This window comes from Nuphar pumila, chromosome 6 (assembly GCF_984573655.1).
Source record: "Nuphar pumila chromosome 6, dmNupPumi1.hap1.1, whole genome shotgun sequence".
Classification (NCBI taxonomy): Eukaryota; Viridiplantae; Streptophyta; class Magnoliopsida; order Nymphaeales; family Nymphaeaceae; genus Nuphar; species Nuphar pumila.
The window spans coordinates 108,979,798-109,123,976 of NC_143254.1; the positions used below are offsets into that span (position 1 = coordinate 108,979,798).

Below are 144,179 nucleotides of genomic sequence, written 5' to 3' on the forward strand. Positions count from 1 at the left end.
TTTCAGTACTTTGCCATTGTACTCTTGGAGTTCCAATTCTGGTCTTTTACATATTACTTTTAAATCCATATGGGCCTTCAGATTATCCTTCATTTTCCCTTTGACATTCATTACTGTATTGAACACATTATCAAACACAAATTTTTTTGCATGCATCACATCCAAATTATGTCGTATCAATAAGGTCGACCAATATGGTAGTTCCCAAAATATAGATTTCTTAGTCTAATTGTGATCCTTCTCAAATTCAAGGAAGGACATCGCACTACGGGCATCTGTCAGTCCATATGGAAAGTATCGCAATCGTCTTAAGATCTCTATGCCAGACAATCATATAGGTAGACTTTTTATTTTAGTTGTGCCTACTCGGAACACATTCCTTTGTCATCAAAATGGATGGTCACTGGGTAGAAATCGACGGTGACAATCAAACCAACACAGCTTCCTTCCATGCGTCAATCTAAAAGATTTTGTATCCTTCATATAATACGGATATGCCAACCTCCCATGTGTGCTCCAACCAGATAGCATGCCATATGTAGGGAAGTCACTAATTATCCATAGAACAACAATCTTCATATTGAAGTTTTATTTTTGTGGGCATCGTACATGAGAATACGTCATCCCATAATATTTTCAGTTCATCAATCAATGACCTTAAATATACATCAAGATTTTGGCCCGGAGACGTCGGACCAGGGATCAATAGAGTCAAGAAAAGATTTTGATGCTTCATACACAAGCTTGAAGGAAGGTTGTATGGGGTGACAAATACCAGCCAACATGAGTATGGGGTTGATCTACCCTCAAATGGATTAAATCCATCTGTACATAAACTGAGCCTAACATTTTTCACTTCCATTGTAAATGTCTGATAAGTACAATCAAAGTGCTTCCAAGCTTCCTCGTCAACATGATGCGTGATCTTGTCTTTATTATGTCGAACTTTATTTGTATGTCATCTCATGTGTTTAGCTATTCTCGAACAATCGTTGCAATCTAAGGGTGAGAGGAAAGTAGCAGAGTGACTTGTATGACACTTCTTTTAACCTCGTGCTAGCATTGCCCCTTGTCTTTGGCTTGAACCGAGGATACCCACATGACGGACATGAACTGCTATTTTCTTGATCTTTAAAATATAGCATGCAGTGATTTGGACAAGCATCTATCTTTTGATACCTCATACCTAGAGCGTTGACCATAACCTTCGCACAATAGAAATTTTATGACAATTTCTCATCTTTGGGCAACATACTCTTCACAATAGAGCACATACAGTCAAAACATGATTGACTCAAATTATACTCTGACTTTAAATTCAGTAGTTGAAGAACTGCAGACAAGATAGTGTGTTTCTTGCAACCATTCCATAGTGACTCATCAACATCTCTAAGTAAGTCATAAAATCTACTAGTTGCATCATTTGTTGCTTCTTCCTCTACCCCAATTGTTACATCACTAGAACCCAGTTCTGGTCCTGCGACATCAAATATCAAATCCACATATGAATTATCGTGCACCATATCCATTCGTGCATCAAAATTATTTTAAAATTCTTTACCATGAAGCATAAAACTCTGATAAACACTCACAAAACCCTTCCTATATAGGTGATGTCTAACACCATGAGGTTCTATAAATCGATTATTCTTACATATCGTGCAGGGGCACCTGATCTAACTGGTGGGATCCACTGTAATGATACTTGTCATTGCAAATTCAATAAAACTGTCAAAACCATCCATATATTCAAGCGACACCTCATTATCAACTATCCTACGATATATCCATTCACGGTTTATAGCTATTTTGTCCTATAATATTATGAATATTATCTTCACCAGTTACGGATATTATCAACACCATCCATTCACAACTTTTTTGTTTCAGTTAATGCATAAATTTTCTTTTTCTCTCTACTACAAATATGCTTAACATAAAATGCAATTTCATGAACTATTATGATGTATTGATAATTTAATATTTTTGTGTGTAACACCATCACATCATATTTACACACATCACAAGGATATTTAGAAAGATGAAATCATATTCACAAACATGATACATTCAATTTAAGCATGCTTTCAATTTACAATTTTACATGGAATGCATAATCAAATTGAAAATTACTTCATGCAAGCATGGATAGTCAAGTCAAACATTGAATACATTCAATCATTCATATCACAACAATGTCAAACATGTATCTGCAGCAAACACACTCCAATATCCTGCTAACTACTACCATGACTAGCATGAAATCTGAACTACAAAAATAAGAGCACTTTTATTCTCATACATTCAAATCATGCTGAGCATGATCTCCAAACTCCAACAAAACAGTCCTAGATATCCATAACTAAGTGAGTGTATTAGCAGAAAAGTGTTGCATCCAAGAAAGTAAATAACATGTGATGTGCTTGCATCACTTACTCATCACGGGTATTTACCCGATTTGCATACTTTTGCATTTACATTTTTCTTGTTTCCTTTTTTGCATGGCATTTTAAGCTACATGCGATGCTTAGCATTAAGCATCGCACATTTTGCTCTGCTACGCACTTGCAATGCACATTTATATAGGCAATACAATGCAATGAAGAGGAAGAAAGTGAGGGGGTGGGATTGCCTAAGCTCGACCAAGAGCAAGCAACAGGGCCCGGAGCTGGGGTGGGCTCGACAACCTGGCCGAGCCTGACTCTGCCAAACGGGGGGGGGGGGAGAAAAGGAAGGCGGTGCCAAAAGAGAGGGAAAATAGGGAGGGTGCCGAGCCCCTCCCCTGTCAAACGAGAAGTGGAAAAAAGTGATGGGGTGGGCTTGCCTGAGCCCGACCCAGAGCAAGCGAGGGGGGGCAGAGCTGGGGTGGGCTCAACAACATGGCTGAGCCTAACATTGCCAAACGAGGGGGAGAAAAGGGAGGTCGGAGGGCCAATGCCCTTTGGTCGGTGCCAAAGGAGAGGGAAAACAGGGAGGGGTTGAGCATGTCCCCTGTCAAACGGGAAGAGGGAGAAAGTGAGGGGGTGGACTTGCCTGAGCATGACCCAAAGCAAGCGATGGGGCCCAGAGCTGGGGTGGGCTCGACAACCTGGCTGAGCTCGACCCTGCCTGGGGGGGGAGAGAAAAGGGAGGCTGGAGGGCCAATGCCTTCTTTCTTTAAGAATGACAGTGGATTGGGAGAAAATAGGGTCTCGCCCCATCTTATTCCATTTGGATTGAGGATGGAGGACATTGAATGAGAATAGAGACAATGATGGAGGTTAAAATCAAAACCCGTACCAAGATGAAGGCAGGGATGAAGGGCAGAATTTTGAGACGAAAAGAAGGTGGAGACCTGTCTCTTGCATCCATCCCGGTCCACTACCATCTCTATTTGCCACAAGACCGAAACAATGGCTCTTTGTGGATGAGAAAGTTGGCCACAAGACAGAAAAGAAAGAGTAGGAGAAGTAGAAGTAGAAGAAGAAGACACAGGAGAAAGAGAGAGGGGATGAGAGGTTACCTAAAAAGGGGTCAACGAGAGGGAGAGCACCAACGTCAGGTACAGGCGACAGAAGAAGGAGAGGGAGGAGATCTCCGGCGTGGTCATGGTGGCACTGCGGTTTTGGCCAATCGACAAACAGGGAAGGAAGGAGGACGCTTCAGCCGATAAGCAAAAGTGAAGAGGGAGAAGGTGGCATCGCAGATAGGGCTCTCAGCGGTGGCACACGACGGTGGCAAGAGAGATGAAGTGAGGGAAGAAGGAGGAGGTGAATGAGAGAACTCGGGTGGCAGGCGGTGGGCGGCGGCTGTGTGCGAGGGTTGAAACAGAAAGGGAAAGAAAGAAGCTCGCATTAGGGTTTTATGGGGGAAATTAGCGATGGAAATATTTTGTCTCAAACTCCATCGCAAATGAGCGATGATATAGCAACGGGAAAATTTTGTCGCTCATAAATCGCAAAATTGCGATGGAGTTTGAGACGAAATGTTTTCGTGAGTAATCTGTCGCTAATTAGCGATGGATTTTGAGACACAATTTTTTTGTTGCTAATTCTGCAACTAATTTTATTTTTAGAGATGACTAGTTTTCTCTAGCTAATTCGTCGCAAATTGGCAACGGATTATTTTTGTCGCAAATTGTTGTCGCTAATTAACATTTTTTTTGTAGTGTCATTTCAATAAGTTTAAGTGTGCACATGATCTTCTAATTGTCTCATAGTTGTGTTTTTCTTTGTCTAACTTATTATAATTAATTGCATAGATGCCACTAACCTTTCATGGCAATCCAAGATAAATTTACCAAATTTGGTGAAAATTCAATGCCCAAAACATGAAGAGGTAAAGATGAGATGGTGTAAGCTAAGCTGCTCTCTCTGAGAATGGAGTATACTTAAACAAGTTGTAGCTTAAATGCTAATTCTTTTATTGTGAAATAATTTACTTGTATTTTTTTATTAATTAACAATAAAAAATTAGTAGTTTTTTTATTTAAGAGTTATAAATGTTGGACATCCATACTATTGCACATAGACAAAAATGAATAAGATTTATCTGGGTCTCCAAAACAAAAACAATGTTGGTTTTCTTAACATGCATGGCTTACAAAATTTGCACTTTGGAATACCTCTTTCGTGTTTATTTACAACTAATGATATTAGGATATATCATTGTTAGTTGCATACCGGACTTCGAACCCTCTCCAAGTGCGTGGAAGCATTTCTGCTTGGCCACTCGACCAAAGGAATGCCGGTGAACAAAATAGCATTTAAAACATCTGTAATGTATTTTGCATGCTACTGGTAAAAAATCGTTAGGAGCGACACCCACAAGTTTGATCCATGGTGAATTCATTGTCATATGCCATGCCTTTAATAGTAGGATTCAGAAAGCAAGGGTGTCAAGAAGAGTCTTGAGAGGGGTGTTCAATGCTAGAGTTGGCAATTATAACTTCTATGAAGTAGTAGCTGGATTCATGACATTGGGAGGGGTTGATGCTGCTAGATCATATCTTATTTCTTAGGATTTATCATTACCATATCTAAACTTCTAAATGGTGGTGATTATTGAGGCTTTTTGTGAATCCTCTTCAATACCCACCAACTACAGGATCCCAAACAGATCCTTAATGAAGTTAGGATACATGCACAATACTTGCAAGATATTGAAACTTCAACCATATCATGCATTTGGAAGCATTTTTGCTTTGCATTAAAAGCTAGATGAATGATTGTTCATTATGTGGAGATTATCTAATTTACTCTCATTTCATGTTTATGTCTCACAAAAATAATGTCACATGTCCCTTAGCCATGTAGATCTGACCAAATTATTTTTTTCTATTGCATGTTAAACAAAAAACCCTTAAGTTAAAATTAAATTATACATTTACTTTGACCAATTACCAATTAGTACATAATCAATCCGCATAGCTTTGGTTTGAGTATTATCCCTGTAGATGTGTTGTTTAAAAATATTTGCTTAGTCAAAGATGTTGATTGATTGTAAATATGGTTTTTTATAGTGATAAAGAATTATATGCTCAAAATCTTAAAATTTTGTATATTTAATTAAAGTGATTTTTGATATAAAATAAATTATAGTCATTAAACAATATGATCAGCTTCAGATTAATAGCAAGTATAACATTAGAAAAGTTTAGGGTGTGTGTGTATGTGTGGAGAGAGAAAATAATGTTATGGCAGAGAATAATGTTATGGCCACTAGTTTTCAATACAATAAATGCTAAAAATGTGTGTTAAGCAAAACATGATGTTAACATTTTTATAGAGTAAAAAAGTTAATAAAAGTTGTAAATGTGTAAGTTGATAAAAAGGCAAATAATACATGATCAATTTGATTTTGTTTGCAAAATGGGTGGAAATGTATGTATATCTATGAAAAAAACTCAAAAAAGAAGAAGTTAAAAGTGCAAATTTTCAACTAGATAGCATGTAGTCAACTGTATAGATTTATGACCTCTATGTGTATATATTTTGTATAGTCAATTGTACATACTATTGAGTTAGAGAATCATAGGTTGACTCATCTTACCACATAGATGTGCTCAACATATTTGTTTTTTGGAATCACATCTTAAATAACATTTTTTATATGAAAACAGAATTTTTTAAATCATAAATTTTTGAAACATTATAAACTATTGGTGCAATATATATATATATATATATATATATATATATATATATATATATAGGCATCAACCTTGAGCTTCAAAAATTTAACCAAAAAACTCCAACTTTCTATATCCTATGGTACATCATGTACCATGTACTCATCCAACATATGTTTATGTACCCATAGCTCCAAAAGTTATAGTACATTAGTTCTAAAATTAAGCTCATGGGATCGAAAGCTTCAACTCCAACCCCATATTTTATTAAAGGCTACTAATGGTTTCAAAGGTATAAGCAAGCCTAAGCTGAACTATCAATTTTTATATTTGGTTCCACTAAGAAATAGTGAGTCCGAGCTCAAGTTTAAGTTTGTCTTCGACTTAACCAGGCAATTTTGGGCTTGGTTTGATTTTCTTTCATGGACTTTATCTTGAGTTTAACCTTTAGTAATAAGTCAAAAATTTTAATAACTTGTACAACATCCAATTTGAGATTGCAAATAAATACACGAATGAATGAGCCTTTTAAACAGAGTGCGTATGATTGATAGGATTTTGTTGCTAAGTGCACCTCAAGTATCAAATTCTCCATGTCCTTTAGCTTTAAAACCTTAAGTCAAACCACCTACCCAAGTGTGTGGAGCTCTTGCAAGCAAAGGATTGAATAAAGAGACATCAAAATAAAGTTATGATTTTGTAGTATGCATTATGTGTCATATTCATGATATGCTTCAATATTTTCTGGTACCATCAAGCCAATTAAATGTTGAAATGGTGTTAGTCAGAAAAATGAGGTCTTAATTAAATTGAACCTCAAAAAAATTGACAACAAACTTGCAAAAAGGCACTTAAATTATCAGTTATTTACAAGAAATGGTCTAACATTTCAGTTATTACATTTAGCTGCCCTTTTCATGATGAGGAAACCCTCACTGAGGATCGGGTCACTTAATGGGCACACCCTCTAAGAACTAAAACAATTAGTTTGACCTTTGTTTAGTTAAATAAAGTGATTAAAATGCCCTTATTATTTATTTGATTAACAATAGACAAAAATATTATTTTTGTATTTTATTCAATTATTTGAAATGAATTAAGATAAATTTGGTAGTTGAATGTAATAACCAAAATATTAAGTGGATTTTTATAAATAGCTGATAAATTAGAAAGTTTTCCTTTAAATCACTCAAAATTGGCTCATCCATTTATATGAAAGGCAGATATAAATAGTTGTCACTCACATGCTCCATTTTGTTCTATCATATGATCTCCTCATATTCAAATTATATTGAAAACTTCATAAAAGTGATCATGTATCTCGATTGTATCCATGTGATATAGAAAGATAAGCATGCTAATGTAGTTTTGGGTCATGACAAAATCAGATATTGATAAGGGAATCAGGCCATTTAAGATAATGCCAACTATCAATTTTCAGCATCATAACCAAAAGCGATTATTGTGTGAACCTCCATAACAAACTCCTCTCTCTCTCTCTCCACATACATGTGTGTGTGCCCAAGCACCACAAGGAATCATACCTTTACAAAAGATAAAATAGCATAGTAAAGGTTTTTACTAGCGTTAATTTGGCACCAATATTTTTGTTGGTAATATATTTACTTATATTAATGCATAGCGCCAATAAATGACTTTTACTGGCACTAAATTATAGCCAGTGAAAATGTTTCACTTGCACAATGTGTGCGCTAGCTAGCATTTTTTTGACGCTAATGTAGTGCCGAGGAAAAATGCCTTTTCTAACGCTAAAATAGCACCAGAAAAAATTTCTTTTCTGGCGCTAAATTAATGTCATAAACAATAAAGTTTTGATGTTTTTTAGCACAAAAATTGCCTTTTTTGATGCTTTTTTAGCCCAGTGATATTTTTTTGTTAATTTAGTTTTTTCTCTCATATATAACTTATTCATACATTCATGCTTATACATTCATTCATTTATTCTAAAATGAACCAACTTATGCATACATACATTCATTAATTCATTTAAAAATGAATTTGTGTATTCATTTATTCAAAAATGAATATGATCATACATACAATTATTTTTTACATTCAATATGAATAAACTCTTATCATCATTCATTCATTACCAATTAAATATGCTTATACATGCATTTAGGGATGTCAATGAGTTGGATTTGATTCGGATCAAGGTGAAACTAAACTAGATTTTCGGGTATGATATCGGGTCCAGACCTGGGTCTAATAAGATCCACTATAAGAAAAACCATACCCGGACCTGATAAAACTACATGAACCAAACTTGGACCATACCCAATAAAACCATATTTTTCATTATTTTTTTGTTTTTATGTTGAAAATTTGCACGTCTTAATCAGAACTTGGGTCGGGTCTGGGTTTGGGTCTAGTATAAAATTTCATAAACTATTCTTGGGTCTATGCATTAATCAGACCTTCGGATCTAGACTCGGGTCTTAATTGGGTCTTCTTATTTATCACTATACTCGGACCCTATAAGGTTTGGTTCGGGTAAACCAGATTAGTTGACACCCCTACATATATTCATTCAATAATGAACTTACTCATACATATATTCATTTATTTATTTAAAAATAAACTTGCTCATATGTATATTTATTTATTCTTTTATTTAAAAATAAACAAATTCATACATTCATTCAAAATAAAAGTAATCATTCATTTCTTTTATTTTAAAATAAACATTTTATTTTAAGATGAGCATGTTCATACATTCATTTTTTATATTAATCAACTCTTGCCATCATTTATTCGTTCATTGTAACTAACATGTTCATACATATATTCTTTAATTCATTCAAAAAATAAATATGTTCGTACCTACGTTCATTTAACTTGAAGTAGCTCTTATACTCATTTCAAATCATATTCATGAGCCTTTGCCCATTCATTAAAAGTTTTTTTTTATAGTAAAGTTAGGTGTTGCTTAAGCCAATTAAGCTGCAACAATGGTAGCTCCAGCTCCCACCAATTGTTGAACGGCACCTTTTGCAGGGGTAAGTAATTTTAATGGGAAAAATAATAACTCTGACACACATTTAACTTTTTTGGAAAAGGAGGTATTTATCTAAAATATAAAAAAAGAGGTGGGTAAATATAACCTTGGCCTAAAAATATTGTAACGTAGAAAATGAAGTTGCAAGTGGAATTGAAAATGCTACATTAATTTAGCAAAGGTGTCATTATCATATCTCCATCATCATGGCCGACCACCATTCACACTACCACCACCATACTTCATCATTGTCATCATGGTGTCCCACCAGAACCCATTACAGCCATCATCATTATCATGTACAAATAACCTGTCACATGGTGTCCCACCAGCACCCATTACAGCCATCATCATTATCATGTACAATCACAGCTGCCATCATCGACATAATCATCATATCCAAAAATGACACGTATCATTGATGTAGTCATTGATGTCCCATGCATGTTCCAGCCCAACCCCGATGTTTAACCCGCTGCACCGGGCACCAAGACCTGGTCGTCTTGGCTCAGCCCACCATACATACAGTCATCGTGGCCACAGCATAGAATTCTGAAGCTATGCTCTCACAGCCTATGAATTCTGGTTGACTAGCCCAACCTCAATTGTTGACAGCCAAGGCCCCACTAAGCCAACCCCTCATGAATCGTGACTATGTATGAACGTATTACCAAACAGGACTGTCAATGGACAATGGGTCGGGTTTGTGTGAGATACCTGAGCTAATCCAAACTTGAATACCCAATATGGGCGTGAAAAATTCCACCTCAAACAGGGTTCAGATCAACTCGAATCCCGACTTGAGTAACACGCGGGTTGGGTTTGAGATATGATTTTGCTTTGATATCCTACTTGACTTAGGAGTGTTCAAAATCCTCATATTTGAAATCCAAGGATCTAAAATTATGTGGAGCATGATGATGTGATGTGAGGCTATTCATACAAGGGATTTTAGATCATGATGAGATCTTATGTATAAAGGGGAGATGTCCTTTCTCAAATCCTAGGCCATGTTGGGCTATTGTCTCCAAATTATGTGTGGAACCTAGCTTTTGTCTAACCATTGCTTATTCTCTCAAGTTCAATTTGATTTGGTTTGGCTTGACCCGGACCCACTTACCTCAACTAGGCTTGGCTTAGTTTAACTTGAAGTAATGATACTTTTTTTGCTAGCTTATACAATTCTGGCCTTTAGCAATTTGGAATGACCTCGACTCTATTAACTAGGTTTTAATGCTTTAATCATTGACTGACCTAGTCTATGGTCCATTTTAAGACCTTAACCTAGTCAACTTTGACAACTGGACGTAGTCCAATGTTCTATGAGATTCCATGTTAGTCTTACCATCTAAGAATCGTCCTAGCCATTTTGACCCAAGATTGACTTTTAGCTTAGCACTCTTTTTAGAACATTTTTAAGCTCATTCGGGATATTTTTGTCACACTGAATATCTTTTTTATTGTAACCTCCTTTGATTAGCCATTTATTGTTTGCAGTTGTAAATTTATTACTAAGAATTGAGCTTGGGCCTATATAAAACTCAAGTCTTTTCCTTATTTCCACCATCAATCAATCAAGTTCTCTCTTCTTTTTTCTTCCTCTCTCTTTTAAGATTTCTAGTTTTGACTTAGTTAAAGCTCTTGTTGTCAAGTGGAAAGGCTATTCAAGGTGGTTGTCTTAAGTAGCTACCTAATTAATTTTTTAGTAGCTCACTTGTTTATTATTACTATTTACTTAATTTGTTGCATTGACTATATGAAAAATAGAAAGATAATTAGAAGGGTGCATTTATCTTTAATTTAATTCATTGGTTTTGATATTATAAGAATTAATTTATAAACTTCATTTGAAAATAACCTACAAATGGGCTTGGGTTGGACTGGACCAATCGACTGAATATTGACTCATTAGGCCAATGGGTTGGGTCATGGGCTGCTCTTCAAACCCGAGCCCGTTAAGAACTGGGTCCCACTTAAAACCCTATGGGCCAACCTCTAAACAGGCCTGGGCCAACCCGCCCGATGCCCACCCCTACCTCCAAGTCTACCTTCATTCAAAAGCAAGCTCTGATATTATCATTCACTATATTTCCGAATAGGTCATTTACATCTCCATCACTTGAGGTATGTTTGCAACACCATGTGATTCTTGGATTTTCAAAATATCCTATGATTTTAAATCACAATTGTGAAAGTTGATCACAACGATCACAACTTTTACTTTATGAATTGTGATTCTTTATCCCCACCTGTGACCAAAGCGAACAAGGCTGTGTTTGAAAGCTTTGGATCTTATATCCTAGATCCGAGGTGGTGTGGGGGCATGCTGATGTAGTTTGGACCCCAAGTCAAAACTGAGGTATTCCAATGAGGGATTTCAGATCAAGGATATGAGATCCTCAACATAGAGGGGACAATAGGCAAATATACGGATTTGAAAATAGATTGGGGAAGTTAGTTTTCAAACCCAAGGATTTCCCTTGGTTTTGAGATCCAATGTCTATACAGCCTTAGCTTTTGAGTTGAAAATGGGAATAGAAAAGTAGAAACTTTCAGCTTGATTAGTGATTACAGCATAACCTAGGCAATTGAAAGGAAAAAGGTTGGTTTTTCCATAGTAATACAAAATGGAAAGGTGAATGATACGACTTTGTTTGTCATCATCCATGTGCCATGCCAAAATTATTCCAATAGCTTAAACATCTGACTTTGTTTTATTTTTCATTTTTCATTATGTTGCATTTAGCAAAAGTATGTTTTTTTTTAAGGCAAGCTGGGTTAGGCAGACCTCTTCCAATATAAAATCATGAAATAAATCATTGTTTTCCTAGATTTTGGCAGATACTCCTAATTGAAATTCCAAAATTCCTAGGCACTCTTAGGAGGTGTGGAGATCCAACAAAAAAACTGAAATAAGATAGGTGGGAAAACTCGTATCTTCCAACTTGATTTCCTTCAAACATGTTTGAACGCATGGCGTAATGCCGCGCTTCTTTTTTTCGAAAAAGGACATTTAGCGATAGTTTTGAACCACCACTAAATGTCAATTTTCCGTCCAAAACTTTAGCGACGGTCAAGACCACCACTAAATCTTTGAAGCACGCACAAAAAAAGGACAAAACATCATTGTTTGATCATGCACCATCAACGACAATCGTTCTTCCAATGTATCTTCAAACATACGGGTTACTCAAAATTGGTGTGTCTGACCATGGGGTCTTGAGGTCCTTGGGATTTGAGATTTTCACATATCTCTGGTTGACCCCTCTCCCCTTCAAATAGACCTGAAATTTCGTAAGGCATTGCATGTATCCCAGACCGAGCTTTTGGAATGGGGCATGCACAGTGTGAAGCTCTATCGAGTGAAAATGCATCGAGTGCGGGAACGTGTGACATACATTGGCTTGATCAATGATGTGCGGTGATAGCACGACACACGATAAGCAACGATATCGTCGTTAGTGTATTGCTGTGTGACGTCACAAATGTGGATTGTTGTTTGATTAAACAGTGCCAGCAGATTAGAGGATGTTGTCTTTGGAGATTTGGTTAAGGACCTCTTGACTTGCAAGAGTTTTCAACGCGTAGCAGTTGGACACATGGGTGTGTGTGTGGGTTAGGGTTAATTCACTCAAGGTTCACATTAGGTAATTCCAACCGAGTATGGTGACTCGGGGCTAGGAGAGTCAATGTCTAAGCGTTGGCAAATGAGTCTGGGTGGTGCTCTTTAATATAGTGTTCAATTATTAACTGGTCTTCGGCTGAGGTGCCGCCAGGTCTTGTTCTTTCAGTGGTGAGGTTTTGTTGTAGCGTGCACATGGAGTCACAATACGCTTCATGGCACGCAAGACTAAGGCAAGTTTATGTCCTTTTTGGAAGTGATAGCTGGTATGCTACAACTATGCACTAAGTGATATAGACTAGATAGAATATGCATTTGAAGATGCGCTTGATCAGCTTTCGCTAGGCAATTGCATACGAGGTGGTTGTCGATGAAATGATTCAGCATATGAAAAAGTGTTGGTGCAAGGCCTTTGGCCGTTGGGTTAGCCAGACTGGGCAGTCTAGAGCATCATGGGTTTGTGAAAAGTTATATGCCCATGACAAATTGACATCAGAGCAGAAAGATTCATGAAGAACTTGTTGTTCTTTGTGTGCGACACTAAAGAGGACAATGATGGTTTATCTTGGTTACGTAATTTTGCGTAGCTGAAGTGTGGTTGACCAAGTACAGAAGCAAGATGTTGATAGGTTGATATGGGTCATCTTGTCGATGATAAGCAGAAGTGTAAGGTTATTATTCAGTTGACTAAGGGAACATGGATAAGCCAAATATTCCTACCAGTTGTGTGTTAGGCTCGCAGGTGGAGCATAACATTTGCCTACATGCAGAGAATGCACGTTGGATTCGGCTGGATGGATTTGCACATTTAGGTATGGAGACTTAACTAAACTTCTAGATTCTCTCCCAAGATTGTGGGTTAGCGGAGTGCCCATGTTGAGAAGAATGCTCATTGTTTTAGTTCCTTGAATTGATAGTTCCTCTTTAGATTGTGTGTGTGAAAAAAGTTATTGTTCATAGCTCATTGGTTTAGTTCCTGTGAAAACGTTTTGCTGGCTCTAGATAAGTGTTGCAGTGTGTTGGCTCCGGATGAGAGTTGCAATGTTAGGCCATGTTGCCCCTTGTGTGGACGAGTGCCTAAGAACACACTTTGAATGACCGCTTTGGGGTGATACGCAAGTAAGCTCCCCTCACTTGAGGACTAGTTTGGACCGTTGAAAAATCGCAAGTTGGTGCCTTAAGATAATTGATATCCTTGCAGAACACGTTGGTGGTCGTTCTTCTCTGCGAGAACCACGAAGGGCTTGGAATTACCTCTTGTTGGGGTTAAAAGGCACCCTAGCCATGAGCATGAAGACAAGCATGTCATGTGAGCGAGGATGACCCGCTTGTGTATGAGACTATACTAGGGTCCCACAGGCAAATGATACTTGATGTTGATGAAGCGGAATACCATTGTTGAAGTGATCAAAGGCGTGTTAAGGAATAAAACTTGGCGTGTTAAAGGTTACGGCGATGGTGGATGGAAACCAGAACAAGTTAAGTAGGGTGAAGAAAAAAAATAAACCAAAGATAATTACAAAGAGAAACTGGTATATCAGTCAAGACTATGTTCTTACCTACACTGGTATTGTCGAGGACGACAATGGTTTGGATGGGAAAGAATGTCCTGGACTGAGCTTTCGGAATGAGACATGCATAATGCGGAGTTCTACCGAGTGAAAAATGCATCGAGTGTAGGAACATGCGGCATGCGTTGGCTTGATCGGTGACATGCAATGATAGCATGATACACGATAAGCAACAATGTCGTCGCTAGTGCATTGTTGTGTGGCGGCACAAACATGCAACATTGCTTGATTAAACAGTGTTAGCGGATTAGAGGATGATGACTTTAGAGATTTGGTTAAGGACCTCTCGGTTTGCAAGAGTTTCCCAGGCGTAGCGGTTGAATGCATGGAGGTGTGTGTGGGTTAGGGTTAATTCTCCTAAGGATCACATTAGGTGATTCCAACCGAATATGGTGACTCAGGATTAGGTGAGTGAATGCGTAGGCACCAACGAATGAGCCTGGGTGGTGTTCTTCACTATGATGTTCAATCATCAACTGATCTTTGGACTGGGGGCCGCCAGATCTTGTTCCTTCAATGACGAGGTTTTGTTGTAGCATGTATATGGAGTCGCAATACACTTCATGGCACGCAAGGCTAAGGCAAGTTTATGTCTTTTTCAGAAGTGATAGCTGGTATGAGACGACTATACACTAAGCGATATAGACTATATATAATACACATTTAAAGATGCTCGTGATCAACTTTCGTTATGTAGTTGCGCACGAGGTGGTGCACAAGGCCAATAAAATGATTCAACACTTGAAAAAGTGTTGTGCGTAGCTTTTTGTCATTGAGTAGGTCTGACGCGTCGCGGGTTTACAACAAATTTTAGGCACGTGACAACATGAGCCCCATGTTATAATTGTGAGGATATAAAGTCCTCATATCTAAGATCCTCTATATTTTGGGGAGGTCTGTCTGTCATGAGCCCCATGTTAGATCCTACCTTCATTATCATGTTCATGGGTTTCTATGTGAGATCCATGGCAAGGCTATCAATGTGTCGGGTTAGGGTTGAAACAGGTTCAGGTTTGACTTTTGTCGAGTCACAAAAATAGAATCCCAAACATTGACCGACATACTTTTCGAAATTTATTTTATTAGAAATATATATATATAATACGTAATACTCGGTTAGGTCAGCTTGGGTACCCAACAAAAATCATGACCCAAACCTGGATCGAATATTGCTAGGGTCAGCCTGAATATTATTCGGGTCGACACTTTTCATACCATACCCAGAAATTCAGGTTTGTGTTGGGTTGGTTGCCCAATACAAACGGGACCCATTGACAACTCTAATCCATGATATTCAAAAGCACACTAGACACTGTTTGAAAACTAGGCTTTGGAGGTAGGGAGTGGAAAGTGAGGAATACCCAATGCCAAAGTCATTTGGGATGGATGCAGTTGTAGGAAATGATGAAACTGGGGTGGTATTTGACACCTCCAGTTCCACATTTCACTTCCCATCTAAATGAGTTGGTAGTTGCCAAATACTACACCAGTTCCCACATCTTTGCCTACTCGACAACCTTCCCAATGCTCTTCCAGGGTTAATTTCAGCTGCACAAGTGGAAGTGGTAAATCTGCAGTTGAACTGTTTCACTTATCCCAAACAATCATGTGGATTTGCTAAAACCACAAATTTTGAGGATTCCTTACCTTCATCCTTAGCTACCACCGACTGACAATTTCCAAACAGGGCCTTAGGCATTTTGCATTATGAAGTGTGATAAAAATATCTGCTCATCCCATTCCACTATATCTAGAAAAAGTAAATAATTCAATACATCACATTTGTACTCTACAATGGAGTGGTCCGGCTTATCCAACTTTTCTCTATCCTTGGATGTAATCAAGCACCCCCATTTGGCTCTGTTTGAAGGCCTTGAATTGGAGGTACGTTGCGGTTTCTCTGCTGCTTAGTCACTGTCAACCCACTGCATTGGGAATAGAGTTGGCACTCCCAATACCATATTCCGGCAACTCCATCCTCAACACCAAATGGTTTGACGCTTGGCAGTTGTGTGGCCTTCAAGCTGGCGCTGCAAAGGGATGCACCCAATGGGGGATCCACTTGTCTGGTAGGAGCAGCTAGTGTACATCACCTTGTGTTGGGGCGTTGCAAAATGGTGTTTCCATCTCAATGCAAGTTTCCCAAACAAAGCCTTGATGTTATAAGAAAACTTAAAAGATTTTTATATATTTTATGATCCTACTGGCAAATGGCAATAATGGGGATTAAAAAATGTATAGCATTTGAGGGGACCTAGCCTTTCCATACAACGAACAAATAGGGGTAATGTGTTTGGACTTCAAAAAATCCAAAACCATAGGATCTGTGCAAACATCTAAACAAAGTAAAAGCTTGTTTGGAATAAGTATACCATCTAAGGGTGCGTGATTTCCGGACAATAGTCAATAATTTCTTTGATTTCTGAATTTCCTGCCATCAATAACTTCCATGATGTTACCAACCGGGGGGCACGCTTGTTTGGTAGGAGCTGGTAGTGCACGTCACCATGTGTTGCGACTAGGGATGGCAGTGGGGCGGGGCAGGGGACAAGGTCTCCACCCCCGCCCTGCCTCAAGATTTTATCCTTCATCCCCAGCGGGGAATGGATTTTATCCTCCATCCCCGCCTTCATCCCCGTTTCATGTCCTCCATCCCTGGTTCAAACGGGGATGAGGCGGGGCGGGGATATTGTGGGAAAAAGTGGTCAGGGTGGGGGTGGGGCTGAGGCGGGGAAGGGGCGGGGAAAAGTGCACGTCCATCCCTGCCTCCACCCCCGGACGGGGATGGATTTTAACCTTCGTCCCCGCCTCCATCCCCATTTCATACCCTTCATCCCCGGTCCAAACGGGGCGAGGCGGGGTGGGGCCCCGCTTTCCCCCGGTCCACTGCCATCCCTAGTTGCGACTTTGCAAGTTCAAAGCCCAATGATATGCGGGGTTAGTCTGATCCCCACCAGTTGTACAAAATACCATTGGGTTTTGAACTTGCAAAGTCCCAACACATGGTGACTTGCACTGACAGCTCCTACCAAACAATGGAAGCCCCCCCTCCTCTCGTAAAATCTAATTTCAGATGGTAAATGTTTCAGTATAGTCTTTCAACTTGCACTTCTTTTCTTTGATAGGCAAGCTGGGGTTAGGCAGACCCCTACCAGATATCTCTTAAGCCTTATGTGGCAGAGGGATTCGAAACTGGGCCTTCAGCTTGGCACAGGACCCTGCTTAACACATAGGATACCACCTGGGTAGTAAAGGCATACTTGCACTTCTTTTTGCCTACAAGGTTCCTCCTCATTTAGTAAATGCAGCTCTTGAATGTCACCACGTAAGGCAGCTTTTGAATGTCACCAAGTTGATGGGATGTCACAAGTTCGAAAACTACGGATGTGCATCCTGGCCGCGAAGCCAAAACTAGGTGGGCAAGGAGAACCTGAGGTTTTATGCCAATGATCTTAGCCAGCAAACTGATTTTTCCTCGCTTATCCAAACAAAAAAAAAATCATTTATTTTTTCAACCAAACCCTGGTGCAGCCTAAGAGTATCAGCCAAGCCAATTTCTTAGTCTTGTCCCTCTCAAAGATGGATGGTGCACAGTAGTCAATGCGGCCTTTTAACCAACACCTATGGCTATATGATAAACTATATTGAATGGTGTCATCCATCCTTTAGATGTGCGGTCAGGAATAGCTTCCTGATGGTTACCCCCATTCATAAGATCGCACAATTATTTGACAAAATGTTAACATCAATGATCTCCATATACATATGCTTATTAAAGTTGGACATATCCATAAGTTGAAATAATAATAATAAGGGAATTAGGTATCTTTCAAGAACTTGGACCACACAACACCATGGGTGCTATCATTATCATCACCATCACCAAAGTCATTATCAAGTGTCATTATTAGCATCATGTGCTATCATCATCATGGTGTGAAAGGATCATGTGGTGTGCTGGTGGATCGTGTGATCAACGGTCTCAAATTACCATCCCAAGGTTTGCATCTGTGATTTTCCTAAAGTTTTGTTTTCTTGCCAAGGACAAATAAGTCCTTGGGACCGCTGTCACAAATATTGCATTTCAAATATATTTTTTTGTTTTTGGAATATTTAGAAAGCAAATAAATTAGAACAAGAAAATCATGATGTTTTGATTTCAAAAATATCAATTTACATATTTTTATGTTTATGTTTTTATATAGTTTCTTAGAATTTTTAAATTCTTATGTTTGTCTATATTTTTTCTGTATCCTTTAGAAAACAAAACTTTTTAATAATTATCGTCAAATTTCCACTTAAGAACACCCCCTAACCAACTTTAGAGTGTTGAAAATGCTGAAACTGGCGTGTAGTGCACGTCACCTTGTGTTGGGACGTTTCAAGTTCAAAACCCAATGGTGTAGTTGTATAATTAACTGGTACCGGGTGTGCCTAACCCAGCTAGCCTTTCAAAAAGAAAAACATATTTTTTGGTAGCTACAGTTAAATCAAAGTTGTGCTTTGTGTACCCACTACAAGGATGCTGGTCAATAGTGGAGATATATCTAGCCACTATTGCCCTATTTCTCGCCGTTATAGGCCTATAACAACGAGAATTCTTGCAGACAAGTCGGTAAAACTTTCTTTTTTGCCTTTGTTGAGTAATAATGACAACATTTATAGCTTACCTTTAAAGGGTGAACAACACCAATGACAAAATCTCGTCAGAACTAAGAACACCAATAACGGCATGACAATCTTTAATGGCAAAATGGTTTTAACGGTGAGATATGGATTAACGACGAGATTTTGTCAGAGATCTCACGACGGTTAGACAAGCTATCATAGATATGGATTTTTAGAGAAGGTTAGACAAGCTATCATAGAAACCATTTTAGGCTTTAATGGCAAAATGGTTTTAACGGTGAGATCTCTTCGTTATAGGTTATAATGTGAAGAATTGACTTGCCATTATAGGCTATAACGGCGAGACAGGGATCTCACTTATAACGGCGAGACAGAGATCTCACTATTATAGGCTATAAACCTATAAAAAAATAAAAAATTAACGGATGTTGCCTTATTTGTTCTAGGATCCACTACAACAAAAACATAGTTGAAGAAACAAATGTAAAAATATAATACATAAAAAAAATACAAAAACATATCGTAAAAATAATTGACTGTGAGTGTCCATCTTGATTTACAATAACAAGACTAGAAGAACTACCTTCACAGGAACAACTCATGGTTTAGTTCTAACAAATTTGAAAAAAAAAAAACCCTAAAAGATAGTTACTGATCTAGCAAGTAGATCAACATTGTCAAAGCTAAAAGGTCAATTAAAACTAGAAGTCTCAAAATGCATACTCCTTCCTGCTGCTAATCTGCCTCGGAAATAGCCAAAAAAAAGTTAGTATTTTGGAGACTGACAAGATCGCTTCTCAAATCACATTATCACTTGCAATTTTTCACCACCTTCTAACCTACATGTTATGAGGGTTCCACTCCCTGAACTCTTATGTCCCAAACATCTAAAATCTATGGAATCAGGAGAATTTCTATGATAGCTTGTCTAACCTTCTCTAAAAATCACAACAAACCTCTAGCAAATGAATGTGCCAAACGGATTATAAATGATTGCTTGGAATAGAAATCATAACAGAAAGAACGTGACAACTTAAAATTTTCATCGGTAAACATTATTCAAATGAAAAGAAAGATGGAAAATTTTGGCCATATAAAAGTCGGCCATCTTTCACAAATTCTACAAGGTATCTGATCATATTAATATGCCATGATGGCCTAGAATGTAGAATCCGTTGCAAAGCAATGTGTCATCTCTTTTCTACTAAATGTAGGTGGTAAAAGAAAGGGTCAAGGAATGGGATTCCAAGCGAGTGAACAACAAACGAAAACACATCTCTCGAGTGAAGAAGAATGTTATTCTCAGGAACAAATTAGTTCAAATCTGACAAACATGGACCCATCATATGAACCTGCTGCATCTCCCAGACCTACTGTAACCATTTGATGGAAGACGATGGGCAAAATTCATTCGTCCCTGAAAGTTAACAAGCAAGATATCATTACATGGTTGTCATATTAGCAAAAATGTTTATTCTGAGAGTATAGCAAAAATGTTACTAGAAGCTGCAATTTATAGTAAGAAAGCAAACCACAACAAAGGAAAAGACCCATCACAGCCAAACATCTAGCTACAGATATAGGTTAAGTAATGGATGGAGCCAGCATCACCAGTAATGAAATGTTTCTTGAAATCAATCATTAAACTTGAATTACTTGGCAATACACACATAAACATCTATAAAATATAATATATGGTGTTTTTTATATATATGGTCATTGTTGATCATGCCAATATTTGTCCAAAACATGGCTTGCAGAAACAACAGAAAATTAAGGTATACCCGATCCCATCAGGAATATTGTTTGCACCACAATTAGTCCATCAAGAACCCCAGTCAAGATCCATGCTTGGATACCGCTGGAAACAATATTCATGACTACTGCAGGTTTAATACGAAATGAGAGCAAAGCAAATCAGAACAAAAATAAGTATGTATACTTCGTCAATATACATGATTTTATTTTCTTCTTCTTTGAGAAACACTCAGAAAACAAGAAATTGCATTTAAGAAAAAATGTGTTTCACGGAGCTATAAGATGAACCCAAACTCAGATTGTTCTTTTATATCTAACTGCCAACCACATAGTTACTGAAAAATTTGTGAAATAGAGGAGAGTATGGGAACTTTCAAACTTACAGCTTGGATTTTTTTATTGCATAAACAAGCAAGGCTCTTATGCATCATCAACGTTATAAGAAAATCAACCACGTAACCAAAGCAGTGAAGCTGCAACCCTCACATATATGCAGGCAAACATAGATCGTAGGTATGATCGATTGCAGCAAATATAAATCCCATATGAAAAGATAAAAATGCATTATCACAACCATTAAACATATCACAAACAAAACATAAATGAGCCTAAAGAACATAATACCAAGATTAACACTCAAATTAGCCAGACATGAGTTTAATCAAGCTTATCACATACCACTCAATGATTCACCTAAAGATGAAATGTTGTATGATGGGCACCTTCTCCAGAATCGCCGCCTTGTACATCTTGAGCATCCCACTGTTCACCTTGCTCAATGTTGGCAGCTTGTCGGCAAAAGAGGGGAAGATCTTTCCCTCTAAGCGACTCCATGATCCTCCCCAAGGATCTTCGATCGATAGCGACAATGAAGATCTTTCCCTCTTTTGCAGACAGAGTGTCAACATTGAGCAAAATGTGCTCAGGAGCAAACAAATATAGAAAGTGAATTCTTGACATCGTCGTGTTACTATGAGTCCGTAGCAGTTGTCTACTCATCACTTGAATCTCATAAAAAGGGTTAGACTCATGAAAGCATGATAGGTATATATTACTCACAAACAATAATATCAAACTCACACAACCGAACGATTTGTAAATTTGTAAGCAGAGCATCATTTTCATTTCAATTAGCAGTATGAATATTAGGATTTTATTTCGACATTACTCTACTTGTGGGTACTCACAAGACAAATTCGTAGAGACAGAGTGAGATCATTCGGGGTTTATTATTTTATATAAGTTTCTACCCTGAATGATTAGCTGAATCCATTATAAAGGGATTGATATAACTACCGAGCGAGAATTCTCTAGAGGCCGAGACAAACAAGGATGCATCATAACTTCTGCATAAATTGTGAGATCTTCCACCTAAGACAATAATTGGTAGTCATGTCCTTTAACTTCGATGACTGGAGGTGCTAAGTCATTGCTACTTGTGGAGCATAATTGTTAACAACTTATTCATTGGAGCTTATACCTCCTATCCTATCCAGATAGGCATTATGTGTGAATGAGCTATTGAGTTATCTATTATTAAGAGGATTTACCACTTGTATATGTCTTACTTTGGGTAGCCATTATCTACCTTTTTTGGGTAGGTTCCCATATTCGTTATTATTGTAACTCATTCACTATGCTCTAATTTTTGGAAACGATTAGACATCTTTCCTGTGAAGGCGAACCTAAATTTTTGCATGCATGTGATTTTTCATAGTACGGTGCATTGATGCACCTCGAGGTTTGATATAAACCTCAACTCATTCATAGTATGGTGTGTTGTTGTACTGCAAGGTTTTCCATAAACTTCAACTCATTCAGTACTGTACGGGCATGTATTGCATGTCTTATAGTACAATAGTGATGATAATCAACGCAGTTTTCAAAAAGATTGCACTTTCATATTTGAAAAACCAACAGGGATATTTTTAAGAAATAAGTAAATGGTTATTCTCAGATGCATATCGAAAAACCTAATATACATGCGATCAAAGTCCACGTAATCGAAGTCCTGCCTTTGCCCATTCAAAAATAGATTCAGTTGTGTATTTCTGAAACGTATTGAACTTATTCTTTTTAAACAACTTTTTAAGTTTGAACCACACAGGGTTAATGTTTTGTAAAGTTCGACATTTGAGTAAAGTTCGACATTTGAAATGTCTGAATCATGCGAGCATAAAATCTTGCACATGTACTTTTGAAAAATAAATCAAGGCATGTGTATGCATATTAAAGTGTACATACATAAGTAAATCATGCACAATTTAATAAAGCAAGCATACACAAATTTGCGTACATAAGTAGATGCATGCATAATTTAAATAAATTGGTGTCCGCATAAATGTTATCATAAATAAATGAGCATGTAATTTAAATAAAGCAAACATATGCAAAACTATGTACGTAAATAGATGCACGCATGATTTAAATAAAGCATTGTGCGCATAAATGCTATTATAAATAAATATGCGTGTAATTTAAATAAAGCAAGCACACACAAAATTGTGTACATAAATAAATAGTATATATATATATGTATATATATACATATTTATATATACATAATATATATATCAGGATCATACAAATACGATCATCGCATGTATTTTTTCTACTTAAAAAAAGATGTGATCCTTAGATGAATTCAAGCATAGGGAACATCTTGCTCATGTCTCGGTATTCATGATGAAGGTAGGAGAATGCATGGATGCCCATGTTTGAAGTGCTCCAGCAAGTTTGCGAAACTATGGCAAGAGCGGCGGTTAAAAATATATTTTTGGCAAAGGTGTCAAATACGGCGGCACCGGGGTCGAACCCGATTTGAGTTTGAGTCGACAAGACTAAGCAGCTGTTGTCGTTGGTTTGCTGAAAAGCATAGCAAGAAGAAGGCGGAGGAAAGCCTCATTTTCGACGAAAGGAGGAGGAAAACAACGAGTTGAGGGGATTGGCTAGAGGGCACAATAGTAGTAGCAGCTGTTGCTATCATGGTTCTCTAAAAAATAGAAGAAAGAAATAAAGAAGACGGCAGCGCTGGCTGTGCCGCCGTGAGCTAGAGAGGAGGAGGAGCTTCAACCATAGCAGGTGGTGCTGGGCGTTGAAAGAGTAAGGGGAGAAGAAGGAGAGAAGAAGCAGGGGAGGAAGTGGCCTCACCTGATACTCAGTTGGGGTTGGGTGCTCAACAGAGAGAGAAGTGCAGGGAGATAGTGGAGGAGGTGGCAGGGAGCACCATCGGCAACGGTGGCTCGTTGGAAAAAATAAGCCGAGTGAGAGAATGAGAAGGTGGTGAGGGTCGCGAGTGAAAGAGAAACAGTGGGTGGGGGGGCAGGTTTATAGCCAACGGGTGGCGGTAGGGTGAATACGTTTAGGATTTGGGTTTGATCAATTTGGATCTAGCCCCAATCCAAAGTGTTTAAATACTTTTAAACAAAAACGTGTGATTGAGGTTTTGGTTGGATTTGGTTGGGTCCATTTGGATCCAACTCATACCATTATATATATATATATATATATATTTGTGCAGTTGGATTTGGATTTTAAAATCTAAATCCAACCCAACCCTTATTCTAATGTCTAATTTCACATCATACTTATGGATTTGGTTGGGATTGGGTTGGGTCCATTTCGGATCCAACTCCAATTCATGATGTTTTAAACATTTAAAATAGTATGGTTTTATTAGTTGGGTTGGGTCTAAATGGACCGAACCCCTATGCTATTTTTAAATGAGACCCACCTTGGGTCTTATTTAGATCTTAAATCCAAATAGCTATACATACCTATATATATGTGTGTGTGTTCATATGTGTATATATTTATTTATCCACTTTTAAAATTACATATTACATAATTATAATTTAGCATGTTTAGAATACGTTCTTCTATGTGGATCCAATTCTAGACTTGTTGTATAACAATTTGGATCTCTTCTGGATCCAACTTGTTTTGCAATTGAATTCACCTAATGGGTCCAAATATCAGTCTTAAGGTTTGTGTAATTCGAATCTCTTTCGAGATCCAACTTGAATCTATTCTTAACTTGGACCAGGTCCATCGAATGGATCCGAGTTCTTATTATATTGGTTTACAATTTCGAAACTCACTCGATTCAAACTCTTTTAAACTTAGATCCAGTGGATCTTAAGTGTTTTAAAAGCACATTTTGAATTGGGTTTCATGGGGTTGATCCTCGTGGATCCCCCATCGAGATCCAAATCCAAAGATGTTTAAAAAGCTTGCAAGTCTTAAATAACTTGATAAAATCCAAAAATCTCATCGATAATTATCTGTTAACCATTTATTAAGAAAACTATTAGGATAATCCCTTATTATTTCCGAAAAATCCAGAAAATTCAATGACTTTATAGCGGTGGTAGTGGCGGAGGATAGAGGAGGAAGAAACTGAGGATGGGAGGAATTTAGGGTTAGGGTTTCTTCTTGTCGATCTTCCACAATTTCTTCTTCTTTTTGGTTCTTCTGCAAAGTCATTTTATTTAGGTTTATTGGCTTCTTAGAAATAGATGAAATTTACGAGGCTGCGACTTCTTTTTATAGACATTACTCTATAACGACGATATAACTATCACCATTATAGAGTAAAACCCTATAACGTCAAGAGCTAGATCTTACCGTTATTGATCTATAACGGTGAGCTTCTTTGATCATTAGATATTGTCATTAAAAATCAATAATGACGAGTTAGAGTCCTCATCTCAAGGTGAGGCATGCTTTTTACAATACTGACATCACTCTATAACGACAACATAACTGCCAACGTTATAGAGTAAAACCTATAACGACGAGAGCTAGATCTCGCCGTTATACATATAACCATTAAAGTGTTTTAATGGTGATAGCTAACAACTAGAGAATCTCACCGTTATACATATATCTTTCGCGAGATGTGTGCAGGGGCAAAGCATTCCAGGAATATCTAGTTCGTCATTATTGATGAAGCTAATATCGACGAAATTGATGATTGTAGTAGAGTAATAACAGTGAGATTCATAGCTTGTTGTTATTGATGAAGCTAATAACATAGACAAAAATCTTGTCATGCCAAGATTTTTTCTTCCTAAAAAAGAGTTACCGCTATTGACCCTCATCCTTGTAGTGACCTTTGATGAACATATTTTTCTGTATTAATGAGGGCTTCACTTGTCTGATATATAGGAGCAGTTGGTGCACCTCACCCTGTGTTGGGGCGTTGCAAGTTTGAATCCCCATGGTATGGTTGAATAACCGGTAGGGGTCTCCCTTTCTCTGCCAAAAAAGAAAAAAGAAAAAAAAGGTTGTGCTCATCGACCTTAGATGAGCTTCTGATGCGTGCATTGGATCAACAAAATATAATGGTTTTGATTTATTGTTGTTGCATAGACAAGTTGGGGAATCATTCCATGAGATTGGATCCTTGGTTATGATAGTACAACCTAACAATCCAGTTATCTCTAGGTCCAAGAGTCTTGTAATAAAACACACCATTTTTTATAATTCAAATTCATGCCTCAAAATACTCATAATTTTAGATCATACTTTGTTTTATATTCTTTTATGTAAGTTCATGCTTTAGGCAGTTATTCTTCTCTAACCATATTTAATAATTGATAAATTCAAAATTACACCAGTTTTACTATCATTAAATATGCTTCTTTCTCTCCACACGAGCGCGCACACACACCTAAAGGTAAAAATGCCTTTATTTTCAAGAATAAAATCATAATTTTGAGTAAAAATAAGGATTGCCAGTTTGTGAGAGTCGAATCAAATAGAATTTGCCGATTTGAATTGGTATTTCATTGATTTTCTTCATAATTTTCCTATGGTTTTCTTTATATTTTTTTGTTTTTATGATAAATATAATATTTAGTTGCTACTTGTTTATTAGGCACTAAATGCATATTTTACAATTTGATTGGACCCTAAAAGTCATCATTTCTTCATTTTCTCATTTTCATAAATTTTCTTGAATATTTAGTTTTTATTATTTTAGTTTTTTTAAGAAGCAAAAATTTAGAAAGGCCGATTTAGAACAAATTATTTCAATTCTGAATCGGCTGAATCATTTTGAAAAAAAAAAATTGGTTAAAAAATCAATTCAATTAATATTGTTACAACCAACCAGGTAGCTTTCCATTTTAAAACTTCTCTAAAACATTGTTTCTGATGGACGACATCGGAATGGTTTAAAATGAACGGCTCACAATGAGCCTTATTTCACTGTTTTGTTTCATGTGTGTCCATTTCAAGTCGCTTCTTCATCACTATATATATATAAAAAAAAAGTCACCGAAATAAAAGTATTTTTTTAAGATTTTAGACATGCAGGGGGGCCCATGTTCTGCACCTCACTCTCATTGACCTTGGAAAGGGAATATTCCTCTCTCAGCTAAGTCAGGAAAGCTTCAACACATGATATTCAAAAGATGTAAGGGTATTTAAGTAATTTTATTATTCTCTCACCTGAACGCAAAAGTACAGCAGGCTACCAAAATTGTCATTTTAAGTCACCAGGGGCTACATCGTCTTTTTATCTTCCACCAGCAGTCCCTAACAAATTAAATTCGGATATTATCAAGGGCTCTATGATAATTTTGTTAGCCGGAGTGAAAACAATTCAATGGGCAGTGCTAATATAAAAATTTTATGCCACCAATTTTTTATTACTAACCAATGCATCCAATAAAGTCTTCTCATGTTTGAAATACTGCTTAAACTTTAACCAGGGGTTAAGCTAATAACCACATGAGTTAACTTTCAGTTTATAAAAAGTTAAAATGATCGATTACCTATAAAAAGACATTTTATTTATTTCTATAAAAAAACCCTCACCTAAACGAGAAAAACTTAGGGTGGAGCCCCACGATCATCCTGCTTTACATGACCTACCTTTGAAAGCTAGATTCGGTGCCTATAAAAGAAATTAAGAATGCATTTCATAGTTGGCTTGGTAGATTGACAATCTAAAATTTTAATAATTTTTAATTTTAGAAAATGCATTTATCTTGTAAATAAGCTTTCATCTAACTCGGACTTGTCAAGAACTTGAGCACAACTTGGCTTGCCACAAGAATGAGCTGAGCTCGAGCATCCTTTGGTGGGTTTGTTTGGCTCATCTGCCAAACCTAGTCCAAAGGGAAGGCCTTGTTTTATGTTGGTAATATTTGAAGCTTGACCAGCATAAACATTTGTTATGTTTTAAATATAAAAAGATGATTATATATATATAATATAAAAAAATTGAGTACGTATTAATAAGAGTAAAATATAATATAGCTTGTAAACGACATTATCAACATTAATCGAAGATCGAGACAAGCGTTAAGGAGAAATAGGAGTATTTGCAAGGTGGCAAAAGTTTGAGGGCTTAGTTGAAAAGTGCGAAAACTGTAACGCGGATTTTTTAATTAAAATAAAATATTTAGTTGGTATTTGAAAAATAGACCTGTTATGTTAGTTAAAAAAAAACCCGCTCCGAATTTCGCGAAAACGCCTCGTCCGGCAGTCGTCGGAAAACTAAAAACCTCTCTCTCTCTCTTCTCTGCAACCCCAAACCCTAAACCCTAGTTCTTCCCTCCCTTTCTTCTATCTTCCGCCATTAAAAACCTTAAATTGAGGAGCTTTCGTCATCTCCATACCTGAAGGAGAGGCGAGAAGAGGAAGAAAAATTCCCTAATTTTTTCGAAGTTCTCCGGCTTCAATCCCTAGCTTCTCCGCTCGCTCTCCGTTCTCTCTCGCGAGAGGCTTCTCCGGGAACCCTAAAAATCTCTAGCTTTTCTGTTTCATCCCTTCCTCTATAGGCCGCAGCTCGAGCGGAGAAGAAGAGAGATCGATGTTCGAAATGCGTGAAATCTCTCTCTTGCTTGCCTTCGTAGATTCTTCAGACACATAAAGCCGATAATTCCCGTCGTTTCTGTTCGTTTTGTGGTTAAAAATGCTATCCACGGGGCAGAATCTGCGGAGAACAAAGAAGACGAGGAATTGATGATCGGAACGGGCGCTTGTATGTACGTGATCTCCTTCTCCCCGGCTGCGGTCCCTCAAAATACTTGGAAAAGCAGCCGGAAGCTCAAAAATCCCATTTTTTCTTCGCAGAGACCCTGAATGTTGATAGGTTAAGCACGAAACGGCGAAAAGGGCGATTTTTTATTGAAATCGGGATGTGGATTCGTGAGAAATCTCCCTTGCTGCTACAAATCCCTGGAAACGCTAGGGGCTTCTGTTTTTCTGCCGTAGAAACCCTAACCGTGGACAATAGTTTCCCAAGAAGGCCGCAGAAGGATGATTGATGATCGAAATTGCGATGCAGATGTCTGCAATGTCAACGTCGCCTTTGCAGATCCCACACAGCTCCGTGCCGAGATCGTCCTCTTCTCCTCTTCAAGCCCAACTCCAGTCTGGTCTTTCTGCGTCGTCTCTATCTCTGGGCCTCCTTCCGCTCTCTCCTGCCACGTCTTCTCATTGCCGCGCTGACCACATGATCAACGTAGAGCCGCTTGCTGCAGCGCACCCGCTGCCTGAGCCCTCTGTACCCACGGCAACTCCCATATCGCCGCTGCCGAAGATAAAGCTCTCGGAGATCACTTCATACGATGGCGCTCCTACGCCCACGTATAACAGGGCGGTAGAGGCCCTCTCGGCATCGCTGACAAGGCATAACGCGGCTGTGATCGTTGTGGGGAGTGAGGAATCTGCTCTGCTAAGGTGCGCATTGGAGTCTGGAAAGTTGTATTTCCGGACACGAGCGCAAATTGGCGGCAATTGGTCCAAGCCTGCTCGCTCTGGTATTTACATGTACAGAGCCGGAAGGTAGGTTTCCTCCCTCTTCCTTACTACCTTTTCCGTTATTTTGCGAATTTGATGGTGTGTTTGCTCCACTGTATTTAATCGTCAATTGTCAAAATTATAGATTTCTTTGTGAAATGTAATACAAGTTCATTGTAAGATCAAAAGAAGTGAGCCACTCAAAATAGACCATCCAAAACCACAATAGAACCAAGCAGAGAAAAGGGGATTCAGGTGAAATATTAAACTAAGAGCTGAACTGGATGATAATGCACCCTTCATTCGTCCTACAAAAAGGGTGGTTCTTACCGTTGTATTTTAGCATTCATTGTGTTGTATTTCAGCCTCGGTAGATTATACAAGAGAAAAAACATATGAAGAAGTTATTAGTGCACTTTCAGATGATTTGGCTGAGTTTTCTTCTTCTTGGCACTCAAAGAAGGAAAATCTTACTTTGTGATCTTAATTTTGGTTTAGGATTTTTACATGGGTTGTTTTCAACTTTACCCTATTCATATGAAATGAATCGATTATAAGGGTTTAGAAATGTGTTATTTTTTATTACATTTCAAGGGTGGGTGGATATTGATGTCTGAGGAGATTCAGTTAGGTTTTACTAAACGCTTTTAAATTACAGGGCACTTGAAGAGGGGGATTCTTCACCGCCATGTCTCGGGGAGGCTTTCAGATGCATGGGGAAGGCATCTCGGGCAGCACTCTGTGCAATTGCAAGGCATCTGCGTCTTCGGAGCGAGTAATAATAAATTCAGTTGTTGGGGCTCATGTTGCTTTGATTTTCCTTTATTTAACTATTGGCTGTCTTTGTTCCATTTTAATCTTTTCAAATGCTGTTTTCAGTGTTTTCAATCATTTGTTGGATGACACACCATTACCTGCCAATGAGGCTTCTTCGTCTGTACTGGTTGCAACTTACTCACATGCTTCATCACAGAATGGGAAAGGTGTCATTGGAGGAGGAAAGCCTGTGACTAACTGTGAAGTTGAGAAAGGATTACTCACGTTGATTGCTTCAGACAATCCAGGGCTTCAGGTGATCTATTTTTTATCTTTCACAAGCTTCAGCCACAATCTGACATGGGTTATGTGCTGCACGTCCAATTTCAATACTTTAGGTTACAAGTATACTATTTCTGAAGAAATAAATCAGTGTATAACTTCATGCTCTTCAAATGCATGCCAGTCACTAATATTATATCAAACTGGTTTTGGTGTGATCCTCAAATCATTTTTTTCAGTCGTTTCTTGCATAGGTGTGTGACCCAAATGGTCGTTGGTACCTAGCAGATGGTGGTTTGGGACCCGGGGATCTCTTGCTCCTTACAGGAAGAGCACTTAGTCATGCCACTGCTGGATTGAGACATGCTGCTTCATACAGGGCAGTTCCTGATCATGCTGCAGGAGCTATAACTGGGGGCAGGTTTACTTGCGGCTCATCTCTCTCTCTCTCTCTCTCTATATATATATATACACACACACACACACACACATGGTGGATTGAGACATGCTGCTTCATACAGGGCAGTTCCTGATCATGCTGCAGGAGCTATAACTGGGGGCAGGTTTACTTGCGGCTCATCTCTCTCTCTCTCTATATATATATATATATATACACACACACACACACACACACACACATGCACACAACCATATATCCAAATTAGTAATGATAGGGTGCTCTGGTGCACCTACACCCATCTAGGAGAGACCATAATTTTTTTATAAATTTTGAGTTCTTTTGTTGATTGAACCCTATAGATATATCTACATATATTTTTACTAGAAACTAAGTTTTGGATCATGCGATTGAACCATATATGCAGTTTTTTAAAGAGATTAAAAAATCGACGGCTCACAATGTGACAAAATTTCATGACTTGAAAAGTCAAAATTTTAAGTCCAGAAAACACAATCCTAGCTGTGGTCCCTAGCAAACAAAGTATGCTGAATGTCTCTATGTCATCATATTTGATAGATGCAGCTTACACCTATGATTTCCATGTAGGTGGGTATAGGTGTACCTGGTGAATCGTATCATTACTAATATACACACCACTGTCACCAATATCGGTGATATTTTGAAAATATCGCGAGAAATACCAATATTTTAATGTAGCCGATAATATCAGGAAAATCTCATGATATTTTCAAAATATCGCTAAAATGAAAATATCATGATAATATCGCAATATTATCATGATATTTTTGCAAATTAAAAAAACTTATTTTTTTATATTTTTAGTTCAGTTTTTCCCATTTTTTGTTTCTTTTGTAATTTAAAAACTTTTAGAACTTGTTTCTTTATATTTTTGTAGGAAAACAATAGAAAACCTATTCTTTCTTACTAATATTTATATATTTTCAATTTTTTAAGCTTCCGAGATTTCCCGAGATTTTTCACCTTTTGAAAATATCTCCGAGTTACCTTGAACAATATAGGTGACTATGATACACACACACACGCACCATCCCGACCCGTTACGAAAAGCATAGTTGCTGGTATTTGCTTAATTTGAACTCAAAGATGTATTCTCGCTGTATATTATTCAAACCCAGCTGGTGATTCAAGCGCAACACATGCCTTCACTAGTGAACCACTCTAATAACTTACTTGGAAGAAACCTGTGTTAGATTAGGTGCTTTTCATGTTCAAATGTGTTTCTAGAGAGATAAGAAGTCAATGAAAATGAACAGCTCATATTGCACCAGAATTTTGTGATAAAATGTTAAAAAAACAAGCATTGATAAACACATCTACAGGTTCATGTTAATTTAAAACACTTGCATCTATGACTTTTTGAAGTGGTTATCATGGTTAGGAGGATAAGCCAATGCCCTTTCCTTGGGGACCCTTTCCAAGTACTTTGTTGACCAATATAGTTGAATGTTGATCCTATAACTGAAGGAGAAAATGCCTCAGGGTTAGTGGTATCTTCCTTTGGTGTGTTTACCTCCAAACTGGATTTCCAACACTCCCTCCATTTTTTTACTTCCATTAGGAGATCATTGGACAAGCTAGGAGCACAAGAGGAGACCATCTTTGCATCGCTGATCGTCGTGGGTGATGGAATCATGACTGGTAAGGCAGGCCCACATTGTATGCCCTGGTAGTAGTACCAGAATTTGCATGAAATGCGTCGATCCCAACTCGTCAACCAAGCAAAGCTAGTGACAAAGGCCGGGGCAATTACCTTTCAGAACTATCTTTTCGAGAACGAACAAAATAAATGACTTACACACCTAAAGCCTGTCTATTGAATACACACACACATTTGGTACTACCAATAGTACCATATTATCTTGTAGCCCCATTGATTTTCTATTATTTGCACATTACTTTTGTGTATCTGGCCGTGCATAAGCAACCTCTGTAGTTTTTTAAGTGGAAAACATGCACTACATTAAGATATTTTGACATTTATGCATCGTTAGTGGCCTAGAATGCACCAGAATTTCAAAATTAAATTAAGTTTGCATTGAAACAATTGAGATCCAAAGTGTTCTTATTAGTAAAAAAACCATGATAAATGCATCTATGGGGTCTGATTGAGTAAATAGTACCTGCTACTATTACTTTCTAGTAGGGACTACAGTGCTAGCAATTAGCCCATTTTGGTATTATACATGTACGTATGTTTGGAAAGAGCGAAGTCTGAGTTCCATTCAGTTTCATGGAGTTAATTATATCTTTCTTTCATCATTGCAGGATGTCATTATTGTTTAGGCTTATGCCACAAAGCAATGCTATACTGGACTGTTCTCCTATAGCAGCAGCTGGTCATATAATTCCCCAAAGCTTTGTGCCAATAAGTGTGAGCCAGTTTATGGATGATTTATCCACTGAAGAAATGACAATGTGCAATCGCATTGACAATAATTATGTGAGTTCCATCCAAAGCTTTAGGAGAGTTAGTCTATTATTTCAATTATTTGACATGCTTTAAACCATGCCTTTGCCTTATAGACAATACGTAGATGTGCATAGTCAAAACATACGGTGTGTTTTAATTGGTCCCATCTTCAAATCAGTAGTTCGTCACTGATCTTGGTTCATTTATAAGTATTTGTGTATCTTTGTTCATGATATGTGAAACCTTGGTATGAGTGTGTGATTTTGATTTAGCTTATGAGGCAGGAAAAACATATTCTCTGACACGAAAGTTTTATAGAATTAAAACAAAGAGTCACCGGTGGTGGTTAATTACTGAAGAGACCGAAAATAGCATGACAAAGTTTTAAATTGAGATTCAGAAAAGTTAAAACTATGAAAAAGTTTGCAGTTTGAAAAAAAATCATGGTTTCATGATATTCAGTTTGAAAACAACCCTTCCAAATGCAACTCAAGAGTTAAGATGTATCCTAGGCATGAAACCAATGATTTCAGTGTTGTATATGTTAGTGACTACCTGTTCATAGTTACACTAATTAGTTCGCTGAAAACTACCGGGGCACTAACAAGCTCATCTATTAAGCTACATCGCCCTTGCCCACACAAACTATAGTGGTTTTATGTTACTAGATATCTTTAAAGTTTCAATATTAACTATATGATATTGTGATGTACTCGATTGTTCATTTATGCAATTATTGGTATTCATTTCTTTATTACTTAAAAAAATGCTTTTTAGGAGCGGCTGCATAGCTCATGTCTACAGCTGGGGATCCTGACCTTGGCCTTTCCTATTGCTTTCCACTACTATGGGTCTTATTGTATCAGGACTAGGATCATCTTAAATCTGGCTTTTCAATGAAGAACAACAAACATGTATTATAGGACTCAGCTAAAATCAGCTGACTGCTACTTGTCATATCTCAGGGATCTAATAAATGTTATCAGTTCACAGGTCTATTGACTTTCATTATTTGACAAAATTTCTGTACATAAAAGAAAAACTATAAGCATTGGGTTGCAATGATAATGTATTGGAAAACAAAAACAGTATGATGGATTCTGTAATGCCACCAAAGATTAACATGTATTGTTCTTCTCTGAACAAATTATAAAAGATCAAATGTGGTTCCAAGATTGAGAAAGTTTATCATCTCATTGTCCATGTGAAGGAGGCAGATGGGGAGGGATGCTGGGCAGTCCTCTCAAAACAAGATAGAACGATCACAAAGATCCTACAAAGGAAGCCCAAAATGGAGACTAATGGTGGAGAGCTACATGTTGATCTGCTTCAGGGCAAAAAAATCCTATGCTGCAGCAACCCAAAGGATGAAACTCCAAAAACTTTATTTGGTACTATAAGTACTAGGTGCCGAACAAGTGGCATATGAACCTGAAGGTGCACATTGAGTTATACCTCTAGCGAAGACATTGGACTCTGTTTAGCAAGAGGCTGGCTTGATCTTGGTCTTTTGGCAAATAAGCCAAGCTCGAGCCTAGTTAGGTCTCATTTAGCCAAGTGAACCAAGCTTGTGCCTTGAACCTAGGCTGAAACTCAATAAGCTCGATTAAGCTTGTTTTAGACATATGGTTATAACAACTCTAACATATATATATATATATATATATATATATATATATATATATATATATATATATATATATATATAGAGAGAGAGAGAGAGAGAGAGAGAGAGAGAGAGAGAGAGAGAGAGAGAGAGAGAGAGAGAGCATACCAAATGGGTTTTTCAAGTTTCCGGATGCATTTTTCACAATTCTGACCCCATAGATGCGTTCAGAATGGTTGATTTACAGGGAATGGACACCTAGATCATGTGTTGATGAAAAAAATGATATTTAGACCCTAAAAAATTTATGAAGATTTTGGGCCATTGATTTTTCAAACCTTATAGAAACCTACCCATGCATTGGAATCAAACTCTCCAAGAGCTGATCCCTATAAAATCAAGTGTGTAGATTACATCTGTACATTCAAAATTTTAAAATATAACAAAAAAGCTTGAAAACCCCCATTTAGCATGTTTGTATATATATATATATATATATATATATATATATATATATATCAGTGTTATAAGTATCATACCGTATCATACGATATGATACAATATGTATCGTTACTATGAAGGAAACTGATATGATGTGCACATGTATCACGATATGAGTGTGTATCCTATATATCGTACGATACAACCTATATCGTACGATACGGGATTGACGCACTTAAAAAGGGTCCAAATCATAATTTTGCAGTTTTGGGTTTTAAAGACCTCTTGAGGGTCGACTCCTTCATTTGTGTAGAGGGCATTAGAGGGGAACCCATGATTCGTGCGCAAGAGAGAGGCGTTTTGCGACTTTCTTAAGTAAGAGTGCATTTTCACTCTTTTTTCACTCAAGAAAATGGGTTAAGGCAAAAAATCCCTATTTTTTGCTTTTTATTGAGTTTTTTTTAGAAAAGGTGTGGTTGGTGCTAGTAGTAGTATCGTCGCAGGCACAAAAACAAGAGGAGGAGGAGGGAGTTCTTCGAGAGGAGGTAGAACTAGAGGCTCTATTAAGAGCTTTTTTTCTCTTAGGTTTGCCCCTGGGGCGCAATTTGACATTTGTACTCATATGACTCCTCAACATTTAGTCGAGTAGGCGAATGTTGCAGTTGTCGACATTTGTACTGCTAGGACTCCTCAACATTTAGTCGAGCAGGCGAACGCCGCGGTTCGTATTGATAGGACTTAAGTTTGTTATGTGTGTGTAAACTTATTGTCGAATGTTTCTATGTATGCCTATATTTTTATTTGGTGAATAATTGGTTATGTTTTATTTTAGATCTTTTGATGTCGTCTTCACATAGAGATGATCCTGCAGGGCGATACTACAGAAGCATGGATGATGTACCACGACTAGGGTCATCATTGAGATGTGTGTTTTGTAATGTTATTATTAGAGGTGGGCTGCATAGATTTAAGCAACATATTTCAGGTCTTTGTCAGAGAGTATGTCCATGTAATTCTCCATTTATTCATGTCATTTTTCGTGCTGCTGTTATTGTTGAACTAGAAGAAATTGAAAGAAGAAGGTTGCAAAAATGCAAAGAAGACTTTCAACCATTGTTTTAGATTTTGAAGATAATGATGATGACCCACTTGTGCGAATAGGAAGGGGTAGTGGTGCAGCAGTTGGATACAACAATGGGGATTTTCTGTCATAATTCTTGGCCTATAAAAAAATAGGATTTTTATAGCTTAAACTTTAGATATGAAGATTAGCAGCTAAAACATTGGTTACATGTGATGTTTTTAGTTATCATGAACTCTCAATAGCTTAATTATGAATTATGACATTTTAGTATGACTTGAATGTGAATTTAATATTGTTAAGGTTTTAATTATGTTTAAGCCTTTTATTTACATTGTCACTTATCAGTTTCATGGTCTGATTCACGTGTTATGATTTTTTAAAAATTTTGCTTTTTTTTCTGTGTTTTTTTTTTAAATTTTTTATTAAAAAATTATGATATTTTACGATACGATACACTATTACTTTGGGCCCGACTGATACGAGTAACGATATGAAACTTACAATCTTGATATATATAGGTGGTAGCTACCTACCACCTGCCTACTGGCTTTTGAAGGGTTTTTTCATGTTTTCCTTAATCTGACTATACAAATATGTTCTAGATTATCGATTTTATAGAAATAGACTCTTGGATAATTTGATTTCGACATGCAGATAGGTTTTTATAATGATTATAAATCGATAATATGAGATTTTTATAAATATTCAATGCTTAAAAAATGTTTTTTATCGAAAAAACATTCTCCAAGTGTCATTTCCTAGCAAATTGACCATGTAACGCCCAGAGTTGCTAGTCGGGGAAGCGGGAGCGGGAAGTGAGGCACTTTTAAAAATTTTAGGAAGCAGGAAGCGCGTGACGACTTGGAAAAATAAAGAAAACAAAAAAAAAATAAAAAAATAAGGGGAAGCGAGGGGGAAGTCGTCACGCGCTTCCAGTAGCCCTGGTAACAGCCCAAAATCCTGAACTTGTAAATTTTAGGAAGAATTTGAAGTTTTAACGGTCAATCCTTTTCCAGAGTTGAAAACAATAATTCAGCGAAAGAAAATGTTTGAAAAGAAAAAGTCGTTAAACCTTTGGCGGATTACAGGCGAAATTTCCATCCAATAAATTGGGTTCCCAAATGTCTTGGATTTAGGTTCGCATTTCTATATATCCATTCAAAACCATGAAGATTCAAAACAAGGTTTTAGATAGAAATAGTTTATACAAAAGTCATTATATAAAATTACAAAATGTGCTCAGGAGCGAACAACAGAGAGAGTGGATTCTTGATATCGTCGCGTCATCGCGCTATCGCCTGCAACATCCGTCTATAAATCACCAATATTCCATAAAACGGGTCATACTTATTAAAGCCTGGTAGGTGCATTGATATCAGACGTCAGAACAAAACTAACATATGCATTAACATGTTTCACAACATTCGGTTTCAAGAAAAGCCAAGTGAATATGATAATTTTGTTTCGATAATTAATGACAGGACAAAACGTAAGAACAACTGAGACCATTTTGGTCCCCACCTTGACCTCGATAAACCCTACCCCTCCTGATTCTTACTTGTTATTGAATTTTGAGTAGACTAGTTTGTTGTTAAATGTTAAATTAATTTATTGTTGTTGAAATTTGATTCTTTGAAATTTGTATTTATGTGAAATATCTTGTAATATATATATATATATATATATATATATATATATATATATATATATATATATATATATATATTTGAAAGGCAAGCTGAGGTTAGGCAGAGCCCCACTAGTTATTATTCAACGTACCATGGGGTTTTGTACCTGCAACGCCCCACCACAGGGAGTCATGCACTGACAGCTCCTACCAACCACACGGAGCCTCCATTGGTATATATATATATATATATATATATATATATATATATATATATAGCTGTGTCCCCATACCCATATTTTTTGGAATTGCTGTGTCATACCCGCCGTACCCGCACCTGTATACCCATAGCCATGTGGCGTAGGTTATGACTCTGCCACTGATAGTAGTCAGCTAATATCTTAATCATTCTACTTGTAGTCTCTTGTGTGCTTAATGGATGAAATATCTTCTTGATAGGGTATAAGAGGCAGATTATGGTGATATTAAGTATGGTCCAGCTAATGTTCTTTCTATTATCAAACTGCAGGTAGTACAAAATGCCATTATCCCAGAGCCATCATTAAGGAGTGTTCTATCGGACTCAATATCGTAAGTGATGGTTCAAAACCCCTATTTTGGTTTAATGAGGCTGTTTATGATAGTTTATATTCTTGTTGTGATTGTCAGTTGTTATTGGCCTATTTATGTAGGAATGTCTTATAAAACTTTTTGTTAATGGAAATGCCTCACTAGCTTATCCTTGTCTAAGGTGTTGAATGCCCATCCTTTGTTTCCCTGATCATTTTATCTGTGTGCTCTCATATGCTTTCCTGCTTTATACTGTGCCTTCTAGATGTATAAAGTTACATCAATGTAAACTTTGTACACAAAATATTGGAATTTAATTGTAGAAAACTTGGTTTGTAGCAACATTTATAAGTTGGTATGAATGCATACACATTGCTGCACAATTCTTCTTCCAAGGAAAAGAGTGGCACGTGCCAGTCAAGCTGTACCTGATAGATTTATTTTACCAGCTAAATGCGACAGATGTTCAAGCGAAAAAACATGGCATTCGTAGCTTCAGAAATTAGAATTAGATTGTCAAAATTTTTAGGCTTTATTTTCTCTTCTTAGCTTCCCATTATTTGTGCTATTTTTGGCTAACTAGAAGTAAATTATTGAACACCTGTCTTTTTTTCCTTTTCTCAGTTGGTTATTTTGTTTACAATGTGTGTATGAGGAAGAATTAGAAAGTGATCCAATCGGGAGCGTGATCCAATCGGGAGCTTACTCTCTGATACCATATATGCATGTGTGTCTGTCTATGTGATATGATGGAGCTCACTTACTCCCTGTTATAGGCCATTAGATCTTATTCAAGCCAAACGACTATGCTAATGTTGAAAAAAAAACATGTGTTGCATCTATTAACATGAAGCTTTTAAACCTTTCACCTCATACTTGATAAACATATTTAATGCAAAAGCATGGCAGCCTTCGGAAATGCAGTGTTTGTTTCTTATTCTAAATTATCACACCTGTTTGATAGGGAGTAGGTGCACCTGGGCACTGTATCATTAATATATACATACATACATGCATGCATACATACATACTTGCATGCATACATACATACATATAGATATATAGCAAGAGAGAGAAAGAGAGAGTTGGGCCATATCTCTACAAATGAACTGGTGTTCAGGAGGCCAACACAATACATGGTTTGTCTACTATTGGTTGTGATAAAAAGTAGAAAATCTGGTAAACATCATTCTTTACGGATTAGTTTCTAAAGTCTATGATTAAGAATTTTTTGTTTGAAGATTAGGCTTTTGCAATTCATGATTCTAGTTTATGCTTTAAAGTTGTTATATATAAAGACTGGAATTAAGCACTTGAATCGAGCTGAAAACAATAGAAACCAGTAACAATTTGTGAACAGAAAAAATGCAAAACAATACAAGGAGAAAGGAAAAAGAGAAGTATCATGGTTCAGAGTTATTTGTAGCATCCAAGAAATCTTTATATATTTTAATCATAATAGAAAACAGATGATTGGTTTAAATTGCTTTCTGGAAATTAAAAAATGGTCTTTGGTGAATAATTTTCTTTTGCAAAAGTGTGGTCAAGAATTAGCATTTATCTCATTGTTTGTTGGCTTCATTTGTGCGTCCTTGGCAGTTTTGAGTTTTGAATTGCTTTTTAATATCTTTGGTTTGGTTTGTTTTCTTGCTGTTCTATTTGTCGGCATTTCTTCTTCTGGAGGTGTGAATGCCAAAATATGTTACTTATGATATATTACTGATTGACGGGGCATTTTGTTTCCAGTGGTGCATTCCTTGAAGATGCAATGGTCATCTCCTGTGGTCACTCATTCGGTGGGCTGATGCTGAGAAAAGTCATTGATATGGTGAGTTGAGATGACCCATTGTTGAAAGATTTGAACTTCTATTCCATTTTTTTATGTCAAAGTATTTTTGTTGATTTTCACCATTGAAAGTCTTCTGAAGACACTTCTACTTCGCTTCCAGCAAATGCTTTAATGCAATCCTAGTACTGAATAGCCACCGTTCTACTTGAATATTGTTCGTACAGTGCCTTTGAGAGACATTCGTTTACTTGGAATGAATGTTTCACCAACTTCTTGGAGATGTAATTTTTTTTATCAGTATATGTGGCATTGCATATGATAATGACACGCTTCTGTTTCTTCTGCATTGGGGTTGCAAGGTTCAGTCACAAGTCAACAGTGATGTAAAACTTTGCAGTGCCTTGGTCCACTCAATAGTTGAATATGCCAATTATTTGATGGATTCTCCTGAGAAAGGGTGTAAGAACTCTGTACTCCGTCTTCTAAGGATTAATCCTTGTGGGAAACTAATTTTAGTGAGTAAATGGGTTTATCATTGGCATCAGTATTAAGCCCTGTGAAAATTAGTGAAATTTATTTCTCAAAGACAAAATCAGAAATATATGAAGGGAATAAAATAGGAACAACTTCGTCCTCTGAAAAATTTGAAGCCGAAAAAGGATGGTAAATGAGCAGTGTGGTTGGCTCGAAAGGGTGATTCGAGTCCGGGAAAATGGGCTCTTTGATCAGAGGTTGGATCTGTTCCGAGAGCTCAATTATACAAACAGGCTGAACTTGAGCAACCCTCTATATGATCGATGATACATGATGCCTAAACATTTTAAATATATGGTGACTCTTAGAACAAATATGTTGTGTAGTGTAATTGGTTCAGATAAAATGTTTTTTGGGAAGTTTGTATGATTCAGATACTTGAATGTTATCCTGGAGATTATGGATCTGATACTTCTTGCTTTCCCTTTGTGCTATAAATCAAATGTAAAAGAGAAAAAAAAATCTTTAATAAATTTATGAACTTGTGTAAAAGTTGCCCTGGAAATTTTGTCTGCCTATCTAGTTTGTATATATGTAGTGCATTTCAATGTTGTTGATTTTATGTATTTTGTTTAGTTTCCTGGAAAATATTATATTTTTAGTCAGATTCTAATGAGAAGTTTTTATTATGACAGTTCTTTCGGAGAAATTTATTTTTCCTATACGAAGTCAACAGTGTTTTGTTTTTCCTTTCTTGGCTCAAAAGGGTCTGCCAGCTGTTTTGAGCATCTTAGTTCCTCAACCTATAATATAATCCTATCACAACATTGAGAGATTTCAAGCACCATGATTGCTTGGTGGGAGTTTAGAGCATACTTTCATTTTTCAAGTTTCAAAAAGACTTTTTCTTGGAGCAGTTGACAAGTTGCAAACGGAATATGGCCAAAGCACGAGGTTGTGTTGTTCTTTAGTTCTGTTTGGGGGCTGGTAGTTGATGTAGGAATTGAGAATCTGGCTTGGAGTTTCGTCAAACTACAATGGGCATGGTTGTTTGGAGAAAGGAATTAAGAAGGCATTTGAGAAACTGAGAAGGCAGTTGAGGCATTTACTCTTTCCTATTTGCACCTAATGGCAATGGTGTTTGGAGAATGGAACTAAGAAGGCCTTTGTGTGGAGAAGGGAGTTGAAGCCTATGTCACAAAGACACTGTTGGGTACAGATACATGATTCGGGTACGAGACACGGATTTGAGCAAAATGTAAAAAAAAAGACACGAGGACACGTGTGTGTGTGTGTGTGTGTGTGTGTGTGTGTGTGTGTGTGTCTATATATATATTGTGAAATTTGTGAAAACAACTAAGTAAATTTGGTAGAGATTTACTTATTTCTTAAAATTTGAAAATAAAAAAGTGCATGTGTGTTGAGAGGGAGCCAGAGAGAATGGGAGGATATAAAACTTTGAAAGAGGTTGTTTTAAAAAAACATGAACTGTTGGGAGAAGGAGAGGGAGAAAATCTTTGGGACAAAAGGGTAAATTGTGAAAATTTGAAGAATGAGAGAAAGAGAGCATGTGGTCCAAGACAACAGAAAGGAGAGAGAGAGAGAGAGAGAGAGAGAGAGCACTTGACACATGGTTTAATACATTGGAAAAGAAAAAGAGATGGAGAAGAGGGGCCACGTGGAAAAGATGTCTTGAAAGCTTTTAGGAAAAGAGGATGAAAAAGTAGGTATAAAGGTATTTGAATAATTTTTTTTCATTTTAACCATAAAACAGGACATTTTTAAGCTTGACACACATTGACCGAGTTGGGCATGACGTTGACCATGTCTTATGTGTGTCATGCATATATCGTGTCGCACTTCATGTCCTCTCATGCCATGGGTGACACTGGCCCAAATGGGTGTGTCCTGTGACATATGTTGAAGCATTTACTCCATTCTGTTTTCATCCAAGAATGGTATTGGCAAACGTTATCTCTAGAAGCATTTGTCAATTCTAGGAGCTTAGGGTGTTAAATTGTGTGTGTATATATATATATATATATTATTTTTTATTGTTTTGGACTTAGTCAACCTAAGTTGACTAAGCCCCCAACGGCTAGATTTCTAGCCATTGGGCTCTCCCAACAGTTAAAAATCTAGTTGTTGGGTGTGGTCTCTCTCTCTTTCTTTAGGCTCTCCTTACCTTCTCTCCTCTCCTCTCCTCTCCTCTCTTGTGTATATATAGGGGTCTTTCCCTCTTTGTAAGGTATGCATTTTGCATACTTGTGATGTTTAATAAAAATCGTATTCTTTATATTGTGAGCTTTCTTGTGTGTGCCCTTTTATAGGTTTTGTAAGTGTTTCTTAGAGAACACTTATGTATTCACTCGATATTGGTGGACACTTTAGTTCATGATTGAAGGCTACTTGGTTCTTTGCATGGTATCAGAGCTTGGTGTTACAGTTTGTTGGTGATTCAAATCCAAGTATTCATGATCGTGCATTTGAAAGTCTTCCCTCAAGTGTTTGTGTGATCCTTCTTTGGTGCTTCTCCAAATTTATGGTGGAGTGCTTGTGTTCCTTTTCTTGTCTACTCTCTATCTATCTCTCTTCTTTTTATCCTTCTTATCCCTTGTAAAAATGGATGACAAAAATAATGTCACCATAATGCCCATTAAGCTTAATGATACTAACCAATGTTGTGAGAGGCGTACGCCTCAGTACCTGAAGCGTATGCCTCAGAGGCGAGGCGCACGCTCAAGGTACTGAGGCGTGCTGTGATGCGCAAATAGACCCTCATCAACCTCCAAAACCCCCTCCTTCATCCCCAAGTCTTCCTCCTCCACCCGATTCGTCTGCTGTGCTAACCCCAAGTGCCGGTGGATCCACCGTCACATGCCGGCCAACTGCTCCTCCGCCGCTCCCTGCCTCCCCTCCCACCGCTTCACTTCCATACCAGTTGTGAGAGGCGTGGCGTACGCCTCAGAGGCGAAGCGCAGGCTCAACGCCTCGCTTCGCCTCATCGCATTTAACAACCTTGATACTAACTATGTTACGTGAGCTTCTATTATGAAGTATCACTTATGGGGAAAAAGGGTTGTGGGGATTAGTGAATAGATCCGATCCGAAGCCAAAATTAACCCTCATTAAGGTGAAAAATGAGAAAGAAGTACCTCTTTCTGATGAAGAGAGGACTAAAGCTATAGCTAATTATGAGAAAAAGTGAAAATAGTGAAAAATGAGATATACCAAGATTATGTCGGCTTATCAATAGTGTGGACATTAAAAACTGTTCTAGCCTTGCTAAGTTTGAACATGCTAACAAGGCTTGGCAATACCTTAAAAATATGTATTCCTTTAGAGATATTGCACATGTGTGCAATCTTCAAGATAAAGTTCGAACCATGACACAAACAGACAAAAGCATTAGAGAACATTACATTGATTTGTCCTCCTTATGGGAAGAGTTGGCTTTTCTAGAGCCTAATTGACATTGTATCAAAGATATTGAGCTTCGCTAACAACAAATTGATGCAGAGCATTTTTATAAATTCATCAATAGCTTAAGATCCGAATTTGAATCAACGAAATTGGCTCTCCTTCATAGTAGAAAAGTACCCTCTATTATAGATACCATTGAGGAAATAAGTATGGAAAAAAATTTGTCTTAAGAAACGTATCTCCAAGAACGAAGACGATTCCGTTTTGGCCGTCTCAACACCAGGAGCCTATTCTCGTACATATAGACCACCTCACTTTGGGAGACAAGGAAATGAATATAACAAAAGAAAAGTCATTTGTCATTGATGTCATGAATCGAGGCACATTCAACGTTTGTGCCTTAAGCTAAGAAGAAGGGAAGACAAAAGCTACATGGAAAATATGGTGGCTACTCTTGAAACACTTCAAGAGAACAAAGAGGTGACTATGGTTAGCAACTCTCAAGACTCATCCATGGAAATAGCCAAATCCTTGTCTCAATTAGTTGAAGCTCTTCAACCTCTTCTTAGAGGATCTTCTTCCTCAACTGGAGTCGTAGTATCATCTTACTTCAACCTTAGTAAAATTCTTTGGCTTCTTGATTTCGGTGTATCTTTTCACATGACCCCAAACTATGATATTTTATTCAAATGTTATAACTCAAGTGTGTCAAAAGTTTTTACGGCCGATGGTACATCTATTGAAATCAAAGGAATAGGAAGTTTTAAAAAAGAGTTTTCAAACTCCAAAAGATTTCTTATTCAAAAAATCAGATACATTTCTAAATTAAATTTAAACCTTCTATCCGTCTCTCAAATATTCGATTATGATTGTAATATCTCCTTCTCTTCAAATGAATGTTTGGTGCATGATCGCCAGTCAGGGAAGCTGATTGGGCAAGCCATAAAGAGGGAGGTATCTACTATATGGATTTTTTTGAGAGACCGAAATGTGATTTTTTGTTGTAATGTCCAAAAAATGGATTTAAATTTATAGCATAGAAGATTAAGTCATCCAATGTTTTTCAAGTTTGAAATTTTTTTGTAATATTAATGATTTTACTTATGAAGACTATCAAACAACAACAACAACAACAACTACGCCTTCATCCCAAAACAATTGGGGTCGGCGATATGAACCAACAAAGAAAATCATTTTGGGTCTTCCATATGAATCTGTCTCCTCCAATCATTTCTATCCAATGCCATGTCCTCGGTGAGGTTCAAAGCATTCATATCCTTTCCTATCATTTCCCTCCAAGTCTTCCTAGGCCTACCCCGACCTCTTTTAACTAATATATTTTCCCATTTCTCCATCCTTCTAACTGGAGCATCATTAGGCCTTCGCCGAATATGTCCAAACCACCGTAAACGATTCTCTCTCATCTTATTTTCAATGGGTGCAACGCCTACCTTCTTACGTATCTCCTCATTCCGAATCTTATCTTTTATTGTATTTCCACACATCCATCTAAGCATACGCATCTCAGCTACACTCATTTTTTGAATATGATGTCTCTTGGCAGCCCAACATTCTGTACCATATAGTAAAGCGGGCCTAATAGTCGTCCTATAAAACTTTCCCTTCAACCGCAATGGCATTCTACGATTGCACAACACTACAGTTGCACTTTTCCATTTCATCCACCCAACCTTTATCCTATGATTTACATCTCCATCAATTTCTTCATACTTTTGAATGATAGATCCCAAATATCTGAAACAATCATCCACCGATATTTCTTGCTCACCAAGCTTCACTACACTCCCATCACTACTTCGTTGCTTACTAAACCGACATTCCATATATTCTTTCTTACTCTTACTCAACTTAAAACCTCTTGCTTCCAATGTCTGTCTCCATAATTCTAACTTTGCATTAACCCCAGCTCTAGACTCATCAATCAAAACAATATCATCAGCAAACAACATACACCACGGCACATTTTCTTGAATTGATCTCGTAAGCTCATCCATCACTATAGCAAATAGGAAAGGGCTTAAAGCAGATCCTTGATGTAACCCAACCGTTATAGGAAAATTGGTTGTCACCCCTCCACAAGTGCGGACATTGGTTATTACTCCTTCATATATCCTTAATTATACTAATGTACTTGAGATAAACACCTTTCTTCATCATTGTCCACCAGAGAACGTCCCTAGGTACTCTATCGTATGCCTTCTCCAAATCAATAAAAACCATATGCAAATCTTTGTTTCTCTCAATAAGTTGTCTAAGAAGATGTATAGCTTCCATAGTTGATCTTTCATGCATAAAACCAAATTGATTCTCCGATATCATGACAACCTTCCTCAACCTAGACTCAATCACCCTCTCCCAAAGTTTCATAGTATGACTCATGAGTTTTATACCACGATAGTTTGTGCAATCTTGTATATCACCCTTATTCTTATATAAAGGCACCAAAGTACTCTTCCTCCACTCATTAGGCATTTTATTTGTCCGCCAAATCTTGTTAAAAAGATTTGTCAACCATTCTAAACCTTTCTCTCCCAAGCATTTTCAAGCCTCGATAGGTATACCATCTGGGCCAACTGCTCTTCTTGATTTCATTTTCTTCAAAGTCTCTGCAATTTCTTTCTTTTGAATCTTGCGCATGAAGTCACAATTCATCTCATAAAAAGGAATGGACAAGTCTCCAAGATCCTGAGCATGACTTCCATTAAAAAGCTTATCAAAATAATCTTTCCATCTCTCCTTAATCTCCTCATCTTTGACTAAAACCCTTTGTGTTTCATCTTTGATACATCTAACCATACCCAGATCCCTCGATTTCCTATCTCTCATCTTTGCAAGCCTATAAATATTCTTCTCGCCCTCTTTGGTATCCAACTTGTCATAAACCTCTTTATATACCTTATCTCTCGCGTTTCGAACTACTTTTTTAGCTTCCTTCTTTGCTATCATATACTTCTCTAAATTCTCATTATCACGACTCTTACTTAGATTTCTATAACACTTTCTTTTAACCTTAATAGCTAATTTGACATCCTCGTTCCACCATGATGTATCCTTACCTAGCGGTGCACCGCCTTTAGACTCACCCAATACCTCATTAGCCACCTTTCTCATGCCACCCGCTATCTTATTCCACATTGATTCTGAATCCTTCTCAAGACACCAATTAGCTTCCTTAACTACCTGCTCTACAAACATTCCCTGTTTAGCTCCTTTAAGTGCCCACCACTTAATTTTAGGATCTATCCTATGTCTATCCCTTTTGCGACATTGTCTAATTCTAAGATCTAAAATTAAGACTCTATGTTGTGTAGCTACACTTTCTTCCGGTATAACCTTACAATCAATGCAACAACCCCTATCTCTCTTTCTAAGTAGAAAAAATCTATCTGACTCGTATTAACCCCACTTTTAAATGTTACTAGGTGAGACTCTCTCTTCCTAAACCAAGTGTTTGCTAAGATCATATCATAAGACAAACCAAAATCTAAAATCCTTTCTCCACTTTCGTTTCTTTCTCCTATACCATAGCCTCCATGGATACTCTCAAATCCATCCCTACTAATGCCTACATGTCCATTAAGGTCATCATCGATGAAAAACTTTTCTCCATAAGATATCCCTTGTACTACTCCATCTAAATCTTCTCAAAATTGACGCTTAATGGAATCATCTAAACCTACTTGAGGTGCATAAACACTAATAATATTAATAATATCCGAACCTAATACTAATTTAATAAGTAAAATCCTATCACCCTTCCTACGGACCTCAACTACATTATCTATAAACTCACGACTCATAACCATCCCTACTCCATTCCTATTTCTATTTATTCCTGTATACCAAATCTTATATCCTCAAGGTTCTATCACTTTTGCCTTCTCACCTACCCATTTGGTCTCTTGTAGACATAAAATATCAATCTTTCTCCTACACATAACATCTACTAACTCTACCAACTTACTAGTTAAAGACCCTATGTTCCAAGTGGCTAACCTAATTTTATGGTCTTGGACTAACTTCTTTACCCCCACCCGTCCAACAAAGTAAAGGAACCCTTGCCTATTTGACACCACACCCAGGCGCCGGTGTGACGCATCGCTTCCAGGCGACGACCTAGCAACCCTTGCCCATTTATCACTGCCTCCGAGCCTATAGAGTACAACGCGTCGCTCAGTAGGGAACTTCCCAACGAAATTCTCATATTGGTTCATATTCATAGGGTATGACTAAGTACCTATGAAGACTATGTTCTTGGAAAAATGAAAAGATTACCATTCAATGATGAAACTTTTGTTTCATCTAGACCTCTGGAGTTGGTTCATTCGAATGTTTGGGGTCCAACACCAATTGTATCTAAAGGTTGATATGCATATTGTGTTATTTTTTGGATGACTTTACTAGATATACTTGGTTTTACTTCCTTAAGCATAAATCTGAAGTGTTTTACTACTTTCAAAATTTTTATAAGTTGGTTAAAAATAAGTTTGAAAATGATATTTCTATATTTCATACAGATTCAACGAAAGAATTTTTGTCAAATGAATTTAAAAATTATTTCAACTCACATGGCATCACACATTAACGACCTTGCCACACACACCACAACAAAACAACTTAGCTGAGAGAAAACATACACACATTATTGGAACTTTAAGAACTTTGCTTATCGCTAGCTTTGTGCCTAATATTTTTTGGGCAGAAGTTGTCTTGATTGTTTTTTATCTTATAAACAAAATGCCATCTTCTTCTTTACATAATATTACACCTGTTGAAAAACTCTTTAAACTCACTCTTATTAATTTTGGATTACGAATTTTTTGTTGCAAATGTTTTATTTTAACCAATAAGAATGACAAATTATCTCCTAGGAATATTCCTTGTGCTTTCTTTGGTTATGCCGATAACCAAAAGGGATATAGGTGCTATGATTCTAAGGATGAAAAATTATATATCTCAAGAAATGCAACCTTTTTGGAAAAAGAAAATTTATTTGATAAGGATCAACCGAAGGAAGTAACCAAGTATTCATTTTTGTTTGATTGTGTTTCAAAACAAGATATTAATGATTGTAATTGTGAATATGATTTTGAAAATGTTATTGAATCTCTTGATGAATTGCCTCATGATGATCAAACTTGTATTCAATATTCTAGACGGAGAAATCAAAATCCTCCATGTGCACTTGAAAAATTGTCTAACTTTAGTGAAGACAAACTGCAAATTAGGAAATCATCTAGAGTATCAAAACCCCCCATCAAAATTTGTATCCTATGACTCATTTTCCTCAAAATACCAAGCATGCATAGCCCTAATTCATTAATATGTAAAACCCTCATCTTTTGCTCAGGCCAAAGAACACTTTGAATGGGTTAAAGCTATGAGGGTAAAACTAGAAGCTTTGAAAAATACTTAAACTTGGTCTATTCAAAATCTTTCATAGGGAAAGAAACCCATAGATTGTAGGTGGGTATACAAAATAAAAACCAAGAGTGATAGGACCCTTGAGCGATATAAAATTAAGTTAGTTGCAAAAGGATATTTGCAATAATATGGCATAGATTATGAAGAAACCTTTGCACCTGTTGCCCGCATGACCATGGTTAGAACTCTTATTGCAGTTGTTTCAATTAAAAACTGGTCTATATATCAAATAGATGTTAAAAAATGCTTTTTAAAATAGATAACTTATGAAAGAAGTTTACATGTGAGCACCTTCTGGTATGGACATTTATCAAGTAAAGACTCTCTGCCTTCAAAAGTTATTATATGGGTTAAAACAAGCAACTAAAGCTTGGTATGATAGATTTAACAAAGTTATGTTTGATATTGGCTTTAGATCTTGCTTGACTAACATTGCTTTGTTTGTTAAGGATTCTAATTTAGTTACTGTCATTTTGCTCCTCTATGTTGATATGATAATCATTGGAGGCGACAAACATGAAGTTCAAAATATTAAAAAGATTCTTAAAACTAATTTTGAAATGACTGTTTACGATACTTTCTAAGTATAGAGGTCGTTCATTCCTCAATCTAAATTTGCTTCTGATATTATTCTCAGGTCTAGAATCACAGATGACAAAAAAGGTTGACACTTAAGAAGTAACAAATGTCAAGATGAAAATCGATGATGGGGAGCCTCTAGATGATCAAACCCCTTATCGACAACTTATTGGGAGTATTTCTTACTTATCAACATTGTTATCAAAAACGCGCCTTGAGGCACAAAAGGCGTGCCTCGCTTTGAGACACGACCCTTTGTGCCTCAAGGCGCAAGCTTGAGGCGCAATTTTTTTTATTTCTGAGACATGATCAACAAGATTTTTGTAGGTTAATCTCATATATTTTTCAGTTATTTTAGTTATGTAATAAGTTTCTTAGTATATTACTATATTTTAACTTTGTTGGTTAATTTCGTATATTTTTCAGTTATTTTAGTTATGTAATTAGTTTCTTAATATATTTTAACTTTTGTTGGTTAATTTCATATATTTTTCAGTTATGTAATCAGTTTTTTAGTTACTTTTATATGTTAATCTATTTTTTTTTAGAATAATCTCATATATTTTAACTTTTGTAGGTTAATCTCATATATTTTCCAGTTATTTCAGTTATGTAATCAGTTTTTTAGTATATTTAAACTTTTGTTGGTTAATCTCATATATTTTCCAGTTATGTAATCAGTTTTTAGTTACTTTTATATGTTAATCTCATATTTTTTAGAATAATCTCATATATTTTAACTTTTGTAGGTTAATCTCATATATTTTCCAGTTATTTCAGTTATGTAATCAGTTTCTTAGTATATTTTAACTTTTGTTGGTTAATCTCATATATTTTCCAGTTATGTAATCAGTTTTTTAGTTACTTTATATGTTAATCTCATATTTTTTTTTGAATAATCTCATATATTTTAACTTTTGTTGGTTAATCTCATATATTTTTCAGTTATGTAATCGGTTTCTTAGTATATTTTATCTTTTGTTGGTTAATCTCATATATTTTCCAGTTATGTAATCATTTTTTTAGTTACTTTTATATTTTAATCTCATATTTTTTAGAATAATCTCATGTATTTTAACTTTGTAGGATAATCTCATATATTTTCCAGTTATTTCAGTTATGTAATCAGTTTCTTAGTATATTTTAACTTTTTTTGGTTAATCTCATATATTTTCCAGTTATGTAATCAATTTTTAGTTACTTTTATATGTTAATCTCATATGTTTTAGTACTTATTTGAGATTTTATATTTCTTATTGGTTGTTATTTCATCAATAAAGCATTTCTTTATTTATTTATATTTTTAGATAATTTTTTATAATTTTTGTAAAGTTTTCAAAAAAAATATTTGAGGCTTACGCTTTACGCCTCGAGGCTTATGTCTCGCCTTGGTTTTTGGTGGAGCGCCTCGCTACGCCTCAATGCTTTTCACAACACTGTTCCTACATCTGTTCACATGGGAGTTGTTTTGCGTATTATTAAATATATTAAAAATTCTATTTCTAGAGGCCTTTTTATGTCTTCTGCGTTTGGATTGAATTTACTTGTATATATTGATACCAATTGGGAAGGTGATCCCAACAATAGGCACTCAACCACGGGTTTCTGTGTTTTCTTAGGTGAATCATTAATCTCGTGGAGGTGCAAAAAGCAACAGAAGATCTCTCTTTCCTCAACTGGGGTTGAATACTAAGCTATGGGCACAACCACAATGGAGGTGGTTTGGCAGAGAAGACTAATGGTTAATATAAGAATCCAAATGTTAGGAGTGTTAAAGATATGATGCGACAATAAGAGTGCTATCTACATTGTCAGTAACTACACTTTTCACGAAAGAACAAAACACATTGAGATGGACTGCCACTATATGCAAGAGGAATATCTTCAAGGTATTATTGATCTGCCTTATGTGACATCAGAGTACCAGTTGGCAGACTTCTTCACTAAACCTCTTTTTGCTCTTAGGTTTCACTTTCTTTTAGGCAAACGTTCGGTAATTATATCGTAAGTTTGAGGGAGAGTGTTAAATTGTACATATATAAATATGTATATTTATGTAGGGAGAGTGTTAAATTGTACATATATAAATATGTATATTTATGTATATACTATAATACATATATACATATGTTTACGTATATGTGTACATACGTATATATATTATATTATATTATTTATTTTATTTTTTGACTGTTTTAGACTTAGTCAACCTAAGTTGACTAAACCTCGGCTAGATTTCTAGCTGTTGGGCTCCCAATGGCTAGAAATCTAGCCGTTGGGAGTGGTCTCTCTCTCTCTCTCTTTTGGCTCTCCTTACCCTCTCTCCTCTCCTCTCCTCTCCTCTCTTGTGTATATACAAGGGTCTTCTCTTCTTTGTAAGGTATGCATTTTGCCTGCTTGTGATGTTTAATAAAAATCTTATTCTTTATATTGTGTGTCCCCTTTTGTGGGTTTTGCGAGGGTGTTCCTTAGAGAACACTTGTATGTTGTTCACTTGATATTCGTTGGTTCGTGATTGAAGGCTACTTGGTTCTTTACAGAGGACTCTTCACTTCTCCAGTTCCTTGAACACAGTTTGTTGCCTAGTTCCCACGGAACCTTAGATGGATAGAAAGTTCCAGTTTATAATAAGAAGTCTTGGACTGTGAAATGGTGGATTGGATGAACACCCTATGGGAAATTGCATTTGTTTTGTATGAGTTTGTGGTGAACAACTCTTCTATTTTGTAAGGATTGGAATCAGAGATGGTATGTTGTAGTTGGATTATTGGAGGTCGTAGATAGTGGTTAGACATTCTTTATATTTTGAGAGTGGAGAGGGTTCTCTGTGGATCACCGATCACCTTCTCTTGCCCCATTAGTTTTCTCCGAGTTGTCACACTTCTTCCTTGCTTTGCAATAATAGACTTAGCTACATCCTTCTGGAATTTGGAGAAGTTGGATTAGTTTTACTCATATCACGGTGAGAGTTCATCGCAGTTGTTGATAATTCCCTGTTCTGGTTAACTAGATATGGATGTAGAATCTTTTCAACTTTGCTTGGCTTTTGGTGCTCGTGGAGCCTTAATGAGTTATCAAAAAGAAAAAGATGATTTTCAGGTCAGAAATCCTGTTTGTGAGTTTTCTCCACGTCCTTGGTGGAGGATGGATGCTAGTAGTTTCCTTGTTGTTGTCTTTAATGTTTACATAGTCCTATCACTAACTTTAGCTTAGAATTGCCCAACTTAGGGGTGACAATGGAATGCTATGCTTATAGTTTTGCACAACCCACTATTTATTTTTGTCACAGGGACACACCCATTTGGGCCAATATCACCTATGACACGATATATGTCGCGACACACATAAGACAGTCAACGTCGTGTTTGACTAAGTCAATGCATGTCAAGCTTAAAAATGTCCTGTTTTGTGGTTAAAAAAATATTAATTTAAATACTTTTATACGTACTCTTTCCTTTCCTAACAATTTTCGAGGCATCTTTCCACGTGGCCCCTCTTCTCTCTATTTTTTTCTTTTCTAATGTATTAAACCATGTGTCAAGTGCTTCCTCCTTTCCACGTGGTCTCTCTCTCCCTCTCCTTTCCAATGTCTTGGGCCACATGCTCTCTCTCTCTCATGTTTCAAATTTTTACAATTTAACCTTTCTCCCAAAAATCTTCTCCCAACTGTTCATGATTTATTAAAACAACCTCTTTCAAAGTTTTATATTCTCTCTTGCCCCCTCTCAACACACATGCACTTTTTTTTATTTGTAAACTTTAAGCATTAAGTAGATCTCTACTAATTTTACTTAGTTGGTTTTACAAATTTTACAATATATATATATATATATATATATATATATATATATATATATATATACACGGATCCTCGTGTCTTTTTTTAAAATTTTGCTCGTCTCCGTGTCTCGTATCCGAATTGCGTATCCGTACCCGGCAGTGTCTTTGTGACAGTTTTTGTTTTTAGAGGAAGGGAATCCTGGGTCTAGTGATAGCAATTCTTCCTGTTTGATGGAGGGTCTTGCTTGAAAAGGAGCAGAAAGTGTACCTATTTCCACATAAATCTCCCCATTGCATAGGCACAAATACCATGGATATTTTGAAAATATCATAATTTTTTCTGATATTTTTAAAGTATGATATTATATTAAAAAAATGTGATATTTTCAGAATATTTCTTATTTTTAAAATGCAATGTTTTTAACCTGAATACGCGATATTACAGGATAAAAGCATTTTTGGCCTTGTCCTTTATATTATTTATTTTTCATTTTATTTATATATTATATATTTAATTATTCATATATATATATGTAGATATTTTCCTGAGAAAACCTCATTTTTTCAAAATATCATGAGATTTTCTCTCGCCAATATTTTCCTGAGAACAAGATTCGTAACTATGCTCCAGAAGTCCATCATAATAAGTTTTATGGGAATGTTGCCAGTCCTAGAGGATGGACATTTAATTATTTTGTTTCTTTAATTGAAAGACCATTAACAATCCTCAGCATTCACCATTGCATCTTCTCTAGTCCTGTCATTGTGTACGCAAGGGCCAAAAGGCCAACATCTGTCACTCTTCTCCAGCTGGCCAAAAAGCAAGATCATACATCTTTTTTCATTATGGTGACTACCTATATTTTCTATTGTGTCCTTTCCAAGGTGGTGGATGATTTCTGCCCTCCATTCATAACCTGCCAATCAGAACCTTTAGCTGTGGAAGCGAAAGATATTATATAACATTCTTAGATGTGTAGGCAGCATCTGGATGGAGTTGGGCCCGACAACATGATCTGGCAGCGAAGCGACCTATTGCTTTTGAAGAATAAAGTCCAAAGGCAAAGGAAAGAAGTGCATTAGATGGCTCCGTTTGTCTGGATAGTTGGAAACTATGTTGGAAGTGTCATAATGTATCATATGAGGTGCTATGATACATATCATAACTATCAGGTAACTAGATACAATATACATTCGTATCTTGATACAGGTGTGTGTTGTCTATTGATTGTATCATACGATACACCCCTGTATCATGTGAAATATGCATGTCATTCATAGCATGTTATCTTGATTATTGGATGTTCGATGTGTTACATAGTTCATAATTGTTTGATATGTGATATTATGGTTTTATTTTGTAGCTGATATCATTGTCTCTTGCATTATGAACTTTTAGAATTTTTTATGATACGATGTAATATGTATCCCTTGACTGATTTGGGCACCTGTAAGCTTTTTACAACCTTGGTTGGGAGCATAAATATCCCAATGCTATATGGCTATTTTAAAATGATTCAACCTTGAGAAACTGCAACTTTGATGGAAGGATCAAGTCCGTGTCTCTTAAATAGTTCAACAAGTGAGATGACATCTGCATCCATTTACCACTACAATAGCAGGATACTGTATCTGTTTTTTTCGAGTTGGTTTTCTTATTTAGCATATACTGATATCTGCTGCTTCATGTCTGCAGTTCATATGATCTGATGAATATGCAATCTTCAGTTCATAGATTTATTGTATTCCATGTCCGTCCTACTGTAGTTGCTTCTATTTCTAGTGATGATTTTTTTATTTCCTGTTTATTATATAGTCCAGGTGTAGCATCTGTGGTGCAGAGATTGATTGTGGAACATTGATCCCAAATCATGGTATGTGTTTCTTCAATGAGAATTCTTGTTTTCCTATCATTAAAGTCTGGCTGAATTGATGAGATATTGTGCAGCTTTGAGGGCTGCTGCTGCTGCTGTAAAGCATGAGGATGACAGAAGGCTATTCCATAACGCGACACTCCGGAAACGAAGGAAAGAAGTGGTTGAACAGGTGGATGCAATAAAGAGACTAAACAAGGTACTTTTTTGGGGAAGCTTACAACTAGAATTTTATTGTGTTTTATGAAATAAAAACTTTCCTGATTTATTTTCTAGAATAACTTTTGTACTTTTCTGTGACAATTTAGATTTGAATGGTTGTATTCTCTAATTCATAATCTCTAAATTGTTGTTGACCTCTGTAAGCTTTTCTCCTGGCTGGTTTAACAGATTTTTGAGTTACTCTGTTTTGTTATTTCAACTGCAGGAAGATGGAGACATGAATGCAGATGGTGAGAACCCTGGTTTGAGGGGGGGTCAATATCCATTTTCTGTGAATGAGAAAGTGATAATTAAGGTCAATATTGCTTTCTTGCATTTCTTAAGAAGCTATAAGTCACCTTGAAGTTGGTAAATGAATATTTGATTCATAAGGGGAGCTTTTTTTGTAGGGGAATAGGAGGACGCCTGATAAGTTTGTAGGAAGGGAAGCTGTAATCACCTCACAATGTCTCAATGGCTGGTAAGTCGATCAATTTGTTAATATTTCTTGGCTCAGTTGCTTATGCAAGTACGGAATTTTGAATTTTCATTGACCTATGTTTTAAGTAGCTAAAATAAAAAACTGAACTGGTATGTTAGATTAGATGTTTGTTTCAGAAACTTAAGTTGTTACGGTTGAGCTAAAAAGCTAAAGATATGTGACTATTGGTTCCTATGGAGGTCTGAGAGAGCTCACTGCTTAGTAGGGGTGAGCGTCCTGACTTGTATGCCTTGTTCTAAGTTGGACTCATTTGGACAATTTGGCTTTGGGTTGAAAGAGGACCAACCATGTTATTGAATGGCACCTAGGCCCGTGCCCTGTCATGCTTGGATTCCAGCTTGGTTGTGTGAGGCCCAATTTACCTCTCCCTCCCTCTCTCTCTCTCACACACAAAGTTATTGCCACTAAACCATTAGATGGGCTTTCGGCCTTGGGGCTCATATGTGTGAGATTCAGAGGCATGATGGTGAAGCCTTTTAGGTTGTTTTGGAAAATAATTGCAATTTCAGCATCGGCTTCAGCAAGTTGGTTCTACCATCCTTTGTTGGTGGGTCCTATGGCAAATTGGCAATCTATATAAGTTTTGTGTTTTCACTTGATCCAGTGAATCTATACTTGATAGATCCTATTGCAACCTGTAAGAGTTATTTTAGCTCGACCCAAAGAATATACACTTTGTTAATCTGTGGGTGTAGTTCCTTTGCATTTTCTTTTTTCTGATTTTCTTTTGCTACCAACATAGTTACTTTTAGTCTGAAACACCTCAAGCGTCTTCATTGATTGATTTCCTGGGGGTACTGTGGGATTCAAGGGAGTATTTACTATTGTTCTGGTGGTTGTAAAGAATGTGATATCAGTATTGTGTTCACTACTGCCAGCTGTGTTGGCTCTATTCTTTTTCAGGTACCTTCTCAAGACTTTAGACAATGGAGAAAGTGTTCGGCTGCAGTATAGATCGCTGTGTAAGATCTCAAAACCTCAATCAGAGCAACAATCTCAGCTTGTAGTTCAAAATGGCAACTGAAAAAGAGACCACCAGCTCCTGGAAGGCCTTATCTCAAGACATGTAAAATTTTGATGGCATATATTTCCATCTCTTATGCCACCGGCTTGAAGCCGGTGCCAGTCCTTACTGCTCAGTCTCTGTATCCATCCACGCAGATCCTGTTCCTGTGAGTTATGGTGACCCGAATGTAGAATGGTGTCCAAACATTGTACAAAAGCCATAGTTTTTCTCTAGTGTAATGCCCAATAGCCTAGTTTTTCTCTAATGTAGTGCTCAATTGCCTGGAATTTGACATTCTGCTTCTTTTTCTGTTAGAAAGGAAGAAGAGTGAAAAAGGGGAAAAGGAGTGCAGAATAACGAATCAATGATATGCATGATCCCTCATATCCGTCCATCTCAAGGATTAAGGACCATAGCATTACGAGAGAGAGAGAGAGAGAGAGTCATCATTTGTTTTATATTTTACTTAGAGAAACCGCCCCAGGTGCAGAGACCTAGTCGTACTGTCTCAGCCTGCTGTACTTGGTCACTGTCCTGTCAGCATAAAACTGCGAGGGCTTTCCCTTCAACCCCAGCGAGTCTCCAAGCTTCGGCTTACTTACGGGCTGATGCTCATGAGATTTGAACCTCGACTGCCCGTCAAGCAGCCTAGGTCCCATCTCACTATGACAAAACCCTTGTGTCTTTCATGCTTCATTTTTGGTTGAATTGCATAACCATATTTTTAAAATTTGCCATCAACTTGCTTGGGATCAATGCCCACAAAGGGTTCGCACCGTGAGTTCAGTACGAAGGATGTGCATACCTTTCCATAAGTCTGAAAGCTGCTGGTAAATGAGCTGAACGATCTGAATATGAGATGTTCAAGCTCGGCTCATTTTTTTTGTGGCAAGTTGAAACATGCTAAGTGGGTTTTTTTGACGTTTTTGGTGCTTTTTCGTGATTCTGACCTTATAGATGTGTTTGGCATGGTCTACTTTCTAGGAATTGATACTTGGATCATGTGTTTTTTATGAAAAAATGATATTTGGAGCCTCAAAAATACAAAGATTTTGGATCGTTAATTTTTTAAACCTTATAAAAACTCTCTAGTGTCGCTCAAGAGCTGATCCCTATAAAATCATGTTCTGTACAGCCAGCATTTAAAAATAAAATGAAAAAGCGTGAAAACCCTATTTTAGCATATTTCATTTGATAAAAAAAGAAAAAGTAAACTCCGGAACTTTTCCTCCCTTGTATGAGACCACGTTTGAGGTGGGAAGTGGAGTGAAGTCTTTAGCTTCAATAGTTTCTTGACAGTCGAAGTGTTTGAGTTGAAAAGAAGTAGAGGTATCTTTTGCGGTAAGCAAAAATTTCTTATACCCCTGCATCTAATGTACCATCCTTTCATCAGAAATAAGGGTTTGACCACAATGAATTCCAAATGAGAAAGAAGACAGTAAGGAACTACATTCCGTCCATAGCCCATTTGAACCCTAGACTTATTAAACCAAGATTAAGCTGGCTTGTTTACAATTGTGATTTACATGTTTTGCTTAGTGGGAATATGTTCTTTAATCATTCGGTTGCAACATGTAAGTAGGGTTTCATAAGGCTTGAAAAATCAATGGTCTACGTACAATATTTTTCTGATTCATAAAATCTTGCTTTTTTTAACTAAAAAAACCAATCCCTAACATTTGGACTATGTTGAACCCATCGATAAGGTCTGATTGAGCCAAACAGAGGGAACTTGACTTCTTGGTGCCATGACCAAATATGAACCAGATAATTAATGTACAGAATTCTTGATTACTACCAACTACCAAATATATATACTCTCAATTTTATATTCCTAAATTTTACAAAATTAGCCTGTATAAGAGTGTACATGTTCGTACCTTTCTGAGTTATAAGGGCAAACATGTATGCATAAACTTTTTACATGTGCAAGCTGTAATAAAACAAGCTTTACTCATTTCCCTTATTCCTTCTCTATGAAGAATTTTGCCTGAGATCTAATGACAAAGGATCCAATCTGGATATTAAGGCCTATTAAGTGATAGACCTAGATACAGACCCAGTCGGATCCCACATTTACAACATTAAGTTAAAAATAACACGGGCGTCCTTGAGGTGCAATGTAGGTCTGGTAAACGAGTTGAGCTTGGGGCTGTTTGAGCTCGGCTTGTTAAGAGTACACCCTTGCTTGGGCTTGGCTCGTTAGCTTGTCACAAGCTGAGCCGAGCTCGAGCTTGTTTTGAGCCAAGCTTTGTGAGCCGATCACGAGCTGGCTTGTTTTGTAAAAAAAAAAATTTATTAAAGTGTTTTTTAAAGCTTCATAATAAATGTGTAATACATATATTACATATATAATACATGTATAAAATCTATAAATATAAATATATATTATATATTATGTAAAATGAGTCTATACAAGCCAAGCCGTGCTTGCCATGTTCGTGCTCAGCTCATCTACCTAAATGAGCTGGCTCGTAGCTCAGCTTACTGAGCTCAAATTCCAAGTCGAACCAAGTTGAATGGCAAGCTGCTCGTCTTGTTTCCCAGCCCTGGTCCCCTTCGTGGGCAAGGAGTTGATGAGGGGTTTAATTGCTTGGCCGTGGACCATACTACAGGGCAGCGATTTATGGCCTCACCACCTGAACTGAAGTTTCTCCTCAATAAATATCCAAAAAAAGGTCTGTGTGCCAATCAAAAACTAGATTTTCAGGGATACTCAGACCTCTAACCAAATTATTAGAATGCATGGATGGATCCCTGAGTCCCTCAATCCCTGACTAAGTTCATGGACTCCAATCCTTAAGGGGATGTCTATGTGTGCACTTGTCTGGAAGACTGGGATAAAGTGGGATACTCCATTATGTAGCACAACAAATATCCCAACTTTTCCTGGTTTATTGGACATGGTGCATCCAAATATCCCCCCAGCTAGAAAAACCTTGCCAAGAGAATGAAATCTTGGGGAGTTACACGAACTTGGTCCCATTTCATTGATCATAAATATGTAGTATCCTAAAGGCGTAGTTGGATGCACCCACTTTAAAAGAACACGGATAATTTGGGAAGTTGTGCTATGTATCAAGAAGCAATATCCCAAATTATCCCGTTATCTAGATAAGTGGGGTTGCATCCAGACTCTGTGGAAGCCATGGCCAGCTATGACAAGTAGGTTATTGTCACCCGAGCAAGTTGCATGTTTGAGGGTGGTTGTATCAAAGCGACATGATCATTCAACCAATAGAAAAAAGGAATAGTATGGCAACCAAGATAAGGGTTCAATGTGACCTTGTAAATGCTATTGAAAGGAGTAGATGCACCTACACCTCTTGATTAGGGCTGGTAAACGTGATGAACCGTTCGTCTCTCGGCTTGTGTTTGGCCTGTAAAGAGCTCATTCAAACACATAAAATAAACTTTGGTAAGCCGAGCACGAGCAATGTCCTCTTTTGCTAGTGAGCCATTTTGAGCTTGTTCAGTTTAGAGTCTAATTTCTATTATTTTTAATTTTTGAAAAAAGTGCATTCTTGTTAACTTGCCACAAGATTGAGCCAAGCATAAATACTCTCTGTTGGGTTTGTTCGGCTCATTTATCAGCCCTGACTTTGACACGGGCGGAGTTCCATATGGGCCAGGGTGGGCAAGGGAGCACCTTGACCAAGAAATCCCCAATAGTGGGTGCCCCAAATGCAGTGCTCTCTCTCTGCCCGCCGATCCACTGCCACACACATGTGCCCATCCTAATTTGGATTTTTGGCTCCACCACTGCTTTGACATTACCTCTAAGTCTGAATCAGCAGTTTAAATCGGATGAACCAGCCAACTCATAGAAGAGGGTTCAGTTGGCTCATCTTAGCTTGACCAAGTGGAAAGGCTGCGTTAACAACAAATTCTTTACCAACCGGTGCGTGGTTGTGGTTGGTAGGAGCTGCATTAACAACACACACACACACACACACATATATATATATATATATATATATATATATATATATATATATATTATAGTAATGATACTCCCACCTAATTAAAGCTTTAGATTGTCAAATTTCTTGAACTTTTTAGCTGATCAAACCCTAAGAAATGATTTATAAGCATTATTTAGTAGAAAACAAGTTTTGGATCATGTATATATATATATATATATGTGTGTGTGTGTATTTTAAGACCTTTAAAAATCAATGGCTCACAATGTATCAAAATTCATGACTTAAAAAATCCAACTTTTATGTTCACAAAAGATGATCCAAAGTATGATTCCTATCAAATAAACTATTTTGAGTACATCTAATTGAGAAGATACAACCTACAATCATGATTTCTAATATGTGGGAGTCGATACTCCCGAAGCCCCATAGCATCTATATATATATATATATATATATATATATATATATATATATATATATATATATATATATATATATATATATATATATATATATATATCATGGCTCATTTGTTTCATGAGGCTAACACAGCAGCAACATGAATACACTCACGTGGATTATTAAAACATGACCGCGATGTGCCAAAGAGATTGTTGCAGTTAATAATGGAATTGTCAACAAGGCAGCCTTTTCACTTGGTCAAGCTAAGATGAGCCAACTTAACCCTCTTCTATGAGTTGGTTGGTTCATCCAATTTCAACAGGTTAAGACTTCGAGGTCATGTCAAAGCAAGGAACGGCTGGCAGAAAGAGAGAGGGAGGACACTGCATTTGGGCACCCTTATTAAGGATTTCTTGGTCAAGGTGAGCACTTACCCACCCTGGCCCATATGTAACTCTGCCCGTGTCAAAGGTAGGGCTGATAAATGAACAGAACAAACCGAACAGAGAGTATTTATGCTTGGCTCAATCTTGTGGCAACTTGAGTGAAGCTTATGCTCATGACAAGCTTGAGCTGACTCATTAACAAGAATGCGTTTTCTTCAAAAATTAAAAACAATAGAAATTATACTCTAATCAAAATGGCTCACTTGCAAAAGAGGACATTGTTCATGCTCGGCTTACCAAGCTTATTTTATGTGTTTGAATGAGCTCTCTACAGGCCAAACACAAGCCGAGAGCGACGAACAGTTCATCACGTTTCCCAGCCCCAACCAAGAGGTGTAGGTGCATCTTCTCCTTTCAATAGCATTTACAGGGTCACATTAAACCACCATAAGTACATGAATATGATGTATACCAAAAGAATTATGTGGTTGGCAATGGAATAGGTGACGGACCTTATCTTGGTTGCCATACTATTCCTTTTTCTGTTGGTTGAATGATCATGGCTGCTTTGATCGCCTTGTTGCAGCCACCCTCAAAAGACTTGCAACTTGCTTGGGTGACAACCTACTTGTCATAGCTGCACATGGCATCCACAGAGTCTGGATGCAACCCCACTTATCTAGATAACAGGATATTTTGGGATATTTCATCTTGATACATAGCACAACTTCCCAAATTATCTGAGTGTTCTTTTCAAGTGGGAGCATCCAACTACCACTCTTATTTATGATCAATGAAATGAGGTAAAGTTTGGAATTGGACGATCCAAGAGTTTATTCCTATACAATCTGTAATCAGCTTAAAAAAAATAAATTTTTTTTCTTCAAAAGCTTGAAATTTTGATGGTTGGCTAAAAAATGGTATTTAGCTATCATCTATTCTCTTATACAGGTGATCTGTCAGAAAGTGATTTGACATTTTCACCTCATTGCTTCATCCTATATTGTGAGGATGCTAAAAGTGATTTGGCAGATCTGCAATGAGTCCACAAGGCTCCAATTTTTTTAGTTATCTAATTAGGCATGACAAACCACAACGCGACATACAGCATTAAATAGGGCCAACAGTAAAATAAAAAAATCTCCATATGTGCTTTCATGATCATTATATTTTTCTTGATCTGACAGCAGTGGTGTAAAACATTTAAGTTGGCATTTGGTAACAGTAAATTGGTAATAGTGGAAAGAGAAAATAATAGATTCTATTCAACACTATCTATATACGTACAGAGAAACACATCACGTCGAACGCGCATCCAGCGTTAATCTCGACAACTAGTAGCAGTGACCGCCATTGTTATGTTTCAGTTAAAAAATATATCAATATCAGCCACTGATCCGTGAGCGCGCGATCAGGGTCGGATATTTTGCTAATATATATATATTTGTGTTACTGTGTGGTTGTTACAATCTATTGCCCCTACAATTAACTTACAAATTTCTTTTTTTGTTTTTTTGATATATCTAACTTTATACATGTGATCTACGTACTCTTTTTTGGCAGAAATAGGCTTTTCAATCACTAGAATCGGATGCTTGTATTTTCTAGTGCTGCAAAAATCAATGACTGTAAATATGTTAAATTTTCTTAACTAAAAAACTTAAAAAAAAACATGATCAGAGGGTCGATTCCAACCAAATTGACCGTGCTGCACACGTATATAAGGTTGAATTGAGTCAAAACAACTTGATGCTTGCATCCTTAACTGGATTGTGGTTATAATAGATTGTAGCAAATACAAATCCTCTATTTACATGGTAAAATTTAGGGTAAAATTTTGGTATTTATGAAAGTATGTTACTGTGGAGCCGAAAATACTAAGCACAAATTGCATTGACACAATCTGATGTTTTGCTTAGTTTATTGTTCAGAATTTGACAGTTTTAAATGGTACGCTTGGCAGGTGTAACATCACTTAGACTGTGGCAGCAAATGACTGGCTAACAAAGAAGGTCAAAGTATGACATTAATTTTCTTAAAGCTTAGGGATCACAGAATGTAAATTCTCTGAATGAAACAGTCGCACTAGTAATTTCCCTTCTGTTTAACAGAAGAGACGAGAGAGAGCAAGTTGAGCAACGAAGGAACAAAGAGGAGAGAGAGAGAGAGAGAGAAAAGAACTCAATGAAGGAACAAAAAGGGGAGAGGAAGTGAGATAAAGAAGGAACAAAGAGGAGGCAGAGAGAGAGAGCAAAAAAAGGTGGGAGCAATCATGAGGAAGGAAGCGTTGGGATGGATGGAATGGCTGAGGGGATGGATCAACATCCTCTACGAGATATTCTTCCAAAGGATTCTCGCTTGCCACCTCAAGAACCCCCTCCCTCTCCCTCCCCTCAACGACCTCACCTGCATTGTCACCGGCTCCACTAGCGGCATCGGCCTGGGGATAGCCAAGTAAGTGGCCACCACCACCTTCATCAATTCCCTAGCCTTCCTCCCCTCATCATGGGCATCCCCATCACCAATCATCATGGTCATGGCCATTCCATTGCGTGGAGACACATTCAGACACTCACCACCTTCGCCATTCAACACCAACGTTCAGTTCTGTTGATTCAGACTCACATTTAGCCCCGAATCAGATGCATACATGGTTCCACAATGTAGGAAGTTGCACCATCATCACCATCACCCATCATTATGATGATATATTGTTTCCAGATTTGGTCCTCTGTCATCTCTTCCTTCTCCATGAGTTTTCTCTTAGATTTCTCTGCCATCTGGCTGTAAAGGAACCAGATAAGAAAAGCTGTGGCAGAGTGATCTTGTCTTGCTATATTTCTAGAAGATAAAATGGTGATTTTCCTTTTGAAGTTAATATTGTAGATTCTATTGATTTTAGGCCAGGGTTTTATTGTTGTGCATTTGTGTTGTTATGCTGCTTGTTTTTTCAATGTTCTTTATTGGACTTGATTGCTTCTGAGCTAACACAGTTTAGACCCATTTTGACCTGGTCGTCCTTCGTTGAGATGGTTAACAGTTTTATCATGTGATAAAGTTCAGTCAATCACGAACAGGAAGGGAGACATGTGAACTGTTGTGTTTGTGTTGATGCAGGATGTTTGTTCGATGAAATGCTTGACAGAAAATGTCACATTGTTGAATGACTTCTTTCGGTTTCAATAGTTTTTTGTATTGATGGCGGTCAGTGACTCGAACCAAGTATGGTTTTAGATAAGTTTTTATTTGATTTCTGATTTGACAAAATGGGTTTGAAGAGCGGTCTTGTACATGGCCATTACCATTGATTGGAGTGATAGCTAACTGATCACCATGACCATTGTTATCATTATGGCCATCATGATGGTTTTGTAAGTAGTCAGGAAAACATGTGAATCAGTGGTACATTTGGTAGTGGCATGTAGAAGGACGCATCATCTCCATTACCCATCATCATAATCGCCATATATTGTGATTTGAGCTGCTATTAGCTGAACCAGGGGTGTATATGGCCTTTGGCACCAAGGAAAATGCATCATGACTGTTACCCATCACTGTCATCATCATCATGACATGCATTATGTTCATCATCACCATTGTCTTGTAGTTCAAACATAAGTTAACAGAACCAGAGACTTGATCATGGCCTGTAGCTTTGACACAATATAGCCGTTAGCACCACCATCATATTCATAATCCTCACGTTTGTCTTTTGATTTGATCAGGCAACTAGCAGAGGCTGGGGCACATGTGGTCATGGCATGTAGGAAAATACAAGTTGGTCAGGAATTGATCCAGAAATGGCAGAGGGAATGGGCCGGAATGGGGGCTCCCCTAAATATTGAGGTATTCTTGTTTTCATCTTTGTTGAAACAGTTAACTTCAAAAGTTGGTGACTAAACTTTTCTTATCAGTATCTAGTATTTGCATGATCAAGTGAATAGTTTTACGTTTATGATACTAATTGCTACTAGGACTACTATTTTGTTCTTATGTTTATTTTTGTGTATTGGTTTGAATGAAACCAGTGATGGTTTTAACTGAGGAGATTTTATGGAACAACATACTAAAACACATGCAGTTGATTTGGAGAACGATCCTGTGGTCTATGGATCTCTCAAACCATGGTGTCATGCGAAGGTCTGTGGGTGTTGGAGGTGGGATGTCTATAATCATACAGATTTTAGGAAATCAAGGAGAACTAGCTGCTTGTATGTCTCTCAATCCATTGTGCATGTGGCTCAGTCAAAATTTATGTGTTACATGCACATCTCTTGTGGCATACAATTCAAATGTAAAAATTAGCTCAAGTTGTCGATCCCACTAAAAATAAATTTGTAAGCATCTAGCATGGTCAGCTCCTCCTTCCTTCTCAGGATATTTAAGTACTGCATTTCTGGTAGAATCCGCTCTTTAATCCAGAGGATACCTAGGTTATAGCTTCTCTAGGTAGCATGATCTTTCTGTTGAACAGCATAACCAAGCAATGCAACTCCTGTGCATTCCTTGGGTTCATTTTATTTTTGTGTGTGGTCTTTTGCTTATGCTGAAATTCAACCTCCGAGTTCTCAATTTCTCATTTAAACAGATTTTTTTGCTACTGTTGGTTGTTAGTTGTTACGTGTGAATCTTCTTGTGCTTCATTTAAGGAGTTACTAAGAGTATGCTACAATTTTTTGTCTGCAATGTTACCTAGTGGAATTGGGAATTTTAATGGTTGGGATTTTGAATAGGTACCTGGAAAATGCAAGGTGGCAGTAACAATGCTTAGGCTAATAGGATCATGAATGCTGATGTTCAATTTGTGCAGTCATTGGAATTGGATTTATCCCTTTGATTACTCTTAAGATTTTCATGCTTTAATGGTGTGTCATCAGTTTAAAATTCTCTTGTTGCACAGTAACTTTCTTTTCATGCCTGAGGAATTTCGCCTGGTGGTGTAATCATGTCCAATCCCCTTGAAAAGCAAGACGCTTTTCTTCTTGGTTATGAAAAACATGCTCCATACATGTCTCAACCTATTTGCATCACCATGTGCGTATAACACAGAATTATTTTTATGACTACTTTTGCCGTTTTTGCCCTGTTTTACATGTTCCTGTTCAGGTTTTTGTGCTTTTGCTAGCTTTATTTTCCTGAACTTTTCAAAAAAATTCTTGTTCTCTTGGTCACAAGATAGTTACTGATCTTGCTGGTATTTTGAAAATATCATGATATTAGTGGTATTTCAAGGTCAGCCAATATTTTCCCAAGATGTTCCTGATACTTTCAAAACATTGCCAGAACATAAAATATCTTGATGTTATTACAATATTTTCCTTAGATTTTCTTGAGATTTTAAAAATATCTTTTTATACATTTTAAGCATTTGTTTTCTATTTTTTGGTTTCTTTTATATTTAAAAACTTTTCTAATCATTTCTTTACATTTTTCAAGAAAAACTGATTCATTTCTTATCTTTTTTATTATTCTTTATAATTTTTTTCAAATTTTAAAACTTCCAGTATTTTCCCGAGAAAAACCTTGCTGAGAAGTTACTGGGAACGATATTGGTGGCTGTGGTCACAGCCGTACTTTTATGTGTATACTAGCTTCGGGAATATGCCAAATTATTCTTTGAATAATCAATCAATACATCAACTGTATTGCTTGCTTCGAAGTTTAATTGGTTTATCGCATTGAATCCATAAAGGGGCTATTTATCCACATTGTTTATTTCTTTTAAGTTGCAACATTGTCTTTGCTAAAAGCAAGGTCAGCATCATTCTTTTTGTGCATAAGATAGCAAATAAAATGCAAAGCGAGCAGAAAATCATTGTTCACTTTGACAAATAGCAAATGGAAAAAGGTAAATGATGTTTTATCAAAGGACACAGTAGGTAAATATTATCTGGCAAAGAGATATGTTTTACAAGTGTTTTCTCCATATTAGAGACATCTGGCTACAGCTTCATATTCTACCTTCTAATTGAATTGAACACAAATAATCCTATTCTGTTCACTAGAATAAGCAAAATAGAACACGATTTTCATGGTCTATGTTGTATGTGAACAATGAAATTTTCCATTTTTCTGCAAGTTGTTCTTCAAATTGCAGGGTGACTGATACAAGATTGATTCTTGTAAAGGTGATGGAGCTTGATCTTCTCTCTCTTGATTCTGTTAGAAGATTTGCTGCTGCCTGGAATGCAAGATTAGGACCTCTGCATGTTTTGATCAACAATGCTGGCATCTTTTCAATAGGAGGTCTGTAAAACTTCTTTTCTTTCAATCATCTTGTATAAAATCCATCATGGTTTTCATTGCATAACTAATGTAGTCGATGTTGATTAGATTCTTTAGAATAAAAATTAAAGAACAATAATTTTTCTGGATGCTTGATTAGGTGCAATATAATAGCTTCCATTTATTTGTTATACACAATTTTTACTTTCATTGCTGGTCTAAGTGGTCTTTATAATGCCCCTTTTTTAAAATAAATAATGTCCATACTCCATATCAACATGATGCTTGCAATAAAAGATCTTTTTGTTCTTGGTCACTGGATCATTTTAATTCTCCAACTATGCTGAGGTGCTTATTGAGACCACTAAGCAAACACGTGTAGCTAGAAAAAATGGACAGATATGTACCTCTTTGTGGCCAGGAATTTCTAAACTGCTTGTGGTTTGTTTATTTGAGATCTTGAAGTAATAAGGAAGAGGAGCAAAAATATGTCCAGGCTGTTCGTTTTTTATGCATTTCAAAAACCTACACACATGTTGCAATCACATGGTTCAAACCACATTTTCTACTAATCAAACCGTGTAGATCACATTGGTAGGGTCTAATTTACAAAAAAATTAAAAAATATGAAAAGGTGATTTCTACTCAATAATTCTGTACCTTTATTAGTACCAAATATTTACCCTATATATATTAATATATAGAGAGAGGAAGGATATATATGTATATGTATATGTATGTATGTATGTATAATGAGAAAATCTTATTTTTTAAAGAGAAAATACAAATCTTCTAACATGAAGATTGCACTTCCAAATCACGTTAGATTTTATTTCAAGAAAAGTAAACCTTCTATCCACCGGAAGGGAGATTCTCATAAATTTTCAGAAGTGTGAAACAATTGTGTGGTTTCATGCTTCCGAAGTAAGCTTCCTGGAATTGAGCTTCCAAGATTTTGAAAGGCTTCCAATAACTATGGGCTATTGCCTAATTGGACATATAGATACCTGTTCGAGAAGTTTTTATGCATGTAAACTTGCAGTATGAGTTATGAAATTTGTTATCACACTAGCATAATTGCATACTGGGATATGATGAAGTTAAAATTGTTGCCTCAATAAGTGTATGTATGAAAGATGTGCTAAATTGGTGATTATTTTGCTACCATTGTCCCGTTTCTAGTGTTTAGCTGCACTTGTTAACTAGATTAACCTTCATGTTAAGACTCAAAACTGAAGAAAAAGGCATGTGTCAAAAATTGATCTTGGCTAGTGCAATTTTTCAGCTCCTCAAGCATTTTCAATGGATGGATATGAAGAACACATGCAAGTGAATCACCTGGCCCCATCACTTCTTACAATATTACTTTTGCCATCTTTAATCAGAGGCTCTCCCAGTCGAATTGTTAATGTGAACTCTATTGTAAGTTTTTCTTTATGTTATTTTTTATTGTAGACTCTGTGTTGAAGTGTTCAAAGTATTACTGGAAGATGATAATTTATGCTTAATTGTTTCTATCAACTGGCGACACTGGTATCTGGATGCAGTCCCCTGATTAAGATGGCACAACTAAAGCCATTTGACCATCTTACTACACCTTCTTGTAATGGTTATTGAAAACCTTGCATTTGGTTTGTAAAATTCAGCTTCTGGAAAATGGGCAACTACCTCAAATAATTCTCCTACACTGTTATATGCTAAAACTATGACAGCTTACTCACTTCCAGAAGTGGCTTTAAATGAAGGAAACAGTGTCTTTCAGTGAGTGCTATTTTAAGGTCTAAGAATGATTTAATTTCATTTAAATTCTCTATGTTTAGAAAAAACTATTTCGTCAGAGAAACTGAAATCATATCCAAGATGTCAGAATTTCAACAAGGTAATGATCAATGTTTTCAATCTCAAGCAGTCTGCCATTGCCTTAATGAATCGTGTTGACACAAATAAACTTTTCAATCACATGTGGTATTTAGCCTTGTGTAATTTTAGTCCAGTCTATTTGGTGTAGATTTTACACATCATAATATAGTTGCTAATTATGAGACATGAATGATTTATTGCTCGGCTAGTTGCGATGAAAGTTTTTAGATAATAATGTTTGCTGAAAAAAATAATGATGTACCATGTGTTTACATTGTTCACTTGTCTCAAGGAGTAGGATGTTTTATCTAGGTTGAACATAATCTAAAATGTTGAATTTAGAAGATATCCCTAGAATTTTAAATGTATATCATATCCTTCATTTTCAAAACACCATTATCATTTATTGAAATCACAATAGAAACATGTCTACTTTACTTTTTCATCAATTCTATTACATGTTTTTGGTATATGCATTGGTGGTATGTACCAGTCTAAGACATTCTTCCCAAGGCATGGATAAGCAGTTTGTAGCCATCCTGGCTATGTAGAATAAAAAAAAAAATCTTTCAGAAAAGTTCCTTGTCTTGTAATTGTTCTTTCTACCTAGCAAGGTTCAAACAACTAGGCTGCAACCAGGCTTGCCGTGCACCCCGCACAACCATATGACATATGTAACGCCCCAAAATTTGAAACTTGCGAACCTTTCAGAAAACAGGTAAGAGATTAGAAAAATCTCTTTCCTTTCAGAGTTTGTTTATGAAATCAGCAGAAGACTATTCTTTTGTTAAATTAAAAAAGACAAGCTGAAAGCTTTGGGCACGATAGCTAAAAGAACCCAAACTCACTACACATGATACTTGCAAAACACTTGGAAAAACCACTTTCATTTAAAGAAGTTTCCAAATAGTACAAAATTTAGATATCCAAAGGGAAATCCGTGACAAAACCCAAAAACGTCCATGACGCGAGCTAAGAGCAGGAAAAGGAAATTTTGAAGTCATCTTGTCATCGCCCGTGGTGTACTTAATTATCACCTGTACCCATAGAATGGGTTAGTTTCGTGAAAAAACTAGTAGGTGCACAAAAGAGACTATAGGAAGCTGAATTAAGAGCATTTAATTCCGCATGCTAAGCAGTTTAAAGCAGATGAACAGTTAAACCGATAAGCAGTTCAAAGCAAGTAAGCAGTGCAACTGTCAAAACACAGCATGACGATTCATTTGATCGTAAGCTGTGAACTACCACGCAACTAGCAAGTCTTTTGACCCATCAACCAGTGTGAACAGACTTATGTTTCGATATTACTGGCCTGTGGGTACGCGCAGACAAATCATAGAAACAACTAAGACTAGTTCAGGCGCCTGTTATTCTATGTATTTTAAATAACCTGAATAGCTAGTTGAGTCCGCTCTTAAGGAGACAACTTTAGCCGAGAGAGGATTTCCCAAAGGCAGGTACTTGACAATAGATGCATCCAACTTCTGCAGAAGTCCATGACATCTACCACTTAGGATAATGTCTGGTAGTCCATTCTTCTAACTCCAATGACTGGGGCGGCCAGATCTTTGCCCGTGGGGTGGTTATTAACAACCTGTCCATTGAAGTGTGTACCACTCTGTCCTCTCTCTTGACAGACTACAAGAAGCGAATGAGTGCATCAGGGGTAAATTAACCGACGACTCATTCTATATGCTCTGGTCTTTTGACCAAATGAGCATTTTACCTGTGAAGGTGATCTTATTTTTATGTGTTTACAACATTGTGCATTTATCATTGTTCGAGGTCGCACGACCGTTTCATTCGATCATCCCAGTACTAGCGTGTAGTGCACGACTACAAGTACTTTAGGATGAAAGGGGTATAGTTCCTCAATAGGAGCATCAACAAAAGTGTTTCACAAAGATGTAATGTTTCTCAAACTTTACTTTTGACATTATTTATCTTTTGAAATAGTCAACTTGTGCTAACATTTGGCGTGCGATTTTCTAGAATCTCATCTGCTATCGTGGTATCTACATGCCTTGCATGACTCGATACCGGCCTCGATGAACGGAATACAAGTTTCTCAACAGAACCCCTGTTAAGAAGTTCGCTCAAGCCCCAATTTGTGGTTACTCGAGATATGTCGAATAGACAAACAAAACCATCCCATCACATCCTTCCAAATACTTCGATTTGGGCAGTCTTTGATGCTTTTGCGCATCTCCCTAAATTCTCAAGTCTACTTTGCAGGACTGCTCACTTGAAAAGCCAGGATCCCTGCTAGGGATCCCTCTCCTTAGACGAGGATGTATCGTTAAGCTCCCGACTCAACTCTTGTCGCAAGAGGGAGAGTGGTAAATGCCTCTTGCATCCTCCACGAGGATGCCTTTATAGCACATCCAATGAGCGAAAACCTGAGCGTCATCTGCAATATCAAGGCAGTAGCGAAACATTTGCAAAAGCAAGAGCTTGGGCGCAAAGCGCGACGACAAAGAAAAGACTGTAAGATAGAGTGTAAACGCAAAGCCTGGGCGCAAAGCCTGGGCGCAAAGCGCCACGACAAAGTAAAAACATGACAGAAAGTAAAGGACAAGGATCGCGAAATCGCGTCCTTGAGTTAAATGCGTACTCGTATGAATATATATATATATATATATGCATATATATTTATTTAATTATTCTTTTTAGTTAATTGAACTCAATTCAATTATCCAAGTCTTCTGTGCAATCTTCCTCTACCTCGGGGAGTTGCAAGCTTGCGGGCGTCTGCTGGTGTAAGCGATTGACGACTCGAGATGTGGGGCGCAAGCAGGATCTGTCGTATGAGCTGCAAAAGCGAGACGTCAACATGCTATCTCAATCTCAAAGGTAGAGAGGACATGGGCATTGCCGCTGTCCTGACGTGAAAGAAGCAGAGGCAGGGGCACGGCAGGGGCATCGTGCCCCTGCAAACCTGCTGAACGCGAAAAACGGTGAGGCACGGGGGCTGCACCCCTGCCTAATGAAGGCAACGAGGGAGGCAGGGGCTTCACCCTGCTTGTCGGAAGAGCAAAGAGGCAGGGGTCAAGCCCCTACCCGTTAGCACAAAGGGGGAGGCGGAGCGCTTTACCCCTGCCTACTAGAAGGAGAAGAAGGCGCAAGGAGGGGGCCTGACCCCTCCCTCGCCAAACTTAGGGTGCAGGGAGGGGGCTCGGCCCCTCCCCTACAAAAACGAGGGCAGAGGGAGGGGCTCAACCCCTCCTTTGCATACAAGGGGTACAGGGAGGGGGCTCCGCCCCTTCCCTCTTGCTAGAAGGTGCAGGGAGGATCGTAGCCCCTCCCCTGAACAATGAGGGTGCAGGGAGTGGGCTCGACCCTTCCCCTGTCGGAAAAAAGGAACCCCCCTCCCCTGTCGGAAAAAAGGAACCCCCCTCCCCTGCCGTAAAAGGGTGCAGGGAGGAGGCTCGACCCCTCCCCTGCCAAATACGACACGTAGAGAGGGGCTCGACCCCTCCCATGCAAACAAAGGCATCGGGAGGGGGCTGGGCCCCTCCCTCGCAAAACACATCGCAGGGATGGGGCTCTGCCCCTCCCTTGCGATTTAAGCCAGCAAGGAGGGGGCTTTGCCCCTCCCTTGCGATTGAGGGAGGCAGAGAGGTGGCTCAACCCCTCCCTGTGCAAACGGAGAAGTGAGGGAGAGAGAGAGAGACGGAAGGAAAATGAGAAGAAGAAGAAGATAGAAGAGAAGCAAAAGAGCCGGCGCGTACCTGGAGAGGGGGTGGTCTACGCTGATTTCGTCAACAGGAGAAGACGACAAAGGTGAGGGGTGGTGACCTGAGGGATGTCGGACCGGAGGTCGCCGGTGGCGGTGGGTTGTCGGGGGATCTCTGGCGAGCAGAAACGAGAGAGACAGAGTCGGGGATGAGAGGGTGAGAGAGCGAGAGGGGGTCGAGGAGAGAGAGAGAATGGGAGAGCATAGGGGAAAGGGAGTTTCTATTTGAAACCCCTGCCTCGCTGTCTTTCAAAGGCGCGAGGGAGGCGGTGACCTCAAGTTGGGTCCGGATTTGACCCGAATCCAAGTTTTTTTTTTCGGGTTTTACATATAAGTCCCATCTTATGATCCGAGCATGATTTCTTTGTACATGCACTTAACAACAAACCTATGTCGAGTTTGATTGGAACTAGTCAACAATATAGACTGAATAGATACATGGTGGAGGCATTGACCCAAACCTTTGATATAGGTTGTTTAGCAAATAGGCTGAGCATGGGTTTATCTTGACCTTGACTTGTCTCTCCATCGTAGAGACAAGGGATATTGAATCAATGTGTTGGAAATTAAATTTGAGGTTTGGATCATTATAGGTCAAGTATGATTTAGGGACAATGTCCATTTCAAAGATTTCAATGTGTTGGAATCAAGTCTTGAGTTCGAATAATTAGCATTAACTGCAGGTGATCAAGTAAATAATAATTAAGTATGGTCTAGGATAATGTTGCTTTCAAAAATTTTATTCGATTTTTTTTTTTTGTTTATAGTTGAATTTGCTTTTACTGAGTCACTTAGATTCTGTCACTTGGGTACGGGTGCGGGTACAACACGACAATTCAAAAAACGTGGGTCCGGGGACACAACTATATATATATATATATATTAAATACAAAAAAAAATCAAAATAAACTGAATATAATCTAAATATATATGTTATATCTAAAATATATATTATATACTGAAAATATAAAATTATAAACTGAAAATATAATTATAAATTAAATACAAACTTGTATGTACGGAGGGTAAAATGGCGTGTCCGGGTGTTGATGTGTGTCGACACGAGGATACGCGTGTTGACACGGGTACGGAGAGCAAAATTAAGTGTCTGGGTACCATAGTTTAGAGTAGAACTTAAAATCAAAATAAGAACAAAAGAACAATAATGTATAAAATATAGAAGCTTCTGATTCTCTTTTTTAAATGGAAGGATTCAGGAATTTTAGAGTATCAGTCTAACAACTTATGTTGCATTCCGGTGGGCCTAGGTTCAGGTTTTAGGGTTTCAGTAGGCTTGGGTTAGGTTCGGTTAAGTCAAGGTCAAGATTGTGTAACAGGTTTGGGTACGGTTCTGACAGGGTTCAAAGAAAATTCAAGTTCTCCTAAAACACAACACAATATATGCTAAAACTTAGGAGGTGACTAAGGACATGTCAGGAAAGCTGGGGGTTAAAATTTTAGGTTCAGGGGATCCGAGGTTACAGAGATAGAATTCTATGAAGTTCTGGGTTTGTCCGGTAACTGAATTTTGTTCAGTTTCTGACAGACCCTGAGAGAGTAAACAATTTCTCTCGGAATAAAATTCAGAAAAATCACAGAAAATAGGGACAGGTTAGAGAGGGTCTGGTTAAAATTTGAGAGTTTGGGAATTAAAAGTAGGAAAAGTTGGGACACGAGTTTTGGTCAGGTCTGTTTTAGGTCAGAGATTTAGGCAAAACAGGTTTTGGTGTCGAAACTAATTCTCCTCAACAGGAAAGAATTAAGATCTGGTTTTTTATGGATAGGTTAAAGACATGTAGGGCTAATTAGGGGTTAATTTTGCAGCTCTGGACTATGTATAGTTTGGGAGAAACATTATTTTTAAGATGTGTTAAATTTAGGAAATCACAACAAAATGTTGTTTTCAGGTTGGGGTTTAGAATATGTTTAAGCTTAAGGGAGGTTTAAAAAGTGGGTTCTAAGAATTTACACTGTTTGGTAGAGTGTCCTAAGGTTTGGAGAAGGTTTGCTCTGTCTGGCCAAGCTCAGGAACCACGTTTGGTGTAGGGTTGGTCCGCATCCGTCGATAAGTTGATGCGGTCCACACGAGTATCAACTAGAATTGGTTCTACGTAGTACTTAGGCAAATTCCAGATATTTAGAAGATTAGAACCACCTTAGTAACCAGGAGATGAGTCCAAGATAGGGTGAACGAGTCAAGGGGGGTAAAGGTATGAAAGAAGGGAAGAGGGCCAAGGGGGTAGAAGGGAGAAAAAGAGAAAAATGTCCCTAGAGAAGGCGGATTTCTTGAGAGAGAAAGAGAAAAGTCAATCCTTGATTCTATATTTCATATCTTCAATTACAAAGTGAGCCCCTTTTATAGGCCAAGGGAGTTCCATAATAGCATCACAATTAACAATGTTTAATTAAAACAAAAGCACATCTAACTAAGCTTAAATAAAAATAATAAAGCATATTAAAATGCCTAATTCTAAACTTAGGCAAAACTTCCCTCAAGGCACTTAAAGAGGGCTCATCTTACAAGGCCTACTTGGTCTTCCAAGGAAGGAACCCCAAGGGGCTACACGACTTCCTTTGAGAGGGTTTAAAGCCCTTGGGTGGCACCAAATGGGTGGGGCCTACATGCCCCTCTTGGATGCTTCTTGAGGGGACACCCCAAGTAGGTTCCACTTGATATTTAAGAGGGGGTCCCACACACTGAGGTGGTTGCATGAATGAGGTATCTGCATGGCTGATGTGGCTGTCCTCCCATGTGGCTTGCATAGTCTGGAGTTTGGGTAACGGATCAGGTTCGGCCAACAGGGGATCCGTTTGCAATTTCTGGACCCTAGGAGCCGGATCTGGGTCTGTAGAATTTGGGATCACATCAACTTCCCTCTTATTCATTTTGATCTCAAATGGATCATTATTAAAAAGCACTTTTTATAAAGACAATAGTGTGGAAGTACACACTCAGGAACCTTTTGTTTTCATTTATGCTCTCTGCAATTTAAATACTTCTATAAAAGAAAATATCAACTCTCGTGTCTGTACAGATTATTGGAATATTGCTTTTTGTGGAAGATATAGTTTTTATAGATGGGGTTGCAAACAGGTTGAATATAGGTCAGGTCATGCTTGGCTCGATATTGTATCCAATTTTAGGAAATCAGGTGAAGTTATAGATCTAGATCCAACTAATGTTTCATAGTATGTTACAAAACTGATCTTAATCTGAACTTATGTGATTCTGGATCCTATGAACTCTATTCTTTATATAGAAATCATAAGACAGGCCAGTTTAGATGCAACTCTGACCTAGATCCAGTGTTATATGCCTACTTGGTTCCAGGTCTGTATCCAATAAAACTTGACCATATATGTTCCAGACCAACCTGGATTTTGATATGGATTACCTGTGGTTGGATTTGATTTGGATCCACATGGCGACCCTGACCCTCTTACACCCTTAAGACGCATATATGCGTCCAGCTCAGAGTTACTGGAAACGCCTAGGTAAGTGGGGAAGCGCGAAACATCGCGCTTCCGAAACACGTTGGGAAGCACACTTTTTTGGGGAAGCATGCTTCCCCCCTCGTTCCCCCCATTTTTTTCATTTTGGAACTGCGAGTTACAAGCAAGGTTTGACAGCAAATATTCAAATATAACAGTCAGTTTAAGCCTTATCAAGATTTACTGCCTGTCCTTTCAACTATATCTTTGAAGCTGAAAGCATAAAGTAAAGCTCAGTTGAACATGTAATTCTTATGACCGAGAGCAACAAACATACAATCACATTTTACCTGGAACTTGCAGGGAATAGCATGAAGCAGAAATTCATAAGTTAACCATTGCAGAAGTTTAAAGGTTAACCAGCGACTATTTCCAATAGTTCAATCACTTCTTATCTCTTGATCCCCTTTGACATTGCCGTTAACTTTGAAATTCAATTAATGTACCATGCCTTATGAAAACAATTTTAGCACCATGCAAGTATAGGTGGCCTGGGGAGATCAAGTAATACCAACTGTAGTTATCAAATGAGAATGGCAGCATTGAAATATTTTTATTCAGAAGAATTGCCAATGTTAGAAAATTATTTTCCTCTGACAAGAAGACATTTGAGAAATGTTCTTTTATGAGTATGTTTACAGTAGCATACTTCTTCTGAGATACTTCCACATAGAAGATCTGCATATGGTACTTGGGCAAAATAGAGTATCAACAGCATTACTTGTGCCTATATGTAAACATGTAGATGTGCTATACCTGGTTATCAAGCTATGCCACTAAGGAATCATTACATGTGCAACCAATGTCACAATAAGAGAAGCAAAATTATCAGAAAACAGCCAATTATCAATACGGTCTCTCATTTGCAAGCAAGAGTTGGGAAATTTTTAACAATAAGAGTTGCGTCATTTTTTCTCTTTTTTCGCTTCCCCCTAGCTTCCTAGGTCGCTTCCGGTTCGCTTCTGAGACGATTCTTGATTCGTTCCTAAGTCGTCCCACGCTTCCTTCTTCCTTTTGAAAGTGCCTCGCTTCCCACTTCCGCTTCCCATATTGCTTCCCGCTCTCGCTTCCTCGACTGGCAACCATGGTCCAGCTCCTGTTGAGAAATTCAATCCCCTTTTATAGAATGAGACATGGCTTTCCTCTGATCCTTCAATCACAAAACTTTGCATCGGCGCATCGCTGAGTGTCTGCTTGTCATTGCTTCCCTGTTCAATGAAAATCATTATTCATATTTTGTCCATTTCTTTTGGCATTTCAGTAATCAGTAGTATGTGGAAAATATCATGGACACATCATCTAGAAGATCCCTTGCTTCAAATTAGACATATCATAAGTTTCTCTTAACTTCAAGCCCATCAGTGTGAATCTTTGTTTTCATATTCTACTTCTTCCTCCTGATGGGTTGCCATATCATTCTTGTAATCAGCGTTATCCTTCATAATATTTTGTGATGCCTCCTATGAATAGAGAAACTTGTGAAAAGATCAGGTGCAATATGATTGCACAAATATTTGTGCATTAAGCACCTGATCACCATCTATCTTGGGGACAGGGCCTGTCAGGTGTGGGACCCAAGACCTGATGGAGGGTGATGGGGTGCTTAATGCACAAATTTTTGTGCATTCATATTGCACCCGATCCGGACTCGAGAATCTCTTTCTATAGCATGAACCCCCTTCGTTGTTAGTTCTCAGAAGAGCCCAATCAGATTATAGTCTAGCAATAAAGATGGCAAATCCCATGAAGTTCTCCTTGGCAGCTATGTCACATGGGTGCGGGTGCGGGGATGCGGCACTTCCAAAAAACCCGGGTGCGGGGGTGTGGCAGGGGCAAAAATGTAATATATATATATATATATATATATATATATATATATATATATATATATAATTTTGAAGTTTTAACAGTTTAACATTTAACAGTAAACATTGTCATAATATGATTCATCATGCATGCAGTATATCAACCTAAATATCAAATTATCAATCAAATAAGTAAAGCAATTACATAAATCGACCTAAATATCAATCAAAAAGGGAAAAGAGGCTAGAAAGAGTAAAGAGAAAAAGGAAAAGAGAAAAAAAAATTGCAATGATCACAAGTATCCAATAATATACCATTAGGGTAAAATGCTGCCAAATAAATCCATGTATGGTCACAACAAGCAAGACAATGATCAAAATAAAGACCAAATTCCTTGTTTGTTCAGCCATTAAATCAGTTTTAGGCTTGCATTATCCTTGAAACTGTGATCATTGTGACATGACCATCTATGATCAGAGAAAAAAAATTTAAGTTCAGCCACATTCATTGCAATAAGGAGCAGATAGGGAACCAAAATGATTCAGAGATAATAGATATGAAACAAAGAATCCGCCATTTGGTTGATTACTTATTCATTAAAGTAAAGCCATCTATAAAGAACCCCTAATCCTCCTTTTCATCGGGGATTTTTTTTACGCCCAAACAGTGGACAAAAATGAACCTGGGTGCGTTGACTGCACCCAGGGTCGTGTTGATCGCACTCGCGTCGCGTCGACGCGGGTGCGACATCTGTTTTGCCGAGTCCCTGTGACATAGCTTGGCAGGGGGATTTGAATGTGATGGCCATCATTCTTCTAAATTGTGTATAGATCAGTATTCACTATTCAAGGTGCTTAGTGGCTTATTTAGAACAAACTTAGAGGTTGGTTAAATCTTCTATATTGTTAATATAATAGTTTGTGCATTGTAACAAGCACTTTAAGCAACTTTTGTAAATGCTTGGGGTTGGGAGTTTTATGAAGGCAGGCATCTACTTTTATCGTGAAAGTGCCATTCTCGTCCATTGATGCTAGAATGATGGAGTCTGTTCACTTTAGCCTTTTGAATGAAGTTCACAATTCACATAGTGTTATATTTCAGCCTGTCATTGCATCAAGGGGTACTTGATCATTGGTCAGGAAAGCCACTGGCAACACTGAATCAGCAGTTAGTAAGATTATTATTAAAAGATGTATCTGGCACTCTAAAATGTTTTTCATTTCTTTTTTGCATTTTTCTCAATAAGAATTAAATTTTCCAATCTTGATGGGAGGCTGTCACCCGGGTACGGGTACGGGTACGGGTACGGGTACGGGTACGGGTACGGGTACGGGCACGGGCACGGGTACGGGTACGGGTATGGGTACGGGTACGGGTACGGGTACGGGTACGGGTACGGGTACGGGTACGGGTACAGGTACGGGTACGGGTGCGGGTACGGGTACGGGTACGGGTGCGGGTGCGGGTACGGGTACGCCACCGCAATTCCAAAAAATGTGGGTACGGGTATACGGCTATGTATATATATCACATAAATACAAAATAAACTGAATATAATCTAAATATATATTCTATATCTAAAATATATATTACATACTGAAAATATGAAGTTATAAACTGAAAATATAATTATAAATTATAAATTGAATACAAACTTGTATGTACGGAGGGTAAAATGGTGTGTCCAGGTGTCGAACAGAGGGCAAAATGGAGTGTACGGGTACCATAGATGGGAGGTAGAACCTCATAGATAGTGTCATAATTATCAAAGCCTACTTTCTTAGGGATCAAGTGACTCTAGCCCCTGGATTGGCTAGCAGCCTATGGGAGTATTTGGTGTTATGTATTTTAAGAATAGTGTTGGTTGGCATGCTTAGCATGAAGATGGTGACATGCCATCATGAAGAAGTAGGGATGCTTGAGCATTGTGACATCGGCTTTCTCATCATTTTGCACAGTAATGTCAGATCTGTTGGTATTCTTTGTAATTTATTCTGTTTTGATGTGTATTTTGTTCCCCATTTGTATGGAAATTGTTGTAAATTTGTTACAGCTTATGTACATTGTTGTAAATTGCCCTTTTAGAGCTCTTTTATACAACTAAAACTTTATGGAGTTGGGCTTCTTCCATCAAGAACTATTGGAGGTCATGGCTGGCGGTTCCCTATTCTCCTCGCCTCTATTTGCATGTTGCAGCTGATCTGGCTTAATTTGCATGGTATCAGAGCCATAAGAGTCATCCTTTTATATTTAGGTTATTTCATTAGCTTTAGAGATTGAGATCTATATTTTCTTCCATAAGTTCTTGGGCTTTTCCTATCAATGTCCTTTTGGAGGAGTGTACCAATCATTTCCAGTTGTGCTCTCCTCAGCTTATACCACTTGCATGCACCAGTCACTGGTCAAGTAATGTGATCTCTCTCTCTCTCTTCCATGATTTCTAGAGATAAGGGACATTGGTGAGAGAGGTTCTAGATTTATTAGTTTTGGTTGGGATGAGATAATGGTGGTTTGTTGTAGTCTATGTCACATAGGTGCGGGTGTGGGTGCAGTGATGAGACACTTTCGAAAAACTTGGTATGGGGGTGTGGGGAGGGAATATATATATATATATATATATATATATATATATATATATATATATATATATATATATATAGTATTATGTTAGACATACAATTTTATGCTAATAAAATAAAAACAATTCATCATTACCCGGATTTAGGCCAGGCTCAGCCTGGGTTCACCCTAACCCAGATGAGGAAGGGAAGAAGAGAAAGAAGAACGTGATAGGAGGTGGAAGAAGAAGGAGAGGAGGAGGAGGAAGGAGCAAGAGAGAGAGAGAGAGAGAGAGTGTTACCTCGCTGGATACCGCATGCTGGAGGGAGCCTGTACTGAGGAGTGTTGAAAGAGCCCATGCCGAGGAGGAGAGCATCAGAGGAGGAGGAACATAAAGGGGAGAACCAAGGAGGAGGGGGGCATCATGCCTTAACACCCCTTTTTGTGTTTTTTTTTTTTTACTTTTTTAATACTAAGAAAAGGACAAAAATGGACTTGGTCAATGTTGACCAAGTCCAGAGTCTCAGATGCGGGTTGAGCGCACCAGAGATATGTTGACTGCACTCAGTGCGGCAAGACCCTTGACCTGCTGCACTGGGTGCAGCACCCGCACTCGCAGGAGTCCGCACATCGGTTGTAATTGGGTTCCATAAGTTAGGTCATTGCATTTGGCTGCAGAAAAGTTGATGGTGCTCATGTTGTAACTGTGCTCCAGGTGCTTCCTCTCACTTCTGCCTTGAAGTGATCCGATTGTTTCTTTCTCCACTTTTTTTCCTGTTTTTTAACACAAATACAGAACAGAAAGGGTATATGGGACAAATGGTAAGAAAATCTTGGGAAAGGCAAGATTAAGTACATCAGTAAATTTTCCCCATCGCTTAAATTTGAGTGGAATTGGCGAGGGCTGTGTTTTCTTTCAAGTGAATTCTAGTTTTTTATGTGGTCTATGTGGCTTTTGTTGATAGCTTTTATTATTATTATTATTATTATTATTATTATTATTATGAAACTAATGTAATTAGGATGGCTTCTGGCTGTTTCCTCTTTGGTAGATACTATATTCTTTGGTATCTCTGATAGTATTTGTGGGTGGGGGAGGTTTCTTTCTGTTTGCAGTATTGGATGGTATCTGTGGGTGGAGAAAGGTTCTTTCTGTTGGCAGCTCTGGATGGGATTTAGGGGTGCATTCTTTTTGTTGGCAATATTGCATTTCTGTGACTATCTTGAACTAGTAGGTTAAGTATTCTCTAGGGCTCTTGGTCTCTCATACTTGATTCCCCACCTTGGTTCCTTGTGGGTATCCCTACCTGGGAGTAGTTGGAGCTGTTTATGGTGATGTTTTTCATCTTCATCAGATGACCATTTTTTTATCTGTTGATCAGGGTCACAAACATAACTTTCTCTTCCACATGAACTTCAATCATTTGTCTATATGGATTCTGTACTTGTTTGCTGTTGAGGCTTGATTGTATATTTTTCTTAGGGCTGATTGGTCAATCAGGGATTGGTTGCTTGCTTACATGGGGGTTTTGTGCTGCAGGTCATTCTCTTCCTCTATTTTTCCATTGCTGGTTCTCTTGGTTTACCTTTCCTCTAAAGAATAGGAGAAAAAGATAATAAGAAAGCTGGTTCTTAGTCCCTTGAACCATCTTGTATTTTGCCGATGCAACTAAGTTATATGCTATAGATGAATAGACCCATAGTATCTAGACTATATAAAGAGTACGAGCACCACCTGGAACAAACCATGCTACTACATGCTACCAGTTATGGTTATTGATGTTAGACCCATAGTATCTGGAACCATATCCCTTATGCCATATGAATTACAAATTTCTTTGTTTCATTCGGAAATTTTGTTAGATCTGTTGGTATTATCTTTAGAATCATGTATCAGCGGAAACTGAGAAAGAGTTGAAGAATGAGCTGAATTACTGTGGGTCTGTAATATTGCATCATTATCGTCAGCAAATCTTGTGAAAGTTGTTAAAACAAGAAAGAGTTGAAGAATGGGCTGAATTACTATGGGTCTGTAATATTGCATCATTATCATCCACAAATCTTGTGAAAGTTGTTAAAATCATTACTTTTTCCCTTTGTGGTCATTAGCCCTGTTGAAAAATAGTTGATTCACAAGCGTACTTCTAATCTTAAGAAGGCAATTTTTCTTCTATTACTAGATGAATCATATGTTTTTTTTTTGTAGATGCACCAAGTAGGCTTTGTTGATCCTGATGATATGAATGTGGTGTCTGGCAAGAGGAAATTTTCAAGTCTAGTTGGCTATTCAAGTAGCAAGCTTGCTCAGGTGCTGCAGTAATATTATTTATCATTATGTGTCTTTTCTTTTAGATAAAAGAACAAACTCTATTATATTAAAGTTGTTTTGGACTCCAGGTCATGTTTAATAGCATTCTCCATAAAAAGATGCCTGCTGAAGCTGGGATTAGTATCACATGTGTCTCTCCTGGAACTGTCCAAACAAATGTTGTAAGTAACCTGTTCTCTCTCTCTGACTTGTATATGACAGTTTCATGAATTAGTGAAAATCTTGAAGGGTCGAGTACTATGATTCTTGTGTCTGCTTTTCTCATATTGGATCAGTTTGCTCTTCAATCTGTTCCTTCTTTTTGTTTCTTTTATTTCTGATTTGAACTTCAAAAAATGATGCAAATGATATATGTACATCAAAAAATAAAACCCTATGTAACACAGACACTTCTAAAAAGGCAATGCACCCGTGTCTCACCCACACCGATGCGGGTGCGACACTCAGACACAGCTTCTTCTGTGTCAGGTGTGGTCAACAACACTGGAATCCATTTCTATCTGAAACTGGACTCGGTTAACCCAAACAACGTCCAGTTTTATCTATATTATATACATAAATAGTTTCACACACACACAATATATATATATATATACATGCACCCCTGCACCCAAGTTTTTTTAAACTGCCGTGTTGCACCCTTTGTACCCTCACCCGCACTTATGTGACATAGAAGACACCAAATGCACTTCTGCATGGATTCAGGTGGCTTTATGTGAAATTAGGAAAACATTAGTCTTTGGAAAATGTTACTTTTCTGATCATTTGAACTTCTCTGTGGAATTTAAATAGTTATAGCCATATGACAAAGTCCCACATAGTATCAGCCAAATGACAGTAGGCTTCTTGCAAGTCACCAAATTCCAGGGATTAGCCCTTTCTCAAAACTACATGCCCGCACTGCAAAGCACACTATTACTTTCAGTTCCATATCATTTGTGCCTGCAGTGCAACCGCAAATGTTTCGTCTCATCAAATCCCTTTTTCTCAATAAACCTAGTCATTCACCACCACTGATTTGGCTTTAAATGCAGATGCTAACTTTATTGTTTCTATAAATGCAGGCCAGAACTCTATCTCGCACTGTTCAAGCTGCTTATCATCTGATTCCGTATTTCCTTTTCAGCCCCCAGGAAGGTGACCATCTTAACCAATAGGCAAACAAATTTTCTTTTATATATTTGTTCTGTAACTTAAGAGTGTAGATGGCTCCCCGCCTTTGTTGCAGGTGCAAGAAGTGCCCTGTTTACAGCAACTGACCCCCAAGTCCCAGAATATTGCTCACTATTGAAGGCAGATGATTGGCCTGTCTGTGCCTATATTTCATGTGATTGTCGACCAACCAATGCATCCGAAGAGTCGCATAATTTGGAAACATCGCAGAGGGTGTATGAGAAGACGTTGGAGCTTGTCGGTCTCCCTCCAGATGCACTGGAGAAGCTTCTAGAATGGGAAGATGCACCCGCTGTGGAGTTTGAAAGAGATCAACAAGAGTCTTTTATGTAACTTTGGCTTCACCAAGAACCAACACGCAATCTCACCAGGATTAGAGGTTTGATTCTTTAATTGGCCTTTGCATTGCCTACCAAGGAATACTCAAAGAATGCTGCTGATCTTCTTCTCTTTGATCTTTGTAATATTTTTATTGATGAAATTTGATGACTTTAACAGCAGATCTGTGATCATGAAATTATAACAAAATTAGGTTGATTTTTCAAACACTGGAATTGTTTGCGCATCATAATGTGGAAAAGACTCTTATTCGGCATTGCTGTATACATCAGTGCTGTCCTTGAGATGGACAATTTTAGTAAGGCTTCGAAAATCAACAGCCTACAATGTGATACTATATATCAGTGGGACATGCTCTTGTTCGCGTGGAGCTAGCCACCAAATGTTAAAATCTAACCATATAGATGCATTTAACTTACTTTATTTACTATGTTAGGAGGTTTATCATGTCTAATACACCAAGAAGATTCGATTTTTTGAGATGGTGAAAAATTAACAGCTCACAGTTCTTTAAGATGAGGGCAGTTTAAAAATGGTATGAATGTTGTTTTACACAGAATTAGTAAATGGAACATGACATGATCCAAAGGTAAGGTTTTGCTGTTGGAGATTGGGTCTATGTAAATTAAGTCCGTAGACTCTACCATCATAAGTTTTGTGAAAAACAAAAAAGATGAAGAATACCGTACCACCAATCACCATAAGTTATGGTGGTCCAATATCACAATAGATGCACGAGGAAAACTAATAGTTTTGAACCATGATACTATGTGTGGTACACACTCTTGTTTGCATGGATCTAGCCATCAAAATGTTTGATCTAATAAATTCACTTTTCAAGGTGGTGAAAAATCAAGTGCTCACAATTCATGAAGATGAGGATGCTCTGAAAATGACCTACACATCATCTTACAGTCAAGTTTAACACTTGAAAATAGTAAATAGGTCATGCTAAGCTTATTCTAAAGGTTAGTTTTCACCTTTGGAACTTAGACTTATGTAAATCAAGTGTTTATCACTATAAGCTATGATGGTTCATTGTGTGTGGAGCACCTGCATGCATTTACATTCATGTTCATATTTGGTTCTGGTCTGGAAGCTGGCTCAACTGTACCTAGGCTTATTGGATTCATTTAGGATTGAGTTTGTTAACAGGAAGCAAACTAAAATGGGCAGTTTTCTCCCTCTGAAATTGAAACGAAGAAATGAGTATATAGATCAGGATTGGTTGGTTCAGACCAAACTGGGTAAAATATGTTAGGTTTGAATGAGATTTGGGTTCAGAGCCTTCAGACCAGTCACAAAAAATTCAGTGGTATTTTTAAGATATTGTGATTTTGCCATAATATTACACAAATTGATAAAATCATGATATTTTCAAATTGTTGTCTATTTTGAAAATATTGCAATTTTTTACCGCATGCATAAACTCTCATCCCCTGCTATTAGTTCCCAAGCAGAGCCTAAGGTATGCTGACCTAGATAGGGGAACAAGGGTTGCAAACGGTCAGATATGGGTTGGGACAAGGTTGATCCGAAACTAGATCCAACTTTCAATGAGTGGATCTTGTTTTGGATCTATACCTGGCATACAGCACATGGTAGCATTCCGGATCTAGCCTCTGATACTGGGTCTACAGAAAACAAGTCAAGTATATTGGTTTTCAGGTGAAATGGATAAAACGCATTGGGTCAGACCCAGCTCTGAATCATATACAACCCTATTTATTCATTTGATTCTTAACATAATTTATTCAAGGGAAAATTCCATTTAGGGGCCAACCTTTATTTATTTTAATATCCAAGGTCGTATTCAGATCCAAAACCAAAACCAGCCCTAAAAAGAAAGATCCAAAGCCTGGGTATATGGTACTCCAACATGTGTTTGGGGGGATTGGTGGAGGTAGGCCTTATCCATTCATTTGAAGTTCGTCAAATTTGGTCCACTGTTATAGATTCTATGATCTGTAGAAATGGATATGGCAATTGCTCTCCATCCATTATTTTTTTACCCATTGAAAAAATTGCCCCACTTTTTTTTTTCATTTTTTATTATAAGGGGGTAAGACACTATCGGTTGTCTGCAACAATTGGTGGGTAGATGAGCACAGTGACAAAAGTTAAAAAGGGCAAAATATCGGTATCCAAAATTTCGAGAGAAATATATTTTTTTGAAAAAATCACATTTTGCAGCAAAATACTGGCATAAAAAATAAATTACGAATATAAAAATATTTTTTTATTAAAATACAAAAAAAAACATTTGTTTATGCTAAATAGCCAATATAAACATAAATACATGATAATTATGTTTCTACGAAAAAATCATGATCTTTTGAAAATATAGTGAGAAATTAAAGTTTGAAACTTCGTAAGTTTTTCATAAATCTGGCGATATTTGTTATGCTGCAGATTAGTAGTGGTTGCAAATGGATCAGATTGATTTAGACCTCCAATCCAAATCTGGCAAACTATTCTAGGATATGGATCATAAAATAAGATCCAAAAGTATAATAGGATCAGACTCGGAATTACATGATCAGACGTTTTTTTTTTTTTTTTGAGATTTATTCACGTATTAGGACTTGGTATCTTGTCATACCTACAATTAGCTCGGATCAAATCTAATCCATTTGTACTTTTTACACATAAAACCTTGTTTCAATCATTTTTATTGGATCTAGTACAAGTATTTAATATTTGGATCTGGTTTCATCTCCACAGCATCAAATAGTTCAGTTCCAAATATGGTTTTGGATTCGCTGATTGATGTTTGGATTCAGGTCCGGATCTACCATGATCTAGTTTAGGTCAGGTTTTGGGGGCTTCGTTTGCTGGGATTGAGGCCCATTTGATGGAAAATTCTTGACCGGGTGAGTCAGATCAGCTCGTTGCCCACCCCTGTGTAGGCCAACAAAATTGCTGGTATTGACTGCTAAAAGGACATAAAATCCAGATCTGGATCTAAGCATGCACAGATCCTACTTTAGGAATTAGCCTATTTGGATTCATACTTGGATCAGAAATGTTCCGTATGAATCAGACATAATCGGGGCAGGTAAGGAACTCATCTTAAGCGGTGATATGGATATACAGAAGTGTTAGATACGGGTCAAAGCATGCTTGAACACCGTATCCAACTTTTGAAGAGTTGAGTAGGTCTGGTTATGGATCCGTATATGACCCGCATATACTGGTTAGATCCGAGTCCATATGGTACTGGATCTAACTCTATTGATTCTTGTACCGATGTTCAGGAAAATCATGTGAGAGAAATATTGTGATATACTTAAAAAAAATTTGTTTTCTCAAAAAAAAAATCATATAGATATGAGCATCCACAAACATATAGAAAAACATATGCAAAACTATGAAGAAAAGTATTAAAAAGGTATTTAAACGGTTTTAATCAACTTAATATCACGTCAAAAAACACCTTGGCAGCATCACGTTTTTTCAGGATCTTATGATCTTTTGAAATTATCATGGTAAAATCACGATATTTTCAAAATAGAAGATATTTGTAACATATGGCAAATCAGACCTTATCTATTTATTTATCTGATTCTGACCCGGATCTAGTTACAATCTGGAACATATTTGTTCTGAATCCAACCGATATTCAGATGCAACCTGGATCGGAACTCTGACCCATTTGCATTCTAATGCCACGACCACGAGCAGCCAATTCGGACTCGGACCATCCTTTTCCAATATATATTTGACTTTTAATATCCTGAAAAGTGAGTAGTTAATTAAAATCCCCGGTTATGCACCATGGTCAACACCTAACTTTGACCTCTTTAGTAGTTCGCTTTTAGGCTGCAAACGGGTTGTTATCAACATGACTTAGAGACCTAACTGGGCCAAGTTGGTCCCACCAACCAAACAAGCTCAGTTTCAAGTAGGGTGGCAATCGGGTCGGGTTGGCGGGTCAGCATACCTCAACACGAACCCGACCCGTTTATTAAACGGGTAACCTGACACAACACGGTTAACCCGTAGTCGGGTCGGGTTGGCGGGTCGGGCCGGGTGAACGGGTTGGCGGGTCGGGTTTGGGTAAACGGGTTGACCCGCCCGCCTAACCCGGTTATTAAACGGGTCAGCCAGGTTGGCATACCCCTAACACAAACCCGACCCGTTTAATAAACGGGTTAGGCGGGTCGACCCGTTTACGACACGAACCCATTTAAGCCAAACCCGAACACGGCTAAGAAGCGGGTTGGCGGGTCGTGCCAGATTTTGCCACCTCTAGTTTCAAGCCTACTAAAAGCTTGAGTCCTTTTTATACTGGCCCTTGCCCTGCCCCTTCCAATCACTGACCATGTGTTTGCTGGACCCTAGTTGGTATTTAACGTGAAAAACAGTGTGGTTTTTATTTTTAAATAATTTTTATTTGTATTTTCTTATAAAAATAATTTTTATGTTTTTAATTTATTTTTTATTACCAAGATTTTGCTGAAAAAACAAGAGAATTAAAAAAAATCAAATTCTCCCGAGTTTTTTACTGCCGATATTTTGCCGTTTTAAACTTTTGTCACTATGACCATGTGTTGGCTGGCCACTAGTTGGTAAAAAACCCTTGAGGTTCTCCTTCCTGCCCGCGAGGGAGTACACCCAGTTTTGTCCTTGCGGCCCGAGCCTGGTGGGTCTTGAACTGTGGTTGTCTCATGTAAAGTGATAAACCATGCATCATTACTCATATCAAGAAAGGTGGAACCCATGTGGGCGTCTTTGGGTCCAATTAGTGTTTCATAAATGGCTTGTTTGGTTCATAGAATATTGGAACCTCCCCTCGTGCATGGGTTGAATTGCTGGGTCCGAATAAGGTTCAGATTCTATGAAACATTAGGAGGGTCCTGTGGGTCACTTGGTCCAAATCATGCTTATCTACCCCATCAACAATCTGGTCCTCAACCTGACCCACCTGTTGAGCAGGCCTGGATATTTAGGCTGGTTGTCAATTTTAGAGTAAATTACAAAAAGCCAGCCCACCTATTGCAATTTACAAAAAACCTTATAATATTATGTTAAATAATCAGAAAAAACCATCTCATTCATATAAAAACTTCAAGTTCCCCTTCCACACCAAAGCAATGTTGTCAGTACAGGCCTGAATCGGTTATCGGCAGAAAATCGGTATGATACTAACCTGAATTAATTGGTTATTTTTTAATAAACATAAAATATGTTTAAATTTAATTTTTAATATTAGTTTAATGGTTTTAACATGTGACACGTTTTGATTGACACAAAATATTTTTTTAATTATTTCTAGCTGATTCTAAACAATTCACTTGAGAATCTGTACTGGCTGATTCACCTGAATCGTTGGCCAAAACGATTCAGGGCCGATACTGATACTAACAACATTGCAACAAAGAGGACACCCAACTTCAGCTTTGTAGCAAGGATGCTCAACGGTAGATTTCGAACTCATGATGTCCTTTCATTTGGGTGATGATCTATCACACATTTGGACTTAAATTACTCATTTGACAAAATAAAAAAAAAAAGTACCGTCAATATATTTATGGGATAGCTTTTGACCAAATCTAGATCTTTGGATCATGCCCCAAAGGGGTTTGGCGTAGTGGGATGAGACCCAGGCCATGAGGCAGGTGGTCTAGCCAACACGGCTAGGTCTCTGATTCTGGGGTGGTTTCTTCGTATAAATGAAAAAAAAACTTTGGATCATAATATTTTTATATAAAAATATTTTTTGAAGTTTAAAATTTTAATATATTGTAGCCTATCAACCCCTGTAAATTTTGACAGGTATAAAAAAAAACATGTAAATCATGTAGAAACAAATACATTTTTCATTAGGGGTTCCTTAGCCATGATTCGGAACAAAGAAATACATAAGAAGGTAGGTGTTGCACCCATTGAAAATAAGATGAGAGAGAATCATTTACGGTGGTTTGAACATATTCAACGAAGGTTTAATGATGCTCCAGATAGAAGGATGGAGAAATGAAAAAATATATTAGTTAAAAGAGGTCGGGGTAGGCCTATGAAGACTTGGATGGAGATAATAGGGAAGGATATAAATGCTTTGAACCTCCCGAGAACATGGCATTGGAGGAAAAGGATTCATGTGGAAGACTCAGAATGATTTTCTTTTTTGGTTCATATCGCCAAACCCAATTATTTTGGGATGAAGGCGTAGTTGTTGTTGTTGGTTCCTTAGCGACGAGGATAATCAACATTACCCTTGTATTTATTGCTTCAACAAATACAAAAGATGATTTGTTCAGACAAATGAATTTTTTTTCTATGCCCTAAGCAGGTATTCTAAATGCATTTTAAAAAGCAATCAAGTGTGCTAGTTTTTGTAAATAACTGCTATTGTGTGTTTTTTTTTTTTTGTAATTTAGTATTCATTTTTATCAATATTACTAAATGAAATAACACAAAACAAAAAACGCTTTATATGAACTAGTTTTAAATTATCGTTATTTACAGATTGCCTATTCTACCCTTCGTATCAATTGCATCGATTGCCTTTGCCAATGAAATCTTAGAACCATGGATAACGCCTCCCAAGTTATTTTCAATCTCCACCAATCAAGGTGTGCCTCGTGTATACACAATAAAGTGTTTGTAACGTGAAAGACTCATTCTCCCGTGGCTGTGTTAGGGGGTATCGTTGGGAAAACAAGATGAACAGCTCATGGCTCGGATTTTTTTTTTTTTTTAATATTTACGCCCCAGCATCATAGACGTATCTGGCTGCCTCTTAGGGATTGCAGTGGATCGGGGTGAAGGGCGGGGGACAAAGTGTCCACCCCGGCTCCATCTCAAAATTCTGCCCTTCATTTCAGCTTACGGGCTTTTGATTTTAACATCCAATCCCACCTTCATCTTCGTTTCATGTCCTCCATCCCATGTTCTAATGGAACACGGTAGGGTGGGCCCCATCTCTTCCCGGTCCACTGCCATTCCTAAAGGTATTTTAGTTATTTTACTAAAGAGGATAGGGGGTGGGTAAAAGTGTAAGTTTGTCTCCGCCTTCATCCCCACACGGGTTTTGATTTTAACCTCCATCACCATTTCATATCCTCCATCTTTGGTCCAAACGAAGCGAAGTGGGGTTACAATCACAGTGGGCTTGCACAAGGGGTGATGACCATGGGATTTGAACCTAAACCGCTCGCCTAGCAGCCTAAGCCTCATTCCACTCCGCCAAACCCCTATGAGGGGCTCATGGCTTTGCTTGTAAAGAGCTTGTTCAGACTCATAAAATAGGTTGACAAGCTGAAAATGAATAATGTGTGAGGTTAGCTTGACACATAAGTTTGTTAAGTAGTAATAAATATTTTTAATGGATAAGAAAATGGTTGAAGTGTTTGGCAAGCAATAGGTTTTAGAGATCAAAGCATTATTACTACATCCAACTTTGGGACAATGTGTTTTTTATGTGCATTCAAATCGTATTATTTTAAGGTATGAAACATAGTTTCTTTTTTCGATAAACAAGCTAGCTCTAGTTTGACTCATTAGTTCAGGCTTGTCATGAGCTTGAGCTCTGCTGGACTCACCACAAGCATGACCAAAGTTTGAACACCAAACTTGGCTCTTTTAGCTCCTCTGCCAACCTTTCTATTGAGCTCACATTTTTGTCGTTTATGCCTGAGTGATAGTGGACCTGGGAAAAAGGTGTTGACCCCTTTGTCTTAAGTTTGACTTTCACTGGGTGTGTGGGTGCCTTTAACTAGAGGGTTTCATAAGGGCTTGGGTGTTGGTGACCCTGCCCAGGGTTTATGTAACGCCCCCAAAATTTTAATATTAATTATTATTTCAATATTGAAATTTTGAGACCAATTTTTCTTTTGATAAGTATAAGTAAATCAGATCGTATAATGTGAAAATGATTTTTAAAAACAGTTAAAACTTTGGGCATGATTATATTAAAGATAACAATTAAATCAAAATATACGGGATATACATATTTCAAACCATGTATAATATAAGACTAAAATATGAAGAGTTTTAATTTTGTTTTAAATCAGAGTATAAAAACAATAATTCAGTCTCTACATAATCAATTACTTAAAACGAAAAGATCATGCCTATCAAGATCGCAAGGTAAAAGTCGAGGATGCAGCTCGACCAATCCTTCGCTTCAACTACTCATCATACTTTACCTGCATTACATGTCTCCTATAAAAAGGGGTCAAACTCGCTAAAGTTTGGTAAAGCAACCCAAACTCAAACTTAAAAAAAAAATATCAAGCATTTAAAGGTAAAGACATGATATATTATTCATCAATCGTCAAGTGATAGACAAGAGAACAGTGTTCTGTGAATCATTCATTTCAAGCATTTGAATATAACACATTTAAAAGTATTTTATCATTTAATATTTTATTCAACCTTAACTCACATAATAATGAATAATCTATATGCATTCAAGTTATACAAGTCATCGTTTAAGATCATTGCATCATTTTTATATCCATTCATAATTCTTATAAATAATAAGTCAAATCATATTTGATCATTCCAGCATAAAACACACGCATATACCTTATAAGTAATTTAGTTAGATATTCATGATACACATCAATCATGATACATAGGTATGATATATTCATTCAGACAATCATAATATAATCATTTGCAATGAAACTATGTATGAGTGATGTATCATCCACCTAATAAGTCAAAACTAGTCATTTATAGGCGTGATGTGTCATTCACCTATACGCTAACATAAGCATCATAATTATAACTTCATATCATAATTTAAAATCAATAAGGATCTGATTCTCACATCTGAGTTCAATATATAATCATGCTAAACAGAAAAGTCAAATCTATAGATTCATAACTGACAATCTCAATTAAGTCAGAAGATCATTACAATTCATCATAGCATTTCATTTAATCATATAAATATTCACAAGATCCACGCCAGATCGTCTGATCTGAAAAATGTACAACCTCACAAGGAATTATCACCCTAGACGGATGGTTTGTCGGGTCTTTGACAATGCACTTCCTCACAGAAATATACCGTCTTCACGGACTACCCGCTCTTGAATAATGCACTTCTTCAAAGAGACTTACCTTTTTAGCCGGATTACCTAATCTGGTCATGCACACCCTCACAGAGAATCCTTTGAGACCAGTTCCTTAATGGGTACCATATCCAGTGAAAACTATTGTTATAGATGCATCAATATAATTGACTACTCTTAGGGTTTATAACGACCAACACTAGTACAAGCATGTATACAATCAAAATACATTGCATCATATATCACTTCATATGACATCTAAATCATAAAATCACATATTTAATTAATAAGGTTTCATGAACCATAGTTCACTATTGAACTTAAACATTTATCACATGCATTCATAATTTTACATTACGTGACATTTAAATCATATCATACAGAAGAATATTATCGTACACATCATATCATCGCCACAAGGAATATTATATTCCATAAATTGAACTTCGAAGTATGTGTAAACAAATATGAGTTCTATGCATGCATGCGTGAACATGTACATTTCATAATACAAAGCAACTAAACCTCAATATATGTAACTCCTATGTAGTTCAAGTTATACACACAGGATTCAAGTCATAAATACATTATTTTACCACATGAATCAATATGCAAAGCAAGCATTTTATGCATAATGTGTCTCACACATAATATATATATATATATATATATATATATATTAATAGCATTAACATAAATTATGATTCATTTATGAGAGTACGAGATGTATTAATCCATGCATAATGGTATTTGCATAATCCTATCATGAACATGATTCTATCGCGTATGCTTTCGTGCATGATCACACAATTATTATTTCATACTAGCATTCAATATGGTTATGTCAAACGCATCAATTTATGCAGTATTCATTCACACAAATGCATGATCATACATGTACCTACAACAAACATACTTTATATTCCGCTATCTAAAATCATGACGAGCATGATCTCTGAACTACGATAAAAAAATTACTTCTATTCTCATACATTTAAATCATACTCAACATGATCTCCGAACTACAATCACAACAATCCTAGATATCCACAACTAAGTGATGTGTGTGAGAAGAAAAGTATTGCATACAATAAAAATAAATTTATTGGGTGATGCATTTTCACACGTACTTACCACGGGCATTTACACGATTTGCATTTCGCATTGCATTGCATTCAATGCACATTGACTTATAGCTGTTTTGATACTTAGCATAATTATCATATTTTTAGTATATCTTGCACTCAAATCAATTAAATATATAGGCAATCATAACACTCCTAAATATCTACAACTACGTGCGGTGTGTGCGCATAACTTGTATTTGTAATTTAGTAAAGTATTTAGCACAACATCATGCTTACATAATTAGTGCTTAAATATGCTATCTACAAGTTCAGTTAAGAAAACTTACTTTAATAATGTGAAGAACAACAAATCGAAACCTAAAAGATTAAGGGGTTTTGAAATCCGCAAAGACTACTCAAGCAACGATGAACCAAACACTTGGTGCGCGATAAAAAATGCCAAAAACTCTAAAAATATGAAATCCTAAAAAATCTAGAAAAATAAGGTGAACCACCAATAAATATTAACTGCTGAACAAAAAATGCTGCATACACCAACATCTTCATCTCACCAAATTTGGTTACGATAAAATATAGATTAAATATTTTAAATAATATTTTTAATTAAAATAACAAAATAACCCTTGGTTAAAAATTAAGATTTTTAACTTGCTAAATTCATCTAGTAAATTCTAAAATTCAATGATATCACACCAATATTTTACAAAACTCTTAAAAATATAGTTTTTTATCAGAAGTAGTATAATTGATTGTTAAATATCTAAAATAGTTTTAAAAATATCAATTTTATCCTTGTTAGCCAGAAATAAGTAATTGAGCATTTAAACACCAATAAATGAGATTTAAATGATAGAAACACATTTTTAACTTGAAAATAAAGATTATTTATTTATTTATTAATAATATCCAAAATTTACAAGTTTTACAGTTTATCTCACAAGGGTGGGCCTATTAAGTGACCCACTAGTTCTGAGAGAGGGTTCCTCGACATTACATTAAAAAACAGAAAAACTTAATAGTGATCTTATCTTATAATCCACTGTATACTCTCTTTTGTTCAATGTTTTGCAAGAAATGCATTAATCTATTAAAAGGCTATACTGCTAGAAAATTGTTTAGAAATTTTTTATTTTATACGATCGATTACAGCTTTATTTTATGGAAAAGTGAAAATATGATTGATTACAGTTGTATATTTTTTCCACAATGTAAAATTGAGCAATATTTTTAACTAAAAATCCATTGTGATGTGCACATAAAACATTCCAAGGGCCAACATGTTGCAAATAAAAAGCATTTCTTATAATCATGTAGGTTAATTGCTGCTTGCTCAGAGATCTTTCTTTGTTGGGGCATCTCATTCTATCCAAGAATTAATAAACTTGTTGAATCACATTCGGCACCCTATAGCTCTTGGGAATCTTTAGTTGTTCCAACACTATACAATCGACAGTTTCAAACCAAACTAATCATTATCTTATTTGCACAGCTAACCAAGCATGTGATTTGAAATCTCATTCAAATAAGAAATATTTGATGTCACATTTGAAGAGAATCTCATGTGATTCCAAATCCCTATGATTTCAAATCATTCATCTCATGTTATTCCAAATCACATGAGACACAACCAAACATATATTCTCCTCAGGATCAAATCCACGACAGGTACGGAGCAGCATTGTGCGACCCATCTACTCTTTCAAGGTTTACCACTATAAGATGAAGCCAATTAGGGCTTGATTTTGCTTCATTTAGGGATGTTAACAGATCAGATTTTATCCAATATCCAACCTGTATCCATCTCCAATTAGTTGATTCGGTAGGCCAAATTGAATGCACTTAAGAATATGATTTGGATTTAATTGGAGAATTTATTAGCAAATCTGATGGATTTACAAATTCGACAGATATCTGAATCCGATTACAGTACCCGAACCTTTTAGGCCGTCGTTGATTACAAAAAGTTAAAAACTATTACCTAAGGGGTAGGTTTGTCACTTTGTCATACAAAGGATGCAGATGTCAAATAAGAAATTCTCAACGGCGGAAAAGACCTTTTACTATTAATACAATTTCCTAAATAGAGGAAAAAAAAACGGGAAATCTTCTTCCTTACGTGGCTCTCCGTGCGAGCCCTAGCTCTCTGGAAAAGCCGCCCCCGCCCCCCGCCCCCAAATAGAAAAAACCCTAGTTTTCGATCGGTCTCTGGCCAATTCCCCCCTCTGAGCCATCAGGAGATCGGATTTAGGGCAAAAAATCGATCAATTCTGTGATATTTCGCGTTCGTTTGAAGGATTCGCGGGAGAAAACGGGAGAATTTGCGCCTTATATCGTGAGATTCCGGGGTTTCTTGAGGGTGTTCGAGTTGAAGATTGAAGGATTTCGTGGCATTTTCCTGCGGAATCTATCGATTACCTTTTCCGAAGAGCCGAGAGCGTTCTCGTGGATTTGCGTCGTAGATCGTGAAATTCTCGTTTTTCTGAAGGATCGAGAAAGGAATTGGGGGAGAAATCGCAGGTGTACATATAATGGAATCAATTTGTTTCCTTGCCTCTTTAACAGTGTTGAATTTGTCGCTTAGACCGTGAAATTTCTTTTATCTTTGAAGGATTTGAAAAGGAGATCAGGGAAAGGTTGGGAACCAAACAGTGCTATTCCCGTGGGTTTGAGGTTTTTGAGACGACAATCGAGTAAATATTCCCGGTTGGACGGTGAAGTTAGAAAAGAAAGCGACGGCTAAGTTGTGTAGGAAGTTGGGATTTTTAGGGAAAGAAAACCGCCACATTTGGACGAAGTTGTCACCGATATTGTAGATTTTCGTGATTTCGGTCTACGGCTTCTGCAGTGAAACATGAATTCAAATCCCACATTCGATATATTTGACGTCGAGGGATTAGATACTGGAATGTATCTGAACTACGAGGGGTTTGCTGACCCGTCAAACAATGGGTAAGTTAATTTCCTCTTGATTTCACTGCATTATTTTGTTTCTTTTTTATTTCGTGTATCTAGTTCCCTGCTTCTAAAATCACCTGTACCGATTTTGTCTTCCAAACAATGGGGGTGTCCTGTGCTAGCAAACTTCTGCTGGTACTTCTACTGACTTGGTGTTCTTCACGTGTCATAACAGAGTTGCGATTCTAGATTCATTCCCAGGTGCATCTGGCTCTGAAAAGACGGATTCTAAGAAAAGGTGATACCCCAACATAGTCTGCAGTACTTGATTATGGTACATTATCTTTTTTATTCCAGTTTCTGATGAGATTATCTGACGTATGGTTGTGAGCATTGACATACTTGATAAGATAACCAATGATTGTGCTGGATTGTTGACGGAAATAACATCTGATTGAGCTAAGGAAGTTAGCTTCTTAGCTTGCTGTATTTTTCCTTTTTATTTTCAATTAACCAAGAAAAACTTCAAGAAATTTTGGAAATTTTTCTTCATGGTGATATTACGCTATAGTGTTTCCCTTTTAACAGTTTTGAGCATTTAACAAAATTTCATCATGCTTGCTTTTATAGCTAAGAGAATGTACTATAGGTTCCTATAATGTGTTGTAGCCTGAACACAGTCTATTTTCTGCACATATTTTATATGATTGCTATATGAAATTGCCAGCTCCATGGTCCCACCTATTCGTAACATTCACTAGAGGCTGCCATCTATATCTACTTTTATTGCCCTTTTAGCTTTCTTATGTTGTTTGAAAAAAGTGTCTCATGTACAAGTATTTAGGGCTATGGATCTTACCACTTGACTCACAAATCCTCAGCGATTTGGTATTATATAACCATGGTTATGGTATGAATATCAAGGTATAGAGACCTATGGCTTATTATAATCCTCTCTGAAAAAAGTCCTATATGGTTATGTTAAAGACGCATTACTGCTTTATTGTTTTTCTTATTATTATTTCTTGAGTTGCAAGATCTCTATCTCTGCTTTTTACTTCATGTTAGTTCTTGCTTACTGTTATTGATTATGTGTGCATCAATTTTACAGTATCTGTTCGTATTCTTGCAATTGAAAGCCATGTTTTTAGATAAGTTTTCAGTTAATGTGTATAGGTGCTGTTTGGATGATAGGGGGCAAAACCTGGTTATGAGAAAACTAGGATTTGCCTTAAAACCTGGTTTTGGGCAAACCAGGTTTGCCAAAAACTAGGTTTTTAGCATGTTTGGGTGACCAAAAAGGCTTTTGGCTATTAAAAACTTGAAAGGGGTATTTTCCGGCTAGCCACCGACTGGGATGGTGTCACCCGTCAAGGGTGGCACCACTCCGGCCATTTCCCGGCCGGTGGGCGGTCAGAATATCAAAGAGAAAAAAGAAAAAAGAAAAAAGAAAAAAGAAAAAAAAAATACAAGTTCGGCCTTTTTTCGACCACCCACCTGCTGGGATGGTATTGCCTAGTGTGGGTAACACCATCCTGGTCGTTTCCTGACTGGTGGCTGGCTGGAAAATGGCTGAATGACTTAAAAAAAAAAGAACAAAATCACTGGTCCCAGCTGTTTCCCAGCCGGCGGAGAGCCATGGATTTGAAAAAAAAAAGAGACGGTTCCGGCTGGTGGTTGGCCGGAAATGGTTGGACAGAGATCAAGTTGGGAGAGCTCTCCCAAAAACGGTAAGAAAGGGGGCTGTTAGGAGGTTGGAGAACAGACACATCCACCCACCCCATCCCCGCCCCTTTTCCACTTTGCCAAAGCCTGGTTTTTGACTGGGTTTTGGGTGCCATCCAAACAGTACCATAGATTTCCCTCAAAATCCGTGGTGAATGCCTGGGTGGGTGATTATAATTGTGTCCTAAGAAAGACAAAAATCCCATTGTTGGCAGTGTAAACTATTATCTTAAAGGATTGGAGTGTCATAGAATGTGATCATCAATGGAATGTATAGTCCACGGGTGAGTTTAACCCACCTAGCTATGCACATTATTATCATCTGGCATGTGTAGACATGACACCACACCAAGTGAATGTCACTATCCTCGTATCTCTTCTGTATGAGATGTTTGCATGAATGATGCAATTCATCTCTCCTTGTTTGTTTGTGCATTTGTGGGAGTGCGAGGAGAGAAGTTAAAACAAGAGGAAATCCAATATGGAAGGATCTTATTGAAATATTAGAAGATCAAGAGGTGAATCTAGAAGCAGAGTGGGACTCAACTTTTATAATGCATCACTGTTAGAGCCATTGGCATCTTCTATACAAAAAGGGTATTTGGAGTCCTTCGCTTGCCCCATGGGCTGTGACATGCAGTCACTTGTTATCTTACCATGAACAACTCAGTGTTCATAATTTTAGGATGTTTTCTTGTTGTCCTTTTCTAGACATTAAAAAATGTAGTCTTAGCAAGAGGACCATATATGGTGGGTCATGCATATGCTCTGCCAAATCAGCAACCAAATTACATATTTTGCAAAACTCCCTTCATTTGGAAAATTTGATTTCACTGAAAAAGCCATTCTATCAAGAAGTCCAAATTACAAGAAACTTATTTGTCTTGATATCTGACCTAAATGGTAGAAATGGAATTCTTTATGCTTTCATACAAAGGGAGTTTTTTCCCTTTTTGTTTGTTTCTTCAAAAACAGGACATTATGTTTGAGCAAAAAAATGTCTAGGATAGACTTTACTAGGTTTTGTCCTTGCCATGTGGGAACAGAGTTATCCAATGCACTACCTTCCCCCCAACCCCTGCCCTGCATTTCACCTACATCACTCTCTTCCTTTTTTATCGTTGTGTTTGAACAAAAATTAAATTATGGAATGGACTTCTCTTGGATTGACCCTGGACATGAGGACAGCATCAACAAGCCCCCATCCATCATTTCCCTATGTCTCTTTCTTCCTTTTTTCCCTTTAATATTTGAGAAAACATTAAATTTTGGAGGGGGCTTTGCTTGGATTGGCCTTAACATCTGTGAACTGCATCATCCACTCACTATCCTCCTGATCTCCTCCCAACCTCTCCCTTTCTTGCTGTCTTAATAGTGAAGGTGATGGGTAGCCCCTAGAGGGACTCAAAATGTGAGATCCTTGGTTATGGTAGTCCAGATATCTTATTGACCCCTTGCTATGTAGTCAAAAGCACTAGGCCATGCCTAGTCGGTAGACCCCTAAAAACACTAATTGATGACTAGGTGGGATTAGTCGGTACCCCAATTAAAATATAAAAAAGTACACAAAATATACATAAAAATATGTTTAATTCTTTTACTAATAAGATGTTTTCATTACACAAGTACAAAATTACACATTCTTTCACAAAATATATTAATATATATAACTAGAATATACATATATATAATTGTACACACACACACACACACACACACACACACACATATATATATATATATTCAATTATTCATAACATATTCATTATAATCAACAAAATATGCTTTCAACCTATGTCACAGGGACTCGGCTAATAGGGTGCGGGTGCCGCACCAGGTGCGGTAAAAAACCCCTGGGTGCAGGTCATTTTATTAAAAAAAATTCTTTTTTTATGTCGGCGAAAGGTAGGGAGGAGGAGAAGAAGAAGAGAGAGATAGAGAGAAAGAGGAGAACCGAAAAGAGAGAGAGGTACCTTCTTCTTCTTCTCTTGCTCGCAGAGAGAGAGAGAGAGAGAGAGAGAGAGAGGGGGGGGGGGGGGCGTGGGGGTGGGGGTTACAAAGAGGGAGAGAGAGGCGGTGGGGTGGGTTTACCGAGTGGGAGAGTGAGGCGGTGGGCGGGTTAGAGAGAGAGAGAGATGTGGGGGTGGGGGTTACGAAGAGAGGGAGAGAGAGAGATGTGGGGGTGGGGGTTATGAAGAGAGGGAGAGAGAGAGAGGTGGTGGGGTAGAGTTAGGGGTGTCAACGGGCCGGGTTTACCTGGACTCGACTTGGACCAAACCCTATATGGTCTCGGTATGGTGACAAATAAGAAAACCCAGGTCCGGACCCGAAGGTCCGATTAATACATGGACCCAGGCATAGTTTTTCGAAATTTTATATCAGACCCGGACTTGACCCGAGTTTCGATTAAGACCTGCAATTTTTCAATGTAAAAATGATAAAAAATACTATTTTATCGGGTATGGTCTGGGTTTAGTTCATGTAGTTCTTATCGGGTTCGGGTATAGTTTCTCTTATAGTAGATCCGATTAGACCTAGATCCTGATCTGATACCATACCCAGAAATCTGGTCCAAGTCTGGTTTCACCTGGGTCCGAACCAAACCTGACCCGTTGACACCCCCAGGTGGAGTTAATAAGAGAGAGAAAAAAGGGTTTTGGGTCTGGATCTAGATCCATATTTGATCTAGACCCAAATTCTCTTTCTCTCTCTCTCTCTCTCTCTATATATATATATATATATATATATACCCTCCCGCACCTATGTGACATAGCTTTCAACATATGTCACATAGGTGTGGGTGCGGCGATACGATACTTTAAAAAAACTTGGGTGCGAGGGTGTGGGAGGGTATATATATATATATATAATTAAAATTTTGGACAGACCTGGCTCTATATACCTAGGTCTCAATCCGACTGAGTCAAAGCAAACCCATTGGACCCAATGCCAATTCAGATCTAGGTCTGCTTTGACTCGACTGAGTCTGACTTGGGTCAAAATAGGTCCAGGTCCAATTCAGATATGGGTTGCTTTGACCAAAGTCTGAATCATACTTGGGTCTAAACAGATCATCAGCTTTGACACAAGTCTAATTCTCGACCCATTGACAGGCCTAACTTCATATCAGAATATTTGGGGTGGAACTGGGTTGCAGGCAGCCTCGATATCCATGGTGCAATGTAATCGACTTCAGCGAACCTGATTCGAACTCATTGTGAATCGTTGGCACAGGCCTTGATTACCTGGGCAGAGTTTTCTACTCTTCTTGGCTTGGGTCCATCACGGGTACCACCGAGTTGTTATGCCGTATTGTTATCCTTTTCCTGTGAAAAGTAGATTGCCTCTTTTGGGAAGGAATCTCCCAGTGTCAGTAACCGAAAAATTGCCCATTTTTTGGTGATCTTCCACCGAAAACCTGGAGATCCTCCTTTGCCGCTTCCTATGATCTACCCGGTATCGTGATCAGCGTGGTTTTTGACGTGGGATTGAGGAGCAGGATCTCTCCCACCAGCACCGACAGAAGAAGAAGAGAGGAAGCCAAGTACGCATCCCCCTCCTCTCTCTCTCTCTCTGCACCACTTTCTTTGTTTCTTCTTCTCCTTCTTCTTCCCTCTCTTTGGTTTCATTTCCTTCCTCTCTCTCTCTCTCCTATCCCTATTTCCCTCTCTCTTTGGTTTTTCTCTCATTTTCCAAACCAAAGAAAGGGAGAAGAGGGGTACTGAGAGAGAGGGAAATCGAGAGGGGAGAAGAAAAGAGAGGGAGAGAGAGAAGGGGGGGGGGGGGGGAAGACAAGGGTTTGGGGAGCAAGACTAGGGAGAGAGAGTGAGGTTTTCGGTGGGGGGGGGGGCATTTTGCTTTCTCTGACGTGTTTGCCACACTGGGTGCGGCATCCACGTCGTGTTGACTCGGGTGCGAGGGCCCTTTTGCTGAGTCCCTGTGATAGTTTTCAACCTTTCACGGAATCTCAATAACACATACATATATAAATAACATATTGCATAATTTATAATATTAAACATGCTTTCAGGATTTTATAGAAAAAATCATTAGAAACAAATAACACACACATACATAAAAAAACATAATCAATTAAAATTAATTGAGCATGCTTTCAGTGTTTCACAAAAAAAAAATCCCAAAAGCAAAGTAGCACGCACATACATATACATATAATAACTAAACAGATTTTCATGATTTCACATAACAAATTACACACACACATATATAATTATATATATACAAAAAAATAAAAAAATATATGAATAATAAATGATTAAATTGCCTTCGTGCTTAGGTGGAGGCTGCTTAGTTGCTGACTAGGCGCCTTAGTCGGTGCCTACTTGGCAAAATTGATACCTTTTAAGGTACCCACCTAGGAATCGCAAAGCTGGGGTGTTTTACTTATGCCTAGACCGACACAGACTAGTCGGTGCCTAATCGACACTTTTGACTACATAGAGCCTATGTCACATGGGTGCGGGTGCGGGGATGTGACACTTTAAAAAAACTTGGGTGCGGGAGGGAAACAATATAAAAAATTAAATATGTATATATATAATTTTTAAGTTTTAACAGTTAACAATAGTAACACTAATGAAATAAAAACACAAAAACCTGTTTTTACAATTTTTTGAGTTAAACAGAAAGTATAAACCACCTTTATGTAATTTTATAAAAGTATAAGGTTTTTTTATAAAATTTTAGAAACCAAACCTCAAAACAATAAATAACATAAGGTCCTAAAAGTAATATTTGATAATAAAATGGACTCTAATAGAAAAAAACTTAAAAAATATTAAAAAAAACTTGTTTTAAGAAATCGAAAGAAGGGTCTCGACCCTTCTTCCTTCTCTTTACTGAAACTCTAGACCTCAGGGTTTCCGCCGGCGACCTCCTTCATCTCTGCCATCGAGCAGCGACACTCGACAAGAGTTCCAACCGATGACGTCCTCTGCCACCACCGAGCATCGCCACCCATTGAGAGTTCCTGTCGGAGACCTTTGCTTCTTTCGGTTTTCTGGCAACAACTCGCTAGAGTGGACGAGCTCTCTCGCACGACTATGGAGCGTCTACCAAGCCATGGCCAACGGTGAGAGGAATCTAAGCCTTGTTTCCCTTAGTCCTTCAAGGGAGCCCGCTGGCAGAGAGAAGAGGGGAATCACACCCTCTCGCCTCTCGATCCAGCCCAACCACCACCGGCCGGATTCCTGCCGGTGTGAGGTGCGCAAAAGATGACTAAACCCCTCTATTTTTCCTTTATCCTCTAACCCTTACCCCTCTATTTTTTTAAAAAAATCTACCATCAATCCTGTTGTGGTCCGGTGCCGGGGGTTTACCGGGCGCTGTCTTGGGTTTTTGGTAGTTGTGGTTGAGGGGTTTGACCGCCTTCGACCTACCAGAGGTGGCAAAGACGATGCCGATAGCGTCTTTGATGCCTATCCCGTTTTCGATTCCCTTTTCTGATAGTAAATCCCTTAAACAAACAAGTTTCTTTCTTCTTTTTTAAGTCTAAAATTTGGATGAATATGACCCTGGGTGCGTTGACCGCACCGGGTGCTGCACCCGCATTGCGCCGCATCGACGCGGGTGCGGCACCTGGTTGGCCGAATCCCTGTGACATAGCATAGAGCCCTTGCCATTTCTCTGTTTTAGTACAAGTTTTGGCATAACAAGAAAAAAAAGGATGGGTTATGAGACTAGTATAGTACTGTAGGTGCCATTTTTCTGTATTTGTGCTTAAGTCTCCACAAATAGAAATTGCAATATTCATAGTTTTGAGATTTGATTTTAGCTGCACCGCTTCTTCTGGCTGTTTTCTTCTGAATGATTATTTGCAACTGCAAGCCATTAAGATTGTTAACCAAATCATCTCTTCATGTTGCATATCTAACTCTTGTCTGCAGTTGCTGTGAGGCTGCCTACATGTTCAGTTTCTATTTGGTTAAAATATCTCTTATAAATGTGTTGTGAAAATGCATTACAGAGTTAGGGATGAATCATGCAGCAGGTCTGGATCTAAAGCTTGCCGCGAGAAAATGCGGAGGGATAGGTTGAATGACAGGCATGCTCTCTCTCTCTCTCTCTCTCTCTCTCTCTCTCTCTCTCTCTCTCTCTCTCTCTCTCTCTCTCTCCATGTGTTGGGTGCACGCCTGGATATGTTGTAAGAAACTGCATTAACGTCTTGCTTTGTGTTATCAAATCCTACTTTCCTTTGGCCACAGATGGCTGAGGTTACCTTCTCATTCTTTTCTTTGTGCATATGCATGCATGCACGTGTGTGAGGATTTGATAGACTATGTCTGATTTATATCTTTCTATCTCACATCTACTTGTAGAGTACTTTATGCTGTTAATATCTGTCACGAAATGACACGGAATCACACAAGAAAAAACAAAAGAATGAAATCCAAATGCATTCTCATAATGCATTTGGCTAGATACAATAAACCATACATAGCCATGAGGAAAAACAAAACATAAAAAATTAAATATTTTATTAATGAAATTTTTTTACACATATACAAAACCTCACTACAACACCCATGCACACACACACACACTATGCACATCTATCCTCTCTCACCTATACAACAAAAAGGATGAGCAATATATAGATGAAGATTAAACTAGTTGTTGGAACAAATTCCAACATATAGTTTGACTATTCAAACTAGCCATTAAAGCAAATGCTACCGACAAACTAGCCATTAAAACCCCCAACGACTAGTTGTTCATTCTCATTTGACCAAAAAGAAAAATAAATAAATAAATAAAATTACAAAATTTAGCCATCTTAAATAATTGATACAGATCAAGTAGACCCATATCCAGGGACCCAGTAAGTTAGGACAACTGGGCTTTGTTGGGCCCACAATGGGGAATCCCTCTATTTTTGGCGATGCTAGAGGGGCATGTAACCTCTTAAAGGATGGGTTATGAGGACACTAAGAATGAGAAATATGGGATAAGGAGCTTAGCTATTTCTGGAGGTTATGATTTCATAAATAGCCAAGTCAACTTGGAGTCCAAGAAGGTTTAACCAAAATTAGGTGAATTAAAAAGGGTTCATGGGACTTGTGGAAGGGATTAATGAGGGTCTCCTATGCCTATATAAAGGCCTTGTATTTCCCTCTTGGGAGGGATATAGTTCTCTCTATTTCACGTCTCTCTTTCTAAATTCTCGCCCTTTTCTCTCTCTCACCCTCCTCTCTTTTTCCTTTTGTTACCTGACCTCCCGTAGGTTCTAAGAAGTTCTGATTGGGTCTTCGGGTGCTGCCCAAGGTCCAATCAAGTCTACGTGCTGCCAAGCTTGTTGAACCGATGTGATTCTGCCATGACCTGAAAATGAAATTAATTTGGCACATTGAACGAAATGCAGCCATGATAAAACCATCTCACAACCGTGATATTCGCCTGCTCAACTAAATGTTGAGGAGTTATAGCAGTACGAATGTCGGTCTGCACCCTAGGGGCACTCCTAGGATTGAAAAAACTCCTAATGGAGCCTCTAGTTCTACCTCTATGTCCTCTTGAAGAATTTTATCATCTTATTTTTGTGCCCGCGGTACTGCTATTACTAGCACCAGCCATATATTTTTCCTTCGCTGTAGAACTTCTTACTTCTTATGCTATGCTAGGGGTTGTAGGATCAGAAGTAGGGAGCTCATCTTCGTTCTTCCAAGACTGCACATACTTCATTTCTGACTTACTCATCTTTTTTTCTTGTTTTTTTTCTCTCAAACCAGTAAGTAATTGCTAACATTGCTATTTCGCGGCATCCGGCAAAATCCTTGACGTGCATGCCGCAACATTTAGATGTGTCCCGGCTAAATGATGCTTCAACCAAGAGATACCACCCAAAATAACGGTACGACAATAGTTGCACTTGCACTCGATTTTCAATCTGTTTTCACTCATTCGAATGCCCAATTGTCATGCCGGATCATTTTATGGTATCTTCTCCTAAAAAAGCTCAATCAGAAGCAAAGAATGAGTTTTTTTACCTTAACCCACTTTTTTGGGTGAAAAAATAGTGGAAATACACTCTTAAACAAACCGCAAAAGACCTCTCCTTGCACATGAATCGGTCTCCAAATCGCTCTCACGAGTCCTAGGGTGCATGGATACCTCTCTAATGACTTATGCACAAATGTGGGAGTAGGCACTCAATGGGTCTTTAAAATCCAAAACTGAAAATTTATGATTCGACCCTTTTTTAAGTGTGCCTACCCTGTATTGTACGATACAATACGGGCCTTTATCGTATGATACATGCAATACAGGCTTGTAACATACGACACATACGATACCAATACAATACACACTCGTATTACGATATGAGTGTGTATCATATCGATTTTCTTCATCGTAACAATATGTATTGATACTATATGGACAACCTTGCTTAGGTATATGATACAATGCATATTTCTTAACAATATCGTGGTGGTTGGCCTAAAGGTACATTAATGCCAAGTGCTGCCATCTCAGTGTTTTCCTTTCTTCTATATGTAGCAATGTTTTTGTTTGCTGCCTCTGTTTTTAGCAAGGTCATTGATGTTTCCAGCTTTTGAAATAAATCCACTTTGCGCTGAAAAGAAAGGCCCCTACTTCAAGTGTTTTTCTTTGTTCTGTTATTCCCTTTTATGCATTGCTTGTTATTCGAGTGATCCTCAATGTAGGTTTGTGGAGTTGGGTTCGGTCCTTGACCCTGGAAGGCCCGTCAAAGTTGACAAAGCTAGTATTTTAATTGATGCTGCTCGTACCTTGAATCAATTGCGAAGTGAAGCACAGAAGTTGAAGGATGCAAATGAGAAACTTCAGGAAACAATCAAAGATCTAAAGGTCTGGTCTTCTATTACCTTCTTTCCTGTTCTTTCATAAGCTGACGAGCTCAGTGTCTTTCAGTGTGCTGATTTGTTTTTGTTCACAGAACCATGATTGATTCCTGAAACACTAGGATATCTTCACCAGTTAAAACAAATCAAATTCTAAAGTGTGCAAGGAATAACAGTCTCAACTGTTGATTACACCTTGAGAAAAATTGTGTCCCGTGATTATATCTTGAGACAAAATTGTCCCTAAAATAAGATTTAGGCATGGTTGGGCCTGGTACTTTAGGTTGAAATTTGTGCTAGTCCCTCATGGTTGGCTTCATACTTAGGTTGGATGTTGTGCTAGATCCTTAAGGTTGGCTTGGTATTTAGGTGGAATTTTGTGTTAGACTTGGTTGTATGAAATGTTTGACATCATGTGAACCCAACCACTGTTGTGCACTGTTCCTATTTTGAGATTATTGGTGCTCAAAACTATTTTATTTATTCCCTATGATGAATCGTTCTAAAATCCAACTTTAGTCTTGTATATGATTTTAGTCATTGTGCAGAATCTTCATGGATCAGTTGGATTGTGTTGTACTTTCTGCTGTATGTACTGTGTAGATGGAGTTCTGATACAGTGTTAACCTGATGGTTCCAGGCAGAGAAAAATGAACTTCGAGAAGAAAAAACCAAGTTAAAGACTGAAAAAGAAAGGCTAGAGCAACAAATAAATGCGATGAGCATGGCTCCCTCTGGATACATGCCACACCCAGCAGCTCTCCACGCAGCTGCTGCTGCAGCTTTTGCTGCCCAAGCCTCAGGAGCTGGGAACAAGACCATGCCATTTGCTGGGTATCCTGGAATTGCCATGTGGCAGTACATGCCTCCTGCACACACCGACACTTCTCAAGATCCCAAGTTGCGTCCGCCAGCTGCGTGATCCACAAAGATGTGGTTTAGCACGTCTGAATGCTAACTTGTGCAATAGTACATCCTGCTGTTTTCTTTTCCAAATTTGTTATGTGAATAACAACTCTGGGGGTACATATTTGAGATATCTCTTATTTTCACTCTCCTTGATTTGATACTGATAAAATGGAAAAACTCTAGCACTTGATGGTTTTTGCCTTGTGCCATTGACTGTCCATCTTGGTGAGAAGGGGGGATTGCTGGTGGGTCTTCCCCTCGCATTGGTCAGCGGTGTGGATTTGACAAAACAGCAAAATCTTAGCATTTGGTTCAGTTCATGCGTTGGGGAATTGCTTGATTCTTATCCCAGGGATTTGGATTAAGCCGTGGCCTGATCCTCCTTTGAATTGGCCATGTAGCTGTCTCGAGACACCATGGCCGGAACGTGAGGGTGCTCACTGAATGGCATTGTGTCTCCTCTTTCCTCAGGTTCAGATGCTGGGGGCCCGATCCACTTCTTGCTTTGCCAAATGAATGAATTGGCGATGTGATCCGTTTTTGCTTTGAGTTGCATCAGTTTTCTTGCTAAGGTTTGGAGCCAGTCTGGTGTGGCTTCATATGACCATATATTGGTTCAAAGTTTCAAACTAAGCTTTTTCTTATTTTTATTTTAGGGATTGTTTGAGAGAGAGAGAGAGAGAGAGAGAGAGAGAGAGAGAGTTTTCATAACTAGTCTATAAACACTTGTAAATAAAAGGTTATTTGGATTTAGATTGTTGAAAACAACATAAAACATGTTTTGAGCAAACTTAAAAGTAGGTGTATACAATTAAAACAGCTCAATAAGATATCCCAGTTCATCTCCTTTTTTGGATAAAGTGGGTGCATCCAAAGGACCATTGAAAAACAGCACATTATCACAGCTTATTTCGTTTTACGGGATGATCGAAACATCCAAAGAACGTCCACCAACCTGAATCTGAGACATGTTTTTCTTGGATTTGGACTCAAACCAGGATCAATTCAAGTGTTCATTGGTTGTTTGCTTTGCATCACAGGTGGGATCAGCAATCACAGCTGAGAATCCAAAAGCTGTGATTGTTGGTCACGAGGTCGGTCTTGTGACGAACTTCTGCATGATTCAAAATTGATAAAGTTCTCTGATTGTGAGAAAATCCAAGGATCAGAGTGTTTTTTAATAGGTTCATGATTGGATTTGGATCAGGGCCAATTTGGTCTTTAATTTTTGCAGTTAAAAGCCATTCTGTCAATCGTTTTAGTCAGATCCGGTCTTACCATATAAACTGAATGGATCCAACCAACTGGGGCTCTGCTTGTCTGATAGGAGCAGCTAGCGCACGCTACCTTGTGTTGGGGCATTGCAGGTTCAAAACACAATGGTATAGTTGTATAACTGGCAGGGGTCTGCCTAACCCCAGCTTGCCTTTCAAAAAAAAAAAAATAATGGTGCAAAGGATGAGTAAGATTCTAGATCACATCATCAGGCTTTCCTGAAGGGGGCGCAACTTACAAGACTATTCTCATGGCACACAAAATGGTAGATTTCATGCTCTCCGGTAAAAAAGAGAAGCATCATTTTGAAGACAAACCTGGCTAAAGTTTATGACCGAGTCGATTGAGATTTCCTAGAAGATACGCTCTTGTACTTAGGCTTTTATAGGAGCTGGAGAAATAAGTTGATGAAAGGTGTCCCACCCCCATCCTACGCAGCCATCATAAACGGGGAAGTCAGTCCTCAATTTTGGGGTTTTTAGGAGACAGGTGATCCTGTGTCTCTGTATTAGCCACTTACCTGCATAGCTGTTTTAATTATACCGATTAGCACCTAAACCAAAAGGACTAAACGTGCCTTATCGCTCACACAGGCAAGGGTACGTTGGCATAGGCTGAAACGTGTCTTCGCAGCATTGTCGACTTAACCAACATCTAACGCAGGTCATGAGAAGCATGGCGCGTCCCTTAGCCTTTACTAATGTGTGCCAAGCCTCCAAGTATCATTTCGAGTTACATTTTCTTAAATTTTGGTAACCCGAAACCAACAACGCACGGATGCTTTAGCCTCACGTGCTCATAGAGCCTTCTAATAATGGAAAGGTTAACTCGGCATCTGAACCTCTCTGCGTCCAAAGGACACATTGCGCCAGTTGCGATAGGCGATTTCCATTGGCACCATTCTTTTTATGCCGATGACGCGTTGTTCTTCATTAGGGACAACAAACAGTCCATCAATCATTTCTTGAATAGCATGGAAGGGTTTGAAGCAGCATTCGAGTCACAATTCAACAAGGAGAAAACCATCATGATCACCTGTAACATCCCACATATTAGAACAAAACAACTAATTAGACAAAGTGGATGGAAACGAAAGGAACTCCCTGTCACTTACCTTGGTCTCCTGCTGTTCAAGTGAAGATTCAGGAAGACTGTGTGAACTGCTGTTGAGCCATATTGGAAGCTTGGAAGGGGAGACACTTGAGATGGCTTCTCGTGTGGTCCTGATTCAATCAATACTTTAATCATTCCCAATGTATAAGATGGAGAATCTGTTACCGGTGACCTCCATTGAGAAGATCACAAGATTACCAGTGAGTCTAAAAGAAAGAAAATGTTATTTACCATGTATATCATGTCATTTTTGCTATATTCGGTTATCTAAAATCAAGTAAATGAGGATCAGCTGACTGATATCACACACTTACTAAAATCAAGGAAAAGATGATTGACTGATATCAAGGAAAATCGGCTCATATAAGGAAAATGAATTTTCTTCAAGATAATTTGTAACAGTATATATGTAACATTTTCTACTTCTTTTCAATCATCAAGTGAGAATAAAAAAATTCAATCTTTCATATTCTCGATTCAAATTTTTTATGGTATCAGAGCACTCAGGTGACTCTCGATATAATGGATAGCGAAAGTGAAAGCGCATCAAGCTAAAACCCTGAAAAAAATAGAGAGTCTATTTTTCCTTCATCACTCAGACAACCCTGGTATGTCGCTAGTATCACAGCCATTAAATGGTGACAACTATACCAAATGGTGTCGTGTTATGAGTATGGTACTCTCTGCAAAAAATAAATTTGGATTCTTAGATGAGTCCATAAAAAAGTTGAGCTTTCCTATCAAATCTGTTGCAGCCTAGAAACGTTGCAACAACAAGATCATATCGTGGCTTCTCAACTCGTTGCATCCAAATCTATCCTCAAGTGCCATATACGTTGAAGTGTGGGCCGAACTTTGCGACCGATCTTCTTAATCAAATGCTCCATGCATATATCATATCCAACAAGAAATCATAAATCTCAAGCAGATGCTTTCCTCCATGGCAGCTTACTATACAAAAATGAAGGGCCTATGGGATGAGTTGTCCATATACATGACTAGTCCTCTATGTACATACAGAGTGGTGAAGGTTGTTCATGAGCAACAGTTGCTGAAAAGACTACTGCAATTTCTAATGGGCTTCAATGAAAGTTGTAGTGCCATAAAGAGCTAACTGCTCTTGATGGCACCATTGTCGAATATATCCAAGGCATTCACATTACTAGTGCAGGAAGAAAGGCAACGTGATCTTTGGGTTACGGCTAACCAAAAGCCAGTGGTTGCAGCCATAAATGGATCTAGGCAGAAATCAACAGAATCACATTCATCCAAAATGTGATCAGTGTATCTATATGGGTTCTCAAATTGATCTGGTACACCCTCCAATGTCTGTCAACTCATCTACTTCAAGAAAGATGCTCACAATCTAAAGTTGATTATTCATTTTTTTCAAAAGCTACTAATGGGGCACACATTTTTGTTCTAGTTTACGTGGATGACATTATCATTGCAGAAGATGATGTTGCATATATAGAGCAACTTAAGTCTCACATCAATCATCAATTTTGATTGAAGGACCTTGGACGACTCAAATATTTCGTCGACATTAAAGTTGCAAGATCCAAAAGTGGAATTTTCTTATCCCAACAAAAATATGTACTTAATATTCTACATAATATGGGATATCTTGGGGTAAAGTCAAGCCAATTTTCCATGGAACCATATATCAAACTCAATAATGAAGATGTAGATTTTTTGGAGGATCCAAGGTCATATAGGCGCATAGTGGGTCGACTGTTATACCTCACTATAATCTGACCTGATATTGTATTTGTGGTCAACATTTTAAGCCAGTTCAGTAGCAAACTATGACAGCCTCATACGGATGCTACCATGAGGGTCCTTCAATATATCAAGAGTTTTCCAAGATAAGAGATTTTGATGTCATCCACCAATAAGATTCAAGTCATTGGTTACTGTGATTGGGATTGAGCCTCTTGCCCAATGACTCGTAGATCCACATCTGGTTATTGTGTCATGATGGAGGATAACTCTGTTTTCTAGAAAACCAAAAAACAATCTATGGTGTCATGATCATCGGCTGAAGCCGAATATCGATCCATGGCTCTAGAATGTTGTGAATTCACATAGGTCAAATATATGATGTTAGACTTTGGAATTGATCATTCTCAACCTATGACACTATATTGTGACAACCAAGCAACACTTCATATTGCCGCCAATCCAGTATATCACGAGCGTACAAAATATATCAAGATTGATTATCACCTCGTGCAAGAAAAGATTCAAAGCAGACTTATTCAAACACAATTTATTCCCACTCATTCACAATATGCAGATCTTTTTACAAAGACGCTTGGCACCGATTATTTCTCTCATCTCAAGACAAGTTGGGCATACTCAACCCCCATGCTCCAACTTGAGGTAGAGTAAAAGAAAGGAAATGTTATTTACCATGTATATGTTATTTATCATGTATATTCTTATCCTTATCATTCATGTATATCCTACCATTTTTGTTGTATTCAGTTATCTAAAATCAAGGAAAGGAAGATCAACTGGCCGATATCACATGGTTACTAAAATCAAGGAAAAGAGGATCAACTGATATCAAGGAGCTGATATCACACAGTTACTAAAATCAAGGAAAGGAGGATAGACTGATATCAAGAAAAATTGGCTCGTATAAGGAGAATGTTTTTTCTCCAAGATAATTTGTAACATTATATATATAATGTTTTCTACTTCTTTTCAATCATCAAGTGAGAATAAAATATTCAATCTTTCATATTCTTGATTCAATTTTTCTTTTAGAGTTCTTATGGGCAGGCTCAATGTAACGACCCGACAGATTTCAAACAAAAAATACCAGATTTTTTTTTTAAGTAACACATTATTGATTTACTTTTTTCTTTTCCAATATATAATAATATAATGGTCTCATCAATGGACATGTTCCAACCGTATCAAGTACTAGACGGCTCACCTGAGCACAAGCGCAAGCATATCTTAGCCTCTTAGTACTGAATCTAGTATGAAACCACCATTAACAAATCTGGTTAAACAATTACATAAAAAAAATATTAATTTAAGTATTTTACCATTGGCATTGCCTTAACTGAAATAAGCTCTAAGAAGTCAGTGTGCGTATTCACCGACATTTAATAGCTTCTTAGAATAAAGTTTGAGAATAAAGTATGCAAATGACAAAATCCTTATACCATTATTTATGTGAGCAAATATAGCAAAAAAATATTGATTTGAAATCAATTTAATAGGCTGGATTTTTTGTTAAACCTCCTAGACACATTATATATAAAAAAAATATTGGCATGCAATCACCCATAAGAGAAATTAATTGAAATATGAAATAGTCCTATTTAATATTAAACCATTCAAGCAATTGTTCAAAAATAGACAATTAAATAATCAAAAAAATATCAAATTAAAATTAGACAAGTGGCCCCTGGGATCTCAAAAATATCAGTCAATCACAGCCCCCTCCAACATCCTACATTCGCTCTACAGATCATATATTACCTAGAAAATATTTTATTTTGAAAGCATGAGACTTTGAAGAGTCCCAGTAAAATTTACATAGCTAATGCAAGATACAATACATAAAGCTTGCATAATATACATTAATCATAAAAGTACAATATTCAACATTTAATAGGCAGATAAACGATTTAACAAGAAACTCATACATTCATGATTCTAATGATGTACACAACATGATATAACAATTTTAAGCATGTATAACTGCATTCTAATTGAAATCAAGACATTCAGTAATATGCATGAATCCACATAATCATATAAGTATAGAAAAGTGAAATGAGCAAGTATTTTAAGTTTCACTTGATTATCAAAAGCCTATCGGGTATGCATAGGACCACTACAAAACATATTAGACTACTCGAGTGTTTATTATATTATGTATTTTAATTTTTCGAGTAGCTGACTAAGTCGTTCTCTCAGGATCAAAGTCAGGCTGTGAGAAGTAGCGGCATACTCAAAGAGAATCTATCTGAGGGCATGGCTTTGTGCCGCTTGATGATCATGACCACTCACTTCTGCAGAAGTCCTACGGACGTGCCCACCTAGGATATAAGAGATAGACCTAGTACCCCTAAATTCTCTGGGTTGGGGGACCGCCGAGACATTTCCCCTCGCAGCATAATAGGAAAGAAAAACCCAGAGAGTTTCATACCACCTACCCTCTCTAAGGTAGACCACAAACCATTATGGTTCAACATACCTCAATAAAGGTATACCTGAAAATCCTGCCCAGGGTTTTCTTATTAATTAGGTTATAGGTAAATGCATCTACTGTTTAGGCTAGTGCATTGTCATTTCACTGTTCCCTCTTTGAAACCATAAATTATCATTTTATCGAGCACCTAAGTGCCCATGCAACCATGTGAGATTTTTATCATCCTGCATGAATTTCATAAATACTGCATCTCAAGCATAACATGCATTCTCATAACAATGAACCATGTAAACATATTGTTTAACAATTTATTTATGCAGTATCACGATTTCAATAAATAAGAATAATCATGCATCATTATCAAAAATATGAATCAATCTATGAACCACAATTCAAAATCACTGTCAAATTATTTAGGTCCCGTGGCTAGAGTAATCCAAAACCACACAACTAAAACATGTTTTGCCAAATCACAATGCAATCAACATGTCCATATATATTTTTCACATGCTTTACAATTAAGATCATTCTCATGCTTAACTTATCATAAAAATAAACACATTTAAGCTGTCACAGGTGGATTTAATCAAGAATATCGAATACAATTTGTGTAGGAGCCAATTTCTTATAAACAGGGCATCCTTGCACCAAAAACACAACTTACCACATGAGATCGAATTGACCTCTATCTCTATCATAAATATCTATATCAGATCTGATATACTTCAAAATTGAGTTTTTAAAAAGTTTAAAGAAAACATCAAAACAAAATTAAAGTCACAAACCCAACTTTCTCGATAAGAGCTCCCATAAACTCTTACTGAGCAAATCGATATGACTCTGATTAATGTCTTGATTTTATAGTAATTCAAATTCCATCAAACCTGATTAAAATATCCATGATACCAGATTGCATCAATGAAGCTATTACAACTAACCCATAACCAGAAACACATAAGTCAATTTTTTTGGTCCAAGCCCCCATAAGCCCAAATCAGAAAGGCTTATATATTTTTAATTATATTTAGTTGTAGACATGCTAAATCAAGGTAAATACACATAATTTATTTCAATTCATGTTGTACATAACTTAAAAAAATCATATCTCAACAACATATGCATTTAAAAGAATCAAATTCCAAGAAAGTGCCTAAAACCTTAAATCGATTTCTGAGAAATTTAGGGGTTTGATTATCTCATATACAAAACCATTAAATTTTCATTAGGTCAAGCATGAATTCAAAGATTTTATAAGCTAAACATGCTAAACATAATTATATAAATAAAAATGCTCTCTTTTGGATTCAACCAAAATAGTTAATTTGCATAATAATCAAGCTTTGGCAATGTCTTTCAATTATACCTTGCATAAATTCAAACTCAGATCTTTATAAATGTTTAGCCCTTTGTTTATGATTCAATAAGGTCTATTAACACTGATAATATGCAGAGTATAACAGAAAAACTGTAAGATCCAAGCACGTTACTAAATAATCACAAGTACAAGTCATCAGAAAAATTCGGATCTCTGATGACCCATTTTTATAAAATCTACCATAAATAACAAATTGTATATAAAATTACTATATGTTTATCAATCATCACAAACTTAGGTTTCTTAGGAAACATTTTTGCTAAAAATATTCTTGAGACCATAAAACCTTTAAAATCTTGACCCAATTAACCGATCTCAAAAATAATAAGCAAAAAAATAATTAAAAATCTTTTACAGAACCCTATTCTAATAGAATTTCAATCCAAAATTTGTAAACTGCAAGATTTTTATCATATTAAAGTTTTTCTTAGAATTTATAGAAAACATTTTTGGCAAAACCCTTTTTACGCAGTCTTTTATTATATGATAGACTGCACCTAAACTTTTTATAAAATATTCAGAGTGATTTTGCTTAGGAGTTTATACCTTTCATAAGAGATAGGTCAAAATAGTCCTCTATTTAGAGCCTGAAACTTGAGCTCTATTAGGATGGACGTTTCTCCCTCAATACGAATCCAAATAAGGTAAAACAAAATTCTAAAATTAAACCCAAGATGAGTAAATTAATCCAGTATTTTTATTTAGATTTTATAGACTAATATTTGAAGAGATATAGAATTATTTTTGAAATTTGTCGAGAATCATTTATCAGTCATCACAAACTTAGGTTTCTCATAAAACGTTTTTGTTAAAAAACTTCTTGAGACCATAAAACCTTTGAAATCTCAATATTTTAGATTTAACTAGACCCAATAAGGGTTAACTTATGAATATTACCAATGATAAACACATTATGACTGAATATAACTCAAATCAACAAAGAACTCTATTTAAACAAGCTTTTCAAAAATCATTTTTATGAAAAAATCATGATTCACCTTTTGCAAATCCAAATAACACTTTCTTCATAAATAAAAACATGTATAACAGGTCAAGACATGTAAATATACTTCTAAAAATAAATATAATTCATATATGCATGCTTGATGTATGTATAAAACATCTACTACATAAATCTTACCTGAAAAATTGATAGATTATTTAAACAAAAAGGAAATCGGGTAGTCTGATCTCTACACCACCACAACCACCTAAGTTTTTGCAGGTTTAATGGCTGCTCACCACAACTCTAGACCTCCTAGATGTTTTGGGGAGAAGAGAAAGAAGAAGAAAAATAGAAAAAAGGAGAGAGAGAATTTCTGAAAAATGAGAGGGGTGTGTGAGAGGGGGTATATATAACCCTCTCCATAAGCCCTAACCTATTTGAGAAAGGACTCTTCTCTCCAAAATTATTTGGAGGGTGTAACATCTCAAAATTTACAACTTAAAAACTTAGAATTTTAACCTTAATTTTTTTTAAATAGCACATCATAAATAGTTTGGGTTTTGCAAAAGTTGAACGATTCTGACGGGTTACAGAGATGAGAAATATGTAGAGTTTCAACTATAAGAAATGAAAACATCATTCCATGCATTGTAAATAAACCAAGTTATCAAAGTTTATACATCATCAAAAGCTTAATAAAGTATCCCATTAGACAAATAATAGTTGGTTCCAAGATCAAAACGTAGTTAGGGATGTTTGGATCAGGGTCCTACTGCACATCAAGCTCTTGAATTGCATCATTCTTCATTACCTGTGCCCCATAACAATGGAGTCAAATATGCTAAAATTATGAAATGACATGTTCATAAGCTTGATAAAAGCATCAATATCATGATCACAATGATGATATGTCAATACGAACAACATAATCACAAAAATAACAACATAATCTCAAATAAATCACAACTAACTATGCCAATGAGTTAGCAGGGTTAGTATTAAGTTTCGATAGTCTTACTCCTCTGGGTACTCAGAGGTGGTCATCATGACAGAAAGAAATACTACGGTATTCATTATGCAAATGGATATATTTGTTGTAGTTTCTAATGACTGGATCCCCAACCCAAGCTGCGGCCTCCAAAGGATCGAGAGATGATTGGTGCATGAGTAAATTTGGATTGCAATCTCTATCGCTGCAGCAACTAAGGTCTACCCTTTGTCTGAAGACCTGGACCTTTTTGACTCCGAGTGACGAAGGTCTGAGGACATTGTGCTCCTCATTTTTCAAGTCGGTATAACATGAAGTTATAAAAACCTACATGTGACAATTGTCACTCAAGGTTGTACCATCCACCCTCTCTTGGTGAACTAATTAGTGAATGGGCAACATGGGCGACTTCATCTTCATGATGGGTAATGTTAGTAATCATGTTCTCATGTCAGATGAGGTGTTAAGGCTTAATAGCCCCATACTCCCCGCAGGACAGTATATCATGTTAATGTCTATACCCAACCCAAATCACGTGCCCAAAAATTACCTTTCCAGTGACAGCGTAAATATCATATTTAAATATATGAGAGTTAGTATAAGTAGTGAGACTTCTTCTCACAGGGTGTGGCCACCCAGCTCTCAACAGAGCACTTAATGCCTTTTTGCAGTTTGTTTATTTCACACGCATATAAGATGTTAATCATGCCTTAATACATAAATAATTAGCATGCTAAGTTGGGTGTAACAATATTCTATTTTACAAAGACATCATGTATGAAATTATGAACATCAATATCATTGACCTATATGCAACATACACGACTTATGCATGTATTTGTCATATGCACTTTTTTTTTGTCTAACCTTTCATTTTGTAGGCAATATAACACACTATCACATGAGTATTGTATGTATCTATATGACATTTGGCCTATGTATAAACAAGTATGTATTGTACTTGAAACATAAGTTTGTTAGTCTTAGTCAATGCATATTTGACATATTTATGCGCACATGTATATGATTCTTATATATAATTTTGTTGTATTGTCGCCTAGCCCTTGTTGTGAGCTTCGTAGAGTTTTGGTTGCCTCTTGCATACACATATTCTTGTGAACTCTTTTCAAGTCGTGTTTGACTAACGTCTAAGTATAGATATATCTAGCCCTTCCTAAAGCAACGATATTCGTGAATCATATAATGATTGAAACCATGTCAAATTGGGTATCGGATGTAAACTTCTTTGTAGATCACCCCTTTGAACATCTTACTCCTAAAGTGTGTGGGTTTCACATTGAACTATTTCTAAAAATTGCATAAGACTCAAGCTTTGAAAATAATTTCCTTGGTATAATATTTTTGACATTTCCTCAAGATCTGATTCTTGGTTTCTTTCTAGTGAGGGAGTTTGAATTTGACTAGTTATTTTCTAAAAAATCACTCTTCTATATTTATCAAATTTTTAAGTTTTATTCTTCCTTGAGGAAAACATAATTCATCCAAATTTTTTTAATATATTATCATTGAGTGAATCTGAATTTTTAAAAATCTAATTGTTGTTAAATCAAAATCATTTGAATTGCTTTAAATCTTAAAGTTAATAACCATAAAATAATATTATATTGTAACATAAACTAAAAAATTAAACAAACTTTTTTTTCTAAGAAATTGCTCTAAATTCCATTTGTTGTGATTTTTTTTTGAAAGTTAAGTTGGAGTTAGGCGGACCCCTACCAGATTGAATTAATGATAATAAGAAATTGCTTTAAGTTACAAAGAATGCACTTGACGGCAGTCCAATGAGCCTCATGAGGCTGATGCATGTATTGACAAACTTTATTGACTGCGAACACAATATTCGAGTAAGTGAGAGACAAGTATTGCAGGCCTCCCACAATACTGTGATACAACGTTGCATCCAAAAAGAGTGCAGTGTCGGCTTTGGTGAGCTTGAGAGATGAATTCATCGGAGTGGCCACAAGCTTGGCATTAACCATAGTGGCTTTCTTGAGAAGATTGAGAATATAGAGACATTGAGACAGATGCACAACTTGGTTAAGATAGTGAACCTCAATACCCCAAAAATAACTTAAACCCCCAAGATCTTTGACGAAGAAGGTAGATCTGAGATTGGTGACGATGCGGGTAATGGCCTATGGAGAATTATCTGTGATGATGAGATCATCTATATAGACCAGTAAAAAGATGAGAAGATGATGATCTTTATAAATGAAAATCAAGGCATCAGACTGGGAGATGACAAATCCCTGAGAAAGTAAGTACGTGCTCAAGCGTTGGTACCATGCCTGGGGGGCTTGCTTGAGGTCATAGATAGCACAATCTTGTTTGTAGATATAATTGGAAAACTTAACGTCTTCAAATTTTGATGGTTGGCTCATGTACACATTTTTATCTAGATAGTCATTGAGAAAGACATTGTTGAAGTCGAGTTGACGCATAACTCTGTTAAAGGAGACAACAAGTGAAAGAATAACCCAAATAGTAGTAGGCTTAATGATGGGACTGAAAGTCTCAAAGAAATCGATGCCTTTCTTCTGATGAAACCCCTTTGCCATAAGACGAGCTTTATAGCAAGCAATGGTGCCATCAAAGTGCATTTTCATGCAATAAACTCATTTGCAACCAACAACATTAAAGTGAGATTGTGGAGGAATCAAGTGCCAGGTATGATTGCACATAAGAGCATCATATTCAGTGGCCATAGCCTTTTACTAGTGGGGCAGTTGAGATGCTTGTTTAAAGGTGAAAGGTTCGGGTTCGAGAAGGGAGACACGAAGATCGGTAAGCACAAGAGGATAGAAAGAGGCTATGGACGTTTTGGGTTTTAAGGATCCAGTCATGGACCATGTAACCATGGGATGAGAATGATCAGGGAGACAAAAAATGCTTAGACTATAGGAAGGAACAAAAGAACCACTAGAAAACTGAGATGGTGCTAGACTATATGGGGATTAATCAAGAGATACCGAGGGAGCGGGGGGCAAGGTAGGAGATGGGTGAGGATTAGGGGACAGGGAATTGAGCGGGGAAGGTGGATCAAGTCCAATGTTCACAACAAGTACATGAGACACATTAGGTGGTCAGGGACAAACTCGGGTGACTGACATGCGAAGGGTGAAGACGACAAAGGAGACAACGCAGATAAGGAAGAGATGCTAGGTGCAACTGACAAGGAAATGCCCCATTAAGTTAAGTTTAAAGATGACAGGGGAGGTGAGGTTGATGTGACCCAAAAACTGTGGAAAGATGACTCGTCAAAATAGACATGTCGAGATATATATGTATGACTAGTTTGAGGATGAAAACACATGTAACCTTTGTGACATGATGTATAACCATGAAAGAGACTGTGTAAAGTTTTTTGCTGGAATTTTGACTTGTTATAGGGTGTGAGTAAAAGATAGCAAAGACAACAAAAAACTCACAGGTGAGTATAGTAAGGTTTGCAGTGGAAGATAAGCTCATACTGTGTGCGGCGTCTTAGAACTAGAGTAGGCAGCCGGTTGATGATATAGGTAGCCGGAATGCATCAACAACAGCCTCCATTTGCCGATTTTTGAGGGCTTGAGTGATCGGCAATATCATGGTGTAATGGTTATCTTAACACATGCAATATCCTGCCTGACAACCATCCATCTTGGCATTTCTCCTCGAGATGTGTGTTGTCCGTCTCAAAAAATGTTGAGATGGATGGTCAGCAATAGTGGAGCAGGCAGCGCTGCTGCATAAAAAATGGCCTCTATATAGAAACCCGTGACAGGTATGAAGGTGCACAGTAGGGCCAGCCCACTCAGGGTTTTACCACTAGAGGGCATTTTTTTTTTGCAGCGGTGTTGCATCAGCGTCGCTGACAGCCACCCATCTCAACATTTCTCAAGATGGAGACCACACCCATCTTGAGAAATGCCAAGATGGGTAGCTGTCAGTGGCAATGCGCATGTAATGTGAACACTTATCATTACACGGTGGGCCTAATTATGATTCAATCCGGGTGAGTTCCTCGTCATCAATAAGAAAAAACTAGTACAATAAGCACAATTCTTGTGAGGCCAACAAGCTAGAGTTAATATGATCATGCCAACAAACAAGGGCAACCCGACAATGGACCTACTTTACAACAATCAACCCCCCATGCTTTAGTCATGTTTGAACCTAATTTTAATGGATAAATGAATCAAGTGAACACCAAGGTTCCTTGATTCTCCATAAACATAGTGCTCCTCTCACTTCCCCTCTAATGGAGAAGAAGTCCTTTACTGATGGAATACTATGGAATCACCCATACCAAGTCTTACTGGCTATTATACTAGCTTTAGTCTTCACAGATCCCTTCCACATTGGCCCTTTAGGAGGACACAACTTTGAGCCAGTTAAGCACACTGTAGCACCATATGCACAAGTCATGGCTAAGTGGCCCAGTGATAACCTTAGCAGGCTTAGATTCAGCAAGCGCGAGTTTGTTAACGAGGTTTACGGCCCGGAATCTTTGGAATTCGACATCCATGGCCAAGGGCCTTATGCGGGATTGGCTGATGGACGCATAGTCAGATGGATGGGAGATGCTGCTGGTTGGGAGACTTTTGCTCTGGTCTCCCCTAACTGGTATGTCATTATAACCATTGATCTTATTTGGATGTTAATTGGTAAATAGTTATGTACTCACTTTTTACTGTATATGAAACACACTAATCTGAAATGTATGTAACAATCTGTCATATGGATACTCCATTTTGGCCTCTGTATCGTGTCCTCTTATATAATAGTCATATTGAAAACTTCATAAAAATGACAGTATCCCCTTATCCACAGCCATATCTGAGCTTAATAAAATGGCACTGATGTTTGTTTAGATGTGTTACTATGTAAGGTCTGAAAGGGTATGTGCAAATGGAATCTACTCTACAACATCCAAGCAATTCAAGCACGAAGAACGATGCGGGCGGCCTCTTGGTCTGAGGTTTGATAGACAAACTGGGGATCTCTATATTGCAGATGCATACTATGGTCTATTGGTTGTGGGTCCAAATGGAGGAATTGCAACTCCTCTTGCTCCACAGGTGGGTGGAAAGCGGATCCTATTTGCAAATGACCTTGACATTCATAAGAATGGATCCATCTTCTTCACAGACACTAGCATGAGATACAACAGACAGTAAGAGTCTCGAGTTACTTCATCCGGTTATTCAGTTTTTATGAAACTTATAGGGATATGAAATGAATGTGAAGTGTCTGATGCAGGAACCATTTCTTCATACTGCTAGAAGGAGAAGCAACTGGAAGACTGCTCAAGTATGACCCATACACTAGAACAACTTCTGTTGTTGTTGATGGATTGGCATTTCCAAATGGGGTACAAATATCTAGGGATCAAACCTATCTTCTCTTCACAGAGACTACTAATAGCAGGTACACCTCTCAATACCTCAAAAATGTGCTACACAATAGCTATTAGTATTTGGGTGGATCACATTCGGATGCAGCCTAATCAGATTGAAATTCATATTTAGATGAAGAAAGCCTTTACTGAACGTGGATCTGATTAGCTATTAGTCTAATCTGGCATCCATTTACATGTAAGCATTCAGATGTAGTTTGATCCATTGTGGCAGTCGGATTCTGATGTAAAAAAACTAAACCTGAATCCAACACAATTAACTATTTGGATATGACATTCCCTAACAAATCTGACTAAATGGATTTTGGCCAGTCAGATGCCCAATTTAATCCTATTCTATGTCATAGGAACACACCATTTAGGGTCCTGTGTTTAGGGGATACAACACTGAACATGGACATGAAACATGTTATGATATATAAATGCTTTATTTTCTAGTTTTTAATAGTATTTTGAATAATGAATATGTTTATGTGTTAAAATATCACAAAAGATGTTTTTTTAATCAATTACATAACTAAAGAAATCTGACTTCATGTCCTATTTAAAAAAAAATTTGTGAATTCGCATCTTTTACTTGAAGTCCCGGTTAGTGTCCGTGTCTTTGTCACGTAGATACTATCCGAATAAACCTACACCATTTACATGATTACATCCCTGCCTTAAAATGGATGATAACAAGACACTGCTTCAATCATGTAGGATAATGAAATACTGGTTGGAAGGGCCAAAGAAGGGGAATGTGGAGCTGTTTGCGAACTTGGCAGGGTTTCCTGATAATGTAAGATCAAACAAGAAAGGCCAATACTGGGTGGCAATTGACTGCTGCAGGACACCAGTTCAGGAGCTCCTCTCTCGCCATCCGTGGATCAAAAACCTCTACTTCCGATTGCCGATGAAGATGAACATCCTAGCAAGGCTGGTGGGGATGAGGATGTACACAGTCATCACCCTCTTCAATGAAAATGGAGAGATTGCAGAAGTCTTGGAAGATCGAAAAGGTGAAGTCGTTAAACTGGTCAGCGAAGTACAAGAGATGAATGGCAAGCTATGGATAGGGACAGTGGCCCATAACCACATTGTGACTCTTCCATTTCCCCAAAATTCCAGTGACTGAGTTTGGCCATTATTGTATGATCTAATTGTCACTAGGAGTAAGGATTTCAAGCAACTTAAAACACCATGGGCTTCCTTGATGTAGTACTTATATCTTTGCCTAATCAATGTAATTTAGTGAAGGGAACTATATATGCTTCTGGGTTATCAACATATCTAAGAAGACAGCCCTAAACATATTACTGTGAGATGCCAGAAAACTTCAATAACCCTTAATTTGAGAACATTAATAAAATCAAATCATTAGTAAGAAAATGAAAATGTTTGCTAGGCAAGTGCATTCAATCATTCAAAAACATGCATTTTTATCTCATCCAAGGTTATAATTATGATTCTGATTCTATTGTACAGTGGGATAGTGGTTCCATCTAGAATTTGACATGTCGCTGAATTTAGGGTGTACTTTGTTCAATGTAACAAATTCATAAGGTCACTCAACTACACCTTGTTGCTGTTTTAATTTTTATTTGTTTTCTTATTTGTGCTTCTTCACTCCATTTTTTAGCAGCAGAATGTAAGTTAGCTGGGAACTTGTGCCAACAACAATTGTGGGGTGGCAAAATTGTTAAAATGTCCGCCATGCACTCACCTAATTCTGTATTTCTACAGATCAAATTATAACGAGTAACTTGTTTACTAAAAATGAGTATTCGATCATGCAATTATGACTTGCACGAAAGATTTTCAAGAGCTTCAAAAATCAATAGCCCAAAGTACCATAATTTTATGACTGAAAAAAGCATAATTGTACTTCCATAAAATACGCTCTAAAGGTGCCATGGCAAACAAAATGAGTATGCTGAATACATCTATAGAGCTAGATTAAGTAGATACAGCCTAGACCTCATGATTTTTACTAGACGAGTGGAACCCAATGCTCTCTCTCTCTCTCTCTCTCTCTCTCTCTCTCTCTCTCTCTCTCTCTATATATATATATATATATATATATATATATATATATATATATATATATATATATATATATATATATATATATATATATATATATATATATATATATAGAGAGAGAGAGAGAGAGAGAGAGAGGTGATGCATGAAATCGAAGCGAAAAAACAAGTTAAAATGTAATATAAAGTGGGATATGGTTGTGAAGCGATTACAAAAGCATATGAAAAACGAAAAGGAAACATAGGAATCAATATGAAGCAACAGTAGAAGCGAATAAAAGAATATGAAGAAGAGTAGAAAGAAATGTGGAATCAATCTGTAAGCTTGTTATAAAATCATTATTGTGAGAGAGAAGCGAGTGGAAAGCCACAAGCAAGAGAAAAATGCTAGGAAGCAAAATGAAAATGATTTGTTAAGTGGGGAAAAGCGGGCATATCATTAGAGGAGTTTCCATATTTCAAAAGTTGGTTTCCCAAAGCTTACCCTTGTTTGATGAAGCATGGATTTCATTCATAAGTACTGCTTCCACAAAAGCGTATGCTTTTGGTCCGTAAACTTGTAGGATCCTCAATGGACATTTGACTTATCTCAGCCTCATAATTTGGCATGTAAACTTGAAGAAAAACAAAATGATCCACCTAATAGGCCTCATTGGTACTGCAAAATTGAACCTTGTACAAACAACGCATCTATGGCCTCCTATAGACCATACGAAGACCCCTCGATTTTTTTAGGCGAATATTGTATAGAAAACAAGATATGTATTTTACTTTGTAATCATCGCTATTAGTACTCGACCAAGTTACATGACCGCTGCTTCTAAAGAACAATGAAAACCATGAACTTGTAGTGTTTCAAGTTATGCCAAACATGCACCGCAGGGAACTTTCAACCATCAATATGTAGGCCAAAAGAGGCTACATTATGTAATACGATGGCAGTTGCTTTTACCATCATATGTAACAAAAATACCCAGTTAGAATTTAGAACGCTGAAATGGGGCATTTTCATTATACTAGGAAGAACAAAGAGCCAACACTTCAATTCCCAAAAAAACTCGTAGAACTGAAACATATGTAAGCAATTTTCCCCTACCCAATTTGCATAACTTGCATGTTGTGTACAAAAAATGAAAGACACATCCCAAAACACCAAGCAAAATTTCAGAGCAGCACTTTCTTGGCCAAGTTTTCATACATAGGAGAAATTTGACAAGCAAAATTTTTGGTTGAAAGATTTATTCTCTTTAGCCCCCATCAAGAATTTCACCGCAAATCCTGCAACATCAAAAGGCATAACTCATCCACTGAATAACTTCTATAGCAACCTGAAGCTCAATAGTAAAAGCCGAGACCAGATTACTTACACCAAGACCAAGATAAATCATAAACTGCTTCACCGTCGGCGATCTCTCCCTTGTTCACGGCTTCTATCATTATCATACTCATAATCTCGTTCCCTTCCACGGTCGTGATCCCGCACCCTATCCCGATCTCTATCCCTTCCTCTGTCCTTCTCGCGATCCCGGTCTCTTTCTCGGCTCCAGCTCCTTTTGTGGTCCTTCTCATGATCGTAGCCATCCCTCTCCTTGCTTTTGCTGCTCTCCCTTTCACTATGGTACTTTCCTCTATCTCTGCCTTTGTCTCTACTATCTCTTTCAATCATGCCTAGCACAATCGGAATGGCAAGGAAAACCACTGTGAGCATTGCAGCCATCATGACTAAAAACAACATTGAATATATATTCTATGATGTTATAGATCTCTATATCTAATAAATAGTTCTCTCATGAACTTAAGAATCACTGACAAGAGGTGGACAACATAAACCGTTGAACACCTAGGACTCATAAGGTACCAACATGGATTCACAGGAGCACGCCACATTGAACACTGACAGATGACCTGGCCATCAGTCTAGAATTAGTCATATAGCTAGGCTTTCATTCAGGTATTTTGCAGAAAACATTTAAATTCTGAAATGTCAGGCAAAAAAAGGAAAAAAGAAGATATTACTACAATATGAGAACACTGCATCCAATTTCCTTAAGTAAAAATCCAATTAAGCTAGGAAGTCAACCAGAACAAGATAAGCACAATTCACAATGTCCTACAGCAGGCAATCAGGCACATAGCATATCCAACAACCACCACAAAGGTAAATACTGTTAAAATGAATATATATATATATAAACTGAAATACCCATCAGGGGTATTTCAGTCATTTCACCTATGTAATAGGTGTCAGTCCACTAAGGACTGACTCGTCTTTTCATTTTTCATTTTTTCTGTTTCTTTTCTTTATTTTATGTAAAATATAGCTGTTGGGCTGGTCCAATGGGTAGTTGGGCCAGCCCCCTTGTGTTTTGGAGTGACTATTTAAAGGCAGTCCCTCTCTTGTATTTTTAATGCTTTCTAAGCATTTTCTTAAGTGAAAATACATTTTTTTATGTGTTGTGTGCTCCCTTAGTGGCTTATATGTGTTGTGTGTGACCATAGTGGCTCTTGTGTGCATGGATTGTGCCTTTGTGATTGTTCTCACTTGGTTATTGTATTGTCCCTTGGTGGACTAGGGCTTGTGCACTCTTTATTGTTCTTTGTTTATCCTTAGTGGTTTTTCTATTGTATTTCCACTTGTTTCCTTACAAATACATCAGTAAGAAAATTCAGTCTATAATGAGGCTCTACAGGTGCGTATATTTCTTTTCACATTGCCAACTAAATGATACAACTCACGTATTTATTAGCACAGGCTACAGTACCACTGACAGAAGGCATACAACTATCACACCCTATTCCTGCAACAAGCACAACTTTGAGACATGAGGATTGAGGCCTAAAGCTCACAGGATAGGAAAGACCTAAGTTGCCACTTATAGGGATGCATTAAACCTCACCTAGCAAGTAATATGCCCCAGACATTATTCATACGCTTGACCCATAGCAATGTCTAATAGTATGGTTCTGTTATGCCATTTTCTCTGTACTTCCTTTTTCTTTCTATTAGGAAACAATTCATTTCCTCTTTTTCAGGGAAAAAAATGAAGTACATCCCAATTATTTTGAAACCAGGATTTAAGATTGTTCTCAACTTGCGATCTATTTTCCAGTATTTTCTACCACAAATTAAATCACTCCCTGGGCTAAATTTCTGCTGCCTTGAAGAAGGTCAATTTGTATTACCAGTGTGATCTTTCAAGTTCGGGATTGATTTAAATTTATGTTTGTTTTCTTTCTATAGCATTATTTATTTGTTATCATACTTCTTTATGGATTGTTAGAGAGGCAATTTTCTATTAACTAGTAGTAACTGACTGGTAACCCACAACTACTGCAGAGATTTTTTAAATTGTTAACTGAAATGCCAAGTACATGCTCTCTGTTTGCAGGTTACTGTTAATAACTAAGCCAAAGCATCACTATTTGAAGTTGAGTGAACTTGCATAGTTTTCAAGTAGCTATTACCAAAAGAATTATTTTTTCCCTTTTTCCCATAATTTTTTCTTTTAAAAAACAATTGTCTCTCATGCAGTCTCCACTTTCCCCAACACATCCCACGATGTTTCTTAAAAATTGAATAACATTTTAAGATAGAACATGTTAGTTACTTCTTGCATACCTAACTCCTCAACCTCCCATCCTGCCCGTCCTGAGCCTGGAAGCACTTGTGTAGCCTCTGCTTGTTGAGTTTTGGCACGGAACTTCTTCTTGAGATTCCCAAACTCATCATACATCTCGCCATCATCCTGGGAAGAAAATAAGATTAGTACCATTTCCACTATGCTGCACAAACAAGCAAGGAGGAAGAGCTGGTACTTCAGCTTCTCTACGTCTCCTTCTCGTTTCTTCAATTTCTTCTTCATCTAATTCCTTATAACCACCTCCACGTCCTCCTCTGATGACAAAAAAAGAATAATGTTTTTAAAATAACTATTTAAAGAAAATGATGAAAGAATGTCTACTTAACGATGCCTTTTTTCTTCATTAATTTTTGAACTTTAATAGGGCCAAGATATTTTGATGCATGCAAAATGCAAGAAATAAAATAACATCTGAGCAAAACTTGAAAGCAAACCTTAACACAAGCTAACACAGACGTTATAGCAATATTAGACATCAGCATTACATTCACCAGCAATTCTCAAACAGACAAAAGCAATGATGTCATTATATTAACAGAGGCAGGAGTCGAGCATCTTTTGGTCACTTTCATGAAGTGTTAGGTTAACAAACAATTAACAATCATAATCATAACAGATTGCAAACAGGAACTTCCTCTTCTTCAATTCAGTAAATGTGTTTCTCGCCATCCTATATGGGGGCATTCATTACATGCCACCCCGAGGGAACCCACCTTCTGAGTTAGATATTAGCCAAAATGAAGAAGATGTGCAAAGAAAACTAGAACTTTGGTAGGGCATATTAGAGAAAAATGGTTTAAGAATTAGTACAAGAAAAACAGAATATGTGGAGTCTAAGACTGTAGCTAGTGAGAAAAATGTAATAATAAGATGTTACAACTAAACAATGTTATAAATTTTGATGTTTAGGGTTGATATAAACAAGATGGTGGAATTGAAGGAGATGTCACGAGAATGATTGGTGTTGGCAGGATAAAGTGGAGACGAGCTAGTGGTGTCTTATGTGATAAAAGAATGCATCTATCATTAAAAGGACATCTCTGGAAGATGCTATGAGTCCATATTCTTATATTCTGCTTAATGTTAAGCAACTAAGAAGCAACAAGAAGAGAGTGAATGTTCTGGAGATGTGTAAGCTAAGATAGACGTATGGAAGTTTTGAAAAGTGATAATATTAGAAATGAATTTATCAGAAAATGTTTATGAGTTCTAGGAATTAAAAATAAAATAAAAATTAGAGAATGTTATTTAAGATGAATTGAACATGTTGTACAAAGACGTATTACAGCACCAGTAAGAAAAGTTCACATGATGTAAGTTGAAAGAATTAAGAAAAGAGAAAGAATCAAAGAACACTGAATACTTGGAAGGAGGTAGTGAGAAGTGATATGAAGAACAGAAAAGGGACTGAAATTGTAGTTCTAAATAGGAAGGGCTGGAGAAACAAGACTCACAAAGCCTACACCATGTAGTTGGGATAAAGCTTGATGATGATATTAGAAATAATAATAATGTCAATCTTCCAACTGATGCAGCCAAGAGTCAACCCCATCAGGAAACCACATGCCAGGCACATTAATTCGTTTAAAGGCAGACCTGCCTAAGAGCACACCTTATGGTTATCTGCTTGTACGTTCAGCTTTATGAGCCAGTAGACCCACAATCATTCCATAGCTTGGTTCAACTCATGTGGAGTCCAATTCAAATTTTGGAAGTTGCTCACATCATTTCTGAAGGGCCAGTCATACAATTTCTCAGAAAGCATATTTTTACAAGAAGAATTTCAAGGGCGGTTAACTTGTTTTATAACATGCCAGTCTTAAGACATTATCATTAGAGAAGAAGAAATGGTTTTAAAATTTCTTTTTGTTTTAGGGACTGAAGTCGCATGCTTCTACTTGAAGCTTTCCCAAGGAAAATCTAGAGAGGTATTTTTTCAACCTTCTTCTCATTCTGTTTGCACTTTTCTTCCAGCTTGTGTGGATCTAGCATAGTGTGATAATCAATTCTACCTCCAATCATATCGCAAATACTTTCCCTTTTAAAAATCCAAAGATAAACAACTACATATAAATCAAGGTTGAGTTATAGGTAAGGTAAAGTGGTCACTGTTAAAATGTGTATTATCGTCATTTGTAATCTCGTATATATTTATATTCATATATATATAGATACATATACATATATATATATATATATGTATATGTATATCTATATATATGAATATAAATATATATTCTTTATTCACCCAAAAGGGTATTTCTGTAAATTCCTGTTTTGCGCATATTCCACTTTGGAATATTGCTTGTAATTTTCCATTTTTATTTTTTATTTTTCTTCTTTTTTCCCTTTTTAATTTTCGGCTTTTGTGCCACATAGGGAGGCTCCCCAAAGAGTCGTTGGGGAGCCTCCAACGGTCACATATGTGACCGTTGGGGGCTCCCAACGACTCTCTTGGGAGCCCCCTTTGTGGCTCCTTTTCTTGCTTATAAATAGGGGCTCTCCCCTTTGTATTTTTGGAATTCTAGAGGGAGCTTATGCTCCATTGTAATGGGGTTTTCACCCCTTCTCCATTATTCTTCAATGATATGTAACTTATGACTTTAAGTCATATTTTTCCATTTTTATGGGTTTTATGTATTGGCACATTATGTGCGTGTGTTGTTTCCCTTTAATGGGTATATTTGCACTTTACGTGCATAAGTATGGGTTCATTATTGAACCCAAGGTATTCCAAGTCACTTTCTAACATGGTATCAAAGCAAGGTCACGATGGGGTTGTCTCTTGGTGCAACGGAAAGCGTGTCGCTCAAGAAATGGTGAAGTATTCATTGCTCTTCCTAAAGTATTATGCTTTTGAAGTTATTCGGTATGTATCCCTTTTCTCAAAAAGTATTATGCATTTGAAAGTATGTTTCTTGCATATAGTTTGTTCGTTTGATGGTCATGATAGTTGAATTATTTCTTTTCATATTTCGTGTGCTCATATATTTTGAAAATATCTCCTTCTAAATTTGGTGAAATCGTTTGTTGTCCAAATATAAAATTCGTGTCTATTTATCGAACTACTCATAGCATATAATAGTAATTTATGTTTTTAAAAATTACCTTCAATTATGTGAGATTTATAGTTCTTAAATAAGTATTTCATGATTGACCTATAAGTTAACTTTTAAAATTATATATGATCTCTTGCTAAAATAATGATCTTTGCTTAAAATTTCTTAACTCTCATATGAACCCTAATTTGATTTGAGTTCCTCTCTTGATTATGGATTTTTGAAAAATTTGATATAATCATTATATGAGAATCTCTCACATCTAAAATCTTTGTTGAATCCTAAAGTAGTTCTTGTTAAAGATAACTTATAAGAACTCCTAAAAAGTTTTTCAATGTTTCTTTTTTTAAAAATTATTTATGATAAACCATTAGGAAAGATTGTTTTTAAAAGGGAATTTCTCACATAGAATGCATAGTTCATCTATTGCATCCTTTTTTGGTATAAATGATTTCATTTTTCATCCTTATAAACTTGTTGGTTTGTATTTTTCATAAGGTTTCGAAATCTCTTAATAATATCTTTAAAAATGCCTACATTGGCCATAATATAGTTTTAGTTGTCCTCAATTGCACTTGTCAAGCATGTAATTACATAATTAAAACTTGAGAATTTCAAGCATTGCTCTTTTTATAAAGTGCATACTTGCTCACTTTTGTGTATTTTTTGCATTTTGTGCACATTTGCTTCTCAAAATATTTGCGCTTGTATGCATTCCCTCTTTTTTATGATATACATGCCTTAGTGCATGTTTGTTTACACCTTGGTGTGTATTTGTTCAAGTATTGTATGAGTGCTTTCGTGCACATCTTTTATAAAGCCTTGTGTGCTTACATGTGTATTGTCTCTTCGTAGACATTTTTGCATTATGGAGCCTTTATGCACATTTCTTATTGTGAAAAACATAATGAATTTAGATATTGAGTCCTTTTTAAATCATTGTAAGTGCTTATAGCACCTTGTACGTTTCCGCATATCTCATCTCAATCAAAGAATATTTAAAACTTGTTGTATGGGATTTAATCCCAAATCTATAAATTTTCAAGTACTTTTTCCTTGAGTATTGTGTTAAAAGCCTTCTTTGTGAACCATTACGGTTCTTATGATTTCTTTGATTAAAAGCTTGATTGTCTTGATGAATTCTTTATGTTGTGGTCTTTTTGATACAAGACTTCTTTTAAAGATTAGGCATAATTCGTGTTTATGCAAAATTGTTTTTGATGGAGTATATTGGACCTTTGATTCAATTTGTTAAATCGGTCCTCTTTGTAAAAACTTTTTGGAAAATGATTCCTTATGTGTTTATTGCCCTTTTGTGGCATTTATATTTGTCCATCACATGTTATTTAATGCATCATTTATTTGGCCTTATTATTGTCATATTAGAGATGTTTATCGAGGTGAGTTATGGGCACCTCGTGTTGTATCATTTTAGATTGTCCACCTTCCATATTATAGATGGTTGTTGAGGTGAGTTATGGGCACCTTGGGACTCTAAAATGAGTTGTTATTTGATCTCTAATTATGAGTGTGTCACTCATTTTTTCTCTTGTGGCCATTGATATTATGGATGCTTCTATGTAAATGTGATGGACATATGGTGTTTGAAACCTTAAATGCTTTAAGGTATATTTAAAATCAAGGTATTTTGGGATTATAGCCCAACCTTTTATTTATGAATCTTATGAGTGCATTTGCACATTTATGATTCCGAATGTTGTGCTTATTGTGCACATGTGTTCTTGTGTTTTTTCACAAGTGTTCTTGGTGTGTGTATGTTCACACATTTGTTCTAAAGAATATTATTTTATCATCTTGTTGAAGATACTTTTACATGCATTTATTCCAAAATGTTATTGTTATGAGTATTCATGTTTTAAAAGGAATATTGTTTCATTCGAGGTGTATTTTCATTACAAGTTTATTGCCTCAAAAGTCTTTTCCTTGTATGCCCATTATCTAAGTGTCATCATATGTAGACAAGAATTTTATTACACCTTCGTGTGTTTTTAGCCCTTTGTTGGCTTTTGCTCTCTTGGTCTAGTAGCTAAACACACTTGACTTGAGTGTTTTTATATGTAGACAAGGCACGTTGATTCACACCATGGTGTGTGATTTTTAGCCTATGTTGGCGTTTGTGTCCTTGTTCTAGTCGCTTAGATGTATGCCCATGATTGGCTTATTTCACTCATTTCAAGTGTCATCTTATGTAGACAAGATATGCATTGTGTTTTAGCCCATGGTTGGCTTATCACTCTTGTTCTAGTAGCTAAACATACTTGGTTTTAAGTGTATTTTTTACGTAGACAAGAGATACTTTTTAGTCCATGTTGGAATGTATTCTCTTGTTTTTGTCGTAGATGCACTTATTTCAAGTATTATTATATGTAGACATGAGGTTCTTTTACACACCTTTGTATGTGTCTTTAGCCTTTAATGGCTTTATATTCTTGATCTAGTAACTTATACACTTGATTTATGGGTTTTGGAGGACTAATGAGGAAGTTGTTTGTAATGGATAAACTATTGTTGAAATTTGCAAAATTTCATTCATGACTTATGTTTTTCAAGTAACTCATATTTTTTGATATGGATATCAAGTTGATTTCTTAGCATTTAATTTATATATTAAGTGCTTATGGTTTTTGTCACCCTTATATGCAAAATGTGGATTTTGTCAATTAAGTATGACTTTCATAAATGATTTTAAAACCTTGTGAACTCTTGGGTTTATTTTACCTAAAGTATGCTTGGAGACTTCGTTTCTCTTGTTTGGGACTTCATTACATGTTTGAAGCATGATCATTAATGAGTTTTTTGAGTATTAATTCATTTAATGATAAGTATATGCATATGCTCTTTATGGCCTTTTTTTGGGCTCTCATTCAATAAAGCATAGGTATTTTATGTCTCTTCGTAGGCTTCTTGTGGTATCCCTTTGTGGATCATTTTGTTATTCCCCATTATGGGGTTATATTTGTCCAATGTTGGACCTTATGAATGCATTATGCATTCTTACAATTTATTTTTGCATAATTTGCTTCCGCTCAGTTTGTTTTAACATGATGTATGATTTTGAAACTTTAAGTGTCATTTCTGCATAATTTGCATAATTTCTAAACATAGGTCATCCATAATTATGCTAGTTAGAAATGGTCCATTTGAGTAAAAGTGCAAAGATATGTTTTACTTGTTTCTTTGTTGATTCTCTACAGGATCGCTAAAGATGTGGAACATTAGATGCATCATGGATTCGATCGATGGGGAATTGGACTTGAAGACCTAGCTCAATCTGTCATGAAGATGGAGTTTTTTCTTAAAGACTTTTGAAGAATTGGACTTCGTCTCAAGACTTCCCTTTGATTTTCCAAACTTTCGGGTTTTTTTCCCCGCAAAGTTTGAGGGGGGATGTTAAAATATGTGTATTATCGTCATTTGTAATCTCGTATATATTTATATTCATATATATATATAGATACATATACATATATATATATGTATATGTATATCTATATATATATGAATATAAATATATATTCTTTATTCACCCAAAAGGGTATTTCTGTAAATTCCTGTTTTGCGCATATTCCACTTTGGAATATTGCTTGTAATTTTCCATTTTTATTTTTTATTTTTCTTCTTTTTTCCCTTTTTAATTTTCGGCTTTTGTGCCACATAGGGAGGCTCCCCAAAGAGTCGTTGGGGAGCCTCCAACGGTCACATATGTGACCGTTGGGGGCTCCCAACGACTCTCTTGGGAGCCCCCTTTGTGGCTCCTTTTCTTGCTTATAAATAGGGGCTCTCCCCTTTGTATTTTTGGAATTCTAGAGGGAGCTTATGCTCCATTGTAATGGGGTTTTCACCCCTTCTCCATTATTCTTCAATGATATGTAACTTATGACTTTAAGTCATATTTTTCCATTTTTATGGGTTTTATGTATTGGCACATTATGTGCGTGTGTTGTTTCCCTTTAATGGGTATATTTGCACTTTACGTGCATAAGTATGGGTTCATTATTGAACCCAAGGTATTCCAAGTCACTTTCTAACAGTCACAAAGATATAAGAACGAGTGTGCATACGGTTGAACATCTTAGTTAATCGATCACATTAAATTGGATCAGATTTTGCAGGTTTTTCTTTGATAGTGCATTGACCATTTTGTTTAGATTAGTTAGTTGAGAGTCTTTAGACTTGAGAACTCAAAGACAGGTAGGAGCCCAACCATACCTATCCCACTATTTAAAAAACTAATATTAAATCACGCAACCAACAAGCAAGCAAAGTTGACATAGTTAGTTAGCTCTAGGCCTAAAGGAGTCATTTGAGGGTAGTGAACTCGAAGGAAATAAACTGTGGGGCTCTTTGTTAAGCCCACAGCATATTTACAACATGAAAATGCAGTTCAAGCTAAAAAATATGCATACAATTTAACAAGCCAAACTGCCATCCTTTCATTTGGAAATACCAGCAATTGTTCTCTCACAGCTTGCTGAACAGATGGAACAGACTGAACAAGCAACCAACTGCTCTGCACAATTATCACAGACAAAACTACAAGATTTTGGGGATTTGAACAATGTCTGCAGTCTAACATTTAAATAGCATTTTTTGGTTTTCAATTACCAGAAACTAATTTGAGATATTCAAGAATATAAAAGCTGTACCACTTAAACCCTCACCTAGCACCACCTTCATTATGGCCAGGCTTATTGGTGTTACAGATATTGCATTTGGTGCGTTTTGCCCAGTTGATATTTCCACACCTGAAAAAAAACAATTTGATGCATAAGAAACAAATATCTAGAAGACTAAGTAAATAACCTACTTTTCCTAATCTAGACCAACAAATATAGAATGCATCATATAACAAGCACATAGCATCAGTTTTTTAAAGAATTAGCAAATGCTAGAAGGGGAAAAGTTTTTCCAACCATGCATATCACCTCCATGCAGCCAGTTCATACAGGATCATGCACTAATAAGTTGCAATAGACTCTTAAACCATTTTCAAGAAATAATATACAAGTCAAAATTTTGACTAAGGAAATAAGAGAGAGGAGAAAGGAAGAAGATTTATTTTAAATGCAAATCCAAAGACCTCTGCCCCCAGGGGGGGGGGGGGGGGGGGGGGGGGTGCAGTGGGATGGGGCCTTGGCTGCTAGACGGCAGTCAAAGTTCGATTCCTATGAGTGCCACCCCTCTGCGCAAGCCAACGGGTAGCATAGGCCCCGGGGGCAGGGGTCCTAGCCTCGGAGTTTTATGCTGTCGACATGATGACCGTAGGTATGGCAGGCTGAGCCAGCGCGACCAGGTCTTCGGGCCGGGTGCGGTTTCTTCAGGTTATAAATCCAAAGACCTCCAGTAAGTCAGGTAAGTTTAGTGAAAACTTTAGATTCCACACAACCATCATCAAATGCCATAAATAATCTGTGGCATCAACCTCATACAGGGAAAGTCAGAAAACACGAGCAACTACCAGTTGCCATATAGTTCACCAAGAAAATAAAGCATTTTGACGACAAAAAGTCTTAGCAACCGTATTAAATGTATAAAGCAAGGGATATGTGAAAGAACCTCCAAAAAAGGCAATGGAGGACAATAATGTCAGAAAGAAATAATGGGCAATAAAGCAAAACTATGACAGGTCAACAGTTCTATACTTACAGAAAAATACCTGAAGCTGGTGAGTCTTTTTTTTTACCCCTCAAGAACCAGAAGGAGCAAGCACCATTTAAATCTTTAAAATGGAAGCTGGGAAAAGGACTTACATGGGGCATGGCCAATCATTTGGACCAAAAAGTCCAGTAGAACCACCAACATCATGACCCCGGCCACCCGAATCATTGGCAGCTCGGCCCCTCCCACGACCACCACCTCCAGCACCTGTGCCAGAGCTACCAGGAGGACGGGCAGTCCCACATCGGTTACAGACACCACGAAATGTGAAGTTTACATTGCCACAGCTGCTTAAAGTGGGAAATATGGGCCAAATAAAATATGAAAATCAAATATCATACACAAAACCTTTGAATGATCAAACAAATTGAAAACTATAAAAGTCAAAGAAAGAGCTGCTCACCAATATCACAGACCTTGTATTTGGACACAACCAATCTCCATCTTGTTGCCATGCCTTTCCTGATGCATCACCTCGTCCTCTACCTCTTCCCCCTCCTCCATTTGGTTCCCTACCATCCTCCCCTACCTCACCACCCACTCCATTCACACCTAAGTCAGGTTCCTTGCTCTTGGACTCAGCTATAAATACACCAATTCTGCTCCCATGGAAATCCTTATCATTGAACCATTCAACAGCTGCCAATGCTGCATGTGGGTCCTCATACGTTACTGTTGCATCCCCTTTTGGCTCATTGGTCACTTTATCCCTGTACAACCAGATCTTGGGACGACCTGTCCTTTTGTCCTTCTGAAAGATTTTAGGCATTGGAAAAGAAAGAAAACTATGTTAGTAAGTCCATTAACAATGTCAAAATTACTGCCACCACAACTGCGTTATGCAAGCCAGACCGTACAATACCTTCAACAAACCTATTGTGCCAAAGAACTCTGCCAGCATATTCTCATCTGTTCCGGGTGGCAAGTCGCAAACATAAACTGAACCTGTTGAAGGGGCTCCCTGCAACATGTGGCTTGCCATTTCAAGCAAACCTCTCCAGACTCATGAAATTTGGAGAACGTGTGTTGACAAGCCTTGGGCACACGAACAACTATCCCTTAAACGGATTTAACACAGTAATCTGACAAAGCATCATTAGACACATCTGCTTAGATGGTTATACAGATCATGTAATTCTTTATAATCACATCACAACCAAGCCCAACCCCCTGTCCCAAAAATCTCAACGACCATCTTTGTAAGGGTGTGTTATCCTCATGGTAAATCTTGGTGGAAAATTCCCAGAAATCCTGGTACTCGAAAACTCCAGAGGAAGCAGTTTAGTTTAAGCATTTTCAAGGGGAATTGCCCTTTATCACCAATAAGGTGGCAACTGAGCCCCTCAGTAATCTTCCACCAGCTTTTACACATCATGTAGGATCCAAATACGAGAATTCCCTAGGAATCCTTTTTCGGACCAATCCCATGCAGGTAAATAATAATATGATCATGAAGATCATCAGGCATTGATGTGCGTATACAGCAATCGAACAAACAGCACAACGTGCAACCGCAAGAAGCCATACCACGTTTCAATATCAAACAATCAAGTTAAACCCAAACATTAGCAAATTAGCACGTTATTAATGAAACGATCACCAGATTAATGGAAAAAGTAAGCAGCCATATTGAACACCACAGAACTAATCTATAGCCCTCAACCATGAAATGCGCACCAATCCAAATGAGAAGATTTCCCGAAATTTTGGGAGTTTTCCTTTCAATTCGAGTACAGATAAATATTAAACAAGCTAGCTACCGCAAAGTACTCCCTCCAATTAGGGCAAAATGATAGATTCCAAGCAAAATGTTAGAGGCTTCAAACATAATCAAGAATGAGAATGAAGATTGCGTGGTTGCGTAGATTTCGCAAAAACACTTTGTTATATCTAGAGCGATTTGTATTTTCTATTGATTCCTACGATTTTGTCCCAAAAACATCTTTCCCCCACTCCCTTATACGAATACACTGAAAAATATCCCCACCAAAGGAACAGTAAACCGTAATTTGCCACAAAAAACACAACCATATCACTCATCCAACGAAAGAAAACCATCAAATAATCCCACGAAGACCATCATAAGAAGCCCAAAATGCCAATCTGAAGACGAAGATCCATACGCTAATCATCAGTAAAACCTTAAAATTCGTCAAAGAAACCCCTAATTTCTCTACACGACTCGCTTCGTTTTACAGGAAGCAAGAAAAAAAAGAATGAGAGAGAGAGACGAAGAAGAACTCGTAGAGGGAAGAGATGAAACTCACACAGATAACGGAGGAGGATCCCGACGGGGGAAGAATTCCGGCGACGGAACGGAGGACTGCAGGCGGGTATGCAGAGAGGACAAAATCGTAATTTTTTGGTTAGAGTGATATAGGGAGGAACTAGGAAGGAAGCAGAGGGGATCCCTTTTACATGAGAGGGCCTGATTGAGGAGGTTTAGAAGATTACTATAATGCCCATAAATGTCGAAAAACATTCCGATGAGGCCACTGAGATAGGATGTAACTGGTCGGGTCATATCCGACCTGATTCTGAATCGGGTCTAAAAGTTAGACCCAAACCTGATCCTATCTAATTTGGATCCGGGTACGGTTGAAAATTATGGACTCATATGGGTTAGAGGGTTTGAGTATATACCAGGTCGGGTCTACAAAAGACCCATTTTTCTTCAGGTCTAAGAATTAGACCAAGAACCGATTCATTTTTTATTCAGGTTTGGGCTCGGGTATAGATATGGCTGAAAAATGCAGACTCATATGGTTTAATGGGTTCGGGTATGATCGATTCGAGTATTAATATGTTCAAGTTTTAGCTTGGGTATCCGTATGTTGTTGTTTTATACCTGATTGCGTGTCAATAAAAGAAAAGTAAATTAATGGAATCAACTATTTATTAAAAAGATTATACACCAACGAGGAGCATTTAACTATTTTAAATATTGTTAAATCTATATATTAAAAAAAATGTTTTGATATCATTTCAAGTTGAAATAAAAAGATATCAATGATATATCATGTTTTTATCAAATTCAATAAGTTTTCCAGTAGTATTCCTTATAATTAGGATTCACTTTAAACCAACAATTTCCACAATATAACGGCAATAGGAAGTATATGCAGAAAAATGAATTAAAGTTTTGATTGATAAAAGCTAATGCAAATTAACTTTAAGTTTATCAACATCTATACAGATATATTTAGTTATATAACATAATATTTACTAATTATCCTAGTTGTTTTCTTTTAGTTCTCTTTTATCCGCTTCTTCATTCTTATTGATAATTGAATATAATAATTTAATTCATGTCACATAAATAGTGATATAATTAAAAAATTAATCATTCACCTCATAACGCATGTGACGCTTCGAAATTTCTAACCTGAAAGTTTTATCAAAAAAATAAAAAAATTTCTTTTTAACATTTAAGCAACAAAAAATGATTATGTTAACCTCGGGGTTAAGCAAACTCTAAGCAAGTCACAGGTGAGACTCATTCACAAAAACCAAACACATCAAAAGTCCAAACAATTATATCTACATAAGAGTTCGTTTTACAAAAATGTATGATCAAAATAATATATGAACAAAAGACGCCCTGAGTTGGCCTGTGATCCTCTGGAACTGTCTCGCGCCATCCACTATCCATGAGCTAATCACCTAGAAATCCTCTTTAAAGAGTCTGGTAAAAGCCTAGTAGGTCATTAGACCAATTCTAGGTAAAATCACATATAATTTCAGATAAAGCATGATTTTAAGGAAAATGTGAGTATAGCTAAAGCATGAGTACAGGAGAGCATGAATATAATGTAAGTTGGGAATTATATTTAATAAACAGGTATTTACAATAATAATCAGTGTGAGCAGGAAATTATTTGTTTCGATATTTAACCCCCGTACTCACATGGGCAGCTTCGAGTTAGGACCGAGACCGTATGGTGGTTTATTATTTTATATATTTTAGTAATCGATACAACTAGCCTGCCATAAAAGTTTCATTGTACGGTA

General features: G+C 37.3%; 5 protein-coding genes across 6 annotated transcripts; 4 read left to right on the top strand and 1 right to left on the bottom strand.

The window, feature by feature from the left end:
• The first annotated feature begins 28,847 nt into the window (after positions 1 to 28,847).
• LOC149835636 (uncharacterized) lies at positions 28,848 to 58,021 on the top strand. The gene is made up of 12 exons (XM_090008645.1): positions 28,848 to 29,510; positions 30,124 to 30,240; positions 30,345 to 30,537; positions 30,758 to 30,924; positions 33,211 to 33,385; positions 38,643 to 38,704; positions 40,430 to 40,511; positions 55,990 to 56,047; positions 56,122 to 56,246; positions 56,475 to 56,564; positions 56,659 to 56,729; positions 57,654 to 58,021. The coding sequence occupies exons 1-12, from the start codon at positions 28,990 to 28,992 to the stop codon at positions 57,772 to 57,774; spliced, it is 1,782 nt and encodes a 593-aa protein (XP_089864771.1). The 5' UTR covers positions 28,848 to 28,989; the 3' UTR covers positions 57,775 to 58,021.
• A 6,517-nt stretch (positions 58,022 to 64,538) lies between these two features.
• Positions 64,539 to 86,196, top strand: LOC149835637 (dehydrogenase/reductase SDR family member FEY-like). The gene is made up of 8 exons (XM_090008648.1): positions 64,539 to 64,924; positions 66,196 to 66,316; positions 68,599 to 68,716; positions 69,981 to 70,117; positions 84,355 to 84,456; positions 84,546 to 84,638; positions 85,542 to 85,614; positions 85,706 to 86,196. The coding sequence occupies exons 1-8, from the start codon at positions 64,743 to 64,745 to the stop codon at positions 85,981 to 85,983; spliced, it is 1,104 nt and encodes a 367-aa protein (XP_089864774.1). The 5' UTR covers positions 64,539 to 64,742; the 3' UTR covers positions 85,984 to 86,196.
• A 12,097-nt stretch (positions 86,197 to 98,293) lies between these two features.
• On the top strand, positions 98,294 to 110,665 carry LOC149835638 (transcription factor ILR3-like). The gene is made up of 6 exons (XM_090008649.1): positions 98,294 to 98,620; positions 98,712 to 99,052; positions 99,234 to 99,296; positions 106,710 to 106,787; positions 109,408 to 109,570; positions 110,204 to 110,665. The coding sequence occupies exons 2-6, from the start codon at positions 98,955 to 98,957 to the stop codon at positions 110,483 to 110,485; spliced, it is 684 nt and encodes a 227-aa protein (XP_089864775.1). The 5' UTR covers positions 98,294 to 98,620; positions 98,712 to 98,954; the 3' UTR covers positions 110,486 to 110,665.
• A 13,942-nt stretch (positions 110,666 to 124,607) lies between these two features.
• Positions 124,608 to 126,882, top strand: LAP3 (Calcium-dependent phosphotriesterase superfamily protein). The gene is made up of 4 exons (XM_090009629.1): positions 124,608 to 124,972; positions 125,238 to 125,522; positions 125,609 to 125,776; positions 126,468 to 126,882. The coding sequence occupies exons 1-4, from the start codon at positions 124,608 to 124,610 to the stop codon at positions 126,880 to 126,882; spliced, it is 1,233 nt and encodes a 410-aa protein (XP_089865755.1).
• A 1,895-nt stretch (positions 126,883 to 128,777) lies between these two features.
• LOC149835640 (transcription initiation factor TFIID subunit 15-like) lies at positions 128,778 to 142,556 on the bottom strand. Of its 2 annotated transcripts, none has more exons than XM_090008647.1 (9): positions 142,436 to 142,556; positions 141,031 to 141,250; positions 140,585 to 140,919; positions 140,261 to 140,455; positions 139,172 to 139,255; positions 131,606 to 131,684; positions 131,409 to 131,535; positions 129,157 to 129,457; positions 128,778 to 129,067 (listed from the first exon to the last, which is right to left on the bottom strand). In XM_090008647.1, the coding sequence occupies exons 2-8, from the start codon at positions 141,148 to 141,150 to the stop codon at positions 129,186 to 129,188; spliced, it is 1,212 nt and encodes a 403-aa protein (XP_089864773.1). In that variant the 5' UTR covers positions 141,151 to 141,250; positions 142,436 to 142,556; the 3' UTR covers positions 128,778 to 129,067; positions 129,157 to 129,185. The 2 variants fall into 2 exon arrangements, with proteins under 2 accessions (XP_089864773.1, XP_089864772.1); XM_090008646.1 differs by having other exon boundaries at positions 140,261 to 140,458.
• Between the last annotated feature and the right edge of the window lie 1,623 nt (positions 142,557 to 144,179).

What these genes read in the sequence shown, in the direction of transcription:
- LAP3 (XM_090009629.1), top strand. Translation starts at nt 124,608, where the DNA reads ATGGAGAAGAAGTCCTTTACTGATGGAATACTATGGAATCACCCATAC. An exon ending in GCTCTGGTCTCCCCTAACTG is followed by an intron (nt 124,973 to 125,237) that starts GTATGTCATTAT and finishes TTACTATGTAAG; the next exon opens with GTCTGAAAGGGTATGTGCAA. An exon ending in ACAGAGACTACTAATAGCAG is followed by an intron (nt 125,777 to 126,467) that starts GTACACCTCTCA and finishes TCAATCATGTAG; the next exon opens with GATAATGAAATACTGGTTGG.
- LOC149835637 (XM_090008648.1), top strand. Translation starts at nt 64,743, where the DNA reads ATGAGGAAGGAAGCGTTGGGATGGATGGAATGGCTGAGGGGATGGATC. An exon ending in ATCGGCCTGGGGATAGCCAA is followed by an intron (nt 64,925 to 66,195) that starts GTAAGTGGCCAC and finishes TGATTTGATCAG; the next exon opens with GCAACTAGCAGAGGCTGGGG. An exon ending in GGGCTCCCCTAAATATTGAG is followed by an intron (nt 66,317 to 68,598) that starts GTATTCTTGTTT and finishes ATTCTTGTAAAG; the next exon opens with GTGATGGAGCTTGATCTTCT.
- LOC149835640 (XM_090008646.1), bottom strand. Translation starts at nt 141,150, where the DNA reads ATGGCAAGCCACATGTTGCAGGGAGCCCCTTCAACAGGTTCAGTTTAT. An exon ending in TGGTTGTGTCCAAATACAAG is followed by an intron (nt 140,459 to 140,584) that starts GTCTGTGATATT and finishes TCCCACTTTAAG; the next exon opens with CAGCTGTGGCAATGTAAACT. An exon ending in ATGGGAGGTTGAGGAGTTAG is followed by an intron (nt 129,458 to 131,408) that starts GTATGCAAGAAG and finishes CGATTGTGCTAG; the next exon opens with GCATGATTGAAAGAGATAGT.
- LOC149835638 (XM_090008649.1), top strand. Translation starts at nt 98,955, where the DNA reads ATGAATTCAAATCCCACATTCGATATATTTGACGTCGAGGGATTAGAT. An exon ending in GCTGACCCGTCAAACAATGG is followed by an intron (nt 99,053 to 99,233) that starts GTAAGTTAATTT and finishes GTGTCATAACAG; the next exon opens with AGTTGCGATTCTAGATTCAT. An exon ending in AAACAATCAAAGATCTAAAG is followed by an intron (nt 109,571 to 110,203) that starts GTCTGGTCTTCT and finishes TGATGGTTCCAG; the next exon opens with GCAGAGAAAAATGAACTTCG.
- LOC149835636 (XM_090008645.1), top strand. Translation starts at nt 28,990, where the DNA reads ATGATCGAAATTGCGATGCAGATGTCTGCAATGTCAACGTCGCCTTTG. An exon ending in GTTCTATCGGACTCAATATC is followed by an intron (nt 38,705 to 40,429) that starts GTAAGTGATGGT and finishes TTTTGTTTCCAG; the next exon opens with TGGTGCATTCCTTGAAGATG. An exon ending in ATGAGAAAGTGATAATTAAG is followed by an intron (nt 56,565 to 56,658) that starts GTCAATATTGCT and finishes CTTTTTTTGTAG; the next exon opens with GGGAATAGGAGGACGCCTGA.